Genomic DNA, 143,395 nt, shown 5'->3' with positions numbered 1-143,395 from the left:
CCTACAATTTTGAATTAACTTATTAGCTGTTAAAGCGAGCACAGTACAACAATCAGTACTGTATTTTAATTACAGCCGTACATTTCCTCTTTCAAAAAAGTTTGCTTTGAATGAAATGTTACTGTGACTTTTAACTGAGAGAACAGCACCGTCCATCCTCTTTATGCAGCGTCTTACTGTTTTTAGTACAAGGCTGATGGCACTTGGAAGTCAAAATATGTCAGTGGTATTGTTACAACAGGTTGATGTATACAAAAAGATTGTTATTTCTTCCCATGACTCAAAGCTCACACAATGTTTTGTTGTCATGTGTTCAAGCTGTGTTTTTCTTCTTTTCTTCCAGGTTGTCACGCTCAGCTACAAAGTAAGCATCCCCGCTAGCAACGTTACTGGTTTTTCGGGACCAGCATTGCAAAGTCCTCTTGTTACGCAAAACATACCTATATATGACCAACATCAGAATTTGAAATGAATCGAGCGTATACCCCCCACCAACAATACTGATTTGCGTCAGCCCTTCCTGTATAAAGTGACCGTCAGAAGTATTGGGACAGTGAGGTCAGGTTCTTTATTTTTGCTGTAGACTGAAAACATTTGGGTTTGACGTCAGTAGACTAACACGAGACTCGAGAGCAACATTTCAGCTTCCTGGGCACACCTGGGCAACAAACACAGGTCAGTCATATGTTCCAATACTTTTGCTCACATGAAAAACGGGTGGGTTCAAACAAAAGGTGTTATCTTCTAAACTGTGCATCCGACCCGTATGTAAATACCAGGAAATAAAAGCTGATATGTTGCTTTCAGGTCTCGTATTCATCTTCTGATGTCAAACCCAAATGTTTTCAGTCTCCAGCAAAAATAAAGAAATTGACCTCACTGTCCCAATACTTTTAATTGCTAAATGTAGCACCACCACCAATAGTGGTTTCAGAGAACACATTCACTCAATTACGACAATTACGAGTTAAACTGAATGACATTTATCGATCGGCCCGAAAATGGGGAGTGCCATTAATGGCTGTCGCTCACCCACGGTTCGTGCACAGACACATGCCCATAGTGTGCGTGCAGACACATACACGCAGTCTCAGAGAAGCGACAATTAGCAGTCATGGCTGAGCAGGGAGAGGGCAAGTCCAAGTCAATCTCAAGTCAAGACAAGACAGGTTGAGCCAAGTCTGAAGACATAAACTTTACATTTTTGAGTCCTTATAAGTCATAAATAAAATGTCATGACCTCGTGATTTGCAAATGCAAATGAAATGATCCTCAATGGCATGTTGACACACCTCGGTGCTAATCACTGCCACTGTCCAGCAGTCTGGCGCTCACAGAAATGTAAGCCACACCCTCGTTGTTTGTTCTTAAACCTGATTGGATGTTAATAGATGCATTCAATGAGGCAGATTCTGTGGGAAAATTTGGTGTCTGGTTGAAATGTCATAACGATCTCATTTGTTGAATACTTTCAATGGGGACACGTTTTATTCAACACACTCACTGAAAACCTCAAGCATTTTCAAGTCATCAGACTAAAGCCTGAGTCGAGTCCCGAGTCATAGATGTCCAAGTCCAAAGCAAGTTGCAAGTCTCTGATGATATTGCCAAATCGAGTCCAAAGTCGTCAAAATTGTGACTCATGTCTGGCTCGAGCTCCCGTGTGGGAATATTAATGAGCAAGGTGAGCCCATCAACACGAACGAGTCACTCTGCCCAATTTATTTGAAAGCATAAAAGGCAAAAAAACGAAATTGCCCACCTCAAACATATCACCCAACCCAATTTTCCCATCTGGCAAAAAAACTACACATCGAAATGAAGACCCTTCGTTCTGAAAGTCAACGCTCACTCAAAGAAAATGAAAACGGAACAGCACAAAATGGTGTGCATTCACAGAAAGTCATTGCAAAAGAAATGCTGCTCTTTAATAGAGTTCAAAAGCCAGCATTATTATTAGTATTATATACTGTATTAACGTAACATTAGTGGTTTATTTGGTCTCAAAAAATGTTGACAATAATATCGTTTAGCGACAATAAACATTTCAAAATGCGCTTGCATTGTTTTGTGACTTGGTTAAATAAAAAAGTTTGTTTGTTCAGTCGTATTTTTTCATTGTGCGTTTCTTAAAAATAATGTTTAAATCTCATCTTGTCTCATTCTCGTGAACCCGACCTCGTGCATCGTCTTTTCTCATGAGTTGAGCGACACCTCAGATAAATAACAATTTTAGGACTTGAGAAAGCTACAAACACCCAAAGGCCGTGTTTCCGGTTGGTTACTCATATAATTAAAATGATTTATGATGATCCGTCTGGTTAGATTGCGGCCAGGCGGCACTAAACACCAGAATCATCGGTGGTCAAGACGCCTCCCCAGGATTTTGGCCATGGCAGGTCAGCCTAAACAAAGTAGATTTTGCTTTCTGCGGAGGGTCCCTCATCAGCCACCAGTGGGTGCTAACAGCGGCACACTGCGTTGGACAGTAAGTCATAACTCACTTCCAGGTCATCGCTGTTAGACTGCTTTTGATTTAAACATTTCTGTCTGCTAGGGAGGACATCTTGGACACATTCGTGTACGTGGGCCGTCAAAGTCAAAGCGGTCCAAACCCTAACGAGGTGGTCCGGGAGATGGAAGCCGTGATGTGCCACCCCGACTACAACAACAGAACATTCGAGAACGACATTTGCCTTGTGAAACTGTCGTCTCCGGTAAACTTCACCCACTACGCCCAGCCCATCTGCTTGGCCGACGAAGGCAGCACCGCGCACACTGGGACCAGCAGCTGGATCACCGGCTGGGGGACCACCAGTGTTGACGGTGAGGTTCAAAGACAGTAATTCAAGTCTTGAGGGATTCCTCCTTTGAACATTTTTTTGGGGGAAATTCCAATCAGATCCAACTCATCCAGACATTCTTCAAGAGGCAAATCTGCCGATTGTGGGGAACAAAGAGTGTGAATGCTACCTTGATATCACGATAACAGATAACTTCCTCTGTGCTGGGCTCAAAGAAGGCGGGAAGGACTCCTGTCAGGTGAGCAGATGCAGCGCACTCACTGTCACAAGGGTATTCATGGAGTTCTGATTTTTCCACAGGGAGACTCAGGCGGGCCTTTGATGAGCAAAAATAATTTGTCCTGGGTCCTACTGGGAATCACCAGTTTTGGTTTTTCCTGCGCCCGACCTAAAAGCCCCGGTGTCTATACCAGAGTGTCCAAGTACAAAGAATGGATCGTGAACACCATCGCCAACGTTAACGACACTCCCATCTTCGACTTGTTCACCTCCCCAGGGGTGGACAGAGACACCAACTTCACCTGCACGTCACCCACGGACGACAGCAGCGTATTTGGAGGGGGCGGGAGTGTCGCTCGTGTCAGCGCCTTTTCATGTTTCATCATGCTGTGTGTCACCGTGTGGTCGATGTACGTTCTAGCGGCCGTTGTGAACGTGTGACGGCTTCTTTCGGCTTTTCTGTTTCATCTTGCGCAAGATTAAATCCAAGAAGGCAGTCATTTGGTGTTTTCCAGTTTTATTCCACTTATCGCAGCAATATAGAAAAATTGACGGATCATTTTCATCATCATTATTAGGTCCTGAAAAACAGCAGCGAAGTCTGTGGCCTGGGCAAAAAAAAATAAAAATGAATAACCCACTGTCCGTGAACGCACCTCGTGTTCTTGTCTGTGCTATTCACTTGCTACGCCATGTTTATGGGCAACTTTGTCAAGCTTGAGCAGGAGGGGAAAGGCATCGAGCGGGTTCCGTCCGACACACAGCTGCAGATATCTGCTGGAGAAGAGTGCGCCATGAAGAGAGGACCGCGTCTCACCGCCGCAGCTCACTTTGTGTTGCAAATAGTCCCTTTAAATAGAAGATATTGGAGAAGTCTGAGTTGGAAAAAAATCTGCAATTTGGGTTGCCTCTTGTCTCACAGCTAAACCAGTTGAGAACCACTGATATAGAGGATCTTTGACTAGCGTTGTGTGTGGTACAGTGGCTCGCTAAAGAAAACGCTCTTGTTACATACAGGATCTTTGAACAGTGTTTTAATTTCTAACTACGTTAGGCAAGTGGTTGCTAGTTGACTAGTCCTGTTATATAGTCTGGGGCTTTAACGCTAAAACAAATGTGTGGAGGCCATTTTGACAGATGCTTTAATTGCCATTCTTTTTGTTATGTGCTCATTAGGGTGAATTGAAGTGACCTTTTAAGACATTCTCAAATACAACCTAGCGAAGAGCTTGTCTGATGATGCATTCATTGTCTGGACTTCTTTGCTTGTGTTGCATCCATATTCAAGCTACTGTTATCAAATCCCAGACACACACACACACACACACACACACCCACAATCACCAAGTGCCAAATTCATGAAGCTCCATTGTTTGGCCTCATCTGTTTTCTAGCATCCTACTCTGTCTTCCTCTCTTCCTTGACAAGGTGAGCTTGCCCTTTCCTTTCCAGTCCAGCTGGGGGAATGCTTATTGCGAGTCGGCACAGCCAAGACAATTAGCCAAACACAACCTGTATCAGTCGGAAACAGCAAACAGCGTGACGCGTGCACTCACATTTACACAAAAGAGGGAGGAAAAACAATTGTCCATGGGAACAAAGCAAGGAGATTTTGGCAGAGAAAGGAAAAAATGGTGCAGATGCTTTGCTGGGCTGAGTCATTCCTGCGCACAGTCGACCTTTGGGTGTCGAGGGAGGAGAGGCTTGTGTCTCAGGGACGGCATTTTTGAAGTGTTTAGCAAAGGGAACCTTTTTTATTATTATTTTTGAGCTGATAAGCAGTTGTGCTGTGGTTGCTAAAACAAAATTTGGGACAAAAGCCATCCTGGCAGGCTGGTCTTTGTACATTCCAGGTCAAAATGTGCCCTGCAATGGATATTTGTCAGCGCTGTCAGCCAGCACAGTGATATAGAGCTCTGCTGAAATAGTTGAGAGGGAAACCAACCTATGACTTCATGCTGCAGTTGGAGGAAAGGCTGACAGCCAGTGAGAGCTAAAGCTTGCCGTGTTGAAGGGACTGTTTGCAACTGTTACGCAGCTTCCTAGGAGGCGCTAAATTTGAACGTGCCTCAAGCAACACTAAATTAATGACAACTGCAAAGACGTTAAAACAAATACATTTTCTGAATCTGGCAACCAAGACTACAGTACTATATAATGCAAAAAAATATTTTTTCCTGGGTGTCAGGAAGATATTTGTTTTCAAATCACACAAGTGACTTTGAGTGAATGTTATTAGATGTACTTAAATGTGACTGTCACCATTCCGACTACTGGCACGATAGTGTGGATTCAATTCTATATGGAAATATGCCACCGACTGGCTGAGTTTCAATGGAGCCTCGCTTAGGGTACAAAGCCATTTTAATCTTGGAACTAATCCTGGCTGTGTTGCTCCGAGCTAAATGGCAATCAGGACTGTATCCTCAGATTTGAGTGACAACAAAGCATCTTTCCACTGCAAAGAAGGCCTGGACATGAGCCTTGCAGTCTGGCACTGCAACAAGTTAAGCTGCCTGTTTGTGCAAAGCCAACACAGGTAGTGCTGAGATCAATAGCTCATGTGGACTTTCTTCTGATGTGTATCTGAATGAATCTGCACTTATTGCTTTCGCCACCGCGCACACACGTGCACAGACACACAGAGCAGCCAATCAATCACTTTAATCGACTGGGTAAATAACAGAACGGCTGGGCCGAGGAGTAGGGAATGAAACATAACGAAGGCGTAAAATGTGTCTGCTAACCAGTGAATTGATAGAAACAGCGGGCCTATTTTTGCCTGCAATTGCTCTCTGCCATCTGAAATGGGCTCCAGTGATTACATTTTGAATAAAACAAAAAAAGTGGCTAAGGTTAGCGCCTTGCCTGGGTGAGCTAGCCTGCACACTTTCAAGCCAGCAAATTAAACTAAAGTGATTCAGCTAACTAAAGTGCCTCATGAAATGTCAGTCAGCATTTTGTTTTTTCCTCAAACTTTTAAAAAAGTCAATGTGATGGAAAGGTGCCTTTAAATTTCAGTAAAGATGCTAAACTGTAACTTAACTGTAACTGAAATTGCTCAAGCAAACACGTTTTTCCCCACGAGTTCCTGTCGGTCAGTCAGAACCTCCAGCAACAACGGCAAACCATTAGTCGCGGTACATTACCGACCTCTACTGGTTAGTAGTGGTAAAACATGCAATAAAAAACCCTCAGGTTACCAAACACAACAAGCATCTTTATTTTAAAGATTATGCATGATACGAATGCACAAAAAGCCATAAAACAAAATTCAGTAAAATGTAACAATTTGTAAGCTAGAGACAGGTGATTACCATGAATGTGTTTTCTCTAACATAAAATATTAAAAACACACAAATTCAACATCAAATACAACATTTTTAAAATAGACAACATTTATAAATAACAAACATTAACATATTTACAAGTCTATCTGTGGGACATTTTGGGATGGAGGGTGGAGGCCATTTAATGCGATAAGGCCTTCTCCAGAACCTCCATGTCAACCATCGGCAAGGACGCCACTTGGAAAAACACCCTAAAAAATGAATTTAAAATGGTTAAGTTTCATCAAGAACAAAATAAAATAATCACAGTTGAGAACAAAAATACAATTATATATCATAAATAAATGTTCATTAGTTTCTTTGTAAACAATATGCCATTTTCATGGCACCAATGTGTGAAATTTCTTCACTTTAAATGTCACACTGCCATCTACCGGCTTGACATGCTTACTTCAGCCTTAGTGTTCTTACTTGTGGGAGTATTTGGTGCGGATGGCGTTCAGTTTGTCGTTTGGAAGCTGCACCATCATCGCGTACACCATCCGGACCACGGGCGCCACGTCTGACAATACGTACCCCGTGTGGAATTGCAGGATGGGAGACTAGAAGCACAAAGAAATAAGTGTATGCTAATACTGATAATGACAACAACAGTAATGCTAATAAAAACAATGCAAATAAATATAATACTGCTACTGCTAATCATAAGTATAGCGGTAGCGACGCCCCAGGCATACCCATCCACCCAGATCCTTGGTGAGCATGGCCAGCAGCAGACAGCTGGACGCCAGCAGTGAGCCCCTCACCACCACCAGCTCCATTTCCAACAGGCTCCTCTCGCAGAAGTAGCGAGCCAGAGTCAGCGTGTCCATGCCGGCGTTCACACACTGTCGACCAAAACAAGTAAGGAAATTGACGCGACAACGTAAGCGCAATCCACATGCACATACTTTGGCATAGCGACGTAGGAAGCGGTACGGGATGGGGATGTTGATGTCAAAGGAGAGCGTCCGCAGGATGTTGGCCTCCATGGCGAGGAGCTCCTCCTTGGAGTACGCGTCGTCACAGACGTAGAGGAATTCTTCGACGGATGGCACACTGTACTCCTGCAGGAATAAACACGAGGCAAACGTGTCAAATTAGCTGAGAGATTCTGTCCTGACTAGGTCACCATTGCTGCAGGCCAGACTAGTTTTGTGGTAGTAGCTAGTAGAACATGAATGGAGTGGGGTTCCCAGGCAGGCAAAGTTAGCATGATTGCTTCCATGCTAATGTTTCTCACCAAAGTCTGCTTACCATAAAAACGCCAATTATCACTTCTATTCAATTTATTCGTTGAAAGTTACTGGTCTATGGGCACAAATAACGAGTCTCTGATTTGCTCAGGTAAAGAAAAAAATGTTTGCTTTATGTACCTCTGCATGCACTTTAAAATGCTGCTACTCAGCTGTTAGTGTGAAAGTCACGTTACACTTGCTGTACTGTTGTTTCCAATTATTTATCTGAACTGTTATTGCTGGCTGAGCAGTTTACTCCTTATCACTATCACACAGACCTGATCAAAATCTTAAGACCAGTTGAAAAATTGGTAGAACTTGCATTTTGCACATTTGGATCTTAATGAGGTTTTAAGTAGAGCTACAACATGCAAAAGCAGGAAGGGGGAGTGAGACAAAAAACATTTGGAACTTTTTGGTAATTAAAAAAAAAAAAAAAAATGAAATAGGTTGTTTAGCAGCTGATCAAAAGTCAGGCATTCACACTGTCATGCGCTCCTGATGGCTAAAGCTAAGAAGCTTTCTCTTTTTCAACGTGGTCGGATTGTCGAGCTGCATAAGCCATTGCCATTGCTGCTGAGGTTGGGTGCAGTAAATCAGTCATTCTACATTTTTGGAAAGATCCTGAGCATTATGGACAAAAAAGTCAAGTGGTAGACCCCCCCCCAAAAAAAAACATCACACCTGCGCTGAGCCGGAGGATCCGATTGGCTGTCCATCAAGACACAGGGCGGTCTTCCACCCACATTCAGGCACTTACTGGTGCCGACCGCAGCGCAATAAGCATCAGACGGCACCTTCAGGCAAAACGGTTTAAAAAACAAAAAAACAAATCCTTCAACGCCACAAAACTGCCCGTTTAGACTTTGCCAGGGAGCATCAAACATGGGACATTGAAAGGTGGAAAAAAGTTTTATTCTCTGATGAGAAAAAATGTAACCTTGACGGTCCAGATGGCTTCCAACGTTACGGGCATGACAAGGAGATCCCACCTGAGATGTTTTCTACCCTGCACAGTGGAGGGGGTCCATCATGGTCTGTGGTGCTTTTTCATTCAGTGGAACACTGGAGCTTCAGGTGGTGCAGGGTCGTCAAACGGCAGCTGCTTACATGCAGATGTTGCAGCGGGCATCCCTCATGACTGAGGGCCCTCGTCTGTGTGGTAACAGCTGGGTTTTTCAGCAGGACAACGCTGCAGTTCACAATGCTCGCTTGACCAAGGACTTCTTCAGGGAGAATCACTCTTTTGGACCATCCTGCATGTTCCCCTCATTTAAATCCCATAAAGAACATTTGGGGATGGATGGCAAGGGAAGTTTATAAAAACGTCCATCAGTTCCAGACAGTTGATGCCCTTCGTGAAGCCATCTTCACTACTTGGAGCAATGTTCCCACGAGCCTCCTGGAAACACTCACATCAAGCATGCCCAGAACAATTTTTGAAGTGATTAACAAGAACGGTGGAGCTACTCATTACTGAGTCCTACTGAGAACATTTTTTGTTCTGGTTTGGAGAGTTTTTTGTTATTTTTTGAGCGATGGTCTTAAACTTTTGATCAGCTGATAAACAGCCTATTTCAGTTGAATTGTTGTTTTCAATAAATTACTTTTTCCAAAGTGCTTTTTGTTTCAAAATGCTAATTCTAGCAATTTTTCAACTGGTCTTAAGATTTTGATCAGGAGTGAACACACACACACACACACACACACACACACACACACACACATATAATGGTTCCAATTAACGCCCCACTTCTAATTACAGCGATATTTTGAGTTACAATATCTCTCTGCTGTTATTTTGACTAAATTTGGCAAGGCAGTGAATGTTTCGTGATGCCTTTGTGTCCACACCTCAAACTTGGAGGCAAGGAGTACGGCTGTGGTGCCAACCAGCTGCAGCATGTTGCGGTGGATGGGGGCCCGGGCCAGGTAGTGGTCGGTCAGCTTCACGGCCAGGTACAGTGTTTCGTGGAACAGCTCAAAGTTTTCCTTAAAAAAGGTGGGGGCAGGGAGGCACAAGCTGACACAGGGTGGACACTTGTCGATGTGTTGTGTGTGGACATTCACCTGCACTTCCACCAGCCAGTCAATCAGGACGGCCCGCATCTCCACATTGAGGCTGGGCTGCGTGGTCATGTAGTCAGACAGGACAAATTTCTCCTAAAAGAACAAAAATGATTTTTACACGGTGGCTTTTCACCAATTCGATCCTCACTGAGCTCACCTCTCGTTGTTTGAGGTAGTCAAAGATCTCCATCGCATAGTCAGGACACATAGAGCAGTCTTCTGAGTACTCTGAGTCGATGTCAAACTCTCCTGGAACCTGAAGGCATGAAGAAGTACGAGTCGGCACTTTTCTTCTACCCACATCCATCTCCATGGATGGCGCTGCTCACCTCGGGTCTCCTGAGGTGTGTTGGCACCTCGTAGACGGCAGCTTCCAGCTTGTCTGCTGCAGCTGCTTCCGCCGTCTCAGTTCCATCTTCCTTTTTGACTGGTTTCTCTCCAGAGGTCTCAGAAGAGGTCCTGTGCAATTAAAAGGGGATTTTTAAGCCACGAGCAGGCCTATTCCTGAGAGGATTCAGTAAATGTTACCCATTCTGCTTGACTGTTTTCTTTCCAGACACGCAGGAGGCGCTTGTTTTCTTCACCTGCTTCTTTGCCAAATCCTTCTTCTTGCCAGGGAAGCTGATCTGGACCTTAGTAGACTGCAAAACACAGCTAAATTATTGCGTCAACTCACAGGATTTATTTAAAATTACTAAAATTGATCCCCTCTTAAATCGAGCATGAGCAGGAAACTAGGGCTGGACAAAAATAAAATTACAGGGATGAAAATCTATTTGAAATCCAGTGTCCACTTGCACCAAAACACGAGCTAAAGTCTATTTGAAGTTTTTTTTTAATTATTTCTTTTGTTTTCGTCCTGTCCGGCCATGAGGGCAGATAGTATTGTTGATCTAAATGCCCTTACGTGCTCATTTTCTTGGTCCACCAGGGAAAAGTGTGAGCTATTCTTCCCCTGTTATACAGAATTTATTTGACTTTGATGTTTTGTTGTGTAAATTTGGAGCGGCCAGACCGGAGCAGGAGGGGATAGAGAAGAAGAGAAAATAAAACAGGGCGTAGCGCGGAGTGATGAAAGTTTTTTTTATTCCACTTAACTAGTCGTAAAACAAACGCTGTCATTTTACTCAAGGACTCACATTGCGGATGACGGCTCTCCCTGTCCCCCAGCGAGCCTCACAGGCCAGAGCAAGTGAGCCCCGCTGCACTTGTTCTACCCGCTAATGGCTCCCCCTGGCTCTCATTCATCTTGTCGGAGGAGCAATTGCATTAATTAAAATCGACTTATTTTGACTTGTCTACTATGTGGATAAACACATTGTGCCAAGTTTACGACTTGGATTGCTTTCAGTCTTTCTATATAGAAAGTCCCCTGTCAAGTGTCCTTTCGGGACCTCCCATGAAGAAGGGAAGAAAGAAGTTTCTTTAAATCAGAACAAGACAATGAGGAGTTTAATAATAATAATAATAATAATAATAATAGCAGTTGTTAATGCTGTCCCCATTGTTTTCGTTCTCTCTCTCTCTTATGTCTTCACTACTGTTCCCTCTGAAAGCATACACTGTCAGCAGCATCCTCAGGTGAAGAACACTGAGGGTACTCTCTTTTCCTAACACAATCACTTTTCCTGTCGGGAGTCACCCATAGCAAGTCAATCACAGGTTTGTTAGATTTTTTTAGGGCTGTCAAATGATTACAAATGTTAATCAGATTAACCAGTTTTCAAATTAATCATGATTAATCACTATTTGCAACTATGTCTGAAATATGCATATTTTATATATATACACATACACACACACTGTATCCATATATTAACTGAAAATTTAAATCAAGCTAAAAGATAGCACACATCTGAAACTCTATTTACTTAACACTAGTCTTGCTAATAGTAGCAGAATACTTGAATCACATTTTAACAGTGTAATTATGAGCAATGAGGGGTAGCGTTCAAAGACACCACATAACTTAAGTTGAAATCAGGCTTTGAGTTCATTTTCTGGCAAGAGTTACAAAGTGAGTGATAAGAATATCCACTTAATTTTTCCTGTCTTTTTGTGTATTTAGACCACACATACACGCATAATAAAAGACGTTGTGATGTTCGGAGTGACCATGAGGAAGTGTCGTTCCGAGGCTAGAGGCGTGTTTGGGAGTTGGAGACATATATGGTGTTGGAATTGCACTACTGTTGATGTGTTCATGTTAGAATGAAAGAGCGTCAGACTTTGTGGGGGGCTACACTGTGCCGCCATCTGTCGTCATAACAGAGGCATCGCTTGTCATGATGCGTATGGATTAACTAGGCAAAAAAAATGTTTTACGTAATTACCCATCCATCCATTTTGCTGGTCCTCATTAGGGTCATGGGGGTATGCTGGAGCCTATCCCAGCTGACTTCGGGCGAGAGGCGGGGTACACCCGGGACAGGTCACCAGCCAATCGCAGGGCACATAGAGACAACCATTCACACTCACATTTATACCTATGGACAATTTAGTCTGAACGTAATTAATGAAATCAATTAGTTACCGGTGTTAACGCGCTATTTTTGACAGCCCTAGTTTTTTGGGGCGTTTTTTACGCCGAACGCCCTTCCTTATGCAACTCCCCCATTTAGCCGGACATGAGACCAGCGCTGGACATCTCCAATGGCTGGGTATTAGGGCCCTGGCCAGGAATCCAACTTGCACTGTCTGCACAAAAGGCAGCAGCATGTACCATTACACTACCAGGGCATCTTTTCCTAACACAACAAAAGAGTATAAACAAAGCCTCACATTGGTGAGATCTATGAAGGCCGTCCTCTTCTTGGCAGCTCCACGAGATGGGGAAGTGGCCCTCTTGACCCGAGAACCTTCTTCCTGCAAAAAAAGCACATACTATTATTCATTACGCATTCAGGCACAAGTGCATGTCATGTTTAATGCCACTACCTAAGATATTTAAATTGACACACGCCCACACAGGAAGCAGAAGTGACACTTTCAAAGTAAAATGCTTCAAAATAAGAGTCAACATAAGCATTGAGAATTCAGTAATAGTGAGGGCTGAATTGATCTGTAGCGGTCAGAATTAATTGGTGGTGGGCTGCCACAAATAAGCAAGCGGAGGGGAAATACAGAGTTTGAATTAACAGCATGCCTTTTTTTTTTATACCTGGTTCTCAGAAACACTGGGCTTTGCTTTCTTGCCCCCAGCAGCCACTGATGGTTTCCTCACGTTTGGCATGTTTTTTTATTTCTCTGCAACACCATAAAACCCCAGATTTGTTTAAAACGCGTCGTGGGTTCAATTAGAAAAGCAAGCAACCACACAAAACACAACCTTTCTGTTTCAACACGTGTGTTTAAAAGTATCGCTCGTTAACATCCCAAAAAACGTTTTTCCTACCTTAACTGCCAATTATTGAAAGCTGAAGTGTTAATGTGTCGGAGAAAAAAAGAAGCATGTGGTTGATAAATGTCGTTGATTTGAGCCTACGCTGCAGAACGCCTTAAAACAAAAACTGTTGTTTCCACAAGCGGGTCGAATTTTGCAGCACAAGCTTCCAATTGGTCAGAATTTAAGCGCAGTGAGCCAATGGGTGAGCGCGCAGATTCTAAAGTAGCGCTCGGTTTGTTCAAAGTGTACTCCTCGAAAGTGTGTAGGGGATCTGCTTTTCCGGGTTTAGATTTAAGATAAAACCAGTTAACGAGGCACGATGATTTTCGGCATTCAATTAATCGCGGTGGCGATTTTTCTTTTTCTTTTTAAAATTCGTATACGTAATTTGTATGTGGTTTGTGTATGCATCAAACGTTAGCGGGAGGAGCTATCCTAACGTACTCAGCCAACAGCAGTTGAATGCTGCTCCTTTATTGGTTCTTGTGACCAAAACATGCAGCTGTTAGAGACATGACTCTTTGAAGGGAGCCGTTTCAAAGAGCTATTTAAAAGACTGGCTCGCTTTTTTATATGCATATACAGGAACGAATCACTGGTTGTAGTGATAAGATAAGATTTGAACCTGAAAAAATCCTATTTAGACTCTTACCATTTATCTACTCTATTGTTGTGAATTATTCTGAAATATTTATATTACAATTATTTGGCTTGTGTTTTCATTGTAATCCATGAAGTGGTGCCATATCCCCATGCTTTGACAGTGAGATCATGATTTAAACTAGGCTACAGATACTTCCAAAACAACTTTACTTTTAAACTTTTAAGAATAACATGTATAAATAAATACTATATATATAAAACTACAATAAAAATTGGGACATGATCATGTGATTGCAAAATTGTACTACCCTACTTGGTGTGTGAACGCCTGAACTACTTTCCAAATAGGAGCTCCTTGACTCAAATCCACATCAGAACAATTGTAAACAATAACAAGGTGTTGACAAACCGTGTGAAAAGTAATTGAAGACATCCCTAAAATAATAACGTAGTTGCATCCTTCATCGTGTGGGTTCTACTGCCGCTCCTTTTTCTTCTCCTTCTTCACATTCTTATTAATATCTATGAATGATGTGTTAACGTGTTAATAATGTAATTTCATAAGAATGTTTAATAAAGAGTCTAATGTCTACGGTGGCCGGGACATTCAAAACAAAACACTTTGTTAAAGTGTTTTGCACTTCCTGGCCCCCGTAATTCTCCTACCCTAAGTTATCATCACTCATGATCACACATGGAGCACACAGATGACGACAGCAAAAGCAGTTTTCAGAAAAGGTGGGCTTGAAGGGCTCGTAACTGCGAATCATTGTCATTGTTCACTAAACAGAGCCGTTCAAACAACTCAGCTTGTTCGCAAACACCACATCTCTGGCCAGCTGCACTTACTAGGGCGATACGGCAATTTTTTGTATCAATTGGATACCAAGTAAATATTTGAATTTGAATCGATCTGCCCACCGATAGTGATTACAACAATGACATTTTCGTGAATCCATATCTCTGCACAGTGCTTTCATACTCATAACAAGCTGTTAGGAGCATGAAAATGCACAGATGTATCAAATGTATCAAAAGTATCCTTGATTTGTACTTAATTTGTGAGAATTGAGGTAACAAACCCATGTTGGCACTCAAGCGTTGCGGTGTTTGCACAAAGAGCTTTGGCAGACGAACTAGTATGTAATAAGGCGCTCTGCAAAAACCCTGTCAAAATAAATTGCAAATCAAAATTAAACAGCATCTTAAGAATCACAAAACTTCTGAAACACGGCACAATTGACGTGCACAAAAGAAGCATCAAGTGCAGTGCATTTCCTCTTGTTTTCACAGGAAGTAAGTCTTCCGTGACCGCTTGCATTTTACGACGCCACCAAGACACTGGTGAGTAGGCTCGACATTCACTTTTTAATTTTAATTGCATCCAATTGGCTCTGAATATTCCTCATAAACACATTCTGCGCCTTTTTATGTTTTTCAAATGGCTTGATTGTACAAATTTTGACACTGATGGCCTGGCGAGACTGTTAGCATTGAACAATCCCTCCTACTGGCGTGCTGACATGAACTTTTGCCAAAGGCCAACTGCTGGGATGCATTTCCAAACTGGCAGCAGACATGAGGCGATGGAGAAATCCCATCTGAATGATGACACTGGTGGCAATGTTGAGGAAACTGCTTTATTTGAAGCTGAGCTGAGCTTCCTGTCAACGCTTCTGCTCCACACCGTTGGTACTCAAACACATAATTAGTTGTTCCATCTCCACAGGATCCAATGGAGGCCTCAAGAAGACAGAACCAGTCTTCCTCCTGTGACAACTTTGCAGACAATATGGCAGACAGTGTCTTACAGTCATGTTTAAGGCAAATGAAGGACTTTGACCAGCAGACTACAACTTCCCTCCTGAGTAGACACAGTTCACCCAAAGTCGGCCTGGCCAGAAAGGTCAATTGGTCAACCAAGATGGACGCCTTCGCAGAGTCTCTAGCCTGTGACATCATAGACTGGGTCTTGTGTGGTCAAAGCCATCAAGGAGGAGATAAACTGGGTGGACTGGCCCGCCAACTGGCTGAAACCATCATCACGTCCTCCATCTTAGAAGCTAAAAACCCTTTGTAGACTGGCTTTAATATTATTTAATGGCCAGCGTGATTCTCAAAAAAAATCATCCAGCTGGTTTGAATCCACCCTGCAATAGCCCCGAAAGTCCACTAGAGGGCAGCATAGGCGAACACTTCTTCCAGTAAACTTCCTGTAAAGCAATGGTGTCATTTTTAGGTTAGCATTTATGGTTGTTACGGAATTTTTGTATAAAAAGAACTAAAATGTAACTAAATAGATTGGTAAAAATAAATGCCGTGAATTATGTGGGAGCTGCTGGTCCATAGTACACATACACACACTCGCCTTGATGCATATCTACATTAACTCTTGGGGGGGTGTTCATTAAAAGTGTTGCGGGTTGCTAAATGTTCTGTGTTGCTGTTTATTGCGGGCAGTTAACAGCTCTGCAGCCTTACTGCGAACACAAAGAGCTACTTATGAACAATTCTTTACGGCCTGCAGCGCTCAGAGTCTGCTCAGGAGCCTCCTTGGGGTCGTAACAAGCCAGCTATTTAAAAAGCCCTGCTCATATTTGCTTTACGGCTTTTTGAGAGACGTTTTTGTTTCTGCAAGGAATTCTCCTGGACCTTGGACCAGTTTTATGTCATGTTCAGTGGCGGAGCCAGACATTCTTCATTGGGGTCCCATAGAGTATCAATAAGTATCAATAAGTTGATACCTGAAATGTCTAGATGGCCAATGCGGTGGCTCTGCCGCTGGTCATTTCTATGCCGCTTCTCCTCACTAGGTTCGTGGGGGTATGCTGGAGCCTATCCCAGCTGACTTCAGGCGAGAGGCGGGGTACACCCTGGGCTGGTCGCCAGCCAATCGCAGGGCACATATAGACAAACAATCAATCACGCTCACATTCATACCCATGGAGTCGCATATTAACCTAACATGCATGTTTTTGGAATGTGGTAGGAAACCGGAGTACCCGGAGAAAACCCACGCATGCACAGGGGAGAACATGCAAACTCCACACAGAGATGCCCAAGCAGAGATTGGAACCCAGGTCTTCCTGATCTCCTGACTGTGTGGCCAACATGCTAACCACTGCGACTATGCTGCCGTGGAGGTTGGGCTGAGACACACAATGTTCTTTTATTGTTTTTCGGGGGGGGGGGGGACTTTTTTTGCACTGAAAAACATGCCAGGCGAGGGCCTCAAGTCACAGCCTTGGTCCTTCCTGTCAGTTTTGCTTTAGTTTTAATTAAGTGTTTTTACGTACTTTAGTGTTTATCTTTCTATCTCACCTTAAAAACTCTATCGTGCCTCAGTTGGTTTTCTGTTTTTATGTGCAACCCCGTGTGTGTGACTGTACACTTATTTTTTCATTGTGACATATTAACATATCACCCACAAACCTAAAATCCGAGTAGGGACAATGTAGATTTTTTTACTGTAAAAATGCCTAACCTGCAATGAATCCTTCTTATAAGTTAGGATGAAAATATAAAATGTATAATTCAAAAACTGATGTACAGATTTAGCGAAGAAGAAAGCTAAATGTGGTCAAATAAGAATAGAATACAATAATTATTTACCTTACAATTTATTACCTATGTTCACAAAAAAAAAAAAAATGTTCTTGTTCACCTCAAGCCAGCAGAATATAACATCCTTGATCATCCAGAGGGAAAAGTCAGGTCTTTGTTGGCCTTTCAAAGGTGGTGATGTGCAGCTTTGCGTTAGATGGCTACTTGATGGCTCACCTTAAACCCCCCACCTGCACTGTCAAGGTGAGTTTAAAGGTGAATGGTAGTGTCTGTGTGGCCTCGTCATCATGCTACACCACCTATTATGCTATGCTTTGCCTGCATTTTCTGTGTCTGCGAGGTCAAAGACAGCAAATAGTTAATCACTGTTTCGAGAGGAGCAGGTGGGACTTTGCAAAAATGACTCAACTGATTCCCGTGTAACCAGGTGTTGGAAAAAGGCAAAGGTTCAGGAAAAACATGATCAATTTCAGCACAGATCTGAATTAAGGAACCAGGAATTTGTCCAGCAATGTAGTATTGAGATTTATGAGATTAATCATGCAGTCGGTATCAATGATTTTGATCCACATTAAGACTGTCAGGTGTCTCCGGTTCCACTGTCCGCCCTCTGACTTTTAACCAAATCAAACTATTTCCCTTCTCAAGAGTTGCAATTCCCAGAAGCTGATAGTCGCTTGTAGAAACACCGACGCTATCAGTTTTTTTGGAAGGAGAGTGGCGTTGAAAGGACGCAACCGCTGTTTTGGACATGTCGGAACATGGAAGTGTGGTTGGATGCTGCTGTGAGAACTCCCAGGTTCTGGAGTCTTACGTGCCTGCTGCCGATTCGCTTCGACCACTGCTTTAGTCTGGATTCCCACAAGATGACGCTTGGAGTGTTGATTCAACCAGACAAAAGTGATTTGAGGAAAGTTCTCCCCCGGGCAGAGTGGTGCTTGTTTAGGCATCAGTGCAGGTGTCAAGTATTGTCTTGTGTCTGCGGTCAGCGTGCGACCTTGCAGAGCCCAAACAGACGCTTACTGCGTTTTTTTTTATTATTATTATTATTTCTGAAATGACCGTCTCTATTGCAAGGTGTATAGAAAAGCAGATTTGCATGGATGTCCAAAGTGCGTCTCGTTTTTTCTTGGCTCACGGCACATTGTCGAAATAAAATTAAACAACAAAAAAAACACAGCAAAAGGCTGAAATGTTGATATTAATTAATACCACCTAGCTGACCCTCAGAGGTGAATCTGATATCTGATTGGTTAAGAAAACAGCCCCATTGCTCATAGTGCGTACTGTACATGGGCCAGCACTCCTTATTCTGAAAGCCCTGAGCAGATTACATTGATATGACAACACATAGAAGGTGAAAACTGATTGGACAAAAAAAAAATCTAACAGAGAGAGACACTACTAAAGGAAGATAGTAGACTGTTGGGAATAAATTAATAAAATTTAATGGAAGAAATAATATAATTTCAGTTGTAAATGTAAGTCAGTACTTCTGAGTATTTAGGCCAGCAGAGAAGGCCTTGCTGGCCCTGACTACACACCACTGCCTGATATACAGTACAGTTGTCCCTCACTACTTTGCTGTTCAGACATCGCTCCCTCACTCTATGATTTTCAAAAATCAATTTATGAATCCATGATTGTTTTTTCGTGGTTGACTCTGGTCCATTATTAGTCCAAAAATCTTGAAAGACAAGTCATATGAAGTATTCTGGTCACTAGGCGTCAGTAACAACACAAAACATTGATGAGCATGACATTACATTAGATTACTTTCACACTGCAGTCAGCCATGACATGTCCGGCATGACAGGGTGAAAAGAAGTTCCCCTCCTATTCCGTGTGGAAGTGGTAGCTTTTTGGCTTCTCATTTTGTCCTTCTTCCCCACTCTGTTTGAAACCCTTTCTTAAGTTTAGAAGAAATAACTAGTTAGCTCGCTAGCTTGCTGTGCTTAAAGCTGTAGCTGTCTCTTGTGTCCCTGCAGTGATCCCGTAGCCTGCGCATTAGCAATGTGGTATAAGCAAAGAATAATTGGAGCGCAAAGGTGACCATAGGGGTGTTGTTTCATGTCTAATAATGGTAAAAATTTGTATTTTGAAAGTCATAAACAGGTTTTCTGTGTTTGAAGTACAAAAATATTCCATATATTACTGTTGAATTTTTCTTTGAGGAAATTCATTTATCTTGGTCGGGTCTGGAAACAATTAACCTGAATAAACGAGGGACGACTGTACATTTTTTACCCTCGGGACTGATTTGTTTTTTTAATTGATAATTGCTCCAAAATAAAAACACATGAAAAACAATGTTAGCAATTATTGATCTGGTCAAGGCTGTAATAACATCATCACAAATATTTCACATTGCACCTCATTTTTGAAAAATATTTCATCATATTAAAATTTAGATTTTTCTTATGAGAAAAGGGGCATAAAAACATAACATTTTCAAAACATGACACTTTTATGAAAGGAATCATTTTGGGAGAAAAGTGTGATTTATACTGCTGCTGCCGATTTGGTTTGACCGCAGCGTTTGTTTGGATTCCCACAAGATGTCAACTGGAAAACAAACAGGAGTGTTGATTCAACCTGGAAGACAAAAGTGATTTGCGGCGCAAGGTTCCCCCCGATTAGAGTAGCGCTCGTGCAGGTGTTTTGTGGAGTCTCATCTCGTGGAGATGTGTCTGCGGTCAGTGTGCGACCTTGCAGAGTGCAAATAGACGCGGTTTTTGGCACGCCTGCCGAGCAGTCAACAGCCAAAACATCATCATCACCATCATCAATATGTTTTTGTGAGGGCAGAAACTATTTCCTCGCTTCTCTTCTCTTGATTGAATCCATCAGAACATCTGGCCACGTTCAAGCGGTGGAGGCCTCAAACATCCCCGCGCTGGATGTTCAGGTCATGCTCGGTCACATCTTGCAGCTAGACCTCATGCGTACTCAAATGGAGGCTTGCTATCTTTAATCCTCTTTCTTTTTTTTAAATCCAGCAAAATAATATATATTATTTAGGATGATGTCAAATGGTGTTGCGCAATATATTACAACATCCTACATTGCTTAGACCTACCTGAAGGCCTACAGGATGCAGTAAAAATATGATCCGGAACAGGCGTTCCCACTGGGCTGTGGTGCAAAAAAAACCATTTTGACACAATGGAAAAACCAATAGACACACACCTTATTTTACATTTTATCTTATTATTTTTGTTATATAACTACATCAACAATGTAAATGCAAATGTATATCCGTTTCGGAAAATCCAGTGGATCCCCATCTATTCACGATTCAGCATTCGCAACCCCGCAAAATCGCTGATTTTTTATTTGAACATTTATGGGTTTATTTGTGGGCCCATTTGTGTTTTTTTTTCTCCAAAAACAGGCATTAAAAACAAGCTTATTCACCCTAATTTGGTAATAATTAGGGATATCCGATATTATCGGCCCGATTTTGGCATAAAAATGTGATATCGGTCTCGGGTTTTTCCTGATAATGAAAACCGATCTTTTAAAAATGCTGTATAGATGGACATTTTAATGTTCACATGGCCAGGATGACACCACAGTTTGTTCACATACAGCGCAAGCCCACCTCCTTTGTACTTTCCACAGGTTTGTGTTCCTGAAGTCGGCTAGCTCCTCACGTTAGCCTCTGGGACGCTAGCTGTTAGCCATTCAGTGAAGCACAAATAAGCTGCACTCCCTGAGGGTCGCGACTTTCTCGACAGCTCGTCGATCTTGCTCGGTAGTGAATTCACATTTCCCATGACAATAGAAGGTACCGAAGGCTTTAATCTCCACTTCCTTGCTAGCCGCTTGACTTTCATCTTAGCCCCGCCTCTGACTGCTGCCTCGATATCAATGGGTAGACAGGGAATCACACCGATGTGGGACGTCGCTCTCATGACATGTAAAAATAACTTGAATAAACAAACAGAACTGCTTGTTTGGTGGCGATGTTAATTCCACGACAGGAGATAAAAAGTAGATACAGTAGATCTATCTATCAGTAGATAGATAGATAGATAGATAGATAGATAGATAGATAGATAGATAGAAGAAATAAATAAGGAACAGATCACGTCAAATTTGTAGCGCAATAATGCATAATAAATAATAACAATAATATATAGTAATAATAAAACATAATAAAATAATAAGTCCCGTCCTGTTACACATATCGGTATCAGTTGATATCGTAATTGAGAGTTGAGAATTGAGAGACAATATCAGCAAAAAAGCCAATATCGGCTTTAACAGGGTCTTTCTTGAATAAAAATCTTTCCTGCTTAACATAATAACATGTTTCTTTACCAAACCTCTGTCCTGCTTAACTTAAAACAGCATAACTCAGTGGACACACTATGCTAATGTTAATGAAACAACTGAGACGCACAACTACTGTTTTCAGGACACGACATAATTACTGTCATGCCAAAAAATGTAAAAACAGTGAGCTAGCAGTACTGCTAAGTTAGGACGTACCCCGTGGACGTGGTAAAAACTTGTTCCCTGTCAGACAAAAACAAGCTCCAAACAAAGCCCATTGCTTCTTTTTGTTGGCATGCGAAGACCAAAAGCTATCCGATTACATTTTCAAGAGACGGTTGGCAACCCTAACCCCAACAATCCCAAATTAGATGAGCTGAAACTTGTCACAACACAACTATCATTTCTCACACAACTGATTGTCTTGGAGAAGCTTTGCTGTCACTGTTGCGTGATGTAAAGCTCCCTCTTGTGGCCTGGATGTGGAAGTGCATGTGTATTTTGTCTTCCAAAAGAAAGCGAAAGGAAAAAACGATGGCATAATCTTTGCGGTGACCTAAATAAAATCACCTACCTCTGTCCTACTTGTGAGTCCAAACTGAAAACAGAAAACGGTCAGATTGTGGGTGGGAACAAAAAAAAAACAACAACCCTGCACTGTAATAAATACTTCAGGATGGTCTCAAAGCTTTTTGATGCTGTGTGTATGCTCTAAGTGCCAGATGAATGCAAAGTTTAAGTGTAAAAAAAACAAGAAGAAGAGTTTATTTTTGTTTGCCTAAAATCTTCGTCCAGGTGTTAATCATGTTCAACACATTAAAAGCAAAAATCACTAAATCATTCAATGATCATAAAGAAGTTCAAGTATCGGTATCAGTATTGGTATCGGCAACACGTGGTATTGGATCGATACCAACATTTTCAGTATCGCCTACTCCTACCGAGAAGTGAGACAGCGAGTTCCTCCTCCTCCTCCTCCTCCTTCTAGTCCTCATCCCCCCGGGTGATGAAGAGGTTAAGCCAGCCCCTCTCCGCCTGCTTGCAGCCTCCTTCTGTCCTGCAGCTCCAGTCCGGCTCCAGGCAGCCTCAGTGCGCACGGCAGAACATGACGCTTTAACTCCTTCCCTCCTCTTGCATGGGGATGTAATTTTTTTTCACCTAAAAGTTCTGGAGAGACCCCCCGCCCTCCCCGCTGACCCCCTGGGCCACTCCCACTCACCCTGCCTCGTCGCCCTTCTCCCGGGTTCCATGCGTCGGGAGCGCCATGGCCGCCCCGAGCGCGCAGCAGCAGCAGCACCAGAACCAGGATTACTTCCGATCTGTTAGCAGCGAGTCCACCACCTACATGATGGTTCCGGCCGGCGGACCCGGCGGCACAGGGCGCAGGGAAGCGCCCTCCAAGATGTGGGTGGCTCTGGTGGTGGTCGTGGTGGTGGTGCTGCAGGTCGCCTCCACCACTGGGCTCTTTGTCTACCTGAACATGTCCATATCACAGGTAAGCACTATCACTTCTCCTCAGAAAGAACACATGAGCATGCATGGAACATCTTAGCTCGACTGGACTTGTTAACCCTTGAGGCACCAAACTATACATTCTGCTTATTTGACCATTTGGCCATCAAGACAGTATATTAGCTTTAAGGCTAATTATATTAATCATAGATGTTTTTTTTAAGTTGCATCAAAATCAATGCTACTATTTATTGACCTGGTCAATGCGGTGATAACCTCATTCCAAATATTCCACTTTGCACCTCAGTTTTGGAAAATACAACAGATCTCCACCTCATCACCCGCTTAACATTCAACATTTTTTTTCTCTGCTTTTTTTAAAATGTAACTTCAATAGAAAGCGGCTTGATGGCGCTATCTGCAGAGTGCTGCAGCGATGCATCCAGCACAGAGCGCTGTCTCCAAGTGTCAATTTACTCAACATTTTTCAGCAGGAAGATGCTTCGACAAGACGTGATGATGTGTAAATTTCACATTTTGTTAGCCCCGGTTAGCATGTTAGCATGTTGGTTAACGTAAAAAATGAACTTTAACCAATGACCCAGAGGCGACTTTGCCTGTCTATGATGAGGATCAGCGGCTGACTTAAAAATGTTAACACCAGACACGTTTTTGTAGTTTTATAATTGTAGTTTTACATGCATAAAACAATCTTAAATGTATAAAAAACGACGAACGAAAGGGATAGATGAACATTTGTGGTTACTTTTACCTTCATTGGCGACTACTGTTCCCAAAGACACGATGTGGCAGCGAGACACCACACGGACGCCACCTTTCTGTTTTGTCATGACTTATATATTGAATTCAATTGCGTTTCTCACCTTCTTTATCAAAAATGCTGGTAATTGCAACATTATTCGGCTACATTTTGGGTTACAGTGTTGAGGTGAGAAACGGTATTGAATTCAAGAAACAACTAATGTCAAAACAGGAAGGTGGGGTGGTTGATCTCGCTGCCACATTGCGTCTTCGGGAACGGTTAAGTCAAGAATCATGTCTACAATGAAGGTAAAACTAACCGTAAATGTTCATGTATCCCTTTCATTCGTCATTTATATGTATTGACATGCATTTTGAATTGTTTTCTGCAAGTCAAACTCTTTGTAAAACTATAAAAACGTGTTATGTGTTAACATTTATGGCTTTCTGGAACAGATTAATTGGATTTACCTTATTTCTTATGGGTAAAACTGATTCCATTTCAGTTAGTGTCGGACCTTCAGTAACGCATTATTGACACTAAGCAAGGTTTCACTGTACAATACTGTATAGTGTATCTCTGGAATTGTTTCCTAATGTGTAAAAGTGAATTTAAAATGTGTTTAATATCCGTGAGAGGCAGATTATGGGCTTTAGAGTATGAAAAATAGGTATGTTTAGGGCTTTTTATTGGTGTATCCATTTTTCGCAGATGGGAATATATTGCATTTTGTCTTTTTTTATATAATAGCGCATACTGGAGACACACTCTCACAGCTCATTTGCTTAAAAAAGGTTCTCAAAAGACAAAAAAACCCATTTCAAAATAAAAATGTGATCCACAAAAAGGGAAATAAATGAATATACTGTATTAGGTTTTCATGACACGTTCATGAGAGGGACCATTTTGGGACCTAAGGATAAAAAGTGCAACTTACTTTTTAAAGTAAACAAGCAGCCCTGGCGACATAACGTTATACGTCGCTGGTTTCGATTCCCGATCCCACTAGCGACGCAACGTCAGGGAGGGCATGGGGCGTAAAAGCTAAGCCAAACAACTCACGCAATTGACTCGCGGACGGGCAAAAACCAAATGACAACAACAGCAAACACATAAATTCTACTTGGTAGCGGTGCATGTGGAGGCACTGGAATAGTTACAGATGTGGAAATATGGCAGTCCACTTGGGACATTTTTGTCTCCTGAAATCATTACAAGCATGTTTCTACTACACTTGAACAGAACCTCTGATAGTTTTGTGGCGTGGTTATTTGTGTGCTCATGGTTCTAATCACCATAAATGATACTTGCATGGCACATTTCCGGCATCGCAAAATCCTTTAAGCATTGTTGTTTAGGTGGGGCACAAATGAAATGCATGAATATACTGTATGATAGATAGATAGATATGAAGCCACACATATTTCTCACAGGGTGTCTTCGAGGGGGGGGGGGCGTCCCTGTGCACGCCAGCTGTGAAAACACTGTCCACTCCTCACTGCGCGGCCTCACGTGTGTATCGCGAGCAGCAACTAAGTGGCAAAGGCTTTCAAAAGTGATAAGGCGCTGTTGTTGTTGTTCGCCATGTCCTCATTACCAGCGCTCAAAGGAGGGCCGGCAGATTTGAAGTCTTATTTTGGCAGACATTGTGCTATAAGATGTGGTTTTATTTGCACGATGCTCAAACATAACTAACACACGATATAGCTTTATTGTTGTACAGTAGTTTATAATAGTTGTGGTCTCGTGTATTTAAATACATGTTTTCATACATAAAGAAACCTCCATCAAGATAGGAGAAATGGCTGTCAAGTGCATGCCAAAGCAATAGGTGGCACCATAACCAGTAATCCTAAAGTTAGCCAATGAGATGGCAGAAGAAAGATGAGTCTGGAAAATGTAGAATAAGAACAAAGCCAAACAAAGGGATAGTAACGCAGACCTTCACTCCTCAATATAGCTCAGAGCTTCACATACACATACTGTACATACAGTAGCTGGATGGTCACAAAAAGTTCTAAACACATGTTTGTAAAAATAGTGCACAGTGATCTCATTGTGTATTCATGTCTAAACTTGTTTTCAGGCAGTGGCCAGATTTTATGAGTATGTACACGTGGGGGGGGGGATTCCTCACAGCCGGCTATTTTTAATTGGAGAAAAGTCCCTTCTCTCAATGTAATCCCCCGCTTCCATTAACACAGTAGTCCCCAACGTTTTTTGACCCACGGACAGGCTTGTGTTCTGGGCAGGGGCGGGGTTTTGTACATTATAGCGATCTAATTTATCTTTTTTATTATGTATTGTGTTAAACTAAGACATGAATGACATCAAATTAAAAGCACAAAATGAATGCCGACCCACCATCCACCAGTTCAAGCCTGGAGTTTTCCCAGAGGGATTATTACATGGCTGTTTGACGTGTGTGGTAAAAGGCAGTGCGCTAGCATGAATTCACTTGAGACAAATGTGCACATTAGCACTCAATAAGTCATCAAAACTTACCTTTATGCATTCCCACATAGTATCAGCATTTGACACCAAATATGAGGTGAAAGAAAAAATGGTAAAAATACAGTAGTAGACTATCTGTGCGCCGAGAGGTAAAGTTAGCACACGCACAATGGACATGCGTCAAGTGAGACGGATGTAACAGAGAGTATCCGGCCACTTTTCAAAATAAAACATAAGAAAAAATAATGGAAATTATTTTTTCTTTCTGTGCGGCCCGGTACCAAATGACCCACGGCCCGGGGGTTGGGGACCACTGCATTAACACACATATGCAAAGCAGCTCGTTTGACAACTAAACATGGGAACAACAAAGTACACAATGAGGAATTGTATAGCGTTGCCACGGAAATGCTGCATTCATGCGCACGTGGAAACATGTGACCTCTCCTCACACAAATGTAAGCTAAGTGTTTAAATAAGTCTCAGAGGTCCCACAATAGTGTAGTGGAAGTGTGCTTGTTTTAAAGTGCTTTTAGTCATTGGGAACACAGCGGTTTGTATGTGTGTGTGTAGCTAATGAGCTTTATTTGTCCATGTCTGTCTCCGACAGAGTAGGTGAGCCTATTCGCTGGAAAAAAATCAAAATAATCAGACTGAAGGGTTCATTATGCTACAGTATCACGGCACCCTTGTAAACTGCTCCAAAAAAAATCTAAACACGCGTCGGACTGCGTAGCTTTGCTAAGGAATTCAAGATGTACAATAAAGGTGCCTGATGTTCCACATCGATTAGTTCACTACTAATACACTGGAAGGCCTCAGCTGCAACACGATCAAGATGTCGTCAGAAGGGCCGACATAGTGACTACACCGTAGCATAATGAAGCCTTTACAGCTCCCATGGCTGGAGCTGACTGACAAATAGTTGGCAGACATCCAGGCTTTATTTTAAGATGTGTAGCCTGCTTTTTATACAAAGTGGTGGGTGTGTGCATGGGGCGTACTCATCCAGCTCGGGGAGGCAGTTTGAACTCCATGATGAAGGAGGTTTTTCCTTCACGGAACTTCAAAAGCGAGCGAGCGGACAGGATGACGCAATCATGATCAGCACTAGTGTAGCTATATGAGCAACAGTGCTAACATTGCACATTTTAACAGCAGCATCAAGCTAGGTTAGCTTATTTGCTAAAGACAACCAAAGTGATCAAACTTAGAGCTCTGGCGTCTTTCGTTGACTGACAGATGCAGCGGTGTGAAAAAGTGTTTGACCGCTTCCTTGATTTCTTTCTTTTTTGCATGTTTGTCACACTTAAATGTTTCAGATCATCAAACACATTTCAATATTAGTCAATGACAACACAACTGAACACAAATGCAGTTTTTAAATGAAACTTTTCATTATTAAGGGAGAAAGAAAAAAAATCCAAACCTACATGGCCCTGTGTGAAAAGTGATTGCCCCCCTTGTTAAAACATAACTGAGATTAATTGAGATCTATCAGTGTGGAAAAGGTTATAAACTCATTTCTAAAGCTTTGCGACTCCGGGGAACCACAGTGAAAGCCATTATCCAGAAATGGCAAAAACATGGAACAGTGGTGAACCTTCTCAGGGGTGGCCGGCCAACCAAAATTAGCCCAAGAGCGCAGTGACGACTCATCCAAGATGTCACAAAAGACCCCACAACAACATCCAAAGAACTGCAGGCCTCACTTCCCTCAGTTAAGGTCAGTGTTCATGACGCCACCATAAGAAAGACACTGGGCAAAAACAGCCTGCATGGCAGAGTTCCAAGACGAAAACCACTGCTGAACAAAAAGAACATTAAGGCTCGTTTCAATTTTGCCAGAAAACATCTTGATGATCCCCAAGACCTTTGGGAAAATGCTCTGTGGTCTGACAAGACAAAAGTTGAACGGTTTGAAAGGTGTGTGTCCCATTATATCTGGAGTAAAAGTAAGGCCGCATTTCAGAAAAAGAACATCATACCAACAGTAAAATATGGTGGTGGTAGTGTGATGGTCTGGGGCTGTTTTGCTGCTTCAGGACCTGGAAGACTTGCTGTGATAAATGGAACCATGAATTCTGCTGTCTGCCAAGAAATCCTGAAGGAGAATGTCCGGCCATCTGTTTGTGACCTCAAGCTGAAACCAACTTGGGTTGTGCAGCAGGACAATGATCCAAAACACACCAGCAAGTCCACCTCTGAATGGCTGAAGAAAAACAAAATGAAGACTTTGGAGTGGCCTAGTCAAAGTCCTGACCTGAATCCTATTGAGATGCTGTGGTATGACCTTAAAAAGGCGCTTCATGCTGGAAAACCCTCCAATGTGGCTGAATTACAACAATTCTGCAAAGATGAGTGGGCCAAAATTCCTCCACAGCGCTGTAAGAGACTCATTGCAAGTTATTGCAAACGCTTGATTGCAGTTGTTGCTGCTAAAGGTGGCCCAACCAGTTATTAGGTTTAGGGGGCAATCACTTTTTCACACAGAGCCATGTTGGTTTGGATTTTTTTCTCTCTTAATAAGAAAAAAGTTTCTTTTCGAAACAGCATTTTGTGTTCAGTTGTGTTGTCATTGACTAATATTTAAATTAGTTTGACAATCTGAAACATTTAAGTGTGACAAACATGCAAAAAAAAGAAGAAATCAGGAAGGGGTCCAACACTTTTCCACACCACTGTAGGTGGTACAGATTAACTTTAAAATGTGTAGCGAAGCCTGTCCGGGAGTGTTTTAGCACCTTTTCTCTCCAAAGTGGAGCAAACGAGTGAGGGAGATCATATCTTTTTCTCACATTTGGTGCTCATAAACTTTTGCACAATAGGGGACCTCTAATTTAAGCAAGAGGGGCTTCCATGGTGGTCTCACACTGCAGGAGTCACAATCCCTCCAACAGCAGGCCCAGGAGAAGGTCTCCTCAAGGACAGGACAAGATTAAAGTAGAGTGCACTAGGATATGACATGCAACGTGTGTGTGTTTACAATTACACTCTTAATTTTGACCGACGGCGAATTATATTGTATAATATTGTATTAAGTATTAGCATTTTGCCATTCATTTTATAAAGGCTGGGAAATATGAAAAAGAATATTGTGTAATATTTTTATGTGGTCACATCTTCTCGAACAGCTGGTACGCTGACACTGTCATCCCCTGAGCTGTCGATCTCATGAAATCTGGATTATTTGTATTCCCCTGTTGGAATGTCTATTAGAATGTGGTTACAGCTCTGTGTGTGTGTGTGTGTGTGTGTGTGTGTGTGTGTGTGTGTGTGTGTTTGCAGATGGTGGTTGCGTGTTAAATGCTGTTACTGAGATTTACAGCACTGATGGTCCCAATGAACTTGTGCCAACTTTGCTAGCTGAATGTGAGACATCAATAAGAGTCACTGTGTGCCGTTGCTCAGTGCCATTTACTTTAAATGGGCCAAGTCAGGTTGCAGCCCCTTCAGCTGGAATCATATTTAGGCTGTGTTGTCAACAATGGGGCACTTGAGGGTCAAACAATGAGACAACTCGAAGTCAGGTTTATCTATTTCGACACATTTTTCAACCACTTCCTCTCTCATTGGTGTGGGTCCCACCACAGAGGCACTACAATAACACCCGTAGCCGCCCCACACTTTGAGTCATAGCGTGCGCCCACCCATGCGGGGTCCTCTGCGAATGGACCCCACAGAGACGTGCTGACCGCCTTCACTCTTTTGTTGCTTGTCCGCCTCCTGTGTGGGCCTCCGTGGCTGACTTGCCTTCATTAGGTTATCAAATGGACATCTTTGTTCCGAAAGTTGCTAATGAGCTGTTTTTAGGAAGCTAAACAAAGGTGCTAATTCTCGCAGAAGAAGCGCCATAAGCATTTATTTCTAAAGCAGGACTCCTTTGAGTTTGTGCTCATGTTGTTCTATTCAATATACCGCAGTCTCCTATAGTCACCGGGTGCGTGGTCTGACATGCTGGGGCCCCTAGTTAAATGTTGGCATTAATATTGACTGTGGCTGTAGGCAACCTCCTCATGTAAGAGATAGAAGAATAGAATAGAAGCTGCATGTGAAGTATCATGAGTGACAAGCATCCAGCAGCTTCTTCTACCTCTGCATGCACTTTAAAATGTCGCTACTCAACCGATGGTGGGAAAGTCAATCAGGGAGTTGATATGCTGTGATGTCTTACTATTGCCATGAAATTAGTTTATTTTAGCAAAGGGAATAGTACATTAGTACATTAGCAGCATGGCAATTTTAGCATTACACGTCAACTTTGCTCATGTGCACTCTCGTGCAGAAAAACAAACTGCAAAGTCCTGACCCTCGCCTCGCTCTTCATTCTCTCCATCTTCTTCCTCATTCTCAGCCTGCTTCCGAGAAACCTCTGTTTGGTAACCTTTGTTACTTTCTAGTCAGATATTAATGCTGGTTTTATCTTTATTGGTGCTTCACAGACTTCACATCAGCATGTTTAGCTTTGGAGCAACAAGGAAGTGGAGCAAACAGCAAAAAATAAAGAGAACGCTCCACCCTGCGTCTTTATCAAAACATGATAAAATCCAGAGCTGCACTGCTGACAATGAGAGGTCAAAGGTGAGCACGCGAAGGGCCGGGAGTGGTCTTTTGCCTCATTGTGTGTGCGTGTGTATGTGGACAAACACACATGCAGGTGCACACAAAAGACATCTTAAGACCGGTTTGGCCGCCTGCTCACAGCATTCCTCGCTACGGAGAAGATAAACCTGAAGAGCGAAAGCTGCCAGCGTGGCTTCTTATTGTAAACAAGACGCACGCGTGACACCACATGAATTACTGAAAACTGGTTTACTCCAATTTTGACAGAAGAGGCGCTTTTGAATTTCCGGGCAGGCTTTGCAACACATCTTCAAATCAAGTGAGCATCAGTCAGCTACAGATGTGGGAGCTGTATTCATGTTATCATGTTGTTTCTCTTCAGTGAACAGGCTGAACGAGCACCAAGTGTAAAAAATAAAACGTGACTGTATTGTCAACACTGCAGCTCACATAGCTATGGTTGAGGTTGAGGTTGCAGAGGTTGTATAGTTACCTCTTATGTGTAAAAAGTGGATAAAATGCATAATAGCGCATACTGGAGACACACTCTCACAGCTCATTTGCTTATTTAAAATTGGTAAAAAGAAAAAAATAATTGAATATGGGACGTTTAAGCCTGTAAATGTAATACACATTTATTTTAACAAGTGACCTTAAAAGTGCGAAAGTGATCTGCTTTTGTAATTTTACGCACTTTTCTTTTTAAATTTATACCCTGCTGTCAAAATTGCGGCCAGCAGGTTCCAACAAATCACCCAAAAATAACATCGCCGAGAGCTTCACCTCCGTCGCTTCCTCGCATCATGAAAATCTTTTTTGTGTGCTCTCCTCAAGTTCACACCAATAGTTTAAAACAAATTTCCAATTGGCTAGAATAGTTTTAAAGTTAAGTTTACAGCATCTCTGTAGCTGTGCTTTTTCTCCAGACAGTCTATTTTTTTCCTGCGAAAAAAGGTTGACTTAGTGCCTGAAATGTGGCGTTAAATGTCAACATGTCAGAGTCGCGGCACATGACCATCAGAGGACGTTGAGTAGAAGTAGATGATAGATAGCGTTGCATGTGCATGACGCATCCATGTTGGATGTCCTCCCATGTTTGCTTTCCAGTTGCGCTTGCCCGTGTTTGGCTAATTTATACTCTGAGCGCCCAGCTGTGCTGTGTGTGTGTGTGTGTGTGTGTGTGTCAGTGCCAATGAAACAAATATAAACTTGCATGTTACATTTAAGTGCTTGTCTATATTTGGACTTCTTGCTTTGTCCATCCTTCACTGGCCTGCTGGATTTTAGTTACGTGGCCGCTCTCAACTGTTGCTAATCTTTTCAAATGAGCGCTGTGGACTGCCAAAAAAACCTCCAACACACACACACACACACACACACGCACAGTTTGCAGCGGGGTTTCCAAGCAAGCCTCAGAGATATTCTTTTCAGGTTTTTGGTGACCAGCGAAGGCCAGCCAAAAACGGTCCGACCGGCCACGCACATGCACGCGCACGGGGTGGGAACAGTGAGGTATTGTTCCTGACTTCCTGAGAGAGTCGGAATGGGCATCAGAGTAACTCAGTCAGGCTGGACCTTTCCTCTTGGTACTCCTCATCTTTTTGACTTAAATGTCCTGTACAGTATCATAGTACTTTTCACCCATTTTAAATAAGTGCCTTTGATGCTGGAATTGAGACAGTTAAAAAGTGCAGCCCTACTGGAAACACGCCGTTTTGTGTGTCTGGAGCTTTAATGCTAAGTAGCTGTGTTTGTTCACGTCTTGTGTGTCTCCAAGAAACGCTATTGTGCACTTTATTCACTTTTTAACTCTGCAATTGTCCAATGTAATAGATGCCATAAGTCACATACAACAACGTAACAATAATGCTCAGCATGGGTGTGCTGCTAAATGTCTTCAGCATGTGTGCACCTGTGCACCCGAGTGACCCCCTCATTGCTTCAGATCCAGAGAAGGAAACGTCACGCTTTGGAGAAAATGCTTCGCTGGGGACAAGAGCATTGAGAGTTTAGGAGTTTCTTGGAAAACTCCAGTATATAATGAAGGAAATGTTTGAAGATTGTCTTTGCTGAATCATTGCTGGAAAAAACCCTAAGGGGGCCAGTGATTCAGTCGCAGGATTTTGGCTGTCAGCAAAGAGTCGAGGAGGACTATCAGGAAGTTTCATGTTCAAATCCACTGGAGGCGCTCCAGTTGTGGTCATGCTGCGACCATACGGGCCGCCAAGACCATCTCGACATGATGACTATTTAACTGAGTCTTTGTGATGCACAGGAAGGCTCGATAGGAGACAGAACTTGGCTCCGGGAGTTTGATCGGAAAAGTAAATGAAGGAAATTATCCTACTGGGAAACCAAAACTTGGAAGGAGGTTTGGCGCCAGACCCTAGCCACACATCACCGCGCTGTGAAGGCAAAGCAGAAGCTTTGAAATGAGTGAGCCATTAGTTTTGATGTAAGACAAGCGGTATAGATAATAGACGCATGGCTACGCGCGCAGGCAGGGGAGCAGTGAGACGCTTTAAAAAACGTCACATATGCAAAGTGCAGAGTGAGGGAAGATGTCATGAATTTCACTAGAGACCCCCCGGGTCAAGAATGTTATGGGTGTTGACGTCTTGCCATTCATGGGCTGAGTTTGGCCCAGGGCCCTCCGGTTAAATAGCCTTGGGTTAAAGGACCAGCTTGAACAAATGAAGCTGTAGCGTATAAATGTATAGCCTCTTATTTTAGCCTCTGGCCTCGCCGTCTAATCTGGCTTTTCTTTTGCTGAGTGCGAAGATGTTGGCTGCCTTTATCGGCTCGCTAACACGCCTGAGACGCTTCTTTCCCACAATAGATCAAACCCTCCCTGCTGGCCTTGTCAGAGCCTAATGGACGCATGCACAACAAACACAGCCTGGCCGTGTGTTCTCAGACACAAAGACAGCGTATAAAAACATCCCCCCCGCCCCCCCCAAAAAAAGTAGGGAGCGTGTTTTGCCAAGGCGCACACCCCCCCCTTTGCTTTGTCAGCACTCTCAGTCGGGATGGTGCTCAGCTAAATGATTCCAGCAATCGTAAAAAGTCAGTGCACCTGTTTTGTGTTAAAAATCAAACTCTCTCATGTCATTTGTTTCCTATTTTACACTCCAAACCAGTAGGGGGCAGCACACCAAAGGAGCGAAACAGAAGGGAATGCTAACTTCCTTAGCATGAGGCAGCTGTATGTGGAAATAGCAGTTTGAGCTCAAAACAACAAAACTGTCGACACAAGTTGAGTTGAATTGCCGCACTCACACAAGACCAACTGTACCGTGCTGGACGTGATTCCCCACTAAATTGTTTTAAGTCTTATTTCGAGTCGTTCTGGTTACTTTTTTGTGCAAGGTTAAGGCATTCATTAAATGACATGTCTTCATTATGAATTGTGTCAGCTATCATTAAGATCACATCAACACTTTGCACGCGTGCATCTACGGTCATGGAAGAAATGATTGGACGCTTGTTTCTTCAGTTTCTTGCTCATTTCAATGCCTGATACAACTAAAGATACCTTTATTCGGACAAATATAACAATGACAACAAAAATAGCTCATAAGAGTACATTTTTATGGCAGTACAATGCTATAGCTATTCATGTAAGAACTTAAGTGGTTTTGGTTATTATCAAGAAAACCATGGAAGTTGCTAGATATCAGCTCTTAAATTCAACTCTTATGAGCTGTATTTGTTATCATCGTTATATTTGTCCTAACAAATGTACCTTTAGTTGTACCAGGCATTAAAATGGATCAATAAACTGAAGAAACAAGGGTGGTGTCATCATTTTTTCATGACTGTATGAAACTGCTCAGCCAGCATTAACAGCACGGATGCGTGCAGAGGTAGCTAAAGCTGCTGGATGTTAACAACTCATGTTGCTTTAAATACAGCGAGTGCTATTTTGTGGAGTTAATTAAAAAAAAAAACTACATTAGGAGGTTGCCTACAGCCACAGCTGTTAATAGGAGCATTTACAGTGCTCCTGTCAAAAATCTTTGGACTGAAGTTGTTCTCAGTGTGAAAACATACGTTTCTAAAATAGCCGCGTTACGGATACAGAACTAGCCCACATGTGTCCAATTGTATCCCCAGATGATGTATCGGCTATTGGGAGCCTCCCTAACTTGTCAGCACAATGTGGCGGTACATGTGAATCTCATTAGAGTTCCTGATGCAGACACCCAGGGGTGAGTCACTCTTTTGTGAGGACTGATGCGGCGAGGCCTCGTTCCTTCAAAGAATCTCAACATTTCCCATAAACTCACCCCCACCACCGCCACTTTACTCAGTTCGACACGCAGGGCCGCGAGATGCCATCGTGCATCAGGCTGGGAGGGGAGTGCCATTCTGGAAGAACAAAAGGAAAGAGTTTCATTAAAAGACAGAAGTGGAGCAGAAAGATACAGTATTAAGAGGAAGAAAGGCTACACTGTTATCTCTCTTCACGGCAGCTTGTTGCAGTCATTAGCGGCGCCCGCAGACCGTGACGCTCGCGACCTCCCTGAAGGGCTCACGTCGCCCTCCCTTCCCAAAGAAAGCCAACCTGACATTTCTCCCTCCACGTGGGAGTCAAGGCGCACAAAAAGGGAGGAACATTTGTTTTCCCTTCCTCTCAGTATGTGTAGTTATATGACAGTTCACGTTTCAGGTCACAGTCACTATGAGTCCATGCAATAAAAAAAACATTCGGTTGAAACCACTTTAAAAAAAAAAAAAACACAAGTAAACACCTTAATTAGATTGTTCCGCTTTTTAAAAGTCGGCTTAACACATGTTGATGATGCAATCCCAAACCAGATTGGTCCTGCATGTATACACTTTGATGGCTTGATCATTCCTTCATGAAAACACTCAACTTCAAAAGCAACCATCTGAGCACCTCCTCTATCAAAAGTGGATGCTAAGCTCGTCAAATGTTCCTACTAAGGCTAACATTCCCATGCGTTTATCTCCGAAAGGTGCGCAGTCAAGGAGTAACAGAGGAGCTCAAGTGCCTGAGTCTACTCAACGCTCTGGACCAGGACATCCCTGACCAGCTGGCCCAGCTCCTGGGAGAACCCTGCATCAAGCTGGCCGAGGGCATCAAAGCCTACATCTCCAAGGTAACGTCAAAACAATAGCGCTAATATATTGTCCGTGCCACCAGACCTGCACTCATAGAGCAGATGGAGGCTGAGTAGGTGTGAAGGAATACGATCCTCTGAGGGAACATCTGCAGGGGTCGCAGCACACACACGGAGGTTTGGGTGCGACCGATCGCACGCACACGGTGTGTGGCGGGACACGTGCGGCGGATTTCTTGGCTCGCTTCGAGAGCCATTGGAATTCCTGAGTGCGGACACCAGAGCAAACCGTGTCCAATGGCGGTGATTTTAGACTCTCGTTGGGCCGTGAAATCGGAGTGACCGCTCAATTGTGAGCGGTTGTGCGGTTAAAGCTGACATGTTTTTGTTCGAGGGCTGTCTTCGGTGCTGACGGGTGGGAGCTGACGGGTGGGAATTGTTGCTCCTCTGTCAGGCGGCCAGCAGTGACTCACATAAACACCACTGACCTTCTTTCTTGTTTACATCTAGGAGCTAGTGTGTGCGTGTGTGTGTGTGTTTTATCTGTTTATCATCGTCCTAGTGGGTGAAATAAAGTTCGGGAAGATAGGATAAAGAGACGCATGCTTATATCGTGTGAGACCAATGTGAGGTCACCGCCGCAAGTGTATAACGAAATCCTGTCTGCTGCTATTTTTAAATGCGATGAGTGAGCACAATGGCACAGACACAAGATAACCGAACTCATCACTGTTTTGATGACTGTGGCCACTTTGGGTTGCTAAATATATATGTCTATTCGGCAAAAGTGACTTTTTAGATGTGTTTTTAGCGGTAAGTTTGATCATTTTCTTTCCCTTCAGTGAATATGGTAACCTAGCATGGTGTTGCTGTTAAAATGTGAGTGCAGTGTTAGCACTGTAGCTCACATAGCTATGCTAGTGTTGCTAACTTTTGTGTCCTCCTGTCCCATTCCTTTATTACATTGTTGTATGTGACATATGGTATCTGTTACGTTGGTTTATTGGCATTAAAGCTACACACATACACAGCGTGTTCCCAGTTGGGTTCACTAAAAGCACTTTTAAACTGTCTAAACACGAGCATCAAGGCTCAATTTTAAAGAAAAAAACTTCCAATTAGGGTTGCCAACTCCCAGGGCCGAACTACCGATTGTCTTTTTTGTGATTTTTTTTGTTTTGCCTTTTATATTCATGTGATTTAGAAGATTTTTATACTACTTGACTTGAACATCCTTTAATTAATTCCATTGACATTTTAAAAACGATCACGGTCATAAAGAACAAAGTGCATCCCTTTTAAGCTTAACAAGGGAATGTACGTTTGTTCCTAAATATGGGATGATTCTGTTTTTCAAGGGACGGTTGGCAACCCTACATCAAATACAGTATTTAGGGACCTCTGAAATCTGTTTCATTTTTTTCCAAATTCCGTTTTTAAGACAGAGGTTCAGCCCAACCAGCGGTTTCCTGCCGACTGGTTTATATTTGCAACATCTTCATTGAATGTGTGTATATACGTGTGGGTCAAAGTTGAGGAAGAAAGAGAAAGAGTATGCAAGAAGACGAGACCAGAGACTATTAATGATGTGAGTGAAAAGGAAGTGTAAAGTGAGAGCAGATGAGAGATGGGAAAAGAAACTCCGGAACGACAAAAATCCATTTAAATCACTCTGAAAAGGACAATAAAAGATGTGTCGGTAGAGCACAAATGATGTGCGGATTGGAGGTTTTTGCTAGCAAATGAAATGCATCAGCGATACTAAATCTTCTGAGCGTCATCCAAACCAAACTGGATAACAAGAACTCCCTCAGCGGGACGCGCACTTCCAGCAATCTAGATTCAATATTTATGTAAAAAGACAATCCCTGGAAGGACTTAATCTGTTTTCAATCAGCACCCCGGCACTTTCACATCATGAACGGGTGAAAATCACATCCAGGATGCAACTGGTGTGACTTTCAACAGATGAAAATGAATCAGTCTGAGAGCACACATGGCGGCCCCTCTGCGTTTGCTCAAGAGGAGGCCATTTGAAGAATCATAAAAAAAAAAAAAAAGAATTTATGAGAGCCGCTCTGTGTTACTTCGGCTTTGTGTGAGTCCGTAACACACTTTGCCGGATTGACCTACAAACTCTTTGTGGGAACAATGCTTGTGGCGCTTGCTCAATGAGATCATCTGCAGTTTTGTTCCATGAAAAAATAATCAATAGCAGGCAGATGGGTGTGCAAGGATAATAACTTACTGCGATGCTGTTTATTTGTGTGCTGTGCATAAAACACAACAGAAACAGAGCGTCTTATTAAGATGACGACTGACGCTGTGAAAGCTTTACGTGAAAGGACGCTTCCGGTCTTCACATGAAAAGCGCTGTGCGTTACATCTTGTCTGACTGCACTGAACAAAAGTCTCAGAAACGTAGCTTCCAACAGCAACAAATTAAAAGCACAAAATGAATACAGATCCCGGGATCCCACGAGGTGGTGCGGTGCCTCCTCTTGTTTTTATTCACAGGGTCTTCTGAATCACTCTTGGTCTGGCCCGTCACCTAGGACTTGGGAGACCCTAGCAGGGGCATATAGCCCCAGACAACATAGCTCCTAGGATCACTCAGGCACTGATTTACGGAGGAAATGTCTTTAGTCATCCATGAAAGCGGACCCATAATCTATGCGTTTCAGGCAAAACAGGATAGTCACATCAGCTTTGATTTTGGAAAAGAGCAATCAACATTTTTGCCTCTTTCTGATATCTTGCGAAGCAAACACCTGCGACGATGTGGATGTAGAGTAAGAACATTCCCACGCAAAGTATGGGATTTATCCACCTGTATTTGTGCGTAGGAAAATGCGTACATTTATGCACAACTCTTACGATGCGTACACACAAAACATCGTGGTAGAACAGTGGAATTACAAATAGCTGTGGCGGTGCCTGTCCAGCGAAGGCCATATCATCTTGCTGCGTGCTTCACAATTTGACCATCAAACAAGGCACCGCCGCTCCCCCCAGAGCAGACGAGCCGATGCCAGACACAAAGCCTGCCCCTAAAGTTTATTTATTTGTTATTTCTTATTTATTTATTGGTGATGCACGTGTAGCAGTCTGTGCCAGTGACTTGTTGATTTGCAGTAGAGTGTTTGTCATGTTTGTCAGTTGATTTTTTATACTTCTCTTCTTCAATTTCGGTGTTCCTCGCCCTCTTTGCTATGATTTTGGGGAGGGAAAAAGTCCATTCGTCCATTTTTAAAAATCTGATTCATCGATGAATCGGAAAAATAATTGACCGATGAATCGATTATTAAAATAATCGTTAGTTGCGGCCCTAACATACTGTAAGTCTATTTGTGCAGCATCGGAGCAACTTTCACTTTGTCTCAGAGCACACAACTGTGGTGCGTTCAATGACCACTTGGAATAAACACTCCATGAAACAATTAAACAAGACGACGTAAACCTGTAAAAACTATGGGCATTTTAACAGTATATTATTTTTCCATTATTTTTCTAAAATAGCAGCTTTTATTTCCAAAATTGATATGCATTTAAATACAATTTTATGTAGTTATTTATAAAACTATTTTTTAAAACATGTTTTTGTATCGTTGCTCCTGAAAGTTTTCCATGGCAGGTTAGGCCCCGCCCACGGACTGGTAGCGGGCCGCAGCCCAGTGTTTGGGGATCCCTGATTTAAGCGAGCATAAACCTAGTAAAAGAGGCAAGATAAGCCCCTCCCACTCATGTAATGCGACTTGTGACAGTACATTTAGCATCTTGGGTTCATTTACGTTCAATGGAGACTTTGCTGGTTGAAAATGGTGACAAGAAAAACATACTGTTCAAGTTAAGCCCAATCATCCATTCATTCATTTTCTATGGCACTTGTCCTCATCGGGGTTGCGTATGAGCTGGCGCTTATAGGCGTGGCACACTCTGGACTGGTCATCAGTCAATCAGAGGAAACATGCTCGTAGAGACACACGTTCACTCTCACATTCACACCTGTGGACAATTTCGAATTAACCAAACTGCTATTTATAATGCTAATTCAACGTTTAACACCGGCCAGTCTTATATCATTCAGGTTCCAACATGATCTAACAGCTCAGTGTTCCGTGGCGCCAATAAACGCCTGGAGTGGCCCCGGAAGCTGTTAACGCCACGCCTCATTAACACTCTTGAGTAGACATATGGCCGCCCTCCGTCATCAACTGCTTCCATTTAAGAAGCTTCTACTTGATTGACCTCCAGGTCGCCGTGACAATGGCTCCGAATCCCCCCCCCCCCCAGGCGGCGACTCACTGCTAATCTGATCCCGATCGTAACAAAGAGATGGAGGGAGGGTTGACGTAAACGCAGCGGCGTTTAAAGGCGATAAAATGGCAGTTTGGTCTCGTTGTACAAAAAGAGAGACTGTTATCTTATTCGGAGCTACAGTCGAGCTGCAAAAGTCCCCGACACGCTCATGTACGCACGGCCTATACACAAACACAAGGAGCCTTTTAGCAGCCTGTCTGGCCTCACAAAAGTCACCTTCTATCAATTAAATGCCTCATTCCAACGCTACTTGGGGAATTTCCCTTCAACAGCGCAGGACAACCCCAGAGGACAAGCTCATAATAACAACAATGATGTCATATTTTCATATCATGTGACTGAGCGGGGGGCTGGGCGGAGCTACTGAGGAGGTCAAGTAGAAAGTGAAACAAAAGTGAAATACAATCCAGACTGAGGCAAGAACGCCACCACTTCACAGGTTTCCAGCCCTTTTCCATCATCCCACTCATCACAGGACTGTGGGAAGAAAAGCTGAATGAATCCACTCTGTGACAAGTGCAACGCTTTATGACGTGTCAAGTTGAAAAGTTCCACTTGGCTCACTTTTCCCCGCCACAGTCAGAAAGTGTCAGGGGGTTTAAAAAAACATTGTCCACTCGCTGATGGAAATGCGATCCGACACATCAGGTGCAAACGGGGGACAAACCGGAGGACCCCTCTTAGCCCTTTTCCACTGTAGCGAACTTTGGTGTTGGTGCTGGATTAAGTTCGAGGCCGGGGTGGAACCGTGTTGCCATTTTCCATTGTCCCGGGGAGACGTGTCATCACGTCACAGGGGTTACGCCTCCGATCAGGAAATAACAGGAAATTTCAAGTGGTGACCATTTTTTAATCAAAACACACAACTCACTGCAGCCCTTGACACTGCACACTATTTACAGGTAAAAATAGCAAAATGTTTACTTCTTCAGATGTCCAAATGGACAAGAGACAGTGGGTTTCCTCTGGTGTCCATGTTTTCGGAGCCTTTTCCATTGTTAAAGTTTGCAATGCAGTGTAATAAAGATGGAGGCAACTCGCAGACTATTTTTGAGGTAACCCCACCCACTCGGCTCATCAAGCTTTTGGAGTTGAACCAAAAAAGACAGCTTCATTTTGACATCTAAATGGAGCCATGAAAATGGAAAACCAAAGCTCTTAGAACCAACTCCAAACCAGCTCCGAACCAGGCACAGTGGAAAAGGGGGACACTTGTGTAGTTTTTGGTAAGTGTACATGCATGAAACCTTACCTTATGTTCATGACGAGAGAAAATACGCCACTGCAAGTTGTTTTTTTCTAAATTTTTTGGTAAAATCTGGCAAATTTGCCAAAAATAAAGGTAAACATTTAGCCGATCTTTTTCTACAACATTTTGGAGAGTTTCTGTGGTCAGACGTCACTGATGTTGGACCCGAGAGATGCCTGAGTTCATCCTAGTTCATCAAGTCCAATCATGCCTTTATGGACCTTGATATCTGATTGACCGGCCGAGACTCGAGGCTGCAATACCGGTGTTGTCAATACCGGAAGAGAAAAAGTTGTATGGGTGAACTCCTGGTTTAAACTGTCTAAATTCCAGCATTATGGCAAAATTTTTGGATCACACACTTCTATTACACTACTGTGGGACCTCTGACTGATGAAATTGATTGTCTCTATTATTGCTGGAGTTTTGAGTATAAAAAAATGGCATCTCAACGTAGAAACATTCCCAGAAGTCTTCAAAGCGCCAGGAATTGTGCAGTTATCAGTGGCAAGTTCTCCGAGAAGGCTGAAGGACTTTCGCTTGCGTTGACATTAAATAATAATTTCCTCCGCGGATTAAAAACGAAACCAGAGTTGTCTCACCAGTAAAAAAAAAAAAAAAAAATGCTTTTGTGTACATTCTTGCTTCTCTATGAAACACAGTCCAAGTCACTTATTAATCATCGACCTGACCACACACACACACACGCACACACTCCCCCACGCACACACACACACACACACAGCCAGCCCGGGCCTGTCGAGGGCAAGCAGCATATTAAAGTATTGGGTTGCAGCTCCTACTAATCTGCAGGAGAAACGTTCCTTCATGTGCCTGCTTGTCACTCTTTCACTCTTCCACCTCCTCCTTGGTGCTTTTTCCCAGCAAGACTCATTCTTCTCCTGTTTCCATAATTTTCCTCTCAATCCACAATCTGTGACAACCAGCTACTATTTGTATGTATCCTTGTGTACGTACTGTACACCAGTGCACCTGTCTGGGATCAGCTCAAAGAAGAGTAAAAGGGAGGTGGACGCTTGCAGTGAAATGTTCAAGGGATCCACAATAAATCAAATAAACAGTGAATCAGCAGGCGTCCGTCACTGCGCCTCGTTTTCACAGCTTGTATTTACGATCTCCCCGGGAGGAAGCTGGCCACACTAAATCTCGGAGATGAGCCTGAAACTTAAAACACGTGCACGACAAAGACATGACATCCAAGTGGATCCAGTGTCGTATCTGAGCGCGCTAGACCGTCGTCTTTTTGGGGGGCGCCCACTAAGGTTTATTTGTTATTGTTATTGCAGCTGCACAGTTTGTGGAGTTGCCGGGTCGGAGATGGAGGCAAAGATGAGACAAACGCTCAACGCTGGTGTCGGCTGGCCAGACACTAAGGAGGGAGGGGTGGTGGAGCAGTGTGTAGGATCATGGGGGTCACACTGAAAGCAAAGTTAAAAGGCTGATTTATGAAATAAACAAACGTGGCGTGCTCCACAGAGGAAGTTTCACGCATTCCTCACAGAGTAATGAATGTTTTATAGAACTAGCAAATAAAATATGAGCCCAAAATCAGCAAAACTGAGCACTGTTACCTCCACGAACGACAAAGATTATACAGTCGTCCCTCATTTATCGCAGTTAACTGGTTCCAGTTTCCGCAAAGTAGGATTCAATATTAACAAATAGAATATTTTCGTAGCTAGATCATAGAGAACCTGTTTATGACTGTCTAAAAAAGTTTTTTTTAACATTATTAGAGTCCTGTAAACATTAAATAACACCCCTATAGTCACCTTTATGCTCATATTACCTAGTATAGCAGACATGATAAGCAATAATAAGACATAATAATTCTCCGTTATCTCTGGGAAAGTTCCTTCTTGTAATGTAATGTGGGTCGATCGCATGGCATTAAAACAAAAAAGGTTGACATCCATCCTCACTATGGCGTTTGTCACTTGATTGATATGCAGGACAGCCCGTCTAACATTAATCTGCCATACATAGACGTACCCCCAGTAAAACAATACTGCTAGCTTTGTTTACATCACATTTCACAACACTTAGGCGCAGGCTGTGGGATCTCTTTAGCGACACAAGACGACCGCCGCTATAAGAATAGAAATCTACCGAACAAACTAGTTAGCCTCCAGTTTATTTATTAAAAACTTAAGAATAGGTTTGAAACTCAGGGGAAGAAGGACAAAGTAAGAAACCAAAATCGTACCACTGCCACACGGAATGGGAGGAGAACTTTTTTCACTATGTCATGTCGGACTCTGTATCCATGACTAACTTAATGCAGGTAATGTCTCATCAATGTAACATTACTGACACCTAGCAGTGACCAGAACACTACATATGACATATCTTTCAATATTTTGGACAATAATAGGCAAAGACAATAAACCCGCGATAACGCAAGGGAGCGTTGCTACACTTCAGTGTAGCAAGGGACGAAGGTACAGGTACATGACTGTAAAAAACATTTGTGGCTTCACCTACGGGTGATGTAGGACCCAGGAAGTAGTGAACAAAATATCAGTTTTATGCTCTTTGTAGGTCAAAATAACGACGTAAGAGGTAGCTTACATGCGCCACAATTGGGGCTTTTTTACCCCCATGTGCACCCCTCATTGAAGGAACAAGATGCACATATTACAACAGGGATCTTTTTTGTGCAGGCAGGAGGAGACTCGCAAACTTGATGATGTTTTTGACAGGACACGTTCCACATCTGTTTTGCAGTCTTTTGTCTTTGTCCTGTTGTGGGCGGCGGTACTTGGATGTGTCCGTCCTGGCTGTCAGGACAGAGGATACAAAGTGTTCTCAGCAAAAGCATCAAAACCCTCTCTCATCTGGACAATGCTGGTTGGTGTCCAGCCTTGTGAAGAACATACCTGAGGTCAACCCTTCAAAAGACATTCATCTTTCATCTAAAAAAAAAAAAAAAAAAGGATTGAATCAGGATGACATGGAATCCTGGAGATACGGTATGTACCTCCTTGATGAGGTGGGAATACATCATTGCTCTGAACGACTCCCTGAATGCATCGTAAAAATACCTGCAAGCAGAGAGGCAGCTAACGAGCTCCGAAGGTCAAAGCAAGCCCTCCTCTCTTTTCTGTGGTTTCATCTCTCAGCTCAAAAGAGACAATTTTGGAAGTACTTGACCTCATAAAGACAAAAATCCCTTCACAATTCCCAATGAAATAAGAGTCAAATCTATGGTATCTATAACTGCACTGAGGATACCTTTATTTACATTACTGTGATAAAAAAAAGGTCAGCTCGGATAATCCATAATACCGCTTATAGAGAACATACAAACCAATTGTTCAAATTTGCTGATCTGGCAAACTTCCAACCGCTAAAATTATACATAAAGAAAAAATTACCTGCTACCCAAAAACGTAATACAACTCTTTTCAACAAGAGAGGAGAAATATGACCTGAGGGAAAAATTCAACTTAAAACACTACATGCGAGAACAGCGCTAAAAACCTTTAGCATGTGCAATCAAGTTATGGAACCCAAACAATGCACTGAAATAGGCGATTTTCAGAAACAATACAAGCAGTTGATGTTTACAAAATACAAGGAAGACTCCTGAACCACTGTGTACATACAATGCCATGTCTAAATACTACTACACTCACTACTAACTTTTCATTTCTTTCTCTGTACTCACTCATCATCCAACTACTGCAAGTTCCTGTCAACTATTAACCATTTCATCAGTTATTATTATATATTATATTATTATATACAGTACAGTACAGTATTTATCTGAGGTATTATATAGCTATTTATATAAAGTATACAGTAATAAACCTTGACTCCTACTGTACCACATTGTTATACGGCCTTATCATCTTGGCAAAGAGTACATTTAGGATACAGGAAGTGTACAAATGTATTGTAATTGATGTGAAACAGAGAGGGGGTACGGTTAAATAAGCTTTCTTCCTACATCCTTTTGGACATGTGGAACTTGTATGCATGTTCAAAATAAATGAAACCATTATCATTATCATTACCATTATAGATGAGGAAAACTATACTTATGCAACGCCAGGAAAGACAGGATCCAGACATGAAGATAAAACAGAAACTCAGATCCCGACCATACGAGAACCTGGAGTTCATCCCAGATAGTGAGCATATTTGGCATCAGAGGACGACAGCTGTCATTAAATGCAGACATGTCTCTGATAGCTTGAAATCTGTTGCTTCATTTGACAAGTTTATGAGCAGTGAACATTGTTATGCTAGTTCATGCTTTTTGGGCTAGATCATGGCAGACAAAGCATGCAAGCCGCAATAGAAAACCGACCTGCCCGCCATCCAATAATAACCAGTGTGGTCTGTCAAGGGTTTTAAAGACAGAAAACCTGCCGGTCTGGACTCACACAGCGGCCCGATAGCCTACAAGAGGATGGAACATCATTCTGTCTTTCCCTCAAGTCTGGCTGCGTGTAGCCGAGGCAAATCTGCTGCCAATTTTCTTCCCTTTCTTCAAGGGTGCGGGGTTGCAATTTTCTGCTCTCAGGACCTGTGGAACGCAAGGTTGAGACGGACACGCTTGGCCTAGCGAGACTGTAGAAAGATATGGAGGAGGCAACAAGGTGAGGACAGGGCTCTCTTTGTTGGCCAGCAGAGGGCAACTGCAGGAGTATGCCAAAGACTAAACTATCAATTAAAGGTCCCATATACAGTATCACGTTTTTCACATATTTTAGATAAGACTCATGGGACCCACAATATTGTATTAGAAATGTGATGTCCAAAAATGTAGCCTTAATGCTGGAATTTTGACTTTTAAAAGTGCTTTTAGTAAGCCCTGTTGATGTCCCGATCTGATCTTCAGGATTGGGATCGGCTGCCGATCCGTATTTTGAAGATCGGATAATATCGGCTTCCGCCATGAGATCCGTTTGCCGTATACCGTTCGTAAATTGGGGCCACATTCCAACATGGTAGGTGCGGTACTGCACCTCAAAGCCGGTTGCCACTCGACTCCCGCCACCCGCAAGAAGAAGAAAACGCAACATCCTCGTGCGGACATGTCCGCGGTGTACCGTGGTGAAGTTAGTTTCACGTTGGAGATTGGATATTCGGCTCCGTAGCTACAGCGGTAGTTCCCCCTCACTGTGCCCGGACTGCTGTGTCATGGTGCGGTGAGCTCACACGAGAAGTGCCGCTGGTTGTTTATACTACGGGCTGTCAATAAATTACTGTTGCGTTGAAGAGAGTAGGGCCCTATGATTTCCACATTAACGGAATCATGGACGGAAACGTGGAATTGGCCAATAAAAACTGAATCTACTGTTAAACGTGGAATCTCAGAGAGACGTGTGAATGAAATTATGTCATTGTGGGAAGAGGGAAAGTTCGTGTGGGGAAGTATTTCTCATCACAAACACTACTAAACATGTCAAAACGGTGGCGAAAACCTTGGGAACTCCTCTGTAACGGAGTGTGAATGGAAGCTAGCGGGGTTAGCTTAGTTTAGCAGAGAAAAGGTAAAAAAAACCTGAAATTCAAAATAAATTAAAATGGAAAACACTGAACTTGAGAAAATATAAAACGGATTTTGTAAGGCCCTAAAAAAAAGTCATATGCTGTATTCTAAATCACACCACAAATTGATCTATAACCACGTCAAATGATTACTTCTACCCTAAAAGCATTTTGCACGCCCATTTTTTTCCAATTTTATCTTTTATCAGATGGATGTTTATTGGATCGTTTATTGGATTAGCGGCCTGACGCAGGGGTTTGTTACAAAAGCCAAACAATATTGTTGGTCATGCTGTGTAATATAAAAGTAAATTCAGCAATACTTTGCTTGCATTATTTTTAATGCTCTGAAGAGCTGTTTTCAAAACCATATTCAATTCCACAAATTCATGTTTGTAACAAAATCTTATTAATCCTTTTAAAAAAAAAGGTTTGATATTGGATCGGATGAGCAAGACTATATAAAAAATCGGATCGGATTGTAAGCCAAAAAATGTGAATCAGGACATCTTTACTATTTAGCCTTATTTGTCCACATCTGTGTCCAACAGAGTATAGCTTCAAGAAAGGCTATCGTACACTTTAATACGCTTTTTCTGCACTTGTCCAAAGTAATAGATGCCATATACGACATACAACAATGTAACATGAAGGAGTGGGGCAGGGGGGGACACAAACGTTAACAGCAACATCACGCTGGGTTAGATTGTTTGCTGAAGGAAAACAACATGAACAAACTTACAGCTCTCACATCTTCAGCTGACTGACTGAATAGTTGACAGTTTTAATTTTGGTTTGCAAAGCAAAGCGGCCTTTCTCTCAAAAGTGGCGCAAACAGGTGAAGATGATAGATTTTTCTCATGTTGCTAGTGCTGATTAAAGGTTCCAGGGATGTACATTACCGCTGAAACATCATCAAAAAGTGTCACATAACTGAAATTCCTTTGCTAATTCAGGCTACTTCCTGGTTTGAAGCGGGTGACGCATGATGTAGACGGATGGTGCCATTTTAATTATGGGCTGGACTGTTAGGCGGCTTCAAATTTGGGCTTACGTGTTTATTTAACAGCAAAAAATGCCTTCCCTTGTCAGCAGGTGATTTGACCCCTCCAAATCACTACTCAGAGTGCCGCAGGCATCTTGGGGAAAAAAACAAAAGTTCAGTGGCTCTAAAATGGTCGTCATGGCCGTGTTAGATGCGCCCCCCGGGAAGCCACTTTAGCCACCCAGAGTGTGGGGGCTCGCATGGCAACAACCTGGGTTACATTGAACGGCGGCTCCCCACGGAGTACATCCGATACGCACATGCCACAACCCAGAACCGTCAGATCCAATTTGCAGGTTGAGGTGCAGGAGAAGCAGGCTGGCTGCCAACAACAACACCTCAGTCAAAGCTGCAGGACTATTAGCTTACTTCTGATCCATCATGTTCTCTATTTTATGGCCTTTCAGCAGCTTAATCAGGGAGATCAATACCAAGGGAGCTCAGTGGCACCGAACTAGCAACACGGGATTAGGAGGGAAAACACATACGGCGGGAACGTCTGGTGTGACGTGGCAAAGCCTCGTTTACAGTGTGCGTTTGCAGCGCTCTGAGATAAGACGGCAGTGGGGAGTAAAAACACAACCCGGAGTGTCATAAAAAATAAAACAGACAGGGAAAGAAGGTGAGCTCCAGTGGGGCTTGGTTGTTGATGATGGAGCGTGGCGGGTGAGCAGAAACAGACGACAGCGCCAAAAACAGGAATTAAGACAGCCGGTGGACTTCACAGAGCTTGTTGACTGAAGGCTCACAATGACGGATGGATTCATAATGGGGCCAATAAATTAGGTCACAGGCCGTACGTTCTGTTTCCTTGTGCTCGCGTGTACACAGGTGCATCACAAAGAGAGGCGTGGGTTCACTTTCAGCTCAATCAGGGCACTCAGGCCACTTCACACATGAAGTCCAGAACGTTGGGCTCATGTGAGCGATCTGATACCCTGTCCCCTCCTTTGGCATGACAGGAAGGGGTGGGCCATGGCACGGTACAATTGCATAGCCGATCACTGCAGATCAACACAACCGAGTCATAGAATGACTGTTGATAACCCGCACATTTCCTAATGGAAGTAAATAGAAAGACTCAAAATAATCCAAAAGTCAAAAACCATGTCACACACCTACAACTACATTTAAGTTAATAATCTCACAAGTGATTCATTGCAGCCGTCGGTAGAAATAATCAGAACAAACGAAACTGAAAACAATCCACAAAGTCAGGGAAAATGTCTGGGATTTACAGTATACTAAAAGTTTGCACTTCTTTTTTTCAGGTGACTGAGAACATCATCTCCAAGCAAACTTTCATGGGTGAGCATGCACACACACATGCACACACACATGCACACACACGTGGACGCCCTCACTATTTCTGACCCTCCCATATTACAACCTCAGTGGCCAGAACCATGCCTCGCACCTTCAACAACTCGGGGTCGAAGTTCATGAGCTCACTGGTCCAAAGGCCGTCGGCTCACTTGACCCTCAGAGACACCAGTTCACAAGGTGAGTGGCTGGGGACAATTTGGGGGTGGCGGGCGTCCGGTGGTGGCACTGGAAGGAAGTTGTGAATTGATGAGCAGCACATTGCTTCCTTTTGTAAATATTTGCTCCTTTCACACTTGAGACCCGCTCTAATCAGTGCTGCTCTAGTTTTTCCTCCACTAACTTGCGATGATTTCTCTAAGCTCCACCCCTCCTCTAGGCTGACGAGTGTCGAAAGACCAATGAAAGCTATGGTGTTAAACTGGACCTACTCCTCTCATCCTCAAACAGGCTACTCTCAGCCAGGCCTCCACCAGTCCTGCCGCCACGTGGTGCGCTCCTGGGCCAATCAGAGTTTGGGCGCTCACCTGCACAACATGACGTTAACCAACGGCAGGCTGCGAGTGCCCCAGGACGGGCGCTACTACCTGTACTCACAGGTAAGCTGTCCTGCCCTTTGATGCTAGCGCTTTCTGTCTCTAAAAGCACAGGAGTGACAAGTGGGCCGCCCTTGTTTTTCAGGTTTACTTCCGTTACCCGTCACCCGCCGCCGGGGACGGGGACCAGCGCAGCGTCAGCCACCAGCTGGTGCAATGCGTCTACAAGAAGACGTCCTACCCGAGCCCTATTCAGGTACACAAGCACTCGTCGCAAAACCGGTTGGGTGTTTCTTGACGCCATATGCTTTCTTCTGCCAGCTTCTGAAGGGGGTGGGCACCAAGTGTTGGGCCCCCGACGCTGAGTACGCCCTCCACTCCGTCTACCAAGGGGGACTATTTGAGCTGAGGGCCGGTGACGAACTCTTCGTCTCTGTGTCGTCACCGACGATGCTGAACGCCGACGATTCGTCCAGCTACTTTGGCGCCTTCCGACTAGATCTCTGAGGATAAAGACTGCTGGGTGCTGATGGGCGCAGTCTTTGGAACAATCCACTCACTGAAGCCTGGAGGTTGAGTTCCCAGGTCTGTTTGGAAGGATGCTGTGGGGCTGAGCGAGAGGACAAGGAAAAGGGCGATTCCGATGTTCCTCCTTTGAGCCAACGCAAATCACAAGGGGGCAGACAAGAGGACTGTGCTGCTATGCTACATTCAGTAATTATGAATCTGCTAGTTGTTTTGCAAGGGAATCCTCACATTTGGACTCCAGACCGAAGAATGTACGGACAATAAAAAGGCGACGTTGAAGTAACGTGGAGCAAATGAGTGTGCCATGGGGATTGTGTACATAGAAACATGTGACTGAGGATGAAGGCTGGTGATTTTAAAAGTCTATTTTTTACTTGGGATGGACAAGGGCCACCTCACTAAGAACTGCGCCAACACGAGTTGTGGACTTTGAAGTGAGGGCAGCGAGAAGGAGGGTGATGGGTGGGAGAGCAGACTGAGCCAGACAAGCGAAGGATAAAAAGACAGGAAAAGAAAGAGGCCGAAACTAGTGAGCAGTTTAGCCTCCTTTCTCTTTTTGCTTCTTCACTTTCACATGTAAACAAACAATCTGGTCTTTCCTGTGGAACCTGCGAAGCTGCCACTCGCATGTAAAGCATTCAAGGCTTCTACGTGGGAACATTTGCACATTTTAAGAGTTAGCCTCAAACTGAGTTAACGTTTACTTTTTATACACAACACTACAAAGTTCCAGTTTAACAGCCGAAGTTTGGAGAATTTCTATTAAAGCAAAAAAGGTCTTTAAAATAAACAATGTGAGGCTTTTAAAGCCAGGATGTCAAATTAATGGTGTGTTCACATGTGTGTTTATACTGAAACTATCCATCGATTTGTATGAATTGCCAATAATCACTGACAAGACAAGCTAACCTCTGCTAAAGACTGAACATCAAAGCTATTGACTACCAATGCTCGGAATGGGCAGAAAAAGGGCTGTGACGCCGCATGCAGAGGAGGAGCATGTGGAAGAGCGCCAGGTACTAACCGAGAAGTAATGACGATGTTGAACAACATGAGGAAGGGGAACTATCAAGGCACAAAACGATGACATAAGAAGGCAATCAAAGTCATGTCAAAGAGTTGTCAGATGAGACTGCAGCACTACAAAATGTTGGTCTGGCAGAAAAAAATGGATGCTTTAAAGAAGGACGGGATAACATTGCAAATGACGTGCTGAGTGGATGATTTGGAACAGGGCACATGCATGAACAACGTGTTTGTGACTGGGCTCCACATGACACGTGTGTGTTATCCCAGAGCAGCTGAGAACAGAGGAGAACAAGATGATGTTGCTTCAGCAGAGTAACAGGTGGCCAAAATGTGGCAATCAAAGGATGTGGCTGTCAACAACATTGATACATGCATTTCAATGTATGGAAGGAATAACGACACCACGCATGTCAACATCATTAAGTTGACCCCCAAAAAATGCAAAATAGCTTTGCTGAAATGTCTATACAGTATACGTAAATGTGCATCTGACACAATGCAATGTGTGGGCAACATCGCCCTGCCATCAACTGTAAAATCTACATCAATTCAATTTAAATGGAGAACCAAAAGAAGCCAAAGTCCTTGTTGTCAAAGACCTCAAGGAACTGGACAACTATTGAAGGTGGCATCCTGATGCCAAGGAAGACGAAAGACACACCACACAAAGAAAGATGCCATCTGACGTAACACATTCATCAACTATGGACTATGACAATATGACACTAGTGACGTGGATCGGGACACTAAATTCCTTTTCAATTTTAGCCACAACTACTTTTACAAAATGCAGGAACAATACAGCAACAGCATTACATTTAACAATAAATAATGATTCACATCAACAGCAGAAGCATGTGTGCCAGTGATAACAATATTAAACAATCCATCCATCCACCTTCTATGCCGCTTCCCCTCACTAGTGTTGCGGGGGTATGCTGGAGCCCAGTTAACTTCAGGGTACACACTGGTTTATGTGCCCTGGACACAAACAACCACTCACATTCATACCTATGGACATTGTAGAGTCGCCATTTAACCTAACATGCATGAATGTGGGAGGAAGCCAGAGTACCCGGAGAAAAGCCACGCACACACAGGGAGAACATGCAAACTCCACACAGAGAGGTCCGACGGAGATTCAAACTCAGGTATTCTACATCTCCTGACTGTGTGGCCATCATGCTCACCGCTCGGCCATCGTACAGCCCATTTTTTCATAATCACAGTTTCCAAAATCCTGCACAAACTAGTAAAACAATAAATAATAAAAAGTAAAAGTACAAATGAATACAATAAAAGCTAATAAATCAAATAACACCAAAAACATTTAGAACAACAATACATAAAATAGATCAAAATCAAACCTAAGAAAAATAAAACCAATCAAAACTAAAAAGAAAGCAATAAAAGACACGGAGGACACAACTCACGGCGAGTTAAAAGCTAGAAAATATAAGTGGGTGTTAAGACACTCTCATTCACACCCGTGGACAAAGTCTCCAATTAACCTAACATGCAATTTATGGGGATGTGAGAGGAAGCCGGACTACACAGAATAAAACTACGGACATAACATGCAAACTCCACACAGACATGTTCGCAGATTCAAACTTGGATCGCCAGACTGTTGGACTGACTTGTTTGATTTTAACAACATTTTGCAGACGATTGGAGCGCTGGTCAAGCAACCAACCATTACATTATGTTGTAAAAATTCAAGACTTTAAGATTGTTTGGCCTTAATGTCGGTCCACTCAGAGTGCTCTTATAAATCCTACATATGAAGGGCTTTTGGAGCAGAAGGATTGCCAAAAAAGTGCTGTCACGTCTGAGCTGCAGGTCAAAATGTGCAAGAGGTAAACACATGCAAACACTTTGCCGACAGCAGCTCCAAGCGGAACCATCTGCTGCACATTTGGACCCGAGTGAGCCGGAGCCAAACAGTTTGTCCAGCAAATTATAGGAAAGCACATTTGGGAAGGAGGAGGAGGATATTCGCAGATGAAAACCACGCTCCGACCAGCACGCCCTCGACCCCAGCGAGCCTCGGCCAGGGCGTGCGTACGTACATGCACGCGCTCATAACTGCAGTGGCACATCATCATCATCCAGCGTAAAGACATAAACGCTCTCGTTTAGCCATGCTGTCTAGCCGACCCATGGTAGTTAGTGTGTGTAGAACGTGTTTGCTTGAGGGGCTCCCTTCTGTCAAAAATCAAGGTCAAACTAAAGTCTATTTACAACATCCTGTTTTCCTTTAAGAGGAAAAACATTGTCTCCACTGTCACGTCAAGTGCACATGCATATGCGTGTATATCCTAAATGCACTGGACACAATGGACACACCCATACAAAGCCCTAAAAATGCCTATTTTTAAATAGCTAAATCCTATAATATGCTTATCACAGTTATTAACACTGACAAACAATTACAGGTATACAGTGTACAGTATCATACTTAAAAAACATATTGTCAGAGCGTCATCCTGCAAATTATTTACAATTTAAAACAGAGAAAAAAAATCTGCAAATATGGGGGGATTGAATGCAAAACTGTGAATAGGCGAGGGCCTGCTGTTCACTACATGCGCATGGCCATGAGTGTACACCCGACACACACTAAAGAAACTACAACCTCCTCTTATAAGTGCCTTTTGCCAAAACAACAACTAATTTTTCTCAGAGAAACAGACAGCTGAGGCGGGTGTGGCGGCCATCTTTGTCACACAACCTGTGACAGTTCCAGCACTGTGAACGCATCAATAAAGTACATTTTGTCCAACTGTCTCCAGTGTGTCACTTTGTGAAGTATCACATTATTTCATACATACATCTTATTGCCACTACGTTCCACGCTGACGCACATGGAAACCAAACACGATGGACAATGCTTTCATCCTTTGCACCTAAGAAGCTTTGTCTTTTTGAACGTGGTCGGATTGTCGAGCTGCATAAGCAAGGCGTCTCGCAGCGTGCCATTGCTGCTGAGGTTGGGTGCAGTAAATCAGTCATTCTACATTTTTGGAAAGATCCTGAGCATTATGGAACAAAAAAGTCCAGTGGTAGACCCAAAAAAATCACACCTGCGCTGAGCCGAAGGGTCCAATTGGCTGTCCATCAAGACACAGGGCGGCCTTCGACCCACATTAAGGCCTTTACTGGTGCTGACTGCAGCGCAATGACCATCAGACGGCATCTGCGGGAAAAGGGTTTAAAAAACAACAATCAAATTCAAAGACCTCGTCTCTTTTAAAGCCACAAAACTGCCCGTTTAGACTTTGCCAGGGAGCATCAAACATGGGACATTGAAAGGTGGAAAAAAGTTTTATTCTCTGATGACCATCCTGCATGTTCCCCTCATTTAAATACCATAGAGAACATTTGGGGATGGATGGCAAGCGAAGTTTATAAAAATGTCCATCAGTTCCAGACAGTTGATGCCCTTTGTGAAGCCATCTTCACCACTTGGAGCAATGTTCCCACTACAGTAGCCTCCTGGAAACACTTGCATCAAGCATGCCCAGAACAATTTTTGAAGTGATTAACAAGAACGGTGGAGCTACTCATTACTGAGTCCTACTGAGAACATTTTTTGTTCTGGTTTGGAGAGTTTTTTGTTATTTTTTGAGCTGATAAACAGCCTATTTCAGTTTAATTGTTGTTTTCAATAAATTACTTTTTTAAAATGCTTTTTGTCTCACTCCCCCTTCTTGTTTTGCATATTGTAGCTCTACTTAAAACCTCATTAAGATCCAAATGTGCAAAATGCAAATTCTAGCAATTTTTCAACTGGTCTTAAGATTTTGATCAGGAGTGTACAGTCACAGTCAGAAGTAGGCTTGAGTGTCTTCTTCATATTGTGGACTTTTAATGAATTAGTTGTTGTTTTTTCCAGGGTGGAATGATAATAATAATTTGACTGAGGGTAAATTACAGAAAATTCATCCATCCATCCAATAATTTTCTATACGGCTTGCTCATTCAGGTCATGGCTATGGCAAACTGGTCGATCTTAAAAAATAATATCATGGAAGATGTACGTTGTATAATTCTTCCAGCCTAGAAAAAGAACAAATCACTTTCCTGCCCTCAAACAATTGGCATCACCACTTTCCATATTGTCACGCAACATCTGTGCGTATTGGGAGTGTGCATGTTTGGAATTAGATAGGCCAACATTATTGATTAAACTCAAAATCCTCTCCACAATTTGTTCAGAATGTGTTTCCCATCCTTGCTAAATTCCCTGCTAATCCCTTTGTCTTTGTCTGCAACTCTGAGAATCTGTCAGATGGCCGCATTCCCACAACTGTGCTCTATACTGATACATTCAGAATGTCCGGGTGGAGCATCACTCAGGAGGAGACTTTTCCAGCTTTTTTTCCATCCAGAACTCACGCTGGGCTGTTATTTTAATAGTTTCTGAACATGACTGTGCATCTTTTAGGGTATAAACCACCCGAACTGCTTTGACTTTGAAGTCTGCGGTTTATAAATAAAACAACTCTATACTGCTCAGGCTCATAGAAATGTTCACATGCAGGACAAACCAACGTCCCTTGCTCCAATTTTTGCGGATGATAATTGCGGTGGTTGTCGGCACGCTTGAGCGCTGCATGACAGCGCTCTGGGCCGAATTCCTGCGGTCACAATTCTGCTGTTCCCGCCCGCTGGTCAGCCAACCAGCGCAACAAGTTGACAAAAGCCACAGATTCATTAAGGAGGAATGTTGTGCTTTTCTTTACGGTGTCATAAAAGTGTCGCACATTTAAGGTGGAGGCAATTAATAAACAGCATGATGGCTTTGATGGTGGATTAAAAGCAGACCAGTGCCTACGAAGCTTCTTCTCATTTATTTTTTATTATGAAATTTGATAGGCAATAATGAAGGCTTTTTTGTTTTGCCATGTACATCCCAAACCTTACAACTTGCTTTGATTTACTCTGCCTTGAGACGGGATGACACTATTTTTCGCACCGTACACTAGCATTTGCATGACACGTTCTTGTCAGGAGCAAAACAAAAGTGCCTTCAACTGTCAATAAATTGAAAAAAAGCTTTGTGTATGAAGCATTAACACGTGAACTGGTATTTTAAAAATGTTTGTTTATATGCAACCTGCATTGTCGGCCCGTATACGCAGACCTTTTGAAGAAATGCAATTGATTTGTCCACCTTTTGTTGCTTTATTAACAAATGTGATGTTCAGTAATAAGTCCAATTCCCTGACTGGCTAGTTTTGCTATTGCGCCTTTCCCAAAATGATTTTCTACAGCCTTCTGATCGGCTACAATGGCCTGACAGTTACAGTGGTTGAAGAACCACCTGGTCCTTAGCCCTCCACAGGCATGGGAATATGGAAAGATGGTTCACACATCATTCCATCCAACTCCCGAGACGATGCAGCTGTGTCCCTTGATGCCACAATTTTGGGTTGTGTGTGAGGGCGTGGACGCGGCACCTTGGCAGTGAATCTTAAGCTCTAAAAAAAGTGCTTTTTTTCCAAATTTAACCACCAAACTTTGGAAGGCGAGCACTCCTCCAGAGTTATAAGGTCGTCCAGCCACCTCTCTTCTGAAGGACTGGGTCAAGTGATGAAAGGGCTGCGAGGGGGCGAGGGAGGTGTTGTCAAATTGACAACTTCCACCTTGCATCCTGGATTGAAGGTCAGCAGAAAAGGCGGACTTGCAGACACGAGTCCGCGTGAATTGAAAAGCAAAGCAGCGGGACACAGGAGCAGCGTGACGCTTGTCTCTCAACGACCTGCTGTTCACCTCCTGCTATTTGGTGTCGTGGGAGGATGTAGTGAGTGTCTAGGGTGCCGCAGGACGTTCTGTTGCTTTAGGAGCCCGCTGAGAGAGATGAGCCAAAACGGCCAGCAAAGGGGACTATAAATAAGTCTACTACTAGCTTTGATGTGCCACGAGACAAAGAGCGTCAAGCAGAAACAGCCCTTGTCCAAGTGGCTTTCATTGGATGCACACACATACTGTACACACACCAAATTACAACTTGGTTGTCTGTCCTGAATATGAATGCATCACACTTGCTGCCAACCCGTCATCATTGCAAATGAAGGATGTGACTGATACACGCTGGAAGATGATGTCATCGTCCAGTTACACATGTGAGCAGACACGCCATTGAGATGATGTCCTGGAGCACTGCAAAACTCATCTTATTATATCTCGTCAACGGACAATACAGTAAACTTAAATGTACTTTAAAGTAGTCAGTGTAAAGCTTGTATAGCAGCATAGATTTATTATCCACTGAGAATGAGTCAACACAGCCATTATTGTCTCAATAGCTGGCAACACAAATGAGTAGTAAGATAATTGTGTCTTGCAGACAATCAAACCTGGTGGTGGTATCGTCATGATCTGTGACTGCACGACGGCTGCGGATCGTTGAGGGAAACATGAATTCCAACATCTACTGTGACGTTGTAAAGCACAAACTGGCTGGCATGGCAGTTTTCAGACACACTTCTAAGTTGGCAAGTGCCTCGCTGAGGAAGCTGAAGGTGATTGAGTGGCCAAGTATATCACCTCCAGACCTGAACCCAGTTGAGCACCTGTGATAACAATGGTGCTCACATGAAATGTTCACAGATGACTCTACCACCGCCATGCTTGACTGTAGGAAAGACACAATTATCTTTCTACTCACTTGTGGCTGGATGTTGACTCATTGATACTGCTATACAAGCTGTACATTGACTACTCTACAGTATATCCAAGTTTACTTTCCATAGCAGTGATTCTCAAGTGGTGGGTCGCGACCCAAATGTTGTGTCGTGGAGCCGCTTTGAGTGGGTCTAAGGTCTTTGCTTGGGCAAAAAAAGAATTACGTAATGGCCCGATGTCCGTGAAAGCACATCACGTTCTTGCCGGTGGTACACTCCTGATCAGAATTTTAAGACCAGTTGGAAAATTGCAAGAATTTACATTTTGCACTGTTGGATCTCAAGGAGGTTCTAAGGAGAGCTTCAAAATGCAAAAAAAAAAAAAAACTGAGCACTTTATTGCTTACTCCCATCAGCTGATCAAAAGTTTCAGCTTTAAAAGTCAAAATATTGGCAAAAATGTGGTTTCAATATCATTTTCTGTCACGTATTCACACTGTCATGATCTCTTGATGGCAAAGGCAAAAAAGCTTTCTCTCATTGAACGCAGTCAGATTGTTGAGCTACACAAGCAAGCCCTCTCGTAGCGCACTATTGCTGCTGGCATTGGACGAAGTAAGACAGTCATTTTAAACTTCTTAAAAGATCCTGAGGGTTATGGAACAAAAAGTCAAGTTGTAGACCCAAAGAAATGTGGAGGGGGTACCATCATGATCTGGAGGGGTGCTTTTTCTTTCGGTGGAAAAATGGAGCTTCAGGTTGTGTAAGGGCGTCAAATGGTAGCTGGCTATGTGGAGATGTTGCAGGGGGGGCAATCTTCATAACTGAAAGCCCCTGTCTTTCAACAGGACAACACTGCAGTTGACAATGCCCACCTGACAAGGGACTTCTTCCAGAGGAATAACGTTAAGGTGTGTTTACACTTGCACGCATTTTGCCTCCGCATTGTCCCGCATTTTGCCATGGCAGTGCGTGTCATTTATTTATGGCGCGCCTGATAAGCGCAAAGACTTGTTTGCGCACGGTTTGCGTTCTGCTTACGCATAAATCACACACTTGCCACGCAAATTTGTGACCGGAAATGGTGCCCATTGGCACATGGAGATGCCCTCCATGAAGCCATCTTCAACGCCTGGAACAACATGTGAGGTGATTAACAATAATGGTGCAGCTACTCATTACTGAATCTTTTTATGAAAATTTTATTTCTATTTTAGGGTTGGGTTTTTTTTTAGCTATTGTCTTTTGATCAGCTGATGAACTGGCCATCCCTCCATCAATCCAACTTGAAAAATATGGGTCGCCACTTGTCATTGAGGGGTGATGGTGGGTCCCACTGCCAAATTCATATAGCATATTGAACAAAAATATTTTCGACAAGATGGCCGAGATCAAGCGTCTGATCCTCCCTGGTGTTCCATCTCTCAAACAAAGCAGCATTTGTGCCCATTTCGACGGAGAGAAAACTGGGCGTCAAAGGTCAAAGCCATGTGTGCGCTTTGTCTCTGACCTTCAGACATTCAGGGGTGACTGTTTCGTGTCGCTGCAAGTTGACTGGTGGTCTGGGGGGGAGCGGGGGATGCTAGGGTCGAAGGTCATATCAATACACAGGAGAGCTCTACTGTTGCACTTCCTGCCACTAATCAGTGATTAAATGTGTGACATTTCAATATCTGCCTTTTTTTTTTTAGTTTGAACAAAAGGCCAACTGTTATTCTTTAATCTGCACCCCCTCCGCCTCAAAATGCAGCGCCACCCATCCTGACTTATAACAACCGCCCAGTCACCTACATGCAAACTTTATCTCACCGCTCCCTTTTTCCCTCCATCTCTCACACAAACACAACACATCCATCACACACGTCATTATCAACAGCAACGTATTATTGCCCACTTTGCTGTGTGTTTTCCTTACAGCCAACCAGGAAATGAGTTTTATAATGCTCTCTCTCTCACACACACACACACACACACACACACACACACACAGATCCCAAAACATCCTGAAGAGACTAAGTGGGGCCAGACAAGAGCTCAACCTGAAACACACACACTCCTTTTCGAGAGAACAATGCATGCGCTCCGACCCTGCTGGCCTGACTACCGGCCATTGGAAGCGGGAATGTCAGAGGCATTGGGAGCCAGGCTATCAGAATCCCTGGCAGGGCACCTAAAACAATGCACGTATTCCTGCAGTCAAGCTACATGCATTACTGAGTGCTTGATAAGGTCTTTGAAAAGCCTCCCCCCATCCTTGTGGAAGCACAAAAGGCTCAGTAGCAGGAAGTGGGAGCAAAAAAAAAAAAACTACTTTCACACAAACTATGAAAAGTCATCTGATTCGGTTGCACGGTGTCCTAGTGGTTAGCGTGTTGGCCTCACATTCAGGGATCGAGGATTCAAATCTCTGTTTAGGTACGTACCTCTGTGTGGAGTTTGGATGTTCTCATGTGTGTGGGTTTTCTCCAGGTACTTGGATTTCCTCCTACATTCCAAAAACATGCATGTTAGGTCCATAGGTGTGTATATGAATGAATGGTAGATTGTGTTTATACACCCTGCTATTAGCTGGCAGTCCATCAGTCCGGGGTGTATCCCGCCTCTCGTCCAAAGTCAGCTGGGATAGACTCCAGATTACCTCTGACCCTAAGGAGGACAAGCAGTCTAGAAGCGGTATTTTCTGACAAATACACCAAATGGTGACCCCAAAGTTTGAAATTCTCAGACAGCTCAATGAGCACTACAGAACACACACTGTAACTTTAGGGTGTTTAACCGAATCACCATAAAATACGGTACACATCTTTAGGGGACTGATAACCACAAATTTGTAAAATTTGAGCAAGAGTGGTTGACAAACATGGCTGCCATCGAGCAACACATCTTTGCAGGGGGCACCCTCGGGACTTAGCAATTCGTTGGCCATCAGTCATTGACCATTTGTCTAATCATAAAACTGTACATGTATGCTAGCATGTCTTGCTAAGAATTTTTGGACACGACACAACACATATGGGGAGACAGTATGCGCCACAAATACCTTACACATACTTTAAAATGGCTTTGAACCAGTCGAAAAACAAGCCACGGTTCACCTTCAATTCCAAATATCTTAATGTTTCAAAGAAAGAGGGCTGTGGAACTCTTAAGTTGTCTCCACGCTTCTAAATGACCTCAACTGATTGGTTGTTAGACAACACATAATGTTAGCATTGTGTTTTGCTTATGCGGTCGGGGTTGTCGTCATCGGTGGGGTCGGAGCGCGCCGTCCAACAAACCCACAGGTGAAAACAGAACCGCGGCAAAGCGCAGAAATATCACGAGTGTGTTTAGATGATGTGTTTTTGGAGCCTGCAGCCTTTTTTCCCCTTTTTTCTTTCCTGGACTTACACACTTGCTTAATCTCAAATGAATACAAAAATTCTGCCTTTACAAAGATACTACTGCAATGCGCAGAATGTAAAAATGTTAAAATATTTTGGCTATTTAGCCACATTTGAAGAACAAAATACCATGGTCAGTCTGAATAAGGGTCGTCTTATACGTGGGGTCTTGAGGATTATACATGCAAACCAACAGGCCGCCAGTGCGTACATCCATGGAGGTCCCATAATGCCACACAGCAACAATGCTCTGTAAAAGTACTGTACATTTTAGAAGCTGATGTGTCTTTGAGTAAGTAAAAAGGAGTGTTTGTGTGCAGACACCTTGGTGTGTTTCGGCAAGAAAGGCCCGCGATAGTGTTGTGCGAGCGGCGGCAGCGGTTGACTGAAGCTGTGGGAACCTGCCGCCTGGTTCAGACCTCAGGTGAGGCCAAAAGGGCAGAGACCCAACAGTGGCGAGCAGCTCGGGTTGCATTCTGCACACACAAACACAATCCCCAAATATGCACATCATGTGTTCACACACAAGACAGGTGATGTGACACTTTGAGGGTGTTGGGTAACTACTGCCATTGGTGTGTTACCACATACACATGCTTTTGACGAGCTGTAATGCATGCGGAGACAATGGTGGCGGCAGCCCCTGGGAACTGGAGCACCGCCTCACTTCATTGGTTGGCCCCTTAATCGAAGGGGAGGCAACCAAAAGGTATCTTGGGGGGGGAAAGGTAGAAGGTGACGAGATGGTAAGGGGGCAGGGGATTTAAAGGTGCAGTATGGCAAGGTGAAGAGAAGGCAGGTGGGTAACTCGAGCCCCATGTGAAGTGCCTGCGCACAGGAAGCAAGCTGAGTCATTAGACGGTGCGCACATTCCTCCCACACACGCACGCACACCCCCCTCCCTAAATTCCTTCTTGCAGAGATTGCGACAAGCTGCTCCCAAGGGCCTACGAATCAAGCGCCCCCCGTCATGGTGCATTTATATGAGGGTGATTCAAAAACGAATAAACATCATGTGGGACGTGTAACTACAGACAAGCATTGTTAACGTTACCTTGGCAACAATGCTAACAATGCAAAGGACAACTCAATTGAGACACTTCATGCTAATAAAAGCATGTTTTTATGAGTGGGGAAGAACTCCAAAATGCTGTAGCTCATTTCCCTGAATAGTGGAATCTGCAACTCCGCATATTCATCACTTTCCACCTCTTCTCGGGGGCCATTTTGTCCATCAAGTGCAGTCTTGCTGGTCTTACCCTTCTTTGACCTTTTCAAAGTCCAAGCCCGCCACAAGGGTCAGTGAACGAACATAAGCACACGTCTCACATTTCCACACGTCTGCCGTATTTTCACTGGCTACAAAGAGCCCAAAAGAGGAGGCAATGTGGTGGATAAACAAAGAAAGGTGAACTTTTGAGAGTGGGGAAATTTAATTGTATGTTCAAAAGTGTTAAAATAGCGCAGAATAATATTAGTGTGGTCATGCGGGAGTAACCTGAGACAACAGGAGAAGAAGCTTAATGTATTTAATTCCAGGTAAAATAGGAATAAATAAAGACAGACAGTGGTTTTAAGTCAGTGAAATAATTTAGTGGGACAAACAATTTGACATAAATTAGATGATGTGAAATGATTCTACGTCTAAGTTCATTTCCCTGCAATGTCGTCTTTATGGCGTGTCTTCTCACACCGTACGCATCACTCGCCCCAGGCCTGTGGATGCAGGAGGAGGGGGCACCTGGAGAATCCATCAAGCCCCGCTTCGGAGCGCTCTGTCTGGGCCTGTCTGACAGCCACGGGGCAGGCACCGAGCTCCCCGAACGTTGTCTCTCCTGACGTCCTGCATTCTTCCCATCCTGAATAATATCTGTTCTCTAATCCTCTGCGGGGAGGAGGAGAAGGCCGCTCACTCCTTCACATACAAACAATGGAGCAGAAGTGATATATCCCAGTCCTACATCAGTCTGGCTCAGACATGAATTTGGGGATGAATCATTGTTTAGTTTTTTTTCTACTTGCAAGATTTGGCCCTCATCTTACAAACAAAAAGCTCTGTTCAGTGTGCAAAAAGTTGCAAGGACGGCGTCTTCATTCCATGGGCTCAGTTGAAGAGGATTGAGTCCGGGTCTCTGTTGGCTATTTGTGCCATATGTTTGAGTATGTCCTTTTTGGTGATAATACCCAGAAGTCTCCTGATGACACAACAAGAGCAGAGAAAAGAGAAGCAGTAAGGTCAGTGCATCCAGCACAGCTGTTCGCCGCCTCCTGACACACGCTTGATTGACCATCACTAACCTCCGTTTTTAGAGGCCTTGTTTTGAATACTGTTGAGGACGAGCCAGTTTAAAGCGCGCACACACACACACACACACGTTAGGGGGCGTATGCACGTGTGTGCGTACCGTAATTTCCAAAGTAAAAGCCACTATTTTTTCCTCACGTTTCAAACCCTGTGGCTTATGCAGTGATGAGGCTAATTTATAGTCATGTTCTAATCTGACGACATCTCGTATACTTCAGAACAGTCTTTGCGCTTCTTGCACACACACAGACACACACACACACTCATCATGGAACGTACACAAAGAAATGCATACAATGCAGCTTTCAAGTTAAAGGCGATCGATCAACTTTTGCTTAAGTCTGCCAGTAGATCCTGACAGCGTGGAGCAGTGTCGAAAAATCCACTATCACCAACGAGTTTCGAAAGGCTGGATTACTGCGTGATAAAAAGGACAGCACAAGCTCAAGGGCTAATTTTCCTCAAGACGAAAGTGACAACTGAGATCGACAACAAAAGAGAGAAAGAGAGACTGACAAAGTGTGTGACTGTTCATTTCTGACACTAAAGAAGACGAGTGAGGAGGAGGAAGGTAAAGACAGTGATGAATCACTTTTCTGGCAGGCTACTGTTTAACTAGCCGTATTACATGCACTGTTTGGAAAAAAGAATTTAAACATCATTCTGTGTATTAAATATCTCATTACGTGGACACAGGTGCGGCCTATATATGTACAAATGTTTTTTCTCTTTAAATTTTGTGGGTATGACTTATATTCTGGTGCGCTCAATAGTCCGAAAATTACAGTATACATATACACATAAATACATACGGTACATACACCTGGACTCAAATATCTCAAACTTTGTCTATGTATACAAAAGGCCTGTCTCTCTCAAATATTGTTCGCAAATCTGTCTAAAATCGATGTCAGCGAGCACTTCAGACTTTACTTCAGAGCCGTTGTCCAGGAATTGAATGCCCATTCATCATAAGCTGTCTCCAAAGGGGTTTCAGAGAATTTGGCAGTACATCCAACCGGCCTCACAAGCACAGACCACGTGTAACCACACCAGAAAGGATCCCCGCAGTCCACATCCAGCATCTTCACCTCCAAGACTGTCTGACACCAGCCACCCGGACAGATACTGAAACAATCAGTTTGAATTGCCAAAGAATTTCTGCACAAATGGTCAGAAACCGTCTCATAGAAGGTCATCTGCATGCTCGTCCTCATGGGGGTCTCGACCCGAGTGCAGTCTGTCGTCGTAACTGACTTGAGTGGGCAAAAGCTCACATTCGAGTCGATGAATCCTAGATTTCACTGGACAGGGTGTCAGGTGGGTGAGTGTTTGCTGATGCCAATGTTGTGGATCGAGTGGCCCACTGGAGGCCAGTTGGATGTACAGTAATCCCTTGTTTATTGCGGTTAATTGGTTCCAGACCCGACCGCGATAAGTAAATTTCCACAAAGTAGGATTCAATATTAATAAACAGAAAATTGGTCATAGTTAGACAATGGAAAACCTGATTATTACTTTCTAAATATAACAATTTACCATTATAATAATTTACCATAATTAGAGCCCTCTCCAATTAAATGACACACCTATAGTCACTTTTATGCTCATATTACCCAATACAGTAGATATAATTAGAGAAAGTAAGCCAATTAAGACATGAATAAGACTCATGCTTCTGTGTGTTTCAATAAATGTCTTCCGGACACGACGCACACAGAACATGCAGACCTTGTTGTTTCCCATACCTTGGAGATTGGGAGATTGGCAGATCTCTCTCTGTATTTAGTGATCTGTATTTAGTGAGTAATCAGCGAATTATAGATACTCTTTAACAAAAAAGCAACTACGGACAATTCCAGGCTAGTGTAGACTTCTGCAGACTCTGCAAAGCATGCAAGAATCACCTTCCTACCATCATTGAGCACGAAATGTAGCTGCAAACACCTCCCTCACTCCTTCCTCCCAACTGCAAAAAAAACAGCACATCAAGTAGCGACAGCAGAGCAGCTTGTCTGTAATTCTAAACATATCTGCTTTGGTTTTCATGGTGATAATGACTTTTTGCTAATTTCATGGCCATCATGGACAATTAGATTACCAGTCAACCACGAAACAGCAATAATTTATTAATACATTTTTGAAAAACCGCGATAGCGTGAGGGAGCGATGTTGGAATTGTGATGGAGTGAGCGATAACTGTTCTGCCAAATTCTCTGAAACGCCTTTGGAGACAGCGTAGGGTTGAGAAATAAACATTTCTTTTGAACATTTAATGGGTAAGTAAGATTTGATAACTTCAGATAAGAAAGGCAATAAAAACCTACTTTCCTGGGCAGAAGTAATCCAGTAAAAATATTTAATGTGTTGTTGTTGAAAACATTCAAATATTTTCACTCTTTTGAAAAGCCCGTGTTTCAATGCACACAAGAGGAAGTTCTTATGATGGATTTGTTTGACTGCTTCGTCCTAATAGTATCGCTCTATACAACATTTTTGCAAAGACAAGCAGACCATGGATGGCTGGATGATTTTAAAGGTTACACCCTCATTGTGCAATCTCGCTGGCTCTCATCTTGTCGCCGCAACTCTGATTGGGCCAACTAGGCTCGGGTTCATGCTCGTGTGTCTGTCCTCACCCATTGTGCGTGACCAGGCACTGGCGCAGACCCAGCTTGCGAAAGATATCCACCGTGATGTCCATGGGCGTGTGATCGGTAACGGTGAAGGGGCTCAGGTCCATGATGCCTCTAAGACGGAGGTGGGGCAGGGCATCGGGGGCCTGGCTCGGGGCGTGCTCAGTGAAAACCACCTGGGAAGCGCTGACCACGCCTTCTTGCCGCTGGCGGGCGTTATCTGGACGAGACGGAAAGTACGCGTTTTTATTAGCTTTTTGCTTTGCCAACATCCACATGCACACATACACACACACAGACCAATTGATATGAGCAGATCTCTTCTTAGCACAAATCCCACTAGCCTCTGTGACTCCTTGGAGACGACCACAGGAAAACCGCTGTAGTGTGTGCTCTCCACCAGCGCCTGCACATACACAGGCACACAAACAATGTAAATGCTCCAATTAATGCCTATATTCCATTAACCGCAGTCTCCTATGGTCATCGGATGCAAGATCTACAAGAGCAAATAGATGCCGGGGTCTTTAATTAGCGTCGGGTCAAAAAAACTCCATTAACAGCTGGTGTACAGTACAAGTGGTCAGCATCCAGCAGCTTTATCCATCTCTGCATGCATTTTACAATGTTGTTTACAATGAACTCAGCAGCACTATTAATGCTGACTGAGCAGTTTTCTCCTTACTACAAGACTGGTTGTGTGTTCTGCTATGTTGTGTACCTGTGTACTTGTTAAGACACCTATGTGTTTCTTTCCAGTTTCACATGCACTCCAAAACATTATTAAAGTTTTAAAATTGTTATAAAGTTGTGCTCATACGTTTACCTACCCTGTCAGAATTGTACATTTTTTGGACATTTTTCAGAAGAGATGAGCAATATTCCCAAAACCTTACTTTCACTCATGGTTAGTGGTCAAATGAAGCCATTATTATCGATTGCGTTTGCTCGTTTTAAAATCAGAATGACAACGAATGTCACAAGATCTCATGATATTAAAGTGTGACAAGATTTCTCGTTCAGAAAAAAAAATGTCTTGTGTAAGGATGCTCCGATCGGGCCGCACGGTGGTCTAGTGGTTAGTATGTTGGCCACATAGTCACAATCAGGAGATCGGGAAGACTTGGGTTCAAATCTCCGTTGGGCATTTCTGTGTGGAGTTTGCATGTTCTCCTCGTGCGTGTGTGGGTTTTCTCCGGGTACTCCGGTTTCCTCCCACATTCCAAAAACATGCATGTTAGGTTAATTGGCGACTCTAAATTGTCCATAGGTATGAATGTGAGTGTGAATGATTGTTTGTCTATATGTGCCCTGCGATTGGGTGGCGACCAGTCCAGTGTGTACCCCGCGTGTCGCCCGAAGTCAGCTGGGATAGGATCCAGCATACCCCCGCGACCCTAATGAGGAAAAGGAGCACAGAAACGATCATCCAGGACTGAAATCGTCCGATACCGATCACATGGATTAATTATACATTTTTCAATGTATTTATAACGCTATTGGCTAATAATGTAACGCTAATAATGCTCGTATTAATGGTGCTATTGGCCAGGGGTGCCGTGTAAAGGGGAAAAGTCAGGACAATTCCAAGGTTGCTTGATTGCCAGAAGACCCCAAAAATAGGTAATTACTAATAAAATGAGTAATTAATTAATAAAGGGTTGGGCAACGGGATTTTTTTTTTTCCATAGGGCCCAGATTCCTGGCTGCACCCCTGCTACACATTATATATGAAAAAAATAAAATCACCTTCATTTAGACAAAAACACATTCAACTTACTTTTTGAAGAGAACATAAACGTATATCACTGACACACCTTCTTTAAGGACACTTTGGATGTGAGAGTACATTGAGACTCGGCGAACTTGGCGTCTTCCACTGCTGACAAAGGCTGCTCATCTCGTGCCATGAATTAAATTATCGCTCGGGTCATTAGCTTAGCCTTCTGACTATCACAGACATACGGGTGAGTGTTAGCCACATGGCTACATAAGCTGCCGTATGACTGATGATCACACCGTAAGCCTCGAAAACTCACCATACTCCGTCACATGTTTGTTATTCAAATGACGTGTTAAACGTTTTTAATGTGCTACCCTAGCAAGTTCCACATTTGCCCATCTCATGATTTTTCACGGAAATTTGAACATTTGATTCATATGAGCTCGTCTGCTTGACACAATTTAAGGCAAAATAATTTCGGACCTTCGCTGTAAAAAAAAATGCATAAACTGAAGACCCCTGCTGTAAAGCATTACAGATGTTATATTAACATCTTTTCACAGCGATATGTTGACGGTGGGGCAAGGGGGTGGCGACGACGGCAAAATACACAATAAATAAGGTTAATTAACCCGAAAGAGGAGAAGCAGTATAGAAAATGGATGGATGGAAGACGCTGATTTAAAAACAATAATTCAAGGATAAGCAACTGCAGAGCAATTTACACTTACCATTCTGTGTTTTGTAGCCAACCAATCTTCATCTCCATGTCGTAAGGCTCAAGTCCATGTTCTGCAAGTTCTCTATTATATCTCCAAATGTTTCTCCCTTCTTTTCTCCTCGAAAACTATTGACACATTGCTCAAATCTTCGCTATAATCACTGTAAACATCCTCTGTCTCATACACTTCTATGTTTGTGTAGCTGTGAGGTGCTATTCTGCTGATATCACTTCTGTAAATGTTGAGTTCGTCATGGCTGGTGCCATTTACTATAAATGTATTTTTTTGCGAATTTACCGTTCAAAAAACGAACATTGTGAAACATACTTATAAACAACATATTTAAACAAAGTTGATAAATCATGTCAATGACAGGGAACAATACACAGTATTAAGAACTAGTTTATGTAAACCTTTGATAAGGGTCATTTGGGTAGTTAGTTAGTTTGTATAGTTGCATTAAACCTTTTTTGAGCAACAGTCCGCAGTTGCTTCATAGTAGTGTGCATGTGTGTGCGTACCTCCACCTCCCCTACAGTCATGCCCTCCTGCGTGAGCACAGCCAGGGTGGGGTCCGACCTCCTGGGCCTCATCACGTCCACGGCCAGGCTGCTGTGCTCAAACTCCTCTTTGGGCTCCAGGAACGGGTAACCATTGAGGCGGATGTGCGCCTGCAACACACACCCACACACAGTTTTGTTTTGTGGAGGTCATTTTGCACACACAAGAGCCTTACCTCGTAAATTCCCTCCCGTCCAAAAGCATCTGCGACCCATTTGCTGGTCATGGTGGCGGCCATGAGCGGAACAATGTACTCCAGGCCTCCTGTCAGTTCGAACATGATGACGACAAGGGACACCGTCATGCGTGTTACGCCACCTGTGGACCCAGGGAGGGGAACAGGGAGGTTAGAATGCACCTGTTCTTTAAGGAGGCACCTGCTTCTATAACTGAATCTTGACAGTTTGGACAGTTGTGAGTTCTCCAGACATACAGCGAGCATAAATAATGAATCCAAATGGGTCAAAAAATTGTACTCCATTCCGAGTTTCTTTCAGCATTGTGCGTGTGCATGTGTTTTCTTTTTTGGGGGGGAGGGAGCCTGGGACAGATGACAAACAAACTCTGGATTGTCGGTTGTATTGTATATGTTAATTAGATGATTACACGCTCCCCAAACGAGTCCCTGGAGTTTAGCGCGGCACAGAAACAATTCCCCTGATGACATCCACATGTTGCATCAGTGGAGGACTTCAAGTGAGTTTGTAAGCCCTCTGCAAACATGTCAAAACTCTTCAAACAGTCTGTTGTCAAGATATCTTTGATGCTAAAGCAAAGTGTGCTATGCTTGCCAACTGCATGCAGTCTTTATTCAGGGGTAAAGACAAAGCAGTGCGCTGTAGTGACCAGAGGAGGGAAGTTAATCAAATATCTTGCTCAAGTAATAATAATTATGACGGTAATAATGACAATTAGTATATATATAAATAAATATAAAGGTAACCATTAAAAATCTAAATAACAATATTGAAATACCAGTTTTTCATATGTACTGTCAAACCGCTTTAAATTGTTTCCCCCCTACTCCATCTTTTGCTATATGCTTGATATAAGTATACAAATAAAATACTAAATTAGTCCCAACCGCTTCAGTGAGCAGAAACAATAAGACAAGAAAATTTCAGTGTACTCCAAATGACAAATGGAAAAAGAGAAAACCAAAATTGGAAAAAAAAAATTTCAGAGCCCGCTTGATGAAGTGGGCCTTCTCTCACCGAGGCAGGCGGCGGCGCCCACCATGGCGTAAAGCCCCGGGGTGATGCAGTCGGCACCTGGCGAACACCAGCCTTTGAAGATGAACCAGTCGTGGTTGTAGTAGGCTAGCTGCTCCATGCCAACCCCAAGCAGCCTTCCCGCTATGGCGCCCACCGCCATGCTGGGGATGAAGAGCCCTGACGGAACCTGGATAGGATGCAGACACTGCTGTTATGTTTTTTTGCTGACGACCTTATCTTGATAAAGATTTGTTTTAACATATTTCTTTAATTTTACCAGTGAGTAATGCATGACCAAAATCAAACAGATGCAGAATTTGGGACTGATATAAATTAGGGTCATTAATAACCATGACAGTCATAATACTTGTACTGTATGTAGTTCAACTCAGTGGGGAAAAATTGCCAAAATTATCCCTGTAAGCGTCATCAAGGTGTCTGAAACAAATACCAAGGTCAGAAATAAAATAAAATGGGTGCAGACCCAACAGTGTGAAATAATAATGAAACAGACACCCCTTAAGATGTCCACATAATGCTGACACAGTCGCATGTGTGCGTGAGACACTGACCTTCATGCCAAAAGTGATGACAGTGATCATCATCTTGAAGATTAAGGCCAGCGCAAGCTGCCATAAAGCTGTGTAGAGACCTTCTCCAGCAGGACGGTCCGCCAGGCTGTTACCTGCACTTGTTTCGGATGTATTGCTAGGCTATAAACAGGGGGCAGAGCACAGAGTATTATTATAATGCAGGACAAACACACAACGTAGACACAAACAATGTATGCCTACCTACTGTACCTCTACACACAACGCACAAACACACCTGTTTGTATCCGCACAGTTGGGAGGAGTCAAGAAGAGAGCAGTCATTGAACAGTTCCGAAATCAGCTCCGCCCCACTCATCCGGGTGTAGCTGTTAGGGAAGGCGAGGAGGGCGGTCAGCGCGGCGACCACGAGCACCTCCATGACAGGGTAGTGACCCAGACGAGTGGACTTACCTGATGGTGAAAACCATATTCACATGTAATCACACAGATGTGTTGGGTGCAGCGTTAAAAGGTCCACTATTATGTGACTTTATATTGACATTCTAACAGCAGTATGTGTCCCCAGAGTCTGTTGTTGACTTATTGAACATGAGAAAAAGCTGTCATCTCCCTCACTTGTTTGTGGCACTTTCAAACTTTTGACAGAAAAGGCACTGAAACGCTTGCTTCTGAAGTTTTTTTTTTTTTTTCCCATGACGTAATGAAGGAAAAACTTTCTTCCTCGTGGACATAATCCCACCTCTGACACTTTTCTGGCTAGATAAACCTGCCCCATGTCGTATCATTAAAAAAAAGCAGGCTTTGCTACACATCTTAAAATAAAGCCAACTATCTTACAGTCAGCTACAGACATGTGAGCTCTAATTTTGATTTTGTTTTTCTTCAGCAAATAGGCTAACCTAGCATGATGATGCTGTTAAAATGTGACCAGTGTTATAGCACTGTAGCTCACATAGCTATGCTAGTGTTGCTAATGTTTGTGTCCTCCTGTCCCAGCCCTTAATGTTACATTGTTTTCTGAGATATATGGCATCTATTTAGTTGGACAAGTGCAGAGTTACAGTGTATATAAAGAAATAATATTTTAAAAACTCACTGTGGACAAACACAGCTTTTTTACATGTACAGTGTACAAGACACTCAATATCACGTGTTCCCAGTTGGGCTTAATAAAAACACTTTTTAACGTTATTGTGGGCCCTCGGACACTTCTACCCTTTAATTAAAAAAACAAAACAAAAAAAACAGTACAATATGGTACACAAAAAAAGAACACAAAAAAAAGAACATGCAAATTTACACCACTCACGTCTGCGACACCAAGCAATGTTAGCTTTGATGAACAGCGCCCCCCACAGGCCTCCAAATATCCCCAACAGAATGAAGGGCCCTAGTTCCACCAGGTGCCATGGGGCGTGAAACTCCACATAGAAGAGCACCAGGCGACTGTTACCAAACGGGTTGATAGAGCGCAAGGTGAAGGCAGCCACCAGGGCGGCGAAGAAGGAGCGCCACAGAGTCTTCAGAGGAAAGTAGTAGCTTACCTTGAGGAGAAGAAATGGAAAAGAGTCACAGAAAATATTTACTAATATTTACATGCTTAACCAGCTAATTCCAGAGTAATTTAAGAGGAACTAGTCGAGCCATGTCGGCACCAGTGAAGTGTACTGTATGTGTGAGTGTGTGTGTGTGTGTGACTGTGCAGTCATGTGGTGCAAAAAAACAAAAAAGGTTTAGTTGGGTTTGGGTGTCTGCTGCTGATAAAAAATAATTTGTAACAGAACCATGCAAAAGAAAAGAAGCTGCTCTTTCATGTTGGGCTTGCATGCGTCTGTATAATCAAACTTGTCCTGTTCTAAATACAGATGACATCTTTGGTCAGTAAATAATAGCACTTACCTCCTCCAGGCTGAACAAGACTCCCCCTATGGGAGCGCCAAATGCCACTGACACGCCCACCGCAGCCGCTGCAGATAACACCTGCATTGCATAGAAATAACTTTCTATATAAAAACTAGAGATGCACAATAATTATTGGACTGATAAATATTGGGCCGATATTAGGGAATTATGGTGTCACACCAATAAATCCAACAAGATTAAAAATTTACACAGTTTAAATTAAAAACGGTTTGTCAAATCCAAATTTGTTCGAGCCCTTCTGACCTCCAGGTGTACACAAACATCTACATTTTTAAAAAGTAGATATAAAAAAAAGTTAACGGTTATTGGTATCATATCGGTCTTGAGAAGCAGAAAATTATCATTATCGGTTTAAAAAAAAAGATAATACAAACACACGTGATGAAAACAGTGTTTTACCTCTCGCCGCTTGGCTTCGTTCTTGCGGTACTTTGTGAAGAGGTGACACAGGATGTTAGCGCAGCAGCACGCCACGTGGACCAGCGGCCCTTCCTTGCCCAGGCTGAGCCCAGACGAGACGGCCAGCACCAGTGTGATGGTCTTGATGATCAGGGTCCACTTGCCCAAGTAGCCACGGATGATGAAGCCACTGAGGATGGTCTTAATCTGCAGGGTGCAGAAGAACATTTTGAAAGAAACTCTTGTATTCATAATTTAATGACTGTAAGAAGCATCAAATTTCATCCGCCTTGGATCGCTGACCGTCGTGTGACCTTTCAGCAACGGCATGATTAAAAAAAAAAAATCTAATCTGATCTGATCTGTGTTTGTGGGGCAAGAGCGAGAAACTGGCCTCCTGAGCAGGAAATGGTTGTGTTTGTGTGCTTTGGACTGAGACCGAAACGGAATCCTCAGCTCTTCACTCGCTCGGAAATTAAAGCAATAGAGAAAAACACAAACAGCGGACCACATGTGAATGTTCAGGAAATATGCTTCTCTTACCTCTGGTATACCGGATCCGCATGCGTACGGAGCAAAGGCCCGGACCAGTGTCACGGTCAGGAAAGCAAAGAGAAGAGCCCAGAAGATGTACATCAGGTAGTTGACGATGTAAGCAAAAGCACCCTGCAAAACAGTTTATAGCCAGCAGATGGAGCCAAAGTCCTGTCTTAAGTCCTGTAAGTGCGTGCTTAGTGCATTTACAGTCATGAAATCAGACAAGTTATGCATTTGAGTAAGGATCTTCTCATTCCATCAAATGATAATAATGATGATAATTATAATAATACGTATATTCTACCTGCGAGGTCCCTGTTATGAGCTCGGCCCAGCTCTGCCACTGTGGACATCGGTCGCGCTCCTGGAAGGTGGTCTCATTGGAGGTCCAGCAGCAGTGCTCGTGGTTGAACCAGAAACCTACAAGACACACGCCTTCCTTCATGTCCGTTAGCCAGTGGGCCGCAATGTCGATGCCACCAGCCAGAGCACCTGGGTGACAGAGGAAGGGTGGAATTCAACTCCATTTTTCTCGACAGAACCTTATCCATTTCCTGATTTATCAAGTTGTGTGCAGCTCTACACACATTTGGTGTTTGCCCCTGCTGTGTGTGTGTGTCAGGCACATACACATATAAACCGCTAGTGGTCCTAAAGCATCTGCACTTTTGCCCTGCATGAGAAAAGGGGTCTTCATGCTGAAGCCCCATTAATTTACGAATAAAAATTACTCTCTCCGTCAATCCCCTCCAAATATGTATTGATATCTGACAGGGCTTAAACGTCTCCTCTGACCCACAGCATTAGACTGGCAGGTGATAATGATGTTTGTGCAATCCCCTGAGGTTATATGGAGATAAATTAACCACAATATTAGTGCAGCTGAAAACACTACGTCACTACTGGTCCGATGTTGGCTCAAATTTTTTTTTAAAAACAACTTAAAACCTTGTCCAGCTGTTTACTGACATTTGTCATGCTTAATGATGGGAGGCAGTTAGGCAGGCAGATAATTTAAAGACAGTTTTTACTGTTCTACAAATTAGACAAGTTCAATAGTTTTGTTTCACTTAAAACGGTAATTATTGAGATAAAAAGTAGGTCTTATGTTTAGCTACACGACAGTCTGGTGAGGTAGATTGTGGTATAATATTGCTGGGTTTCAACCACAAAACCTACAGGTACAGGTAGCTCACGTCACTTCCAGAGAGTGGATGGGTGAGGCAAAAATACTGTAGACTACGACCATATACACACTCTGTTTGAACAATATTTGGCCGATCGAAGCAATTAACGGTGCATGTCGTTGAAATTATTGGCTCCACTTGTGAGTGTACATGGTGTGTTGCGTGAAGGCATGCATATCTTCCGCGTCAGAATTAAAACAATGCTGCTAACATGTCTATTTGTGTTCTTACAGCAAATCGGTCTGCATGAATACACTCATGTATGTGTCCCTCATCGTTTCACTGTGCTGTTTGGCAGCATTGAGCTCCATTGCGAAGCGCCCCAAAACTGTCTGAGCATGTGCCTGGTGTGTGTATTATGTGTTGTTGAGCTTTACCTGACATGAGTCCCACCAGCAGCATGAGCAGCCATCCAGAGAAAGCATCGCTGATGCTGAGCAGCAGAGCCACAATCGACTGCTTGCTCTTGTTGGTGATCTGCATGCCAAGAAGAGACACAGTAGAAAGAACTGTTGCTACTCCTCTGTCAAAGATGATTTTATCGCTGTTAGTTTCCAATTTAGCAGAATTAAACAGAATCTGATGAATAGATTGCTTGGAAACATAGTGAAGTGAGTGGGACAAGGGCAAAGAAAGAATCCCTTACATTTTGGTGCAGATGTGTTGAAAGAATACAGAAATTCTTCCCCCACTTTTACTCAGCAATTTCTGCTCATAATCAGGGGTTGTGGGTGTGCACTGGGCTGCATGATCAACACAGCTACCTCTCTGTGTCTGTCGCGGTCCTTGCTCTTCTCCCGGACCCAATCGATGGTGTTGAAGTCCTCGTAGGTGCCCACCCCAGGCAGCGGGTCCTCCAGTGGGTCCACAAGATGGCTGGGGCCATTTCCGTTCATAGCGCCACCTCTTCTGCTGCTGCTGTCCTCCTCGTAACCTCCTGAGGGAGAGAGAGGGAATCAGCGGTGCTTAGTAGCCATAACAACAGCAGCATCAACACACATTATTTTCTTTTTTGTTGTGTTGTGTTCGTTTTCTTCAGGCAGCAAACAAGAGATAAAACAAAGCTCACAATAATAATAATCTGCAAGCACTCTTTACAGCATCTAGTTCAATTTAAAAAACTGTGTCTTCCGCAACAAGTGTGATTCCAGCAGCAGTGATTGGCTGAGTGGCGCCTGTCCACTCTCTCTTGATTCGCCGACACCAATCGCTCATCTGCGTTTTATGAGGTTATTAACCTTCAGATGGTGGCAACGTCTTGTTGCCACCATCTCCCACCATGTGTTAATTTAACACATGTGTTAAATGTGTTAAATCTGCTACCATGTGTTAATTTTAATTCAATAAAGCAACACCACTCAAACTAAATTTGGGGATATGTATGAAAATCTAGCGTGATACATTATGATCCTCCCCAACCACGCATTTCTACAGCAGCTAACGTGAGAAAAGTCTACCATCTCCCTCACTTGTTTGCTCCACTTTTGAGAGAAGAGGTGCTAAAATCGTTTTTTATGACATTGTGAAGTAAAAATCTTGAAAGTTAAGTTGAAAGTTTAAAAATTGCAAGAATTTACATTTTGCACTGTTGGATCTTAAGTACAGCTTCATAATTCCAAAAGAAAAAATGGGAATGAGACCAAAAATGTTTTGAGTTAGCAATTTATTGCAAACAACCATTAAACTGAAACAAGCTGTTCATCAGCTGATCAAAAGTTTAAGACCATTGCCTTTAAAAGCCAAAATCTTATGGATTCAATGTCATTTTCTGTCAGGTATTCACAGTTATGACCTCTTGATAGCAAAGGCAAAAAAGCTGTCTCTTTAAACATGGTACGATTGCTGAGCTGCATAAGCAAGGCCTCTCACAGCGCGGCATTGCTGCTGAGGATGGACACAGTAGAACAGTCATTTTAAACTTCTTGAAAGATCCTGACGGCTATGGAACAAAAGTATCAAGTGATAAGACACCAAAAAATTTCACCGGCCCAGATAGAGGATACGGTTGGCTGTCCTGTGGTGCCAACAATCAGACAGCATCAGCGAGAGAAGGGTTTTAAGAACAAAAAGTCTCAAAAGGCCTTGTCTCCTTCAACTCCACAAAATTGCCTGTTTGGAATTTGCACAAGAGCACCAAACATGGGACATTGAAAGGTGGAAGAAAGTGTTATTCTCTGACAGGAAAAATGTAACCTTGACAGTCCTAATGGCTTCCAGCCTTACTGGCATGACAAGAAGATCCCACCTGAGATGTTTTCCACATGGCAGAGTGGAGGGGGCACCAAAATGATCTGGGGGGCTTTTTCCTTCAATGGAACATTGGAGCTTCAGGTTGTGCAGGGGCGTCAAACAGCAGCTGGCTATGTGGAGATGTTGCAACGGGCATCCCTCATGACTGAAGGACCTCATTTGTGTGGTAATGACTGTTTTTTTTCAACAGGACAACGCTGCAGTTCGCAATGCCCACCTGACAAAGGACTTCTTCAGGAGGAATAACCTCACTCTTTTGGACCATCCTGCATGTTGTCCTGATCTAAATCCAATTGAAAACATGGATGGATGGCAAGAGAAGTTTACAAAACAGACATCAGTTCCAGACAGTGGATGCCCTCCGTCATCTTCCACCACACCTGGAACAACATTCCCACTCGTCTCCTGGAAACACTGGCATCAAGCATGCCCGAACCAATTTTTGAGGTGATTAACAAGAATGGAGCCCTTTTTTAAACATTTGATTTCTATTTTAGGGGGCTTTCAGTCTTGGTCTTGAACTTTAGAAGTTCAAGTTCAAGATTGAACTTTTGATGAAAAGTTGATGAACAGCCTATTTCACTTTAATCGTTGTTTACAATAAATTGCTTACTCAATTTTTGTTTTTGTCTCACTCACATTTCTTCTTTTTGCATAGTGAAGCTCTACTTAGAACCTCCTTAAAATCACATTTTTCATCTGGTCTTAAAATTTTGATCAGGAGAGTATGGCATCTATTTTATGTGTATTTTATGTGTATAAAGTTCACAATACAATAGCACTTCTGCCACAGACTTTGTTGGGGACAGGGATGGAGAAACAGCTCTTCTGAGAATGACACGTAAAGGAACGTTTTTGATTCAGGACACTAAATGTTTGGAAGCGTAGCATTTACACTGACTGCTTTTTCATATTACAGTATCTTTTCCTTCATTGTTAGTTGCAGTGTGACCATGCAAACATCCTCAGGCTAAACAAAGCCACTTTGTTATTTCGCCGAACAGCACATACCAAGGAGTGCACAACAGGTTCTACGAGCTCGAACCGTCAGACCTGCTCAGCAAAAAAAAAAAAAAAAAAAAAAAAAAAAAAAGAGGAGGACAACCTCGGGAGGGAGAAATAAAATACAAATCCAAGAGAACACCTCAAAGAGCCATATAAGTCTCAGGGTGGTGTCACATGTGGAAGATCATTTTTTAAATCATTTTGCCATGTGGATACAAAAAAATGTAAATCGTCATTGGGAAAATGTTTCTGCAGACTGAGCCAAAGCAACAGGGGGCTTTATTATAGCAACTAGCTAAACTGAAACTTAAACAATGCATTAAAAAAAATATGTTGAGCTACCACAGGCGATAAAGTGTGACTGAGAACAAGCACTCCGAGTAACTGATTATTCAGATGCATGACCAAGACTTAGTCAGAGCATGTGACACACACACACGCACATCTTATCAGTGGACGTGTACTTCTTGGTCACAGACCAATGTTGTACCAATACTCAATCTTATCCCGTCATCACAGCAGCATTCAAGAGAACACTTCATTAGGTACACCAGCCTCTCCAGCATTTATTTAACGTTAGTGCTCCTGTCATATAGAGCCAAGGTTTCCAAAGTGGGGTATGCATTCCCCCAGGGGTACATAAAAATGAAAAACAATTACCACCTACCACTTACAATTACGGGTACGCCTGAATGCCTCACGGCGCAAGGAGATCGAAGCAGAAAAGAGACAGAGCATGAGGTTGTTCATTGCTCTGTGTGTATCATATGAACAAATAAGTACGTTTGATGATTATTTTGTGCATTAAGATTTCATTTATATTGGTGTTCCAAAGCCCACACGTTGCAGCGGTGAAAACCTGTCACTGTGAGTGGAGATTCTCAGAAAATTAGGCATTATCTTTGTATGTGTTTTTGTACTTTGGATACTGCTTTATCATGACTGTTAAACTTTCCCCTTTAATTTGGTATTAAATGAATATGCAGACTTAAACCACAGCCATCGTGAGTGGACAAAAAAAGTCCATCCATCCATCCATCCATCCATTTTCTATACCGCTTCTCCTCATTAGGGTCACGGGGGTATGCTGGAGCCTATCTCAGCTGACTTCGGGCGAGAGGCGGGGTACACCCTGGACTGGTCGCCAGCAAAAGTGATGCTCAAATTCAAACCATTCAAACGAAAGGATGACAACATCAAAATGGAATAAAAGATATGTAGGATGATTATTTAACTATTGATGAGCGCTCATGTGAAACATTATAAAAATTTAAGATTCAAGATTCAAGAGTTTTATTGTCATTTGCACAGTAAAACAGGTAGTTCTGCTATGCAATACCATGCAAAATACATATTTTTGATTCGGAAATACTCTACAATGAATTAATGACACAATTATTTATGCCACACAGTCAGGAGATCTGGAAGACCTTGGTTTGAATCTCCATTGGGTATCTCTGTGTGGAGTTACATGTTCTCCCCGTGTGTTCTCCCACATTCCAAAAACATGCATGTTAGGTTAGTTGGTGACTCTAAATTGCCCATAGGTATGAATGTGAGCGTGAATGGTTGTTTGTCTATATGTGCTCTGCGATTGCCTGGCGACCAGTCCATGGTGTACCCCGCCTCTCGCCCAAAGTCAGCTGGGATATGCTCCAGCATGCCCCTGCGACACTAATTAGGATAAGCGGCATAGAAGATGGATGGAAGGTTTATGTTTTTTAAGTGTGCAGGAGTAGGGTGTACATGCCTTCAGATAAAATGTCTGAAGGGGTACGTGACTGTAAAATGTTTGGGAACATTCCCGTCATCACCAGGATCTTTGACAGAGAGAGCAGATTCTAATTAACAGCAGACTGCTCGTGTCATACAGAAGATCTTCGATGTGCATTTGAGGTATAAAATATGTCCCTGACAACAAATTAATTAAAAGTTTAATGACATTTCCTAGAGAAAGTGTTATTACCTGAGTTGAGTGGTGGGACGTCATCCGTGGAGGAAAAGTCCAGCGTTGCTCCGGCGATGTCCACCATCTCGTCATCATCGTCTTCACTGCTGCTACCTCCACCACCACTGTAGCCACCTCGGTGCTCCATCACCGTCTCGCCTGACGACACACACAGGCACGCACGCACGCGCGCGCACACACACACTTTTAATGTCCAAGGACACAAAAGTTTTAGCCCTGTTGCGTTACCTCCAAATGCACCACGTCCACGACGCCAACCAGACCAGAAGTGGCTCATTTTAGCGTCATTATAATCTGGAGACAGATGTCTGTATTGACTGTCAACCACTACGATGACAGTGCGTGTCCACTTCCGGGACATTTGCGCAATTATTTAAATGTTCTGCTCCTCCCGCGGCGTGTGTGTGTGTCTCTGAACAAAGCTAGTCATCAAAATTGTGAGCGAACATGCTAATATTTGCACTATAAGGTCAGACAGCGGGATGAATGGTGCATTTAAAGGCCGATCTTACCTGTAGGACAAGACCACCCGTGGAGTCTTGTGACTCGGATTAGAGCCTTCTCTAATGCTGCTTATGTCAACACTAACATAAACCACAGGTGTAAACTTGAGCAGCTCAGATAGATTCGCCCAGCTTCCAAACGAGTTAGCGTCACAAGAAGTATTGAGTATATCTCATTTTTACGAAAAAAAGCGTGGAATTGTCCGTCGTTGTGTTGTTGTGCTACTTAGGAGCCAGGACTGCGAACAACTAGCATCAAGCTAGCTAACATTCCATTTCCGCTAGTGAAGCTACCAGCTGGATATCATTGTCAAAATAAAACATGCCTTGGATTGTCTGCTGGTACCGACACATAAGTCTAATAGATATACTGGACGGAAAACTGCACAATTTCCCTTGTGTCTCCGTATAAGTGACGAGTAAATGCCATTGTGATCACATGCTCGCTTTATTCTGAAGGCAACTTGCAGAAAAGCTGCTCGGCTTTACACAACGCAACCGGACGTCAGGAAAAGCAATCTCTTTCAGAGCTATCGGCGCGTCTCCAACTAGGTCAGTGGAGCAGATCGACTCAGCGGCCGTCGCCTTTGCGCCTGTTAGTGTTTTTCAACGTGGATTGTTATTTTCTTTCATACTTGTGTTAACACATTGTGGGCACAGGAAGTTTTATGAAACAACTTTGTGGAATTAATTGAAGCGTTTGATATTGTATTATTTTTGTCGTTTATGCAGTGTTCCTCTATGATGAAACAGTAGAAATGTTGGATTAGCTAAATAATAACATAATAATAATAATAATAATAATAATAAATAATAATAACAATAATATATAGTCTAGTGTGTAGTAAACTAAGTCATAAATAATGTTTTGTTAGTGAGCCTTGCTCATTTTCCTTTTCCCAAGTTGTCAACTACCCAGTCGTTCATCATTTTGCAGCCCACTGTAAACATTTCCCGGCCCACAGTCCCACACTTTTGTTTTTAGAGGGCCTCCTTCCTCCCCACTTCCTGCTTTCTGCATAATGCCACCTCCAGGCAATGCTGAATTCATGGTTAAAGAAAAGCTCTTAAAACAGCAAGCAATTACATGCCAAAAGAAAGGCCACCATGTGCGAGACCTCCATTGGAACTGTACCTGATTGTTGATTTACCAAAGCAAGTACTTAGGGTTGGTGTTTGAAGCACCAATATTCTGTATTTGAATAATCACTACTCAGTTAGACTAGACATTTTAAGAGCCACACTGACATTAAACAAGTTGCAAGTTCCTCTTTAAACGAGTCTCCTCACCGCAAGCCTCTGTCTCTCGCAGAGCTCGGATCGTCCGGCAACCTCCATTTGGCCTCGGCCGTATTTACTTAAGGACCCCCCACCCGGAAAAAAAAAAACACCCCTGGAGGGAATCAATTTCAGTGCACACAGGAGGTGTATACATCACAGCAATGAGACATGCAGGGAGTTTAAAATACTATTATTTATCACACCCACACAAAGCAGGCCTTTTGTAATGCTCTTTACAAAGAAACAGCTTTGTGATGAATGACAATTACACAGAAAAACATTTAAAAAGGCCAAAATGAACAAGTTTGAGTGTAAATCTTGCTTAAAGAGCATATTCGTTCCACAATTCACCACTAAAATACCTCCCAAACTTGATTTACTGAAACTAAAACTGCCCCGGTCCAAGGGTCAGTGCTGGTGCATAAAGCTTAGGGGGACTTTGGCCCAGATCACAAATCACCAAGAGGTGGAGGCAGAGGAGGACAGTGGGCACTTTGTAAAAGTTTAATGGATGATGAAGGCTGGATAACAAACACAAAGGACACAAACTTGCCTGCCTTGATTGCTTAATTGCTCAATTCCTTCTTGGCCAAACTTGTTTCTGTAAATTGTGAATTCATGCAGTTAAAAATTGGTCTGCTGTTGAAATGGAATTAACAAAAGGTCAAAATATACACTTACTTTTTCTAAGCATTCCATACAAGCCATTCCAGTCTATTCAAATACACTATATACACAATGTATACACTATACACAAAAGGGTTTTCTGTACATGTATGTGACCAGAGTATCAAACTCCACACATCAAATAGCTGCAAAATACAAACAAAACATGATGTTGTAGACAATACAGATCATGGATTGCAGGGTGTCAGCCAGCAACAAAACCAAAAATAATACTGAAGAAAATTTCGTAATGTGAAGCACCAAAAAAAAAAAAACCCTCTTTGGTAGTGAGATCCACACAAGTGTCTTACAGTACATGTTGCAGGCACATCATGGCAAGTAAACATGTTCTTAAAGTTGTGGAGATGCTTGAATTGAAGTTCTGAGCATGCTCCTTTTAAATTCTTTGTAATAGTCGAGTTTGTGCATGGCAACCTGAGGGTTTTTAAGATGTTGGTGCAAGAACCTCAGGGTCTACTCTTGCATGCACCTTTGGAAGCCACTTACATTTGTGCTTTAAAAAGGAATTTAGTCAGTACTGTCCATATCCCATGGACATTCCCATTCCCAGACCAAGGCCCAGCCCTAGACTCTCCCTCAGCCCTCTCAGCTGCTCCTCTCCCAGACGGATCTTGTCCTCCAACTGTCTCTGCTCCACCAGCAGGCCAGCCTTCATCTTCACAAAGTGGCTGAAGGAGACAAAAATGTGTAAAATTTAAACACTTTTTGGAAAAAATGTTGATGGTATATTGTACCTATAGTCTCGGTGCTGGTCTGGAGAGAGACAGCGTGCCAGAACCCGGCTGACAGCCTGCTCCCTGCGGTCGACGTGGTCCTTCAGATCCTGGGCCTCTGAGAGCTGCCTCATGAGCTGGCGCTTCTTTTCCAGCAGGGGGAGCTAAACAGCAGCCGATGAAGAAGAAAAGGTTCAATATGTTTTACACAATCAGTTTTTGAGTGAGCTGCTTGTCCCTCTTCCTCACCCTCTCGTCCTCTTCGGTGTCTGGGTCCAGCGTGTCCAGTGTGGTCTCCACTCTCAGTAGTCGGGCCGACAGCGACAGCAGCAGGCTGACCACCTTGTCCAGGTCGCCGATGAACATGCGGAACTTGTCCACCTCGTTGGGCTTGCACGCAGCCACCGCCATGCTCTCCACCTCCTCGCCCAGCTGTGCATTGGCACGGATGTCTTCCTGAAGTCCCCGCTGGGCTTCCCTCAGGACCCCCAACTTCTTGCGCAGGCTCTCCATCAGCTGTCTCTGCGCATGGCAAACACATTCAGATGAATCAAGGGAACAAAACAATGGACTGGAACAGGGGCCTCCCTTGTGAGCCACCAGAAGACTTCAGGGGAAGCGCAGCAGCTTGAGAAAAAGAAGAAAAACATTTATCAAACCTACTAATTGCTAAGCCAGTGTTTTTCATTTTCATTCATTTTCTTTTTACCATTATTGAGCACATATTTTACATGAGAAATATCTCACATTATTCTATCATTTTTATTCAATAAATAATCATTTTCAGACCATTTTCTGTAACACGGCACATTAGTGTGCCACACTTTGAAAGCCCCTGATCAAGAAGACATGCAGCAGGCGACAGTTCGGTCACCTTGTAGCTGAGCTCGTCGTCCTCGTCATGCTCCTTGTTATCACTGAAGTCCTTCATCTGGGACAGGAGCTGAGCCTTGGCTGCTGACGTGCTGTAATAGGACGAGCAGCTCGAGCTTGTGCCAGACCGCCTGACAGAAAGACCAAAACAGTTCTCGTTCACAAGCTGGTACGAGATGACATAGCATTTAGAAAAGCTGTAGAAAAATGAAAGAGAAAGATAATCTGGAAAAGTTTGTGGAAAGAGCTTTGTCATGGTCTGACACACACATACACACACACAAGCACGCACACACACCATTACCTATCCAAGCTGTCGGTGTTGTGCTCCACACTCTGAAAGGTGCCCCTCCAGTTCTCCGTGCCTGTCTCCCCCTTGCTGTTGTGGAGGAAGAGCTCCTCCAGGCTCAGTTCCTCCCTGCCGCTCTCCAGCTCTTCCTCCACAGAGCCGCTCTCCTCCCTCCTGGTCTCACCCACCGGCTCGGCCCGCGGGTCCGGCAAGGTGTCGATGTCCGTCTCCAAGATGGTGACGGGCAGCGCAAAGCAAGGGAGCTCACTGGTTATCAGCTCCTCCTCTGCAAGGGGTCTCTCATCCTCCTGGAAGTCATCAATGTCCGTTTCCAAGGGGACATCCAGTTCTGCCTCCATGCTGTGCGAGGGGCTCGGGCTTAGGGTCGTCTCCGATTCGGTTCCGGTTTCTGGGGGCCTTGGCAGGTCAAGACTCTGCTGCTGCTTGTATTCCGGTACAGAGAAGGACTCAGAAGTTAACACACCACCAAGGCATCCATCTTCCAAGACAGGTGGAAGTGCATTGTTGCTATGAATTCTGGGAGAGGGCGTTCTGTCCCACACAGCTCCAGGTCTCTGGCTGGGTGGCGGCTTGTGAAGATCACTACAACTGGTGTCTGACTCAGATAGACTGTTGAGACACAGACCTTCAGGTGCTTGTGGGGGCGTCATCACCCTCCCGTGCTGTTGGAAGTACACACCACCCAGGTTCCCCTCCCGCTCCCTGGTGGGTGGCTCCACAGGCCTGAAGGCCCGCCTGGAAAACCTGGGACTGAAAGGGGCAATGGAAAAGGAGAGCTCCGGGAACTGATGCCAACTGGATGGGATGTGGGAAAAGGCGGGTTCTGGGGGCCGTGGTTGGTGGCAACTACAGCGCGGGCAGTTCTCTGCCACTTCCTGTCTCTGCGGGGGCAGGCTGTATGACCTCTGTCGGCACGGTTCAGCATTCAGATGCTCTGTGGGCTCAGTGGACGTATGTTGTGGAGGCGCAGTAGAAGAAGAGCAGAACAGCATGTGTTGGGATGCACGCCTGCGGTGGAACTGCTCCCACTTGGGGGGCGGCGGTCTCGGAGGAGGGTTTTTCTTCCTCTGGGTTAACTGTGCGCTGTGTAGCACGTCCCCCTGGACAGCGGCTGTTTGTTCTTTGACTTCGCTCAGTGTCTGGCTGACTGCAGAGGAATGCGAAGGCATCCAGTGTTGGTTGTTGGTGAAGCAAATATCGTTTTCGGACATGGCGCGTCCCCTGAGAGACAGTGGCGCTGGCGGCGGAGCCGCTGTGTATGCATTGCAACTATTCCTGCCATTTTCCAACTGTCTGGGGGTGCATGATCCCTGGTGGGGAGCCCCTCGGTTTTGCTCTCGTCTCCAGCTGGTATAGTCCCTGTGATATGGAGAAATAAAAAACACAGAGAATATGACAAAATGCAACAGTGCAGTAGATCCCCACTTTTCGTGAGTGTTACTTCCAGGACCACCATCAAAAATCAGTGAGTAATTGAGACGCACATAAAAATGTCTGTTTTTGACACACGACTTGATCCCCTTCATCATCCAAACCCTCCTACTAGCTTAATGTTGACGTTCTCCTCCAGTTTCAGATCAACATTTGTAATAACAGCAACTGTTGTAATTATTAGATTAGATTCAGCTACAAAATACTCTCTTCAATATGCCTCACATACTATTTAAACGCATTTTAAATTCTAAAATGTGTAAGTTCTCACACCAATGAATGATAATGTAAGATGATCAATGAACAGATGGAATCAGAGTCACAGCATGGATGATTGCTTTGCGCACTTAAATGCATTTAAACCTCATTACAGCCAGACGACAGCCTAGCATGACTGAGCGAGATTTTCTGCCAACTCTCCCCACCCTAAAGTCTCCAGGGACTTACTTAGGAACAATCAAGACAAAGATGACCCAAAGGAGCTTTGACCTCCCTCTCTCTCCATCAGAAAGCCAATACTATTTGTTTATATGAAAAAGAAGTGTCTCACCTTTCTGTCAAGCTGTACTTCCTGCTTAGCTTGCTTGTTTCCTGTTGCCGGGCAGGATACTGCGCCTGAGTAGGACAATTAAAAGTAATAACACCACAAAGAATCCAACTGGTGTGAAGAGTTCCAGGCAAAGGGAAGTGGGCCTTCCTCCGACAATGTCAGTGGTGATATAAGGTATACAATATTAGGTACATAATTTGGTTTAAAAGGTTCCCAGGACTATCAAGAGTTCAAATAAGGATGTACCTCCCCACCTCCCTTCAATAGTCCTCAATCATCAGTTTGTGGTCAAAAGGAGACCAAATCCACCACCATGTTCACAAAGTATTTCAATGATCCGTAGAGTTTTGAAATCAAAACACATTCAGATTCTGACCACTTGCAGGATACAAGACGCGACTTCAAACCGGCAGATCAACCACAAGCCACTTGGATGGGCCCAGACCCTCTCTGATGCTGGTCAGTTCATTTCAGTGGAAATAGCGCTGTCTAACACTGCAAGGCAATGCAGCTGCAATGTTTTTGTTTCAGATTGATTAATTTGAAGACAGCAGCTTGTGCTGAGAAACCACCACTGGGGCCAGAACTGATTTTTGTTTCAGACCATCTATAAAAAATGTTTAAGGGTGTACCACAAGGCCGATTGTACCGTGCTTGGGCCCACTCCACACCGCTGATAGCGCTGAATTTCAGTATTTCCACTCCTTTGGCATGATTGGAAGAGGATGGCCAAGGCACATCATGATTGCATGCATTACACATAGCCAAGTCATAGAATGACTGCAATGCTTGGTAAATAACTACTCTGTAATTTTTAATGATTGACACGATTTGTAACAGAAATAAATGGGAGTACTCAAAATTATCCAAAAATTAAACACACGGCATGCACGCTCACCTGTGACTACACTCTCAGTGGTATTTCCTTGCAAGTTCTTAATGATAACGGCATTCATAATAGAAATACATCGGAATACTCAAAATATTCCAAAACCAAAAACCCACTCCACTCTCAGTCACCCGGAACTATTTTGTGTGCGCAATAAATACATGTATTTAACCAGAGAAGCACCCGGAGAGCACAGACCTCCGCCAAGTGCCATAGTTCCCCCCATATTGTGATTCACACAAAAAATAATAATCCTGCAATTTTTTTTATCAGTCTTTGATATTTTTTAGAACTTGTTGGAAACTTGTCCTGTCCTGTAAGAACGCTGATCATTATTTGTGGAGTTATATGGACAAATGCCGAAAATGTGCCTATCTCGCAATGTTAAGGAATCCTTTAAAAAATTCCTGGATCCAGACGATGATCCGGATTACCCCCCAAATTTTATCAGTTCTTCCATATCTCATTTCCGACAATTCCTGAAAATTTTATCCAAATCCATTCAGAACCTTTCAAGTTATTTCGAACACAAACAGATAAACATTGGCAAAAGCATAACCTCCGCACCGCGCTTTGCGCTGCGCTTGGTGGAGGTAATTAATGCAATCGTGCAAGTCCAGCAATTTACAAAACTAGAGGCATCATCATGATTCATCCTTTCCTCTAGACCAGTCATTCTCAACTGGTGGGTTGCGACCCATTTTCAGTGGGTCGTGGGTCTTAATTTTGCGCTTTTATTCTAAATGAGATTTGTTTTATGCAGCAGGGTGTTGTCTGTAATACTCCTATAGGTGGCAACAACAGTCTGAAACGCTGTCATAGAAGAAGACCAACATTATATTAACACATTAAGATGTTGAATGTGGCAGTCCTGTCTGTTGTTGAGCCTTAGAAGGTTTTGACTAGAAGTATTTATGCTTATTCTATATCAGCTGTTTAAGTGGAATGTGAATCTTAGTTATCTATTAATTGTCATATTTGGAGGTGTTCGAAATCACCATGTAAAATCTCTAATGCTAACTGCTAGGGCGTATATGGGATTTTCATTGTAAATTAGCATTGAGCTAGCACATAGTTTGAATTTGTTTATGTTAAATGTCAGAGAAATTATTTTTATCTTATGTAAGTTCTAATTGACACTCTTTATTTCTGTATGTTCAGTTTTACAGCGCATCAAAGTCAAGGCTCTGAAATGGAACTCAACTGGAATCTTTATTGAGAAGAAGTTGAAAAATTTCTATATTTCCACACATCCCACAATTTGGGTCAGGTTATTCAAGAATCAAGATTCAAGAGAGTTTTATTGTCATGTGCATAGTACAACAGCAGTTATACCATGCAATGAAAATCTTATTCTGTTCATTCTCCCAAGAAAACAAAGAAAACAATGAAAGAATAAGAACATATCGCGCTCCCATTGAAAGTTGACTTGGCAATGTCCTGACAAACTACATAAAGTCAATGGTACCAATGAAAGGAGACTTACTTCTGTCGGGTTGTAGCTCCTCGGGTCCAAAGATGGCTGTGAAGGTTGGTTAACTGGGTAGAATGCAGATCTTGGGATGAGACTTGTACTGCAAGACTTGGGATGCAGGTTCTGGTCATGAAAGTCCTGATTTGTTTCTCTGGCGCATGAACTGATGAAAAAGTCTTTCTGTTGTCGCTCTAGCTCTTCCTCGCTTTCTATTTGAAGTTGCTCCTTCTCCTTCGCCTTCTCCAACTCAAGCTCCATTTCACGTTCCGTTTCCCACTGTCTCACCCTCTCCTCTCGCTCCTTCTCTCTGAGCCTCTCTCTTTCCATCTCTTGTTCCCTCTCCTGCCTTTCCTTCTCCTGCTGCATCTCAATTTCTCGCAACATTTCATCCCTCACTTGTTCTCTGGCTCTTTCCTCCCATTCCTTCATTTGGTCCCTCTGCTTCTCCTGCTGTCTCTCTCGGCTAGTACACACTGATGGCCTCCTGGCTTCCATTGGTTTTGGAAGCAGGTTTTTTTCTTGCTGTAGCCCCCCTTGGTAGGAATATCTCCTTTGGTGTCTGTACTGAACATGCTCTACCTCCTGGGACTTTCTCTGTGTGTGACTCAACACACTAGACACCATTGATCCTGCAATGGACTTGCTCGTCTCCTCAAAAAACTTCCTTCTGTCTGCAAATGGAAGGATGTCAGACTCCTCCATCCGAGAACAGGAAGAGGAGCGACCACCAGAGGGCGTGGAAGAGGATGTAAAGGCACAGACCCCATGCCTTGACTGGGTGACCCCTAACATGCTCTCTCCAACAACCCCATACAGTTTGCTTGGTTCTGGTTCTGGCTGGAGCTTATGCTCAGGAGTCCAACGCCAGCGGCGAGCTTTGCCTGCAGGAGCTGGCTCCTCCACAACTCGGATGCCAACACCAAAATTAGGCACTCCTGGGTCCACAATCTGAATGGCTGTAGTTGTGGATGGAGGTTGAAGAGGCAGATCATCATGGTTTATTTGACCTGGAGTGTTTGATTTCTCATCTCGTGCTGTCTCTGCTGTACTAACAGTTGGGGCAAACACAACTTTGGTTCTTCTTTCTTTGACTACAATGTCCGCTTCTTCAGGCTCCCAGTGGAGGTCTGCACCCTCCTCTTCCTGGACAGTTTCACCACTAGAGAGTAACCCTCCAGGGCCAAGGCTACTCTGCAGTTGAGCCTTCTTCCTCTGGATTTCATTTCGAAGGTTGGTCGCAAAGCGTTCACTGCGGCGGCGGTTTCGACGATGGTTCCTAGATGACTTTTTCATGGTGGCCTCGGCATTGTCCTCAGATTTTTCTCCACTTCTCCTGCTCTCCTCTGCCCTTTGCTCCTCCATTAAAGTATCAACGCTGACAGCAGCACTAAGAGGCTGAAAATCTCTTCCAAGTATTTGGTCAGAACCCAGGATACCCTGCAATGATGTCCCTGTTGGTTCCTCAGGTACACTCACAGAGCGGCTCCAAGGATGGTGATGCTGATTCAGAGGGAGGGACTTGCCTTGTATTCCCATTCCTTCCTCCACGTCCACCTCCAAGAAAACGGATCCAGGGGTTGAGCAGCGGCTTCCATCCCATTTGTTTGTTGGCTCAGGAGAAAGATTGTTTGAGCGTTCTTGGCTCTCCATCAGGGCTGGTGGTAAAGGGGACAACTTGGTCCTACATGAGGGATATGACTGACTAGAAGGTTCTAGTGAGGAGTTGTCGCTGTTATACTGCAAAAACTGAAGTGGTGGGGCATTCTTAGGGTCATTTTGCTGGTGTAGGCCTGCAAAAGGATGCTTGGTCTGAGAGTGTATGACATGAGTGTGCCCCTGAGTATCCACTGACGGGTCTGAAGCAACCACAGATAACCCACCTAGGTCCGAGAGGTGATCTGTAGTTGTTTTGTCACTGTAGTCCTTCTGAGCATTCATACTACATCCAAGTTGTTCGTTTTGGCTATAGCAGGATCCTAAATGTCCAGTATTGACTTCTTCAACTTGAAGGAAACCATTATGAGTTCCCGGTTCACCATTTGGAGAAGATGTATTGTCATTATAGAAACAAGGAACACTGCACATTTCAATAGGAGCTGAAGCACAGCGTTTGTTTGAAACATTAGAGCAACTCCTGGTTGTTTTAAAACTGTCTTTTCTGTGTGGAGGCTGAGTGGGAGTCATCTTTCCTTCTATTCCACTTTCACCACTTATATCACAGCCTCCTCCTCTCCTCTCCTCCTCATAAGAACAAGAGGAAGGCCTCTCTTTCACCTCTACAGGCCTGATCCTCGGCCTGGTCAGTGACATGGACTTCAGTCCAATCAGCCGTGCGTCATCTGCGGCCTCGCTGGATGAACTTACTGGCGTTGCGGCATCCCCACTGGCAAAGCCTGGAGAAGACGGCCCCAGGCTTTGGAGGAAGTTGTCCATAGAGCACATGTCACCAGGTCGGAGCAGCACTGTGGCGTAGTCTGAGGTGTTGGAGCTAGCGGAGAAGGAGCTGTAGGCAGAGTCTCTCTTGTTGTTGAAGAGTGCCGGGTCAACAGGGGAACTGAGGGAGTCAGAGTAAGGCTGTGTGACAGGTGTGGGCGTATCCAAGCTCTCCATGGAGCCCAGGGAACTGCTTCGATCGGTGGATGAGTACGGCCTGGACAGCTGACCCCACTGCATGGGCAAGTCACTGGAAGGAGATGGAGAAGGGATACATTCAGGTATTTTATAACATTACCACATTAACACTAACATCCATCAACAAATATAAAAGATTAAAATGTTAAAAGGATCAATTCTTCCAGGCGGAAGTCAACACTTTTTACGTGTAAGTATTGATACCCAAGCTAGCCCTCCATTGGTGAAGATTTCATACACCTAGCATTCATTTTCAAGCGGCAAAAAACCAAAAAGAAACTAATTCTTCTAATGACATAAATTCAAAAGCCTACCACTGGGGAATCTGCTTTAAATCACTCCTTAGAGCAAACCACAGTAGTCCTGTATGTGTTTTTAAAAGAACCCTGCAGGATGACTCTTTTAAAAAAAGTCTGATATGATTTCCTCCTCATCATCTCCTACTGTCTGAAGCCCAGTTCTCTAAAGTCCTCACTTGATTCCCCATATGCTCTGCCATTTTTCTCTTTCTTCCTTTTCCAAATCATTTTATAACATCAACACTATCCTCTTTTGAACATTATCACTTCGGGAAAATAGTCAAATGGTTGATAGATTTCAGATGACGCAGCAAAATATCAAAGTAAGTACTTACTAGGAACCCTGCAAGACAATTGCACAGAAACCATGCAGAATTCAGTGTGGATTTACATGTGGTAAACTTTGTGGTTGCACAACAGAGCAAGCGGCAAAGCCAAGACAACCAAAACGTCCCAGACATGAACCCGAGTTCAATCCCCTGCATTCTGGCTATAATACAATCATCTTTACGATTTCCACTTGAGGTTAACGGCCTGAGAATTTGCCAAAAGTCATAAGGTTGTGGTTTGCTATTCCATGCACGGATGCGAGAAATCCAAGAGTTTCCACAAAATTCATCCAAATTTCATAGGTCACTGCTGCTTTTATGACATTTCTATTGGGTAACTCATGATAGTCCTGCGTGAGAAAATTGTCTGTGAGGGGAAGTGAATGAGAAAGCAAGGGCTGCTGTATAGATTTGACCTGGATGAGAGCGGGAGGAAGAGAGGAAATGAGACAGGAGCTGGACAGGATATGACAGTAACTCCTGCTCAATGAGGCGCGCCGTAGAACATGCAATCGAGACAGTTGACGCAGGCAAAATCATCACGAAACAAGGTGTGTGTGTTCAGATGGAGCGGATTTCTTTTGGCCTACCAACACAAACACACACACACACACACATACACACACATACACACAGACGCAGTGTGTACAAAAGGTCCCACACAAGTACAGTTTACTGGACGTCTTCCTCTCTTTGTCCACATGTCAAGAGTTACGTGCCATTGTGAAACATTCCCACACACATGTTGCCATCATAGACCCAATTCAGCCTAAAAGAGGTGCATGATATCATTGATTCCTATCAGGTGGAGAACAGTAGAGCATTGATGAAGAACAAAGACATAAAGGCTATTTATTTATTGTGAGTCACAATACAAACACTGAAGTTCCCGTTTCCTCTAAAGGATCCACAGTTTAGTTTGATGAGATCATAACACAAATATGACTACATGACTTCTTCTTTTGCCATAATACAGTATATGGTACACAAAAATCTTAAGTAATCTTGGTAACACACAAGCCAGCAAAAGTGACAAAAGCTGCCTCACAAATTGCATCACTTTGTCAAACAGTCTTTAAGTACTGGACTTTTATTTGGACCTGGTGGCTTGTTAAATTCCAGCAGTGCAGTTCTGATTCACCGCATCCACCGTCTATGTTGTACAAGCATACCAATGATGTTTGCTGACATGGTCACTTGAAACATGAGGTTTGTGGCACATATTCTGGATGAAATTATCACACAGCAGCAGAAGCAGCAGTGTAAGAATTAAACCCAAACAAAGCCACATAAAAAATTGACGAATCATTTACCAAAATGAAAAAATCTTTGAGAACTGTCAACATGGCCCCCTAGACAAAGAACAGCTCACCGGGGGAGATCTGATTGGCTATCACCGTTGGAGTGTTTGCATAGAGAGTTAAAAATAGAACAAGGACCTTCCTGCGTGGGTGGTTGACATTGAAACACAATGATGTCACCCGTTTCCTGGCAATTATTGGCTATGAGGGGACAAAAATCCCAACCAGGGGCATGCTGAACCAGGGTAACCCGTACTCCATAGAGTTAACTGTCTGAAAGATACATGAGATTTGAAGGACTCACCTGTGGTCACTTGTGTTCCAGGCTAGTGTATAAGCGCCAGGATGGAGCTGCATGGCAGGTGGAGGAGGGGGAGGTGGTGGGAGTGGGGGGGAGTCGGTGAGTGGAGGGACGCTGGGCGGCGGAGACGGGGGAGGGGGTGGCGGGGGAGGTAGGGGAAGCTGGGACAGCTTCGCAAGGTGCCAGGAGTGAGGCCTGATGAATGGGACGCTGCGCCTGCGAAGATAGACGGGGAGAAGCGACAGGTGACACCGGCCCATACATTACTGGATGACAATCGAACACCCAACTTCAAAATGAATCATAAACCGAGACAGAACTCTTGAGATATGTGAACTTGGCTAATTTGAGAACTGCCCTGTCCTAGGGAGAACTTACACTAAACCTCAGCCTTCGTGCTTCAGCCCATTTGCATGCAAACGGCGAGAATCTATCGCGTTACAGTCATTCTATTCTGTGTGCGTGCATGCACTCATGTCGTGCCCTAGTCCACCTCTTCTTATCAAGAGGAAGTGTACCAAACTTCAGCACGGTTCACTTTAGTTGTGAAGTGGTACGACTGGCCGATTGAACGACTTAAAAATAAAAAAAAAGCATTGACACCAAACCTGAACTCTTTTTGTTCTCAGTTGTACTGAAAATAAATTAATTGTGACTATTTTTGGGAGAAGAACGCCGGATGTTGGCACCATAAGGGAAAAGCAAGGAAAGCCTTTTTCTGATTGCTTGTGATAAAAGCAGAAACATTTCCAAGACAAACACTCTTTTTTTCCTGCTTCTGCCTCCTTGAACATTGTGTCACAACGTCCTTCATGTATATGTACAGTATACTGTGTGTGGGGAAATATACAAGCACAAACATAAACCATGTCTTCCTTCCATTTTAGCTGCTCGATGGAGACAGTGCAGATGTACGGAATGCTGTGGCAGAGAAAGTATATTCAAGTTCTAGAACTTTCTGACTGTTGCTGTGGTTCCTTGAGGGTATAAAGCGCCAGTGAATTCCTGACTTGTTGAATGTGCATGCTCGTTGCCCTCGGAGTGTCTTGATGACACAACCGAAGGATATAAAAAAATTCTTGGAGTTGCTCAAAAGACTTTTGTGTAGTTTGCATTCAGGGACGTCCAAGGAGGCTCCATAATGTCTCTGGGCCTTTTCTTGTTTTTTTTTATTTTATTACAAGACCCAGGGAACACAAGAGAATGCTGGCTGATACTTTCTTTTTGGACGCACCTAGTCCACAACAACGGCTACAAAGTTGGCATAATGGTGTGAGCTCAGGGTGACACTGTCATTTAGTGGACTTAACAATTCCCAAAGTCCCCAAATAAATATTGGATAATCTGCTGCAATGTGGGGGAAGGAAGTGTGTCCCTTGAGCTTCCACAAACAAGAAGGTAAATTCGATTAGGCCACAAGACGTAGCAGAAATAGGAGAATGAAATGTAAAAAGTCATAAAATGTCTGATAAATTCTGTCAGATGAAGAAAGACTGCTGGAATGTCCCATTACATTGTCAGAGGCTGCAACAGCTGACTGCGCAAAGGTCAAGGCGCATAATCTGAATCACACACACAGTCTCAGTACCAGCGGCCCAGCCAATGGCAGACAAAAAAAGATTTGAGCTACCCTAGAGATAAGCAACAAGGACGCGGACGATAAGAGCATTCGGGGTCACAATTAACTTTAGGGGGAGAGACAAACCCACCGGATTGACGAAGAAGAAGAAGCATCCACAGGCAAAGTGCTCGCGGCCAGTAAAATGTGAGGAGCCAAAAGGTCAAGTTCAACGCGTTCACTCGAGAAGTCCGAACAATGGAGCCTCTCAGCTCACTTTCTGGGCTGAATCTGCTCCTCCTTCTTCTCCAGCGTGTCTTCAACTGTATGACAAGAGTGCCTCGCTATGACCACAAGGTGGGAAAAGCATCTTGCGACAATGTGTCCGTCGTCGGAGGCAAAGCAGGCCGGGACTGAGAGGGAAAGTCCAAGCGTCGGTCCTCACATCCCCTCTCCTTGCTTTTCCTGTCTTCCTCCTCACTCATTCTTCTCACTGGAAGACAAAACATGACTATTTCTCCCTCCTGTGCCATTGCAATCACTCCCACCCTCTCTCTCTCCCATCTCATTCTTTGCCTCCCTCGCTTTCCCCCTCTCTTGCAGGATGTGTGAGTCAGTCAAAGAGGAAGTATTGTGGAGGGCAGATAAAGTGGTGTACGGCTGCTAAACTAATAGCCAAGAGTTCCACGGTGTTATTGTTTGATGAGGGGGATGCAGAGGTACTTCCTGAAAGTGCCTGAAAGAGCCAAAGACACAGAGAAAGAGGCAGCTTTTTCCATCAAAAAAATTATGATGAAAGAAGGAGGGTATAAGAGGATGTGAGGTCTGGAGAACAAAATAGCATGAATTGAAGCTAACTTAGACCAAACAATGAGCTGTGTTGATGGATGAGCAGAAAGATGCATCCATCCATTTTCTATAATGCTTTTCCTGGAGCCTATCCCAGCGGACTTTAGGTTAAGTCTCCAGTCAATCACAGGCTCTCCAATTAGCCTAACATGTATGTTTTTGATGTGGGAGGAAGGCCGAGGACCTGGAAAAACCCACACAAGCAAGAGGAAAACATGCAAACCCCACAAAGAAATGCTCCAACAAAGATTCAATTTAAATTTTTATTATCTTTTATTATTGGCTTAATTTATTAATTTTTAAGCTCTCTCTTCACCGCAATGGTCCAGTCCAGCGACCGCATTACTGCAGACGCTGCACCAATCCGACCTCACGCTCCAGCCTTCCCTCACTCATGAGGTAAGACCTGGGGCAAGACCTCACTCCCAACCCGGAGGGTGAAATCCACCCTTTTCCGACTGAGAACCGTGGCCTCGCATTTGGAGGTGCTGAGGCTCATCCCAGAAGCTTCACACTCAGCTACGAGCTTCCCCAGTAAACGCTGAAGGTCACAGCCTGATGAGGCCATCAGGACCGCATCATCTGCGAATAGCAGAGACGAGATCCTAAGGTCCAGAAACTGGTTTCCCTCAATGCCTTTGCTGCGCCTAGAAATTTTGTCCATGAAAATTATGAACAGAATCTGTGACAAAGGGCAGCCTTGGCGGAGGCCAATATTCACCGGAAACAGGCTCAACTTACTGCTGGCTTGCGAACCAGGCTCCTGCTCCGGTTGTACAATGACCAAATGGCACGTAGTAGCGGGCCACCAATCCTGTACACCCGGAGCACCTCCCATTAGACACAGGTTGAATGCCTTTTCCAAGTCCACAAAGCACATGTAGACCGGTTGGGCAAACTCCCATGTACCCTCTAGTACCATTGCAAGGGTGTAGAGCTGGTCCAGTGTTCCGCAACCAGGACGAAAACCACATTGCACCTCCTGTAGCCGAGGTTCAGCTCACGGTCGTACCCTTCTCTCCAGTATCCTGTAATAGACTTTCCCAGGGAGGCTGAGGAGTGTCCTCACCCTATAGTTGGAACACACCCTCCGGTGACCCTTCTTGAAAAGGGGAAGCACCATCTCGGTCTGCCAATCCAGAGGTACTGTTCCCGTCTTCCACGCAATGTTGAAGAGATGTGTCTGCCAAGACAGTCCCTCAACATCCAGAGCCTTGAGGAACTCACCCCCAGAGCTTTGCCACCAGGGAGTGTTCTGACTACCACAGATACCTCACCAAGGTGATGGAACTGTCCGTGTTCGTGTCCTCAGAATCTGCTTCCTCTATGGAAAGTATGTCAGTGGGATTGAGAAGGACCTCAAAGTATTCCTTCCACCGTCAGACTATGTCCTCAGTCGAGGTCAGCAGGCTTCCATCCCAACTGTAAAAAGTGTGGACCAGGCACTGCTTCCCCTTTCTGAGGCATCGGACGGAACTTCTTCGTGGCCGACCAAAAGTTGTGCTCAATGGCCTCACCAAACTCCTCCCACACCCCAGTTTTTGCCTTGACCACCGCCAAAGCCACGTGCTGCTTGGCCTGCCGGTACTTGTCAGCTGTTTCAGGAGCCCCACAAGCCATCCACGCTTGACAGGACTCCTTCTAGGTAGGATTCAATAGGACTCGTATGAATCAGTGTGAACGAAACATTAAGGTGTCTCCTAATTTGTTCCATCCATCCATCCATCCATTTTCTATACCGCTTCTTCCTCCTAATTTCTTCACGACTGTAAATTAAATTTGTGCAGCCCCCTATTGGTTGTGCTCAAAACACTTGCAGACATCCTCAAAGTTCGATAATCGATAATCACTATAATCGCTTATAGACAATTAGATGCTAAGATGTTTTATTTGACAGCAGCCATGTTTTTGAACCAATCTTGCTCAAATTTAAAATTTTACAGATGTGTGCTTGTCACTCACTTAAAAGTGTGTACTGTATTAAATTCAGTGGTGATTAGTCTACTCTAAACGTTCTAAAGTTGCAGTAGGTGTAACAAATTTCAAGTAGTCTGAAACATCAGTAACAGTACAACCATGTGGTGTATTTGTAAAAATACAACCACAGGCAACACAGTAGGGGTGAATGTTTTGACAAATTTTCACCCTTTTGTGTGAGGCGGTTCAGGAGTAGAGGAGTTAGAGAAGAGTTAGCTTACACAAACAAATACACTCCAGACACAAAATGAGGCCATTAGCTTTACAAAACTTCCTTGGGCTAAAATCTCTTGCAGACTCTATGAAAATGTGTGTGTATACGCGTTTGTGTGACGTACATGCATGTTGGTTGGCGGATTCTTTGCATTCCGCATGTTGCCTTCAAAGGGGATGAATGGTTAACAATGCCGGAGAAGCCTAAACAAGCTCACCTCCTCCACATCCCTTCCATTGTGTGTCTGCCTGCAATCAGGACCTATTTGTTTTCTTTATGGCTCTCGTGGTGTGCGTGTGTGCAATCAGACCCTTTTTTGTTTGTCTTATCATTGCCCTTGAAGAAAATATACCTTGTTTCAAAAGTAGCAGGTATTCAGGTTGTGCAAATATGTATGTGTATTCAAGTTAGGGTAGAAATTTGTGGGGTCAGAGGTCAATGATGTTGGGCCCAAGTTCAGCCCAAATGAGTTTGACAAGTTTCTTTCACATCAAACTCATCCAAGCATGCCTTTATGAACTTCACTTTGTCCGCTGTGAAGAGAAAGGGAGCTGAACGGAACTTTTCCCGCAAAGCTGGGAGCGCACAATTCTCCGCTAAGATGACAACCCCCGACTGATTGATGAATTAATTTATTTAAATAGAACTTGTGTGTGTGTGTGTGTATATGTGTGTGTGTGTGTATATGTGTATGTGTGCGTGTGAAAACAAGCTTTGGGGGTTAAAGTTAGTTTAGGGTGAGTGGTTGATGTTATGAAAGTAGTGGTTACGGTCCAGGAAATGAACATAAGTCAAAGTCATTTGAGGGAACACGACTGAGTGTGTGTGTGTGTGTGTGTGTGTGTGTGTGTGTGTGTGTGAGTGAGAGGTCTTGAGGAATCCCAAGAATGTCTATTGTTGGTAAAGGAACCGATGATGGGGGGCAGACTATTGTGTTGCAAGCGTCTTGGCACCGCAGACCTCAGTCCTGCACAGGTCCCCAGAGAGCCTGTGGTCGTACTTCAAAACAACAGTGTGTGTGTGTGTGTGTGTGTGTGTGTGTGTGTGTGTGTGTGTGTGTGTGCGTGCGTGTGCGCATTCATCCCATCCATCTGTCTGCGGTATCAACTCCAAACAATCCCATGCATGTGTGAGAGCCAGCAAAACCCATTGTGACGCTCTGAACCAGCATCTGTTAACAAGAGATAAGCGCGAGTCAGCAAGTCCAGTGGAGCTGCTGCGCCGCGGGCGCAACACTTCCGAGGTGACATGAGTGGTTGTTGCACGTGTGGACAAACTGCAACTATGCCATTTCCCCCTTGGCGAGCAAGAATCCTCAAGAAGGTCCTCCTGGCCACACATCCAAAGTGCCCATTTCCTATTCCGTCAGCGGATGCTCTTTCTCCTCACAAAGCTGGATGGAAAACAATGATGGGAGACTTTGTGAAGAAGAGGAAATTGTGCAAAAGTGTAGGAATGTCCTCTGCTCTGCCTCTTCCAGTTGCGGTTGGATCTAACAAAAGGATTGCAGAAGAAACATTTCCAGGTCGAGGCGACAAAAAACCTAACCAAAATGTTCTTTCCCATCCAGAAATAAATCACAAAGATCATTAAAAACAAAACACGCAAAGAGAAACCTGGATTTCAACAATCTAAGTCACGACAATCATGTGGGAGGATTTTTTCCTTTCAGTGACACAACATGAATAAACATAGCGCTTTTTTAAAAGGTCTCCTTGCTAAGAAAAAACAAGCACGCCGGTGCTTCCCAGCATAAGTTGGCTTGTAAACCAGTTATAAAGCATCCGCGCTGAAATTAAATCCAAAACGAACCCAAACAAACCGCCATCCAAGCTGCTGGCAAACACGTCAAATTCCCGTGGTTTCCCAAATTTAGCCTGCAGGCCTCCCGGTGGCTCGTAACACAGTCAGGAACGGAGGACATTTTATCAGACAAAGAAGAAGCGTGGATTACCAGGTTATCACAAATCGACCTGGATAAAACACAATTCAAGTCAGTCCGACTTATGAGGTTTAATAACAGCCTCAGAAAAATCATAGCACAGGCACAGTAAGTTCATGTGAAAAGTTAGCTTACGCAAACAAATACATTCTTCACAGTCATGACTGGAGCGGTAAAGCAAGCCACTGCAAAGATTCCTAAAAAGAAATTATTGGAAAAGGCAATGAAAACTTTTTTGCCCCCAAGACTTTTACAAAACATGAGTAAATCTTGGCTTCTCATTTAATTCCTCCAGATACATCATCCAGTTATATCCACTGGCCGTTAAAGGCCTCCATTCATGCTATGAGAGCAATGACGAAATGGTGTCATAACACGGTTTGTCCTGCAGAGTGTGCTGTGACTGCTAGCACACATACGGTCATAGAACACTAATACAGTAGATCCCTGCCTATGTGCACTTTGACATATTTGTGCATTTGGCAGATTTTTTTTCTCTGATTAATTTTTTCATGGTAACTTAAATAGAAAGTGGTTTGATGGCACAGGGTAAAGAGTGCTGCAGCTATAATGCCAGCAAAGGGCGCTGTCTCACAAGTTAATTCACTAAATATTTTTAAGCAGGAAGATGCTTTCACAAGACATGATGTTGGGTAACAGCACGTTTAGTAAGTGCGATATTGTGTACTGTATGCTGTTTCTTAAAGGGACTGTGTGCAACTGGCTTAAGATTTAAAATTGTTCAACCAAAAAAATATATCACCACCACCACCAGCTAGCATATGTTAGCAATAGTGGTTTAAAAGAACACACTGAACAAAAAAAAATTCAATATTTTTCACAATTACAAATTATTGTAATTATTAAAAATTTGTAAAAAAATGCATAAAAATTGTTGGCCACTTCAATTCGTGATGAATAAGATGACAGTGGCTGTCACTCACAGCTGTCTCGTAGACACGTACACGTCTGTAGCGAGTGCATATACACAAAAGCAGTCTCAGAGAAGCCAAATAACAATTTGTTGTCATTCTGTTGTTATGACAGGCTATACATTCAATGACAGCAACTGTTAGGAGCTAAACTTTGCCAAATCGCTATCATTATCTGACAACAAACATAACTAATGCGTGTGTGTCTGTGTTACATGGGCTGTGGCTTACATCCTCAGAGCAGGTAGAGGGCAGGATATAATGTTTCATGCACGTTCGTAAGTTAGCACCCTCTAATCCCTTTGATGTGTAAAATGTAATTTAAAATGTGTTTAATAACTGAGAAGCATCTGATAGGGTTTCGAGTATAAAAAAAATAGTGTAGATGCTCAATATTGGCTTTCTTACTGATATCCGATATGCTGATATTGTTCAGCACTTTGTTACCAATACAGATATTGACAGTAGCTCTTCCCTCAAACTAATACGAGGTCACATCTTGCGCAATGAATGAACATGTTAAGCTTCTTTTACAGCAATTCAGCGAATATAAGACTACTAATACTATGTGTACTGTAACTACTGCTACTATAGTATATGCAATGTAAGTTATACTGAAAGTGCTATATTTATTTTAAACATTTTGTCTCAACAAAATAGTGTGTAAAAAAAATCATGATCAATCAGTCAACTATTATAACATGTCCTCCAGGTATTATTGGAGATCCCTAAAAAATGCCTATTTTTTAATGCTTTTCCTTAATGCTTTTAATGGGTGCGCGTTTTCTGTCATTCATTGGGGGTCTTGGAAAGAAACCCTCAGGAATAGCACTGATCTACTGTATTCTAATAACTAATATCTTGGGTACTTTAGTTGGCCACACTGCAAACTACAACCACACTATTAAATACACCATGTTGCTTTGAAATTGGATTTAATTAGATTGTGTGTTGAGTGTCATTCATCAGCTGTGCTACTCTGCACTTTTTTTAACCCTGTAAAAAGATAACGCACCAGACCCTCTTTGCTTGTCACCAGAGGTTATCAGCTCCGACACCTGAAGGTCAAAGGTTACTTCCTGGCCAGAAGATTCTCAGCCCCGCCCACCCCAACACACATCCTGTCCCTTTCCAGAGAAAAGGAAGGTGGCTGGCAGACACTGGAGTATTCGCCAGATGAGCTTACCTCCTGACGGCGAGTTTCAGTATCCTGTAGGAGCCTTTGATGAGTATGAGCGCTTCCTGGCGGCTGCCGTAGAGGGCAGAGCCATTTATGTTGATGAGCTCGTCGCCCACTTTGAGCTTCTTGCACTGGGCCGCCTTCCCTCCCTCCTCAATCTAAATGGGGGAGAAGACAGATGAGTTGGAGGGCAAACTCAGGAGGAATTAAGGGCGTATTCACACCGTGCCAGACTTGGGCACAATTCCCCCTCCATCTCCTGCTTGTGCAATCATTTCTGTTCTGATGACGCACTGCAATTTCACTGACTTTGCGGATTATTTCCAGTCTTATATGAAGTCGCTCTGATTATTTCTATTATGCTATGTGGCAGCTGTCATTAAATACTTGAGAGAAGAGAGATATCATAATTAAATGACACGTGACTGCACATGAATGTAGTGAGCAAGCGTGCAACTTGTTTTCACTTTGGGATTATTTTGAGTCTTTCTATTTATTTCTATTATGAAATGCGTTGGTTATCATTAAGATCCCGTGAGAAGCGATGATACTGCAGCCATTTCATGCCGCGGCTACGCTGCATGCATGCATGTTCACGCAATCATGCTGTGCCATGGTTCACCTCTTCCAATTGTGCCAAAGGAGGGGAAGTGTGCTAAACTTGAGCGTGGATCAGAGCACCCACACTTCAAATCGTGCCAGACTTAAGGTGTGGTACTACTGGCCTAGTGTGCATACGCCCTGCAAAAGCTGTCTCTGTCTCCATGGCAGCACTTCCTTGAAGTGCATCTCTTAATATAGCGCAGAAACTCATCACATTCCTTTCCGAAGTATGTGTGTGTGTGTGCGTGTGTGTGTGCGTGTGTCTGCACACCCAGACAGGGTGAGGTCACATTGGTGAGACAGAGAAGAATAGCCTCTCTGTGCGCTTAAAACACAGTCTCACACACCAACACACATGCACAGGTCAGACACACCCTTTTATTTTTATATCCAAGTGGTGAATTCACTTCATTTGTGTGTGTGTCTAGTGGCGCGCTGCCTGTGATTGTGCCCTGGAAAGGTCGGGAAAGCCCCACATTGGCCACAAGCCGTCATCACTCAGCTATCACCTAACACACACACAAACACGCACGCACGCACACACAACTATTTAACAAGAGGCTCTTTCATCGCAAACAATCGCCATCACTCTGACGAGAATGCGTATTTGCTTCGACAGACGATGAACACACTGCGCTCCTACATTAAACAGCATGACTTACTCAAATGTGGATGTACTGCACACGTGTGTGTGTGTGTTTGTGTGTGTGTGTGTGTGTGTGTGTGTGTGTGGATGGGGTGCAAGACGGTGCCTCAGCATGCAAAGGCAGTGAGTGAAACCTCACATTAGTGTGAGGTTGAGGCCGAGAAAATTACTACTTTTGCTTTGAGAAAGTCTGGAGGTGTGCTATGTGTACGCACACATGGCAACAAACTGGTAGTACGTGCCCTTTTCACTTTAGGGTTGTTCATTACAAGGGTTCCCAAACGCAAATCTGAAAGCATAACAGTTTCAGATCAGTTTCGGGTAGGGGGGACAAGTGCTGCAGCTATGAATCCAGCAGAGGGCGCTTAAAGTTCACTCAAGATTTGACAGCAGGAAGACACTTTGACAAGATGTGATAATGTGTAACTGCACGTTTTGGAAGCACTATACTGTATACTGCATGCCTGGAATTGTTTCTTAATGAGTAATTGAAAATGTGTTTAATAACGCATGAAATGACATATTTCAGTGTTCAGCGTATGAAAAATATATATTATTAGGGCTTTTTATGGGTGTGTCTATTATTTGCGTTTCATTCGCAGGGGGTCTTGTAATGTAATCCCTACAAATAGCGGGGGATCTACTGGATATCAATTTGGAAATAATGTGATATTTCTTTCATTTGAATAATAGTATACAATCAGGTTATTTTACTCTGACCTCACCTTGGGGTCAGAGTTGGCCAGTGAAGAGATAAATGACATTAAGAAGCTTTCTCAGTGGGGCTGCTGAAAACCTTCCCAGGCCAATGAGGACAATAGGGAGAAAAGAAAGCAAAAATTCAACACACATTATGACAGCAGCTACTTTAAATAGGGGTTTTTGTCTTCCGGGCATGTTAATGCAAGTCCCTTGTGTGTTGTGTGTGGGCAGAAGTTTGACGTTTTGTCATTTTGGATTAAAGCTAAGAGGAACTATCCAGAACTTTCTATAATGGCATTGAAGACGTTGTTGCCAGTCCCATCCAATGACTTGTCTGACCAAATGGAAACCTTCCTATGATTATTTTTTTGGCGGGTTTAAAAAAATTTGCACCCATACTGTGTCGAATTAGTAAATAGTTGCATCCAGACGGGAACGTATCACTGGGTGAAACTGATGTTATACATAAGGTACACCAACCTGTGGCGCTGTAAACACACGCGCAGACAGAACTATATGACACCGAAACTATAGAAGAAGAAAGAACGTATGTGCATAAAGTCAACACTTGTCTAGATCAGGGATACTCACACTTTTTCAGCCTGCAAGCTACTTTTAAAATGACCAAGCCCCAAAGACCTACCTCTTACTATAAATATAGAAAATATGTATATTTACTATATTTATAAAAAAATCTGAGTATGTATTTGTGTACGTTATACATGTCTATCAGGGGTGCACACACTTTTTCAGCATGCAAGTTACAATTCCAAATGAACTACTTCTTTCTATAAAACATAACATATATAAAATGTAACCGGTAATCTTTGAAATACTATTGTAAATATGAATTAAGTATTTCACATTTTCAAAGTTTACAGGTAATTAAAGTAATTGATATAATTATACTCAATATGGCAATAAAGACAATTACACATAATTCCTCAATAGTTGTGTACATAACCTGAGTACTGGTAATATGTCAGTCAAAATAGCTATGTAACGTTCATGAGGGCACACAGTTCATGTATTACATCCAGTTAGCATTTGCTGCCAAACACTACCGATATACCAGAATTTAAAATTATTATGCAAAAGACAACGCATCCGAAGTCAAGGCAACATATTAAAAAGGTTTCAGCAATGTGCACATTTTCCATTTCATCATGAAATAATAGTTTAAGAAGCGGACATGTAGAAAACACGGATTTCTATAGTGGAGTTCATGACGCCAAGCAAAGCCATCAAACAGTACACTTTTGTTTCTATATAAATAGCCGCTACAAGTGAACAGATACATTTTGTTATAGACAAAAGTATCTTACCACTGAGTTAGTTTATCAGTAATGAGAATAATAAAGATGAAAGTTGCATCTCCGTGTGCTTGAAACGCAGCGGGGGAGCAAGAGCAAATCAGGAGGAGAGCTTAATGTCAGCTGACTGATGTCGTATGACATCTACAATGTGACGTTTACGATATCGACCCAAACTACCTTGGCGATCTACCGGTAGCTTGCGATCGACGTAATGGCCACCACTGGTCTAGATTGACGACGAAGTGGAAATACTTCTGTGAGTCACTTTGGAGTGTAAGACAAAAAATACCAGCAGGTGAGTCTTGGCAGTCGAAGTATTCAGATATTTTGTCGGCTTATCACTTCTGGTCACATGACGGAGACAAGGCGGTGATGTCATCGTTTTCAGAAAACAGACGTTTCAGTTGTCTACACAGCAACAACAACAATGGATGCCGTTTTAAAAAAATACCGTTTCAGGACACTCAGAACTTAGTTTCTGTGTGGATGAAAGGCTGAAAGAATAAAATACGTGGCCAATTTGACCTGAAAACGTTTCTGTGGACAGCCCCTAAGACTGGATTTTGGGCGTTGACCACTACCAAAGCAAGAGTGTTTTTTACGCTGGTACATGACAATAGCAATAGATCACTATGAAGTCTGCAGCGCACGTCTTACACTTTTTTTTTTCTTTTTTTTTTAAAGAAACAAGCTCAAGAAGTTTAAGAACTAAGTAGCACCTCGTATTTGGTGTCAAATGCTGATACTATGTGGGAATGCATAAAGGTAAGTTTTGATGACTTATTGAGTGCTAATGTGCACATTTGTCTCACGTTAATTCATGCTAGCACACTGCCTTTTACCACACACGTCAAACAGCGATGTAATAATCCCTCTGGAAAAACTCCAGGCTTGAACTGGTGGATGGTGGGTTGCCATTCAGATGTTGTTCATGTCTTCGTTTTACACAATACATAATAAATAAGATAAATTAGATCGCTATAATGTACGAACCCCCCCCCACCCCACCCCCGGTTCACGGGAGACTTGTGGGAACACAAGCTGGTCCGTGAGTCAAAAAAGATTGGGGACCACTGACCTACAGCGTTCCAAGTCTGCACTAAAAAGAGCCATCAAGTTGACATGATTCAGCATGGCTCTATGTGGCCACACCCTCCAGGACAAAGACGCAGGCTACCCCCCACTGCACACCAGCCTCATGATCCATTCTTTTTGTCCGATTGGCCTTCTGCTCCCGAACACTGCTCTGGGATACCGATTGAATCTTTGGGATTCTTTGGGAATCTTTTGGGATACCACAGAGTAGGTTGAAGGTGGAATCCTTTCTCCCATTTCATTGGATCCTGTATGCAAGAGGCTCATTTTCCAGAGTCTGACTCATTTGTGTCTTTGACTCACTCTCCAAAAAGGAGGTCAAAGTCTGAGACCAATTCTGCTTTCTTACAAACTCTTCCCTGTGTAAGAGTAGTTTGCATCCAGGAAAAAATATGCACTGATACCTTAAAAAAATAATTTTATCCAGACCCTAAGGTCAAAAACAGTGTCTTAAAGTAATCTCATGAAAGTGCTATAACAAGCTGGCAAACAAAGCAAACAGGTGAGCAAAAGAAGCCTATGTTGTTATACTCCTGAACCGCTATACACAAAAGGGTGAAAATTTGTCAAAACATGCACCGCTACTGTGTTGCCTGTGCAATTATTTTACAATTATTTTTCTGACATATACACCACATGTTATTATAACCCAAAGTTTAACTCCATAAATTGGATTGACTTGAAATTTCAAGTGCGTCCACTATTTAAAGCTAAGTTTGTAAATAGGTAGAATGAAACAGCGTCTGCGTGGCCCTCCCTTCCCATTCCCTCCTCTCTCCTGTCATCACCAACAAGTCTTGTTAAAGGGATAGTTTGGATTTGGATATGACGCCGTATCCCAGTGTGCAGGTATGCGGCGGGAGACAAATATAACGCAGAGAGTTTTGTGAGGTTAGATTTTTTTGAGAAGGCATTGTTGTGATGCAAATGTATTAATCTTTTGAATGCATATTGTTTTGCGAAGCCAAACTCTTTACTTAACGGTCCCCAGCACCTAACCGGAACTACCAAGTTGGACCAAGACCAAGTGGGGGCTAAGTCGCTGTTAATGGACTACAATGCTGATGGAGATGTCATACAACTTCATGTCAAAAAATCCAAACTATCCCCTTAAATGTTAATTTATACATTTCATTCATCATTTAATTATTTTGTATTGTTTTCGGAGTGTAAAACTGTAATTATTCTCAGTAAAAATCCATCCATCTATTTTCTATGCCGCTTATCCTCATTAGGATCGTGGGACTATGCTGGAGCCTATCCCAGCTGACTTTGGGCGAGAGGCGGGGTACACCCTGGACTGGTCACCAGCCAATCGCAGGGCTCTGTGCTCAAATTTATCGACGATAATTGATCATTTCGACTTTTTTTGAAAACCATATCCATCCATCCATCTTCTATGCCGCCTCTCCTCATTAGGGTCACGGGGGCATGCTGGGGCCTATACCAGCTGACTTTGGGCGGGGTACATCCTGGACTGGTCACCAGCCAATCGCAGGGCACATACAGACAAACAACCATTCACACTCACATTCATAACTATGGACAATTTAGGGTCACCAATTAACCTAACCTAACATTTTTTTGGAAGGTGGGAGGAAACCGGAGTACCCAAAGAAAACCCACGCACGCATGGGGAGAACATGCAAACTCCACACAGAGATGCCCAACGGAGATTCCAATCCAGGTCTTTCCAATCTCCTGACTGTGCGGCCAAAATGCTAACTACTCGGCCACCGTGCGCCCCAAGCTTACAGCACCTGGTATTCCCAGGCGGTCTCCCATCCAAGTACTAACCAGGCCCGACCCTGCTTAGTTTCCAAGATCGGACGAGATCGAGCATTCTCATAGTAGTATGGCTGTAAAATGTGTTTTGTATTAATATTTTTGGGTGTCTGGAACAAATTAATTGGATTTACATATTTCTTATGGGAAAGAATGGTTCAGTTTTCATTCGTTTCGGTTTTTGTCAGACCTTTTGGAACTGATAATTAACAAAAACTGAGGTTCCACTGTATCTGTATTACATGTAAGTCATCCATGCCAGTGTACATTTTGGGGATAATTTTCTGTCTTCATCTGAATCTTCCTGATTGAACAAGGAGGGAAACATCTGCATACTTCTCCATTCACTTTCTGGCCTGGACCTCTGCCCTCCACTCGGAACCGTGTGAGGTTCTCCTCCCTTCCTAACACCCACGCTCACACAAGGGCTTCTTTATCAGGGCGGGAAAAGGAGGGAGGGGAACAACCCATGATGGAAAAAGGAAAAGCTCCCACGCTCATAGGCCAAGGAGTAGCTACATGTGTAAAAGCAACGTCTGATTGTAAGGGTACCCAATCCAATGGATCTGCTGTCCTGGAGGGGTCTCTTTGGTGGAGAAAACCCAGATGACCCAGATAGAGGAGTCTTTTCTGGGTAGCAGAAGGTGCTGATGGAGGAACATGTTGGTTTGAAGGGATTTCAGTAAAAGCGCGGCCACATGAAGTAACATTGTCATGTGAACAAACGAGAGTGGGGTCAACACTGCACGTTTTGTTGCAACTTGAGGACGAGTGTTTTTACATACCACTGAAGTGTTTGCATTTTGCTGCTTGGTGCCCTTAAGTCGTAACATCACACATTTTTAGCATGTACCACATTTCTTTAGGTTTATGTGAACACCCGTGGTCTTGACAAGGCAAGCCCCATAAGTTGCAATGCTGACTTTTCACTTTGTCCACTGTGACACTGAAGAAACTTAAAACCCTCATTCAAGCATGCGTGGCTCTTGTGCTTGTTTTTGTAGCGGAGCCGCTTCAATAATTATTTAAAATGTGGTATGTCCACTACACTGCAGGTCTCTTCATGTGTACAGTATATTTTTGTTAGCTTCATTCTCGGAATAAGACTAAATAATTCAGGCGAAATTAAAATGTGTCAGAAGTGCAGGGTAACCCTGAGACCACATACAAGGATAACACACAGAGCAGGAGACAAAATAAATGACTTCTTATGAGACATCATCAGCATGTCTTTGCGTCTTGCTGTAGGTGGACTTTGTCCCAATACTTTTGTCACATTGTGGAGACCTGCACTCACACACACACTTCTGGTGGAGTACGGAGGATGTTAGATCCGATGACCAACGCCGACAATGGCAAAGGTTGAAAGGTCCACAGTCTGGCAGGAGTGGTGTGGAACCAGATTGATCCATCAATGTCATAAATCAAAGACTGTGTGTGTGTGCATGCATGTGTGTGTGTGTGTGTGTACACGGTGACACATTAACTTAATGTGCACTAAAACCCTGTGCTGCCTGCCAGACCAGAGAGTTTTTTCCCCCTAAACACGACAATCCTGGACTTTCTCATCCCACATCAGAGCTGAGAGCTAAATGAATTACAACCAGGAAAAAGCGCACAGAATTTCAACTTTCTGCATGTTTAATCAACTTTCAGGAAACCAAAACCACTAAAATGTTTTGATGAATAAACAGCTTGAGCACACGGCTCCACCTTTCCCCACTTCCAACCCACAGAAATCCCATCTAATAGTCCCCTATTATGCAAAATTTAATGATGTTCTAACAGTAATGTGTGTCCCTAGAGTTTGTTTATGAGCACCAAACGTGAGAAAAATCTATCAGCTCCCTCAGTGGTTTGCTCCACTTTTGAGAGGAGAGGCGCTCAGATGGGTTTTTATGACATAATGAAAGAGAAATCCTTTTTCATGGACATGATACATGTATGCATGTATACACCAACCACTGTTACAAATAAAAAAGCAGGCTTCGCAGGGCTAGATTAGCAGCGATCGCTGCTCACTGTAATTGTAGTTTGCAGTGTGCATGGAGCTTCAGTAGGCCTGTCACGCTAACAAATTTTGCTGGACGATAATTGTCCAACAAATTATTTCTGATAAACAATATTATTGTCAACATTATTTTTAAATTTTTTTTTACTAATGTAATGATAATATATGGCATAATAATGCGAGTACACCGTTAAAAAGCAATAAAGTTTAGTTTCTAAAAAGCATTTAATATTGTAATTGGAATGTCAAGAGCATTTAAAAAAAAAATAAATTAAACAAAATAATAAACAAACAAAACAATGACAATAAAATGGACTTTCAGTCTCTTTTAGAAAAAACGCACATAAATAAAAACCACAATCATAAACAAAAACAATAAAAAACAGATCCTGTCTGTGTTAACAAAAAAACCACTTCAATAAAAACCACAGACAACAATAAAAACAATTAATCATATTTAGTTACCAAATTGCACTTCAATGCAATGTTCTTCAAAGCATTGTTAGTTAGCACAAGAGTAACACATTTCATCTTCTGTGGAAACAAGATATAAAACAATAGCTCCCCAATAGCTCCTTGAAATTGACATCAGATAGTCTTTTATACACAACAGGCACAACGACAGTATTCCATCATGTAGCACACGACACACACAGCTAGCGAATGCATACTTGAAGTGTGCATTAAGTGCGCTTTAAGTGTTCACAAAGTGGCAGAGCCAGAAATTTTTCATTGGGGTGGCCAACATGAGACCATTACTCATATAGGGGTGGCAATAATTTGATACCTGAAATGTTTACATGACCAGTGGGGTGGCCGGAGGAGTGACCAAGGGCCACCACTGGCCACCACGTAGCTCCGCCACTGCCTGTGAGCTCCCTGCACAATGACACAGCAGTCCAGGCACAGTGAGACGGAACTACCGCTGTAGCTACGGAGCCGAATGTCCAAGGTGAAACTAACTTCACCACGGTACACCGCGGACATGTTTCCATGGAAGTGTTGCGTTTTCTTCTTCTTGCAGGTGGCGGAGCTTGAGTGGCAACCAGCTCTGAGGCGCATTACTGCACCTGCCATGTTGAAGTGTTGCTCAGAGTTACTAACGAGATACGTCAAACGGATCATCCCGATCTCGTGGCGGAAGCCGATATTATCCGATCTTCAAAATACAGTGGATCGGCAGCCGATCCCGAATCTGAAGATCGGATCAGGACATCCCGAGTAAAAAGTAGATAAAGTACATAATCGCGCTTCTTGGAGACACACACTTGTGGACAAACACAGCTCATTAGCATTAAAGCTACAGACACACAAATTAGACAAAACTATTGTGGCACGTCTGACACTTATTTAAAATTGTTGGAAAATACTATACTATTCCCAAAAGTATCTCCCATGACTGTACTAGACCACGGGGCAGGAGCGGGGGGTGTTTCTGTTCCACCAAGGGCAGCGGAGTGACGACAGGATAAAATAAGAGCGCACAAAGAGTGTTTTGTGTCATTTTTTACCTCAACCTCGCGTCGCCTTGCCACACTCGGCCACAAGTGTGCACCGCACAGCAACCAGGAATGCGCATGTGTGTGTGTTACACTGAAAGTGGCAATAGACTGTAAACATGAAACGGAGGCATGTGTATTGCGGCCTTCTAATAGACCGGAAACTAAGTTAAAGTGTGGCTGTTTGCGTTGGTGAGTCATAACATAACGTAACATTTTCAGCAATCATTTCATTTCATACACCTTTGACCTCCACCACCTAACAGTACAGTATACTTTATATGCTCAGGATACCATGAAATAAAGTTACATTTTATCCACGTTTGAGTCATTCTAATGAGATGCATAAAATGTCATTTTTGTCAGACATTTGTTTGGACTATTGCCTTTAGTACGTGTTATTAGGGAGCACTTCTGACCTCTGGTAGTGTGTGTGAGCGTGTGGGGGTGTGTGCGTGTGTGTGTTTGTGTGTGCGTGCACGTGTGTGGGCGTGGTTGGAATGTCTCTATCTGTAATCTGTGCAGCTTTAGGCACTTTCCTCTCGGCAGCGTCTGGACACAGAGTTGAATGTAATCACACTATATGCACAACACACACACAACAACAAATCAGTCCAGTCAGGATGCATTTGTTGAGATTAGTTTGGGGATATTGTCTCACACACACACACACACACACACACACACACACACACACACACACACACACACACACCAAAAACACTCAGTTCTTCTTTGTTTGCAGCATGAACATTTGTTCTCTGGCTCATCAGTTCTCCTGCTACACAACATGTGTTTTTGCTTAGTCAGGACAGTAACGCACACACACACACACACACACACACACACACACACACATTGTGGACAATTGCATCTCTATCTGATGGCATCCTCATCTATCCCCCACTGTGAAGAAACTCTTACTGGAGACTACCTTTACTGGAATGTAGACTCCAAATCTCTCTCTCACACACACACGCAGACACACGCAGACACACACACACACACACACACACACACACACACACACACGGGGTGGCAATGGGATGTCCACCTTCCACCACATGTCCAAACATTCTTTGGCAAAATCCCGGGATTTCTGTCAGCGGTGTCGACATAAAGCAGTCCCTCCAGGATTTTGCAGGCTTTTTTTGTGATTGTTCCGGCTTAAAATGGCTGAATTTGTGGCAGCGTTTTTCAAAAAAGTTGCAGCAAAAGTTGCAATGGTTTACGGTGGTTTATTTATGCTTATTGTTATTTTTATATTGTGGTTATTATTATGCCGCACGGTGGTCTAATGGTTAGCATGTTGGCCAACACAGTCACAGTCTGGAGATCAATCCTAGGTTCGATTCTCCCTTGGGCATTTCTATGTGGAGTTTGCATGTTCTCCCCGTGCGTGTGTGGGTTTTTTTCTGGGTACTCCGGTTTCCTCCCACATCCAAAAACATGCATGTTAGGTTAATTGCCAACTCTAAATTGTCCATAGGTATGAATGTGAGTGTGAATGGTTGTCTATATGTGCCCTGCAATTGGCTGGCGACCAGTCCAGGGTGTACCCCGCCTGTCGGCCAAAGTCAGCTGGGCTCCAGCATGCCCCCGCGACCCTAAAGAGGAGAAGCGGTATAGAAAATGGATGGATGGATGGGTTATTATTATATTTCACTGCACGGTGGCCTAGTGGTTAGCATGTTAGCCACACAGTCAAGAGATAGGGAAGATCTGGGTTCAGACCTCTGTTTGGGAATCTGTGTGGAGTTTGCATGTTCTCTCTGTGTGTGCGTGGGTTTTCTTCGGGTACTCCGGCATACCTGCGACTCTAGTGAGTACAAGCGGCATAGAAAATGGATGGATGGGTGGCTATTATATTTATGGTTTATTTTTTTCAATAACACTCTATCAGCTTGTGATTTATGAATGTGTTTGTCAATGTTTTAAGTGTTCTTTGTCACCTTAACCCCAAAAAGCACAGGATTTAATAAATCTAACAAAATATGCTTTATTTACACACAAATGTGTGCATAGTTTGGAATAGAAATATGGATGAGTTACTTGTTTTATTAACAGTGTAACAAAACCCTAACTAACAAGCACACACACTGGATGGCAGTAAAAGCACATTCTCTGAAATCACTGTCAAATTAAGGTACTGTTAAAATTCTGAATTCTAATAATAACTATTATTAACTGTAATAGGCTCCCTTGTTGTCTGTTGTCTGCTCTGTCATCCACATGTTGCAGACTTTTATGTGTATGTTTTACGCTTGAAAAGTGCATGTCAATCGTAAACCTTTGTTTATGTGGTGTAATGGTGTATATTTTACTGTCATGCTTTTATTTTGAAGGCTGGACTTTGCCAGTTGCCGAACGGCAGTGTTACCAAACGGACCGGAAGGGTCAAAGTTACCTTATGTGGTTGTTCATAAAAGATTTGCATGTGGAATAGGCCTTGCCGTATGTTGAACCCACTTGCCGTCACCTTGTTAAAATAACTGCCTATGTACATTTTTCAACAAAAAAACCTGAGCCACATGCCTAAGTCACACTCTCGACGTAGGCCACATACAAGTGTACAGTCAACATGATCTGTTAAACAGCGGACGGCGGCGATTTTACCATAGGTGGGCAGCATCATAAGGAGTTGATTTAGGCAAAAATCATTTTTGTCAAAAAAATCAGTCGGGCAATTATTTTTTACAAGGTGGCGTTTACAACAATATACAACAACTGCATGTAATTTAAACCCCGCTTTTGTTGAGAACACTGGGGAACTGTTGAGAGCAATGCATTGATTTTTGCTAGCGATGAGAAGATGACTGATGACTGAAGGAGCTAGTGTGTGCGAGAGTTGTGCCATTAGAGCAAAAATTGTTGAGATATTGTTACACGTTGCTGTTTCTTCCCTGTCTATTAAACGATTCAATACGATTTGATACAGAGTATACTGATACATACGATTCCACGGTTGCATTTGTTGATGTAGACATCAATCTTACATTATAAAATAAAGAAGCCAGTTCTATGAAAGTGGCATTCTTACAGTATTTTCAAAAGAGCACATCATATCCCCAAGCATGCTGTAAGGCAGGGGTCCCTAACCACCGGGTCGCAGGAAACTTTCAGGCGCAATGACAAAAAAAAAAAAGTGATGTAAATAACATCACATTTTATGTTACTGGATATCAATTTTGGAAATATGGGACATTATTTTATTCAAAAAAGAACATACAGTCACAAATCCCACAGTTTTTATGTTGCTTGTTGTGAGCAGCAACCTGTCCCAGTTTGTTCAACAGCCCATCTAACTTACTCTATTATACTGTATTTTCCCGTTTTTCTTTCACCTAGTATTTGGTCCCAGATGCTGATACTATGTGGGAATGCATAAAGGTACGATTTGATGACCTTATTGAGTACTAATGTACAGATTTGTGTGGTGCACCTGTCTGAAAAACTCCAGGCTCGTACTGGTGGATGGTGGGTCTATTTATTTCATTGCTTTTAATTCGATGTTCCTGTCTTAGTTTTACATAATACATAATAAATAAGACACATTGTATCTCTATAATGTACGTATGTTTTGCTGATGTGTTGAAAATCTTTCCCGGTGACTAGTTAGCACGTTGCTTCTATTTACTGTACATCCATACTCGTCTTCAGTCATGGTAAGCTACGGAGCATGTGCAACAGTCGTTTGGCTGGCAGCCCAGGCTCTAGCATTAGGAGACTCCCTGTCAACCGGTTGCTAGTCTTGCGATACCCAGTGAATGTCTTTACAATCGATTAATCGAATGATTTATGGCTGATCCTTATTGAGCCAGGGAAGCTACACCCAACGCAGCCGCATCTCTCGCTTGTCAAACCGGATATTCGGTCGCATCGGTTCATTGTTCACAAACCTAGTGAAAATGATGACGATTAGCCAAAATATGCGGGGAAGTTGCAGGTATTAGACAAGCTTGCAAGGCCGCGCATTTTTTTGCGGGGATTGGTTGAATTTGCATGAATTGGTACAATCGTGACATAGCAAATTCCTGGAAGGTCTGATAAAGCATGACAGAGAGAAAATGAGGAGAGAGAGAGATGCAAAACCTCTGGACTGAAGACATCTTGTTGGGGAACGCCTGTCTTCAACACACCCTTTTACAAAAGGTAAAAATTTGTCAAAACGTGCACTCCTACTAGATTGTGCTATTATTTTTCTGACAAATACACCACATGGTTGCGTTGTTATTAAACCCCGTAAGTCAGATTTTCCATGCATAATTTTTTCTATCTATAATTTCTTCATTTTCTACTGTTAAACGCGTAATCTCACGGAAATTGACATAACGTGAATGAAATGCTGTCATCATGAGGAGAAGGAACGTTTGTGTGGGGAAGCATTTCCCTGGCAGACTGCTCCATCATGGCGGAATCTCATCACAAACACAAACCAAACATGTCGAAACGGCAACCTGGAACACCGGCAAAAGTTGGCGAAAAAAACTTCGAAACTCCTCTCTTACAGAGCGTGAATGGAAGACGGAGGGGTTAGCTTAGTTTAGAGCATGTGCGTGCGTGCAACTCAGGCTCTATGAGTGTGTTAACACCGTGTTGTCTTTTACCGCTTGTTAATGCAAACGAGCGTTTTACGATGCCCGCTGATGTCCTGCAAGCTCTGAGTGGAATAGGGACAAGAGGCATGTTCACTCTTGCTCCCAGCTCGTCTTAACCGTCAACAAACATTCTCAACACACGCAACACACTTCCGGCCTTCAAAATAAGAGCGCTGTTCCCCACATACTGTCTAATTAAAAATATCTTATGTTAATAACGCAATTGGAATTGCATTGGGGACTACGTCTTCCTTAACCACAAGCATGGGCATTACAGTTTGTTGAGGATTTTGTGTGTGCAGAGGCTGACATCCCATTAGAAAAGTTAGCCAAGCTGCATCAGTTTCTGAAATACTTGGCATAATTTGCCAATGATATATTGCATCAATAAATGTAAGCATTTTTGCATTTACTTAACAGACATTTTATTTACTGTCACAAAAGTACAAACTCTATGCTGGTAAAATAAGTGTAAATGGTAAAAAAAACAAAAAAGAATTGAAAAAATATTATAGGTCCCAACGTTTGGTGGATTGATAAACGCGTGTGTAAAATTTGGTTGAAAAACATGGCGGCCATCAACCAAAAAATCTTTGCACGGACACCTCATGGACTTATCCACTAATTGTCCATAAGTCATTATTTGACCATTTGTCTAATGATTATAAAACTTTGAAGATATCTGCATTATTATATTATTTATGCTAGCATTTTGAACACATTGGGGGCACCACACAAGTCATAGACAGTATATGAACACACACACACTTTGGAGGAGTAATTCGTTATGCTCCTGGTGGAATGTTGACCAAATGGTTCGTATCGCTCTGCTGTCTTGGCGCAAGGAGGCTACCCTTCCCCCTTGAGAAGTGTGCATGCACCCTCAAAGAGCCGGCCGGGCGTGTGCTCAGATACACACGCAAGCACGCACATTGTGGTCCTGAAAAATAGCAAGATTTCTGCACATGCACGTGCCTCCAGCTGCAGATACACAATGGCTTGCTAGTTGTGAGTGTGGAGTCGTCGTCATCAGTAAGGGTGGTCTAACCATGTTTGTTATGTGTTTGTGAAAGCTCACAAAACCAGAACACCTCACACACTCTTGCCTTGAAGGACTCACACTTAATCATTAAACACTCCAGCACTCAGCGCCATGAGCTGCTTCATTGTGTGTGTGAGCTTTACGTAGCCACCGGACACAAAAAAAACCTTGATTTTTATCGTCTCCTCCTCCAGTCACATTTTCCCAGTGGCTGTGTTTGCAGATGAATGAGCCATGCTTTTCCACTGCCCTGCCGCCATGGTGGCCTAGTGAATGAAGAAGGTATGCCATAGAGTGGGCAAGAAGAGGATAGCGAGCGTGTATAGCATGTCACTTAATACACATGGGCAGAAAAAGCAGGACACCCCGGGGAGAACACACACCAAGAATTACACTTATTTCAAACAGCGTGAAAATAACACCCCCTTCTGCCTCTACACAGCACAAGATAAAATCTACCTCCTCCCCCTTCCCTGCCTTTTTCAGAATGTTTTGATTAACGTGCGATGCAATTACATTTCAATACAATGACACTTAACGTGCCAAAAAGCATTGCCCACACTCAAGAAACCCATCAAGCAAAGTATTCACTTAAATCCTGCAAACACAACAAATGCCATAAGAGATCATGAATATCCTTAAAATTCACTCGCACATTTTACCCTAAAGACAAAGAAACCCAGAAACCGCTGTAACTCTCGTCATATATTCAGTTGTTCCCACTTTAAACAAGACAATCTTTTAAATAAAAAAATTCAGCCTGAAATATACACATCCAATGTTAATTATTACCTGTGCAATAAACAAATGGCAATGGTTTAGTTTTTTTCCAAACCTGCAACTCAATATGCCTGAAAAGAAGTAGGAAGCAACCATGTCTCAGCCTTTATTAGTCATGTCTGTCCGTTCACGTCATGTGTTTTATATGTTCCCATTTTCTAATACGGAAAGAAAAGAACAAAGAATTTAGAAATAATGGATGGACAGTTTATTTGCTAATGAAATCATGAATACAGGAGTAAAAATTGATTTTAAAGAAGACAATGGAACCCGCTTATGTCGACACCCTTCGGACTGGCTGACTGACATAAGCAATGAAACTCAATCTGTTGCTGTATTTTCGTTGCATGTTTTGACTATAATGACAATAAAGCTTTCATGTGTGCAAATCTTTCTTCCAGTGGCTAACAATCTAAAAAAAATAAATAAATGTGTGTAGAATCCAGGTTCATACAGCTTATTTTGCACTGAACAAGAAGTCACTTTGTGCACATTTATGCATTTTAATTTTCATTGAAAATGATCCCTATGGGTCTCCAATTTTAAATTTCCCCAAATCTTTTTTGTTCGTGGAGAACATAGTTGTGGTGACCAAGAAGCAGTAAGCGCCGCGCACCCAACGTACAACCTGTAAGCTGAACGTGCGCACGGCACACGAAATCTGAGGCTGCTCGGACGTACAGCTGTCGCTTCATTCGTACAGCCAATGCACGTAAGTTGTAAGACCAACATCCGTCAAACTTGCAGTAAACGTACTGACCTTGCGTTCCATGCGGGCTTTGTATGAAGGTAGCAAGAACTGCGCACAATCTGTACGTTGTACGTACCAACGACGTAAGATCCATGCCAGAAACACGATCAGTTCTGCACATGCACGAGACCCACGTCACTTCCACCACTCGCAATTTTTTTATGAGAGAGCTTCTGCAACGTCACGTACTGTGATATTTATTATTACTGTTTGATGCACGCTCGCCATATGGGGCAATGCACGACCGACTTACACAACATGCATGGAGGACGTACAAAATATCTGAACGTGCGCTGGCCGCACTAATTATGTATGTGGGGGGCACGTGTGGCGCACGACACACATAGGAGTCCGCAAGTGCCATGTACTTCAGCAGGCACTTTTTAGTAAGAAGAACATGGTGGACTAGGACTTGATGAGTTATTTGACATAGATTGGTTGGCGACATAAGCGGAACTGACCTAGCGTGTTGTAATGGATACAAGAAATGGATCAAGTGAAAACACATATCTTTTTTTTTTAACATATGCACTATTCCAAACATGAATAGACACACACTTATCATTTCAGTAAAAAAACAGCAATAGGTGAGAAATTATGCTGCATGCTTTAAATGGGAAAAGTAGTGCCATCTTGTGGACAAAATATAAAAAAGAAAAATAAAAGCCAAGCTGTCCAACTTGAAATTCTAACTTAAAGCTTAGTTTACATTAAGATAAAAGTGGGATAAAATATTTCTTTGTTGCCAACAGGGGCAAATGTGTTACTTTTTTTGTAGCGTTGCCATTTTTTTTGTTTTAAGCAACAGAAATGACAATTCTAAAATGTTTCAAAGATGATCCGAATATGCTCCGGCAACTCTCACAGTACATTGCCAATCTGAAACATAGACAGCCACCCCCCCAAAAAAACAGACCAGAACCCCCCGCAACCCTTCGAAAAAACATCCCATCAGAAGACTTCGCTGCTTCGCTTATTGATCGTATCGATTATGAACTTACTTTGGTGATGATGAGCGGTTCTCCGTGCTCCAAGCCCCCCTTGAGCGTGAAGCCCCACGGTGCTCCCCCGCTCAGCTGCACCTGAATGTGGTGGAAGGAGACGAGCTGCTCCACCGTCTCCATTCTTCTTCGGCGTGGCGAGCTAGCGGGACCCGTTTACCCATCGGCTCCGAGTCCACAATAGATGGACGGACGGCTGGATGGAGGAAGGCGGTCATGAGTGAGAGACCAAAGAGGGGGAGGGAAAAAAGTTTTGTGTCAAGCGATGGAAGCGAAAAGCTACAACTTCCGGTCAATTGTTCGCCGTTAACAGTATCTTCTCCTTTAAATGTGTTTTTTTGGTTGGTGTAATCTCACACCGTTGTTTTTTAGGATGATATTATTTCAACAGTATTTATGAGCTCAAAAATGTATCCCTTTGCTCCAATATTTTCTAACTTAAGTATGAGCTTCCGGCCTGACGTTGGCTACCTTGACTCTGCTAAAAAAGTTTAGTTTAACTTTTAGCCCCTCCCGCTGTCGAACAGTGGGCGTGATTGATACAACACTCTGCCAATGCCAGAGATTATTTCTTTGTCGTTGCCCAATGGGAAAACAAAGGGATAGTGCAACAACAGTCCTGCAACTTTATTTAGTCAAGTAATGTCTAGCCGTTGTAAAATCTATGGCTATAAATGTGTTTCTTGTGTGTGTTTTAGGGATTAGTGTACGTTAAAGCCAAATGTAATCAAGTTTTTGTGAGTCCAAAAAAGCAATCTTTGGTAGAGTATCGCATCTAACTTTTAGCCACCCCCCACGAGTTGAAGGTGGGCGTGGTTTAAGCAAAGCACCGCCAATAGGCGAGAGGATGTGCTTAAGGTTGCCCAATTGCAAAACAAAGAGGAAGGGGTCAAAAAAGTGACACCAATTGTGACACAACATCAGGCAAAATCACCTGTTCCGTCGTTGACAAAATGTACACTTTTAAATATGTTTTGTGTGTGTGTTCTTGGAATGACTTTTACATTATATCCACATGTATATGAAGCCAAATATATCTCCCCTTTGTAGTTATATTATCGTCGAGCCAAGTTAAAAGCTTCCGGGTTCACTTTTAGCCCCACCCACTTTTTGATACCGTGTCGGTGATTGCTGGTTCATTGATTGATATACAAACAACTTTCATTATATTGTTGTATAATAACTATATTACATTTTAAAATGATTAATGCTTGATCCTGGACAAACAAAGATGTGTATGAGATGTTTGTTGTCATTGTTCCTTAAAAGCCAATTTTTACGCCCAGGTCACATGACTTAACTGACTTCTAATGGGCGGCTCCCAAGCACCCGAGAAGTTAATTGAGGTCACCCTGATCCGTAACAAGCCGTTGAGTCCATGATGGTTTGTGATCCGGTGAGCCTGCTGTGAGTCGCGCCCCAGCACGGCACGCCGACGATGGTCGCCGTCTGTCGCCTCCTCGGTGGAGCTTGGTAGCGCCCTGGAGCTTCTCCTGCCAAACATGCGCGGCCTGCACGGTTTCCCGCCCGTCTTCGTCCTGCCCCTCCTCGTCTTCCCGCTGTGCGGGATCGTGGTCGATGGGTCCAAAATGTCTCCCCGAGGCGCGCACCACCGGCCGCTGACCGACGAGCAGAAGGCCGACCAGAACCTGCAGTTCATGTTGAGTTTGTACCGCAGCGCGGCGAGACCGGACGGCAGACCTAAACAACACCGAAAGTTCGGTTCCAACACAGTGCGCTTGCTCAGACCCTCCACGTCTTCGGTACACTACCTGCTCGCGTCCACAGGTGAGGGACACATAACAAAAATCCGCCAAACATCCAAAGTAATGAAATCATTTCTTGTCTAGATTTTAGTTAAGTTGTTGTGTGCAAAACTCTTCAAACTAGACAAATCATGAACAAATGTGTATACATACAGAATCAAACCAGCTTTAATCCTGATCACATCCAGCTTTGCCAGAAATATAACACAGAAAAGTCCATTAAACGTTTTCACAAATCTTGCAAGATCACATTAAGCATTCTATGATCTCCTAACTTTGGTTCTTGTTCCGCAGACCACCACTACACTTTCAGAGTCCAGTACCACCTCGACACCCTTCCTTCGGAGCAGCTGATGAGAGCGTCCTTCGTCCACCTTCGCTCTTGGTCTTCCCCTTCTTCCTCCGCCGAGTCTCCAAGCTCAGACCGGGTGGGGGTCGCACCTCGATGCAGAGCCCAGATCACTTCACTGGGCAAGGAGAGCCTGGTCACCATGGAGCCTCACCAGCAGTGGACAGAGACAGACATCACTGCTCACATCCTCCGGGGCGAGGAGGGTGGTGGCGGACACTTGAGCCTCACGGCCCAGTACTGGTGCACAGAGCATGGGCAGATGGACAAGGATGGCGGCCTCTCCTGGTGGTGGACTCGCTTTGTTGGGGTAGGGAAATGGCGACGCGAGCCCCATGTAGAAGCCCCTTCACTGCTTTTGTACCTGGAAGAGGAGCGTGACGGGAAGGACTGGATGGGGCAGTTGTTTGGTGCCAAAAGGGGAGAACTCGTGAGACGATTAGGCCGGTGGCACCCGCATGTCCGGCACCGCGACCGCCGCTCCTCAGAAACCAAAGAGCCCTCCCTGGATCTTCTGACCACATCCACAGCTGCCTCCATCATCTCCGACATCCCAAACTACAAACACAAAGCGAGCACAACCAAGAACCGCTGCAAGTTGCACTCCTTCCGCTTGTCCTTTGACGAGCTGGGTTGGGGACACTACATTGCGCCGCCAGTCTACAACCCTCGCTTCTGCCAGGGTGACTGCCCCCGCGTGCTCCCCTACGGCTACCACTCTCCAAACCACGCCATCATCCAGACGATCATCAACGAGCTGGGGGTGGGCGATGTGCCACCGCCCTCCTGCGTGCCTTACAAGTATATGCCCATGAGCGTGCTGGTGGTGCACAAGAAGAAGGTGGAGTACAAGGAGCTGGAGGACATGGTGGCTGAGTCGTGCACGTGCCGCTAGAGAGGAAGTTGTGCCCTTTCATAGTAAAAGCACTTTAATTGAGGCCCTTGATGGTCTTGGACTACTGAGCTGGGTCGCCATCACTTTGCGTTTGGACCATTTCAACTAAATAAATATTTGTAGCATGCGAAAATCCAAAAACCTCATCCCATCCAACCATCCTCATCTCTCTTGTGCCGTGTTCTTTTCTTCAGTCATGTTTTTAACAATCTTTTGCAACATGTTAAGGCTGAAGTGCTCAGCCACAAGTGTGTTTGTGTTTTGCTACTCTTTTATTAAAAAAACAAAACACACTTCTCGGCCACACTTGCAGAGGGATGACACCGCCAAAGATGATTTTAATGTGTCGGATGTGTAAAAACAAAAAAAAAAAAAACCCACAAAGGCCTTGTGATGTGTTGTGATAGTCCATTTTTTCACTTTGTAACTACAGTATTTATATAGCAAAAGGTGGGGGTGTTCAAACAAAGTGTTCATGTGTTGTGAAAAGAATGCAATTTTTTATTACGAGTGAAAATGAATAATAAAATAAATTTGCATATTTTCTAAAGTCTAACTTCTTGTTTCATGTTTCTTGATGTACACTACACGCATGCCATACTTTAGGTCCACGTGAACCGGAGGAGCATCCGCTAACAAAATCAATATTGGGGAAAACGAGAGACAATTCAAACCACAAGCACTTATTTCGGCAAATGTCGAAAACAGCCTAAGACTCATGTGTCATGGATAATTTCATAACATAAAACAAAGACAGAACTGGCCTATCTTGAAAGGTAACACTTAGCCGTTTCAACCGTACAACTTTCATTCCATCTATCCATCCATTTGCTATACTGCTTGGCCTCAGCAGGGTCACGGGTAAGCTGCAGGCTCTCCCTGCTGACTTCGGGTGAGAGGTGGGTTACTGGTTTTCAGTCAATCGCAGAGTACATAGACAACCAGCCTCCAATTAATCAAACATGCATATTTTGGGAATGCACGGGGAGAACATGCAAACGGCACACTGAGATGCCCAAACAGAACCCTCGATCTCCTGACATGCTAACCACCATGCGGTCCTGACTAAAATCCTAATTTGTAAATAAATGTGTTGCAAATGAAAGAAAAATGTCTCCAAAATGTCCAGCTTTGCTCTAAACCTGTGTCAAAAATTAGGTATCTCCTTAATAAATTATATAATTAAAAAAAAGAACTCAAATATATTCAGAATCAAAATGAATTGGCAGGACTTCACCTGCTGCACTGACACACCCAGTCCAACAGAGGTCGCTCCTCTACAACAACTAGCCCACAGATCCATCCATCCATCCAGTCCTACAAAATTTTATTTAGTAATTTATTTCAGTCAATTACTTTAAAAAGTATGACTCTTTCATTGAGTTAATACACACCGAGTGAAATATTTTCAGAATGTATTTCGTAATTTCCTAATATTTTTGCTGATTATAGTTAACAGCTAATAAAATCCCAAATTCAGTATCTCATCTACTGCAATGTGAATAACTTTGAAAAAAATAAAATATTGCAAACTCCTGGTTTGCGCTCTAATCAGCAAATTAATTGCAAACTTCCTGAGCCTTTAATTGCTCTCCAGTCTGAATTGTACTGCCGGAATCAAATATCTTTTGCACAATAAAAAACGCAAAAATCCAAGGCACACTCTTACTCACTTGTTACTTACTATCGTTTGTCCCCTCGATGAAGGTCGGATGGCTGAAACGTGCTGGGGCCGAGTAAGGTCCATTAAGACATGCCATAAAGAAGAAAGCTGTTTTAACAGGTTAAGGGAGTGCCTGGTCTCACTTTACAATAAGGTACACAAAAATACAGTAGTTCCTGAGGAACTAAAACACATAACGTTAGAGTAGTTACTGAGGAACTAATGAGGAACTAATGAGGAACTGAGTAGAGCAGTTACTGAGGAACTAAGGCACATCAACTTAGAGTAGTTACCCAGGAACTAATGAAGAACTAATGAGTAGTGGTTAGGGTTAGAGTTAGGGTTAGGGTTGGCTGGGTACGTTCCTCATTAAGTACTATAATTTCGTTTTGTTGACCCTATGACCAAGAACACTTCTTTCTTTGATTTCTACACCTTTTGGAGGTCCTAGCAGCATTCTTCTTTCCTCTTTTTGGATATTGGAATTTATTGAGTTGTACCTGTATGCTTATTTGTTTTTTTTACCATCCATTTCTTTAATATTCTCACTTAGGTAAAGATGATTATGGCCGATGTGTTAATTTACAGGCTTCTTTAGGAAGGTGGGTTTTTTTTTCAAATTTGTATATTTTTGTACTCCCTAGGTTCATTTCCTTTCCGGTCACCGGCCTCATTTCATTTAAATAGGGCACCTGCTATTAAGCATATTTTACCTTTGGAAAAGTGCAAAACATAACAAGAAATATTAAAATAATCTCGACAACCTTTATTGTCATTATGATTGCTACTCAATAATGCAAGCAAAAACGAATGAGTCTAAAACTGCACCAATCAATAACATGAACAATTTCTGGCTTTAAAAATCATCCAGTAGTCATTGAAGGAATCATTTAACAGGTCAGTGGGTCACTGAGTTGTTTATACACACTCCACATGGATATCTATGTGGGCTGACACACACATACGCACACACACACACACAGCCTTTGGAGATAAGCTGCAACCTAATTGTATGATAAACTTCACAAATGTGAGACACGTCAGGACAGGAAATCACAAGGTGCTGGTCACTCTTATTTAATTAGTGAATTCAGTGCAGAGTACTTGTGATGATCTACAGTAATTCCGAAAAGTGAGTACAGCCCTCACATTTCAGCAAGCATTTTTATGATGTCTTGTTATGGGAAAATACTACGGAAAGTAAACGTGGATATACGTTAGAGGAGTCAGTGTACAGCTTGTATAGATATACCATCCACGAAAAAGGAATCAACACACATCATTATTGTCTAAATAGTTGGCAACACAAGTGAGTAGCATGATAACTTGTCTACAGTCAAGCCTGGTCAAAGTACCCTCATGGTATGGGGCTGCGTGTGCTGCCGGCCCTGAGGGAGCTACAGTTCATGAGGGAACAATAAATTCCAACACAAGTGAGTCGTAAAATTAGCTTCCCTACATAGTGGTGGTGGGAACTGCAGTTCAATGAGGAAAACCTGAATGCCAACATGTACTGTGACATCATGAAGCTGAAACTGGGCCACATGACAGTTTTCCAGCATGATAAGGAGCCTAAACACACCTTCAAGATGACAAGTGCCTTGCCGAGGAAGCTGAAGGTGATGGCGTGGCCAAGTACAGCCGTCCCTCGCTTATCTCGGTGAATTGGTTAATTGGATAAGTGAATGTCCGTTAAGTAAGATTCAATATTAATAAATGGAATATTTTCATAAAGCATAGAAAACCAGTTTGTGACCCTCTAAATACAGTTTTTAACATTATTAGAGCCCTGTAGACTTGAAATAACACACCTATAGTCACCTTTACACTTGTATTACACAATATAATAGAAAAAACAATTAAAAATAAGCCATGTTAGACATAAAAAATAAAAAAAAACATAAAGATAAAGATAGACTCACATGTTAGGATTTACAACGTACTTCCTGGTGGATATTGTCTCATCAATGTAACGTTACTGACACCTAGAAACCAGTGTACAATACTACTCTACTGCTGCTATTTTAAGGAGAGACTCACAATGCACTTCAATCTCTTTATTAACAAGCAGGGAACAGGCAGTGAACATTCACACAGGAGCTGCTGTCGGCCACTTTCTACACTGCTAACCTGCTGCTAGCAGTCTGCTACCAGTCAACTCTAGCCAGCTGACATCACACACATCACTTTGACAGGTGTCAAATGTCTCCCAGCTCCACCAGTTATGTCATCATGGAGGAGTGGAAGAGAATTTCAGTAACAACCTGTGCAGGCCCTGTCAGTGCCAGTAGCACTCGTGCAGCCCCAAATCATGACACGACTCCTACCCTGACTGACTGTAGTCAAGACACAATTATCTTGCTTCTCCCTTGTGTTGCTAGCTATTTAGACAGTAATGTCTGGGTCTTGACAGTGGAAATGGTACATTTACACTGGTATACAAGTTGTACACTGTCTACTGGTTTATGCCTGGGCAAAAAATATAAAACAAATATTGACCCGATGTCCGTGAATGCATCTCGCGTTCTTTCCTGTGCCATTCGCTTGCTGTGGTGCCACGGGATGTGTGCCATGTTTACGGGCAACTTTATCAAGGTTGAGCAGGAGGGGAAGGACAGGACTTCACATGCCATCCTGCCAACACACAGCTGCAGATGTCTGCCGGCATCTTTTTAGAAGAGCACGATATCTGAGAAGTTCGAGTGAAAGCATTCCACAATTTGGGTTGTCGCTTGTCATTGAGGGGTGATGGTGGGTCATGCAGCGAAACCACTTCTCTAAAGTATATAGAAGTTAACTTTCTAGAGTATTATCTCCTCAGACGATATGACAAAATGAAATGTAAAAGTACTGTATGTCTGCCAGAGGTGACGCATGACCACATTCTAACTTCTGGGTAGAGGTGTTCTGAGGACTCGCAGCTGGTCAGATGAGGTCTGCAACCCCGACCTTGATCAGACAGCGAAGTTGAACCATTTTACTGGCTCAACGCCGGGACCACAACACTTGACTAAATCCCCCAAACACATTAGTAAGATGAAATAAGGTGGCTGGCCCTGTGTTGCTTTCTTTCCACATCTATTTTATATTTAATACAGTGCACAGTGCAACTTTACTTAGTTACTTGCCCATTTCTTCCAGTGTTAGTTATGACAAAGCCTTAGTTATGATTAATTCTGCCAAGTAACAGTCAACAAGCTGTCTGCGTCATATTTACGATTTAAATGAAGTTCTATAATTTTATCATGAGTCATGAAGGATTTTTGTCATCTGGACCTGCAGCTCTAGTCCACTTCTGCTTACTTTAGCATAATCAAATCTCAAAGGTCAGCTGAGAGACAATGACCTCATGGCACCTGGACTCTCATGTGGCCCAAGATTTGCACCCAAAAAAAGGTCCACAGTTCTCACTTCTCCGTCAAGCTCTTAATTTTGTAGGATAAAGTGTTTACTTTGTGGCCTCATCATTTCAACTAGGTTAGTGCGACAAGGGTTACACAACAACAAGAAATTCATGTTACACAACACAAATAATGAATTATTCAGTGTTTTAAGGTTTGGGTGGTTTTTGGTACCTCAGAGGGTGACAGACATCACACATATGGGGTCAGTGGGAAATCTTTTTAAACCCACTTGGGATGGGGACCCCAGTCCTGTGCTGCTGAAGAACATCTGGACTCGACTTGCAGAAGAAATTGTGACATCATGTTAAAATATGTAGCAAAGTTATTTGTGCTGAAGGTCCATGTGAGCCAATAATAAATCTGTCTAAAAGTTCTAGTTAAAAGTCACCATCAGGGCGAGAGATCTTAAATACAAATACAAATACAAATACTGACTCACCCACTACATTTTAAAGACAAAAAAAGACTTATATATAAGCCGCAGGTGTGCATGTTGTAATATGGGATATTTAGTACACAAAAAGATGTGACACAAAATGATTTTTTTAAACTTTTGATTAAATAAATGCTTGCACCGAACAGCGCGTGTAACTTGGCTTGTTGAACAGTTACCAACAGTGCATGTAACACGCATAGTTAAACAGTAGCCTACCAGAAATGTCATTCATCATCGTCTTCATCCTCCTCCTGAGAACTAAAACCACGAAAGTCATCTTCTTTATCGTCAGGATTGAACAGGCTCATAATTCGGTAATCATACACTTTGTCAGTCTCTCGCTCTCTTTTGATGCCGCTCTCGGCGTCACATTCATCTCGAGGCAAATTAGCCCTTTAGCTTAAGCTGTCCTTTGCATTACGCAGTAGTACAGCCTTTCAAAACTCGCTGGTGATAGCTGATTTTTTGAAACACTATAAAATAAGACACTCGATAAACCTTACAATCCTACCTCCACTTGCTGTTCCCAGCATGACTTCTTGATGAGACGTAAGACGCCTTTTTTCATCGGTTCAACAGCTGCTGCATTCCAAGCAGTCCAACCAGATGCTGTAGAAATTCTACACATGATCGAACTTACTTAAGATTTGTCAGATCAAAACACGGTCGCTGCATAAGATTTCAAAACGTGATATTAACGTCCACTTCACTTGTCCAATTGACTACTTCCTAAAGCTGCACTCTAAGCATCATGGGAACTGTTGTTCTTTTAACCATAAATTAGCTGCGTCACTGTGTAAGCCTCAGGATGCAAAGCGTGAAAAAAAAGTAGCGGCTTACACACCAGAAATTACAGTACAAGTCATGAGAATGTATCATTGCAAATGACACCTTTTGTTTGTTTTACAGCACACAGTAGCTTCTTAATTGATTTTTGCATGCCCTGTCACGATGAACATGCATGCCCATCAAACGCACTGGAGGCTAATGATATTTAAAGATGTTCCAGAAGGTGGCGACTGACTGTTTTTGTAGGCCAGGCCCAGAATCCCTAAAATATGTAACTTCTCACCAGGGTACACTTGCTAGAAAAATTGGTGAGTGTTCGAGTTTGCAAAAGTGCGATGGTGTGATTGCATCAGGTCAAAAGCCATGAGGTCTCATGTTGCTGCAGGCTGATTAGAAAGGAATGGACTCACGAGTGCATGCATGAAATGGAGAGGAAAGTGTTTGCAAACACATAAAGTTCCATCTGGGCCACAAAGGTGAGGAATGTGACTGCCTCTTGCTCTCACACACACACACACACACACACACATTCTCTCTCTTTCTCTCTCTCTCGCCAATGGTAGGATATCTTTATAAAAGGCCTCCACGCCAGCAGAGTCTGACCTCCGGCCCCCGTCCGCTTCTGAGTGCAGTGACGACAAAATCCATCAGATCAGAACCTGCAGGGTCTCTTATCAGCACAAAAATGCAGCAGCAAGAAAGTCACCTCAGTAGGTTCGTTCTGTGCATGGTGCTGCTGGTTTTGACCCAGGAGGTGAGTCCAGCCTGGAGAGTACCACAATCAATCCAAGCAGTACAAATTCATATCTGCGTTTGTGTCTTCTAGGTGTGTTCAGGTCCCGTCCAGAGTCCAGAACACACGCCGAAGAGACTAGCCCGCTCGAGCCCGCTGTGGAGGATCATGAACAGCAAACCTTTTGGCGCTTACTGCCAGAACAACTACGAGTGTTCCACCGGACTCTGCAGGTAAAGACGACGTTTTTTTACTGCAAAATCTAATCATTAAAAGGAAAAAAAGTGAATCGTGTCGTGAATATTTCAGCACAATCGCAAATTGTAAAAAAAAAAACAAGACTTTTCGTAATATTAGCCTTTTTAATGCAATAAACACACAGAAACTGCTTATTTTTTTAGTGAAATATTTTTGTACAATTCCGTAAGTTCTGTCCAACAGCGCAAGTGTAAATCGTATGACTTTTGAGACTGTATTTTTATTTTTTGTGTTACAATGCAGATGGTGCGAGGGATAATAAACAAAACACGAAAGATGCTACCGCCATCTTTTTAGTGCAGAAATCAGTGACGTGCGGTGAGGTTTATGGCTGGTGAGGCACTGACTCCTTTGGAGTTTTTTTTTTTATTTAAAAAGTTTGCTCATTAAGAGGACAACGAAAAAAAAAAGACAAAACTAATTTGCTTAAAAAAATGTTTTCGAGTGCTTTTCACATACTTCATAGTCTCATTTATTATTTTTTTTGTTAACTGAAAACCATTTGTGTTGTTACTTTTTGTCTGTATATGAAATACATGCACCCTTCTTCTCCAGGAACAGTTCTGATACTTTGTTGCAAAAGTCTGATCACCTCATGGTGAGGTCGGGTATATAATCCTTCATTATGGCAATCCAATGCATGCATTCATGCAGCAAAGCATAAAAATATCTTGCATTTGACTTGTTTGTAAATTTAGCTCTAGCTGACACTTGCGTTTGTGTATTTCAATAAAGTAAAAAAAAAAAAAAGCTAGCTTTTCCTCTGTGCAACGATGGCGAACAAGCACCCTCCAGCTCACACATGCCTAACCCCTTCAGGGTGCAGCAGTACTGCAAGTGCCTCCCGCATGACATTTCTAGGTATTTGACTGTCCAATTAGCAAGAATAATGATGTCATACTGACATTAAAGACAGTATACAGGCTGTAGAAAGTCATAGTGTATAAAAAAATGTTTCTGCAACATTACACTGTGTTACTGGCGACATGCAGACCAACAGAAACTTGCAGGCAACATGATCCAACTCAGTGTGCCTCAGCTTAGGTTTGTTTCTGTATTTGATCAGGAAATGTGCAAAATCAGCGATATTCACTTAAGAAAATGCTAATAACGATAGAAATCATACAGAAAATACATTTATAATACAGTAAAATGGCCAAAATAAGGTTTATTTTAAGATTTATTATTATTTGTTTATTTAGGATAAGTGAGGCTCTGCCTCACCTGCCTCCTCTGTAAGCACATCACTGGCAGAAAACCTTATTTTAAAAGTCAACAAAATAATGTGGAAGTTTGTATTTTCTATTTACATATTCACTTATTTGTGCCTGTTGATGCACGGCAATAAGGTTGGAAACGCAAACCGAAAGACCGTTTTGTTTTTAACGGTTACAATGCAGATTGTGAAAGGGATAATGCACGAAAAACATGAAAGGTGTTTTTTTTTTTAACGCAACTGTAAATCATACAACTTTTGGGACTGTATTTGTTCATATGCGACTGCCATCATGTGGTTAATGCCTGTTTTTAGTGCAGAGTATTTATCTTTCTATGTACATATTTACTTATTTGTGCCTGTTCCTCCGTGCCAATTTTTAGGGAAAAGCAAAATTCCTTTTTTTATTATAAACACCGGATCCAAATTTTAAGACCAATTGAAAAATTGCAAGAATTTACATTTTGTACTGTTGGATCTTAAGGAGCTTCTAAGAAGAGCTTCAAAACGCAAAAAGAAGAAATTTGGGGAAGAGAAAAAAAAACTGAGTAATCAACTTATTGAGAACAACCATTAAAGTGAAACAGGCTGTTCATCAGCTGATCAAAAGACCATAGCCCAAAAAATCCCAAAGCCCCCCCAAAAATAGAAATAAACATTTTCAAAAAGGACTCAGTAATGAGTAGCTGCACCATTCTTGTTAATCACCTCAAAAATTGGTTTGGGCATGCTTGATGCCAGTGTTTCCAGGAGGCTAGTGGGAATGTTGCTCCAGGTGGTGAAGATGGCTTCACGGGGGGCCTCCACAGTCTGGAATTGATGTCCATTTTTGGAAAGTTTCCTTGCCATCCATCCCCAAATGTTTGCCATTGCATTTAGATCAGGGGAACACACAGGATGGTCAAAAAGAGTGATTTTATTCCTCTAGAAGAAGTCTTTTATCAGTCGGGCATTGTGAATTGCAACATTGTCCTGCTGAAAAATCCAATCATTACCACGCAAACGGGGGTTGTGAACTCTTTCTTTTTCCCCAAAGTCATACACAACTTATGGTTGGAATTACTGTTGAGACTATTTGTTGCTGGTGTTGTTTGTTTTGTTTTTTTACTTTACCATCCTGAAGGATGTGTAGAAACGATTTCGTTTTTTTTTTGTAAAACCTTTTTATTAAAGTCCAGGAAATCATCCATAACTTATGGCCTTTGGCACAAATTGAACAATTTTGGGACTGCACTTGTTCATATGCTACCATCTTGAGGTTAACGCATGTTTTTTGGTACAGAAATCCGTCTGTGCCAAGTCCACAAAATTATTCCGAAGTTGTAATAGTATGTATGTATTTACTTATTTGTTCCTGAACACCAATGATGCTGGAAAAACAAACTGGAAGGTTGTATTTATTTTGGGTTTTTTATATTACCGTGCTGGTGGTGCAAGGGATGACACACAAAAAAGCTGAATTTTTTGGGGTGAAATTTCTTTGTTAAAGTCCAACAAATAATTTGTAAGTTACAACCTTAGGCAGAACTGTAAATTGCATGACTTTTCTGGGGGTTTTTTAGGTTTCCATGCAGGTGGTACGGGGGAGAGCACAAAAATAAACGTATTTGTTCATGGTTTTTTTAGCTCAGAAATCCACAGTCCACAAATTTTTTATTAATTAATTTATTTTTTTTTTACTTATTTGCACTCGTTTCTTCTTGCAATTTTTTTTTTTTTTTTTTTTTAGAAAAGTGAACTGTTAGACTTTTGGGGCAATTTTGAGGACCGCATTTCCTCATGTTGCTGCTATCTTGTGGTTAAATTAGCATAAAATGGCAAAACTACACAAAAAGCGTTCGTCATAGCAAAAAATGCATGCATCAAAAAAAAAAAAAACGGTACACATGTTCGTCATATCGGGACAAATGGGTCATCAAGGAGCCTATACTGTACATGCAGAGGTAGTCAGCCATTTTGGTTTGAACGTGCCATTCACCAATAAAAACTAAACTCTCAAGATTTCTGTGCCCAGATTTGCACCAGAACTGATACCTCGTTCCTCAGATTTTCATAAAAAGTGGTGAAGTAATTTTTACTGCTACACAAACAAACCAAACGCCAAAAAAGATAGCACTAATAAAAACAGTTTTGATTGATACTGCTTTAGTTGAGCTTAAAAAAGGTGTGTGTGTATTTAAATAAATGGAATTCATCACCCCAAAATGTCCTCCTTTGTCCAGAGCGGGATACTGCTCCACCAACCAGCGTTCTCCCTCTGAGGTGGTTAACTACTAGTGGGAACAGCAACATCATCCAGCACCAGAACCTGACTCAAGATGTGTGGGACATTTCTTATTGTGTTAAGGAGCAGACGTTACAAAAGTAAACAAAAAACTCATCACAAATGTCTATTCAAAGTGGACGCAGCTTGTTAAATTGAAAACATCATTTGTCATTAATCATTCCAATGCTGCATATTTTATTTATTCCACCAAACACACGTGTATTCATTGCATCATTTTATTGAAGCTACAATATACTATCATGTTTTTTTTTTGTTATTATTAGAATAATGAGTGAAAGACTTGGAATAGAAACCGTGTTGAGACAATCTGAGGATTCTGTGCACTTTGAGATGAAGCACTTTTTAAACAGCCAAATTATCTTTGTACTGTGGCTCTATACTGTATGTACTGGACAGCTGGAATAAATACATTCAAAAACACACAGTTTTGTGGATATAATTCATGTGCATGATTCGATTTAAATTGTGTTGAATGACTTGCACATGCATGAGAAAGTACTATGTCATAAAACAAATAAATCCATGTAAAGTAAATATTAAACAAAAATAACCCAAAATGATTAACGATAGGAATAAAACATTAATATATAAATATGTAATTAGTTTAATGTATTTAGAGGGGCAAGTGTATTGTGCAAGTGTACCTAATGTGATGTGCACGTGTGTTGACATGCCTGTACTGGGAAAAGTACAGATCAATAGTCTCAAGGCTGTGTTTATTCTTGTCTGTTTGCTCATCTATCAGATGTTTTTTTAGCTTAGCAAAAAAATATTTTAGTCTCAGAACGCTGGTGAAATTTGAACCCCAAATGCCATCCAAATGCCATTTAAGTGGCTTTAGTACAATTTGAACGTTTAGTACAATATAAACGTTGACATAAAATATAAAAAAAAACATAAACGTACCACAAACCTGATTCTCTTCCAGGCTTCAATGTGGAGGAAAAAAAATTCAAATAAAAACAAGAAAATGTTAAAAAATCAGCCTTTCAATTGATTAGCTCGTTGCTGTCATTGATGACTGTACAAACCTAACTGGTGTCATCTGCTGGCCGCTTTCTGTCATTACACCTACCGTCATTTATTGAACACAAAACAATAAATTGTCCCTCGTCCAAAACGGTTAATTGGTTCCAGACGAACCACGATTAATGAATTTCCACGATATAGGATTCAATGTTTATAAATGTAACAGTTTTGTAGTTAGATCATAGAAAACCTGTTTATGACTTTCCAAATACAGTTTTTAACATGATTACAGCCATGTAGACATAAAATAACACCCCTATAGTGAGTGACCTTTACGCTCCAATTATTCATTGTTTACATCAAGCAACGCTTATCCTGTAGGGACTTAAGACGGCCGCTAGCGAGCAAGCTAACGAGTTAACGAGCTAGCAATCAGTTATTTCTTCTAAACTGAAGAAGCCAAAAACTTACCACTTTCACATGGAATAGGTGGAGGACTTTTTTTTTTATCCTATCATGTCGGACATGCCATGGCTGACTTCATAAATTCATGCCGTTTTAAAGGTAATGCAATAACGTCTCAATATAAGGTAACGTCTCATCAATGTTGTGTCATTACTGCCGCCTAGTGTCCAGAATACTACATATCACTTGTATTTCAATATGTTTTGACTAGGGCTGTCAAAGTTAACGTTAATGAAAATGTCCTTTAACGGCACCATTTTTTTTAATACGCTATTAACATGCACACATCCTGTTTGACCCTCTGCCCACACAGTAGTTTGAGGAAAGACAGCGGTTGATTTGGAGCCACATACAGGAACAAATACTGAGCAGCAACGGACAAAGAAAAGGGTAAATTCAGCTTCCAAACCCTGGCAGATGGCTCTCGCAACAAGATCAAAGTTATTTGTATCTAATGTCCCAACTAATTAGTGTTTTTTTTAAATGTGAGCAGTCGCTCGATGTTTTTTTTTGCTTTGAACTGCGAGCTAAAATTTGGGTTACGAACTGCTAGTTACTGGCAGGCATAGTTGAGGGCAGCTACTGTATTTGAGGGCTTGTGTCAATGTGACCAGGACTGAAGCATAGCAGCACGCTAGCTAGTCACCGGGAAAGATTTTCAACACATCAGAAAAACATACGTACATTATAGCGATCTAATTGATCTTATTTATTATGTATTGTGTAAAACTATGAAATGAACATCAAATTAACAGCACTAAATTAATACAGACCCACCATCCACAAGTATGAGCCTGGAGAGTTTTTCAGAGAGGTGCACCGCTCAAATATGCACATTAGCACTCAATAAGATAATAAAATCATACCTTTATACATTTCCACATAGTGGTAGTATCAGCTTTTGGGTCCATATATGAGATGAAAAAAGGGGGAAAACACAGTATAGTAGTCTATCTGTGCAGCGTGGGAGAAAGTCAGATGGTGCATTCAAGGACAGTTGCCGCTCGCATTAAACATACAAAAACTGTGGGATTTCTAACTGTATATTATTTTTTGAATAAAATAATGGCCCATATTTCCAAAATTTATATCCCATCCATCCATACATTTTCTTCGGGCTGGGCTGGGCTTTAAGCATTAGCAAGCTACAGACCGAGCTAGCTAGTTAGCTTCCAATTTACTTATTCTAAACTTAAGAAAGGGTTTGAAACTGAGTAGAAGAGAAGGACAAAGTAAGAAGCCAAAAATGTACCATATCCACATGGAATGTGAGAACTTTTTTTTACTACGTAAGTTAAGATAGCTACAGTATATATAATGGATCATAGTCAACCACGAAGCAGGGATAATTTACTAACTAATTTTTGAAAAAACACAATAGAGTGAGGGAGCGATCTTTGAACCACGATGTAGCAAGGGACGACTGTATACAAGTACATAATTTTTTTTTTAATCGCTTAAAAGACAGTTAAAAGAGAAAACAGCCAGCATGTCAGCTTTATTAAAGAGGACAAAGCATATCATTATCATTAGCGTCAACGTATCAACTCTTTCTTGTTAACTTTTTGCCCGCGGGCCAATAAAAAAGGAGCAGTGGACATCAAATGGTAAGAAATGCTCAAATTGTCTCTTATGTTTGCCAAAATATTTCATTTTATTGCTTTTTTAGAGCTGAATCACAACAATATGCCTATATTTTACCAAATAAACAATCTCTTACAGCACCAAAGTGAGTTTAACAACTCAAAACCACAACTACACTAAACAAAAATAGAAACACAATACTTTCATTTTTGCTGTCATTTTCTATGAGCTAAACACTGAGATGTAACTTTTTCTATGAACACAAAAAGCCACACAGATGTGCATCCACAACCATCACCTCATGTTGCATTATCATAATGCAACATGAGGTGATGGTTGTGGATGAGTAGCCCATGTTGTGCCATTCATCCACAAACATCATCTCATGTTGCAGAATGATAATGCACGGCCCCGTGTTGCAAGGATCTGTACACAGTTCCTGGAAGCTGAAAACATCCCAGTACTTGCATCGCCAGCGTACTCACCGGCTTGAGTATACTCATGTTTGGGAGGCTTGAGATCATTGCATACGCTATTTGTATACACCGGATACCGACTGGTTTTCGGATAATCATGCTGTCTAATCAGCATGTTGGTATGCCACACGTGTGAGGTGGATGAATTATGAAGGCTCCCTAACACATATTAAGGCAGATTTGAGGGCGATATTTGCGAGAGATACGCTTTTGGTGTACATAAAAAAAAAGAAATCTTCTTGAGTTCAGCTCTTGAAAAATGGGAGCAAAAACAAAAGTTCTGTGTTTATATTTTTGTTGAGTATACATGAAAAAAACCCCACTGCATTCACAAGTAACCTTGATAAATACAGTATATGCATACTGTACTTCACTCAACGTCCTATAATTAATATAGTTAGATCACAATTAATTAATATCACAATAACACAAAATCATGCTCCCATCACTTCTCACACACAACCGTAAAAACTACCTTTTTAAAGATTAATTAATCATTAAAATGAAACAAATGACATAAGGATTAAACCACTCATTTACAAAATGTAAAATAAATAAAACAATAAACTAAATCAGTGTTTGACCGTCTTTCAGCGTGTGGTTTCAAGCGGTGATGTGTTAGCACCAGATGTGTGACCAAATAAGGGCGCCGGTGTATCCGTGAGAAACAGGATGCTTAACAGAAACGTAGTAAATCTCTTACACTCACTGGACGGCACATGAGCCACTGGGCAGGAAGTCCTGCACGTACGCTGCCACCGCCTTGGTGAGGTAGGTCATGCTCCCAAAGCGGCCGCTCGGGGCGCTGTCATACAGCAGCCTGCATACACCGGTGGACGGGTCGCGCTCCAGGATGTGCTCCTCTGCTCCAAGGTCCCTCTAAAGGGACAAATAAAGAGAGAGAAAGACAGAGGAAGCTGAGCGAGGATGTTGAGGAGCAGGGGGTGAGGCGTCTAACCTGGTCTTTGCAGAACATGTCGTTGGCTAGCTGCACGATCTTCTCAGCGTGGATGATGGAGCCAATGCTGGGGATGTCGACGTCAGACAGCATGGTGAGCACCAAGATAGCCTCCACCAGCAGCTGGCGGTACTCAGGCTGCGGAACGCGATTCAGCACCGTCTCCACGTGGACGGAGAACTTGATCTCTCCGGGGGTCATCTGGGGGAAGGCAGAGAGGTGGTCAAACCTTGGATCACACCCCCCCAAAAATTCACCTAATGGTAACGAGTCAAGACCTCTCTGGTGGTGGATGAAGGAAGGACGAAACCCTCGATGGACAGGCCGTGACACTGGAAGACAACATTGACAGCTTATTTAAACAAAAGAGAGAATTGATCATGAAAAGGCAGACTTTTGTGCATTATGCAAGGTTTTTTTAAATCTATATTTACGAATATATATGCATGATTAGATTAAAATTGTTTTAAATGGGTTATTATTTGATTTGAAAGATATTATATATACAATTACATTATTTAAAAATATTTTAAAATATTTTAAAAATTTAACTACATTTATAGGGATGATTATATTCAAATTGTGTGTGTTTTTTTTATTGACATATTAAAGGAAAATATCCATCCATCCATTTTCTTCAGCTTATCGGGGGTCAGGTCACGGGGACAGCAGCCTAAGACAGGAACCCAAGACTTCCCTCTCCCCAGCTCATCCCGGCAGATCCTGAGGCGTTCCCAGGCCAGTTCAGAGACAGTCCTGGGTCTTCCCCAAGGCCTCCTGCCGGTCGGACGTGCCCTAAATACGGGAGGCGTCCAGGCGACATCCTGACCAGATGCCCGAGCCACCTCGTCTGGCTCCTCTCAATGCGAAGGAGTAGAAGCTCTTACTCAAGAGTTTCCCCCGGATGACCCTACAAAAGAATCTCGTTTCGGCCACTTGTAACCGTGATCTTATCCTTTCCCAGAGCTCATGACCGTAGGTGAGGTAGGGAATATAGATTGACCGATAAATTGAGCCTTTCGGCTCAGCTCCCTCTTCACCAAAACAAACCGATACAGAGTTTGCATCACTGCAGCTGCCGTTCTGTACATATAAAATTAAAATATTAAAAATAATTTCTTTAGTCCTAAAATCAAATGTTAAATTATAAATGAATTAATGTTTGAAAGATGAGGGAACCTTTCAATGTGAGCGTGCAGACTCACTTTCTGCAGAATTTTCCAGACTTTCTGGTAGAAGCCGATGGGTACTCGGTTGAGCGAGCCATCCAGGCGCCTCCTGCGTAGCCACTGTCCATGTCTGGTGTCCTTCGCCACCGAGATGCCCTCCGGAATGTCCAGCGACTCAATGGAGGGAAGTCTGTACCTCTGAGGAGTGAAAGAAAGATGCACGAGCTGCTGAGAAGCTTGACACTCCCCTCCAAGTCATAGTTGGAAAAAAGTGTTTCCATAGCAACATACAGCTAATGAAGACACCAAAAAAAAAACAATTTTACCCCTGACTCGATGTTGTCGATGTCCAGCGAATGAGATCGGAGGCTCTGAGAGGCGACAGAGGGACAATATGCAGGAAGCAACATGAAACAAGTGGCAGATTATACTGGAGGGAAAAGGCAGCCAGAAGCGATAAAATTAAGGACGTCTGCAGAGAAATCAGGACAACGAAGGCAAACAAACAAAACTGTCTGAAGGTGATTGGAGCAAGCAGAGAGTTCATGCTGGAATTCAACGCTGATGTTGAGCTTTTATCACCTTGCGAGGGGATGTCACACTCTGCTCGGGCTAGGAGAGAAGAAACACTTTTTAGGACTGGAAAAGTCTGAATGCATCCAAGATGTCAAGCTTAAAGGAGCTGTATCCTGCTCAATTTAGGCGCTGTTAAAATGATATTGGATCCCAGTGGGGGTCTATGGTAAGTTTATTTCAGCAAAATGGTCCCTAAATCTCAAATTGTGCACAGGGCAAATCTGCGTTCTTCTCCTCTTGGTCAAAACGCTCAAATTCCACAACCTACTCTGTTGCCATTGGTCAGGGGCCGAGGGCTGGCTCCAGCCCTCCGCCACCACTCAGAGCTGCATAGAGATATGCCTCCCACAACCGTTTACATGCTAATGCTTATTAGCAAACAGTAAAGAAGAATTGGATATTGTTGAATGAATATTGGATAATCCGGCGTCAAACTGTGCTTTCTTCACAAAACAGCTGTCCGTGATGTTGCAAGCGCAGATGAGCAGTGACCATCAGGTAGGTCTTTAGCTCCCCAAAAAACAAATATCTCTTCATTGTAACTCTGCGTTACTCCGGTTTAGATACAGGTGTTCCTCGGGTTACAAACAAGTTCTGTTCCTAGATTATGATGTAAATTGAGTTTTAGAGGAAGTCAGTACTTATACGTAAATTAATTCCCAAGTCATTCACGCTGTACACAGAACACATGAAGGACATAAAATACTGTAATAAAATGATTAAAATAAATCAATTAAATGGCACATCCATCCATCCATTTTCCTCCGCTTATCCGGGTCCACGTCGCAGGGGCAGCAGTCTTAGTAGAGAAGCTCAGACTTCCCGGTCCCCGACCACCTCCTCCAACTCCACCGGGAGGACACCAAGGCATTCCCAGGCCAGCTGTGAGACATAATCCATCCAGCGTGTCCTCGGTCTTCCCCGCGGCCTTCTCCCGGCTGGGCATGCCCGAAACACCTCACCAGGGAGGCATCCGGGAGGCATACAAACTAGATGCCCGAGCCACCTAAGCTGGCTCCTCTCAATGTGAAGGAGCAGTGGCTCTACTCTGAGCTCCTCCCGGATGACCGAGCTCCTCACCCTATCTCTTAGGGTGAGTCCCGCCACCCTACGAAGAAAACTCATTTCAGCCGCTTGTATCCGCGATCTTGTTCTTTGGGTCACGACCCAAAGCTCGTGACCATAGGTGAGGGTGGGAACATACTGTAGATTGAACGGTAAATTGAGAGCTTTGCCTTCCGGCTCAGCTCTCTCTTCACCACGACGGTCCGGTACAGCGACCGCATTACTGCAGACGCTGTGCAAATCCGCCGATCGACCTCACGCTCCAACCTTCCCTCACTCGTGAACAAGACCCTGAGATGATAAATGACACAATTATTGTTAAATGAAATAATAAGCTACCTAGACTAAAATTCTTAAAATGTTAAAAGACAAATCATAACGCTTTGGGGTTCATTAGCATTTAGTAAACTTTATCCTTCATGATGGTCGCCACAGTCGCACGGCTGAGTCCTAAACAGCAGCCAATATTGGTGGATGGTTCTCTGATGTCAGAGTTTTTTTTCGATGTTCTTTTCACTTCCATGGTGATGGCTTTCCTTTTCTATGGTGAACTGCCACTTGGGAGACATTATGAAGTGCAATAACCTAATAAGCTAATAAGCGATGTTATCCTTCCTCAGTGTAGCAGCATGCACACCCTGTATTCTTCCACCACGCGCTCTGTAACTACTTCTTAAGCAAGTTTACGTACCAAAAAGATTCATTATTTTTAATTCATTTCTGGGAGCAAGTACTTAACCACAGAACATTGTAAACAGAGGATCACCTGTACACAATTCTTACGTCTGAAAAAACACTTTATTGCTGCCACTTTCAAGAAAAAGTGACGGTAACGGTAATGAGCAGCGGTCGCCAGAGTTGTCATACAAGGACTTCCTAAAGTTGTGGCGTGAGAAATTTGAAAGATGGATGACTTAAAAACACACTAATCTCATGATATGGTACTTCCACATCATGTAGAACACAGAGTACAACATTGAAACATATAAATAAGTCTGAAAAGTTGAAAGTGTAGTATATGGCAACTTTAAGAGGTCCCATATTATACTGTTCTATTTTTTCTCGGAGGCCCCAGTTAGTGTGTTGGCCAAAATCTAGCCTTGATGGTGGAATTTAGACAGTTTAAAAGTGCTTTTAGTAAGCTCTACAGGGAACATGTTGTTTTGTGTGGTTGTAGCTTTAATGCTAAAAGAGCTGTGCTCCAAGAAGCACTGCACTTTATCCACTTTTGACATACCGACTCTTAACTCTGCACTTGTTCAACGTAATAATGCCATGTATTGCGTAACACTAAGTAGGACAGCAACATCAGGCTAGTTTAGCGTATTTGCTGAAGGAAAAACTAAATGAACAAACTTATACGTCTGTTGTTCACTGGCGGGGAGTTGGCAGAGCTATATTCTAAGACGTGTAGCAAACCCTGCTTTGGCTGGTGTGTACACAGGACCATATAGCTAGGGGCGAACAAGAACGTGATGAAGGAGGTTTTTCCTTCATGACGTCATGAAAAGCTGCAACTTCAAAATCAAACATTAGAGCGCCTCATCTCAATAGTGTAACAAGCAAGTGAAGGAGATGAACAGGCTCTAGAGCAGGGGTCACCAACATTTTTTCTTGCGAGAGCTACTTTTAGAAAATAAAAATGGCCACTTGCTACTCATTTTTGTAGAAATGATTTTCATACATTATTTCAACCCAAACAAATCAAATATGCTTGTTTTACCAAAACATTCACAAAATGCTGGTATCCACAACTCACATTTTATGTTTCAGAATACATTTCTTTCTAGTGTTCTCACATTATTAACTGAAAACCTGATTGAAAAGCAGCCCTGCGGGCGCCTCATGTGGTCGTGGGGGGCTACCTGGTGCCCGTGGGCACTGTGTTGGTAACCCCTGCTCTAGGGACTCATGTCACT

At 43.0% G+C, this 143,395-nt stretch overlaps 8 protein-coding genes and 1 pseudogene across 15 annotated transcripts in view; 4 read left to right on the top strand and 5 right to left on the bottom strand.

Moving 5' to 3' along the window:
- Positions 1 to 3,674, top strand: part of LOC129168154 (plasma kallikrein-like) — a 4,749-nt gene extending 1,075 nt beyond the window's left edge. The window contains exons 2-6 of the mRNA XM_054753093.1: positions 344 to 364; positions 2,326 to 2,488; positions 2,558 to 2,826; positions 2,903 to 3,042; positions 3,105 to 3,674. Of these exons, the coding sequence (XP_054609068.1) occupies positions 344 to 364; positions 2,326 to 2,488; positions 2,558 to 2,826; positions 2,903 to 3,042; positions 3,105 to 3,464 (953 nt within the window). The 3' untranslated portion in view covers positions 3,465 to 3,674. The remainder of the gene's footprint in view (positions 1 to 343; positions 365 to 2,325; positions 2,489 to 2,557; positions 2,827 to 2,902; positions 3,043 to 3,104) is intronic.
- Positions 3,675 to 6,254: 2,580 nt separating this feature from the next.
- On the bottom strand, positions 6,255 to 13,195 carry ccnb3 (cyclin B3). The gene is made up of 12 exons (XM_054752924.1): positions 13,055 to 13,195; positions 12,821 to 12,906; positions 12,442 to 12,525; positions 10,189 to 10,301; positions 9,990 to 10,119; positions 9,818 to 9,916; positions 9,661 to 9,753; positions 9,445 to 9,582; positions 7,264 to 7,419; positions 7,051 to 7,200; positions 6,785 to 6,915; positions 6,255 to 6,564 (listed from the first exon to the last, which is right to left on the bottom strand). The coding sequence occupies exons 2-12, from the start codon at positions 12,890 to 12,892 to the stop codon at positions 6,495 to 6,497; spliced, it is 1,236 nt and encodes a 411-aa protein (XP_054608899.1). The 5' UTR covers positions 12,893 to 12,906; positions 13,055 to 13,195; the 3' UTR covers positions 6,255 to 6,494.
- A 9,289-nt stretch (positions 13,196 to 22,484) lies between these two features.
- LOC129168158 (tumor necrosis factor ligand superfamily member 10-like) lies at positions 22,485 to 54,225 on the top strand. Its single transcript, XM_054753102.1, has 7 exons — positions 22,485 to 22,988; positions 35,708 to 35,851; positions 49,221 to 49,257; positions 49,345 to 49,452; positions 49,723 to 49,871; positions 49,954 to 50,064; positions 50,130 to 54,225. The coding sequence occupies exons 1-7, from the start codon at positions 22,758 to 22,760 to the stop codon at positions 50,313 to 50,315; spliced, it is 966 nt and encodes a 321-aa protein (XP_054609077.1). The 5' UTR covers positions 22,485 to 22,757; the 3' UTR covers positions 50,316 to 54,225.
- An 8,672-nt stretch (positions 54,226 to 62,897) lies between these two features.
- Positions 62,898 to 81,315, bottom strand: LOC129168348 (H(+)/Cl(-) exchange transporter 5-like). Of its 2 annotated transcripts, none has more exons than XM_054753516.1 (17): positions 80,594 to 80,846; positions 80,363 to 80,503; positions 75,906 to 76,078; positions 75,519 to 75,618; positions 74,259 to 74,446; positions 73,961 to 74,083; positions 73,418 to 73,624; positions 72,995 to 73,075; positions 72,405 to 72,639; positions 71,370 to 71,545; positions 71,114 to 71,254; positions 70,542 to 70,728; positions 69,503 to 69,645; positions 69,288 to 69,437; positions 66,622 to 66,727; positions 66,325 to 66,541; positions 62,898 to 63,575 (listed from the first exon to the last, which is right to left on the bottom strand). In XM_054753516.1, exons 1-17 carry the CDS (start codon positions 80,724 to 80,726, stop codon positions 63,485 to 63,487), a joined length of 2,592 nt encoding a protein of 863 aa, XP_054609491.1. In that variant the 5' UTR covers positions 80,727 to 80,846; the 3' UTR covers positions 62,898 to 63,484. The 2 variants fall into 2 exon arrangements, with proteins under 2 accessions (XP_054609491.1, XP_054609492.1); XM_054753517.1 differs by lacking the exon at positions 80,594 to 80,846 and adding an exon at positions 80,878 to 81,315 and having other exon boundaries at positions 62,899 to 63,575.
- A 1,060-nt stretch (positions 81,316 to 82,375) lies between these two features.
- shroom4 (shroom family member 4) lies at positions 82,376 to 120,663 on the bottom strand. Of its 2 annotated transcripts, XM_054753583.1 has the most exons (10): positions 120,419 to 120,663; positions 102,596 to 102,747; positions 93,941 to 94,153; positions 89,089 to 91,759; positions 86,714 to 86,778; positions 84,727 to 86,091; positions 84,424 to 84,553; positions 83,799 to 84,071; positions 83,571 to 83,713; positions 82,376 to 83,504 (listed from the first exon to the last, which is right to left on the bottom strand). In XM_054753583.1, the coding sequence occupies exons 1-10, from the start codon at positions 120,539 to 120,541 to the stop codon at positions 83,348 to 83,350; spliced, it is 5,292 nt and encodes a 1,763-aa protein (XP_054609558.1). In that variant the 5' UTR covers positions 120,542 to 120,663; the 3' UTR covers positions 82,376 to 83,347. The 2 variants fall into 2 exon arrangements, with proteins under 2 accessions (XP_054609558.1, XP_054609559.1); XM_054753584.1 differs by lacking the exons at positions 102,596 to 102,747; positions 120,419 to 120,663 and adding an exon at positions 95,647 to 96,054.
- Positions 108,700 to 108,818, bottom strand: LOC129168568 (5S ribosomal RNA; annotated as a pseudogene).
- A 1,082-nt stretch (positions 120,664 to 121,745) lies between the features above and the next one.
- On the top strand, positions 121,746 to 123,933 carry bmp15 (bone morphogenetic protein 15). The gene is made up of 2 exons (XM_054752818.1): positions 121,746 to 122,206; positions 122,479 to 123,933. Exons 1-2 carry the CDS (start codon positions 121,921 to 121,923, stop codon positions 123,426 to 123,428), a joined length of 1,236 nt encoding a protein of 411 aa, XP_054608793.1. The 5' UTR covers positions 121,746 to 121,920; the 3' UTR covers positions 123,429 to 123,933.
- Positions 123,934 to 130,270: 6,337 nt separating this feature from the next.
- Positions 130,271 to 134,632, top strand: leap2 (liver-expressed antimicrobial peptide 2). Of its 2 annotated transcripts, XM_054753855.1 has the most exons (3): positions 130,281 to 130,474; positions 130,547 to 130,686; positions 134,150 to 134,632. In XM_054753855.1, exons 1-3 carry the CDS (start codon positions 130,406 to 130,408, stop codon positions 134,202 to 134,204), a joined length of 264 nt encoding a protein of 87 aa, XP_054609830.1. In that variant the 5' UTR covers positions 130,281 to 130,405; the 3' UTR covers positions 134,205 to 134,632. The 2 variants fall into 2 exon arrangements, with proteins under 2 accessions (XP_054609831.1, XP_054609830.1); XM_054753856.1 differs by lacking the exon at positions 134,150 to 134,632 and having other exon boundaries at positions 130,271 to 130,474; positions 130,547 to 130,690.
- A 2,626-nt stretch (positions 134,633 to 137,258) lies between these two features.
- The window catches only part of phka1a (phosphorylase kinase, alpha 1a (muscle)), a 16,736-nt gene continuing 10,599 nt past the window's right edge, over positions 137,259 to 143,395 (bottom strand). For 3 of the 5 annotated variants that reach the window (XM_054753311.1, XM_054753313.1, XM_054753314.1), the window contains 5 exons: positions 140,162 to 140,206; positions 139,872 to 140,033; positions 138,945 to 138,998; positions 138,667 to 138,867; positions 137,259 to 138,587 (listed from right to left, as the gene is read on the bottom strand). In XM_054753311.1, the coding sequence (XP_054609286.1) occupies positions 138,414 to 138,587; positions 138,667 to 138,867; positions 138,945 to 138,998; positions 139,872 to 140,033; positions 140,162 to 140,206 (636 nt within the window). In that variant the 3' untranslated portion in view covers positions 137,259 to 138,413. Of the gene's footprint in view, positions 138,588 to 138,666; positions 138,868 to 138,944; positions 138,999 to 139,871; positions 140,034 to 140,161; positions 140,207 to 140,417; positions 140,448 to 143,395 lie in introns of all 5 variants that reach the window. The other 2 variants (XM_054753310.1, XM_054753312.1) reach the window with 1 other exon arrangement.

Source organism: Dunckerocampus dactyliophorus, chromosome 15, assembly GCF_027744805.1.
Source record: "Dunckerocampus dactyliophorus isolate RoL2022-P2 chromosome 15, RoL_Ddac_1.1, whole genome shotgun sequence".
NCBI lineage: Eukaryota > Metazoa > Chordata > Actinopteri > Syngnathiformes > Syngnathidae > Dunckerocampus > Dunckerocampus dactyliophorus.
Note: the sequence above shows the minus strand (reverse complement) of the source record. Positions and strands in the feature narration are given on the sequence as shown.

Coding starts and splice junctions, on each gene's coding strand:
- leap2 (XM_054753856.1), top strand. CDS start 130,277: ATGGTAGGATATCTTTATAAAAGGCCTCCACGCCAGCAGAGTCTGACC. Junction 130,475..130,546: donor TGCTGGTTTTGACCCAGGAG/GTGAGTCCAGCC, acceptor TGTGTCTTCTAG/GTGTGTTCAGGTCCCGTCCA.
- LOC129168158 (XM_054753102.1), top strand. CDS start 22,758: ATGGCCGCCCCGAGCGCGCAGCAGCAGCAGCACCAGAACCAGGATTAC. Junction 49,258..49,344: donor CTCCAAGCAAACTTTCATGG/GTGAGCATGCAC, acceptor TTACAACCTCAG/TGGCCAGAACCATGCCTCGC. Junction 50,065..50,129: donor CCTACCCGAGCCCTATTCAG/GTACACAAGCAC, acceptor TTCTTCTGCCAG/CTTCTGAAGGGGGTGGGCAC.
- bmp15 (XM_054752818.1), top strand. CDS start 121,921: ATGCGCGGCCTGCACGGTTTCCCGCCCGTCTTCGTCCTGCCCCTCCTC. Junction 122,207..122,478: donor CTACCTGCTCGCGTCCACAG/GTGAGGGACACA, acceptor CTTGTTCCGCAG/ACCACCACTACACTTTCAGA.
- LOC129168348 (XM_054753516.1), bottom strand. CDS start 80,726: ATGTCCCGGAAGTGGACACGCACTGTCATCGTAGTGGTTGACAGTCAA. Junction 71,255..71,369: donor AACTGTGCGGATACAAACAG/GTGTGTTTGTGC, acceptor CCCTGTTTATAG/CCTAGCAATACATCCGAAAC. Junction 66,728..69,287: donor TGACTGTAGGGGAGGTGGAG/GTACGCACACAC, acceptor GTGTATGTGCAG/GCGCTGGTGGAGAGCACACA.
- ccnb3 (XM_054752924.1), bottom strand. CDS start 12,892: ATGCCAAACGTGAGGAAACCATCAGTGGCTGCTGGGGGCAAGAAAGCA. Junction 10,302..12,441: donor CCTTCATAGATCTCACCAAT/GTGAGGCTTTGT, acceptor TGTGTTTTGCAG/TCTACTAAGGTCCAGATCAG. Junction 6,916..7,050: donor CCAAGGATCTGGGTGGATGG/GTATGCCTGGGG, acceptor TTGTGCTTCTAG/TCTCCCATCCTGCAATTCCA.
- shroom4 (XM_054753583.1), bottom strand. CDS start 120,541: ATGGAGACGGTGGAGCAGCTCGTCTCCTTCCACCACATTCAGGTGCAG. Junction 84,554..84,726: donor AACACCGACAGCTTGGATAG/GTAATGGTGTGT, acceptor TCTTTCTGTCAG/GCGGTCTGGCACAAGCTCGA. Junction 83,714..83,798: donor ACACCGAAGAGGACGAGAGG/GTGAGGAAGAGG, acceptor GCTGCTGTTTAG/CTCCCCCTGCTGGAAAAGAA.